Consider the following 115653-nt stretch of genomic DNA (forward strand, 5'->3'; position numbering starts at 1 on the left):
ATAAAGGGAATGGCTTGAAAAGAATGGAGCAAGTTTCAGAGTGGAGTCTGCAAAGAGCAAGGGCCTGGTTGCAAAATTTTCCCAGAGCCCTAAGAATTTACAATTCAGCTAAGGGTTTATAGTTGGGGCACTGAAGCTTTATTGCGGGACCCTGACAGTCTGAAATAGCTGTAAAGTTACTTCCTAAGTGCAGGGTGTAATCATTCCCTCCACTGGCAGGGATAGGGAGATAGAAGGCAGCTAGCTACTGCAGGAGGCGCTGAGCATTCATAGCTACTTTTATCTTCAGCTGGAACTGGGGACATTCATTATCTCCTAAGCTAACGTTCTAGAGATCTTTGGAGGAGATATTTTAAAGTGGATCTGCGAGCCGTCTTCAAAAATCAGGATCCTTCCCACTCAGGGACACTAAACCATATTTTATTCAAGAAAAGCAAGACAGAACCACGTGAAGTTTTCCAAGGGAGAGTTTTACTTTCCAAATCAATCAGTTACTGGTACCACTGTTATTTAAAGATGACAGGTCTTTTATAGAGACCGTATGCTCCCAGTATAGCTGGGCTGCAGGACAGAGACAATCAGCAAGACAGCTCCACAGCAGGCATCATTGGATGAACTTTTACAGAAGTTTCATTCTCACAACATGTGCACAAAGGGAGATGCATGGTAAGCGCTGCTGTTTGAGGGACTCCTACCAGATGATCAAGGTCTGGTTTCCACTTTGCCAGAGTGGTGGGGAGGTGGTGTATACTTTCCTTCCTTGATCAGTTTATCTCTTTGTTTAATAATGGCCGCCAGACGTTGTGCCTGCCAAAGACAGATGAATGACTGAATATAGACTACAGTAGGAAAAGCCATTAGGTTCCTTTAAGGCCTTTCTCAAGCCAGTCGAGGCCCAAATGCCGACTTAGAAATAGCGACACCTCCCCAAAATCCAGTTGCGATGAGAATTTACTCAACAAATGTGAACCACTGCATTGGACAAAATGGCAGACTGGAGCACACTGGTGTCCAACCAGAAGAGGCTGTAAAACCCAGTAATTACTGCCACACATACACCGTTACATAGTAAAACAATCTCTAAGACACTTAGTTGTCTTTAATAGATAGGCTCAGAATTGTAAAAATATTTTTCACTGTCATTTGTCATCACTGCTGGAAAACCTGAAACAAGAACTCGTTTCCCTTCAGTATTCTTTTTTCCCTTCCCTCAGCTGAGCACACGCAGAGAGGCATGTCGTTATAGATCAAGGGCTGGAGGATACGGTGTTTTATGTGCATGGCTGACTCGTTTTATGGAAAAGCAATAAATAGGATTACATTGGCTTTGGAAACAAAGAGAAACCAAAGCAAGCCATAGTAAAAGCAACACAGATTTCAGAGATGCAGTTTATTTCATGCTACAACAAAAGATACTCTATAACAGACTTCCCCATCAGGGGATTCTTTCACGCACCTAACTACAAGAGGTAACCATGCACAAGCTTGTATTAACAAAGGTAATAACCTTGCCTTTATACCATGAAGCCTCAGACAGACACAGTCCCTTTCCCTAATTTAAAGCACTGCACAGCTGGACTGCAATCCTAACTTGATTCCTTCAGCTATCATAAGATAATAGGCACTACAAGTAATAATCATATGTCCTCACTAAGGACACAATTTTAATACAGGCAGTCCTTGACTTACAATGTTTCAAGTTACAATATTTTGCACTTACAACATTTCCAAATTGACATTGTTTCAACTTTCTGACCTCAGTTTCAACTTTCTAATGCTTGATCTGATGCTATGCCCCGCCAGCGAACAAGTTTGTTGCATTGCTCGTCTCCCTGGAGAACATCTGTCCAGACTTTCTTGGACACATTATTTAAGAAAGCCAACGAGACTCCAGAAAAACCTGCAGTCAAGACTCCCGAGAAGACTCCAGCCAAAAACCCTTCAAAAAGTCCAATCCAGAGCCCTTCAAACAGTCCAAAGTTACCTCAAAGAAATCCTTCCAAATCAACATGATTGGTATTTACAATAGTAATATATTAATGTAGCTATATTACTCATATATAATTGATAGAGTTCAAAATTCTGGGGTATTTTTGGTGAAAATAGGGTATCAGGCCTTGGTTCAGGAACCAATCCATCATTTATAATATTGTTGCTTATGAGAAAATTGGTTTTGAGTAACAACGTTTTGGCTTAAGATCTGGTTTTCAGGAACCAATTGTGTTGTAAGTCCAAGGACTGCCTGTACAGGGAAAATTCAGAGCTGCTAGCTCACTTTATGATCTTTAACTTGTTTTACCATTGGTTTATAAAGCTTTGTAGACAATGACACCTAAGCCCATTATTATCATTAACATGATAATCAACATTTCTTCTCCTGAAGTCCCATCAACGTGTCTTCTCCTAAAGTCACTTTCTGCCCCTCTCCCCCAGTGCCATGACACTCAGTCCTGCTATGCACATGCTGCCTTTGTCTACTTTTTCTCTGTTCATGCAGGTTTAGGGAACAAGAGTCATATCTCTAGGCAACTTTACAGTGTTGGAAGAACATTTTTACAGAGCACTTGAGGAAACAGGAGGATACAGCTGCTTGATTTTTGGTTAGCCTGTGCTGTTACACTCCTTGGAACTCCCTTAGGAAGAAGGGATCTTTGATATATAAATTAAAATATGGATTTTCCCCTACTGAATAATGATGATGTCAGGGGCAGGAAGCAGGATGTGCAACAGCAAAAGAGGAGTTTGGAAAGCTGGCAGTGCACTACAGCATCCCACAATCTCAACAGCCCATGGCTCACAACTGCCATACAGTATCCATCTGCTTAGCAACCAACCTGTTCCTTCAGTAAGAGGTCTGAAGACAGCCTTTCTGAAGCCTGGTTTGTTTAAAAGTGATTTCAAATAGCAGTGGGAGTCAAGAGAGTCAGACACAGTGATCTTTCAGTGATTTCCTGGCGACACGCACACAAAATTGAACTTCTCATGCCTAATATGGCATGAATATCTAAAATGTATTTGCCATTGGATCCAACTGAAATCACCAAGAACTGCAAAACATACCTAGGGGTAAAATGTGGTTCCTAGGGATTAGTGACAGGTGTGCAGCTGTCACTCCTTGTACAAGATTGATTCATTCTCTCTGTACTGGGTTGATTTATTCCAGTATTGACACTACAGGTGAGGAGTTCACCCTTCCCCATATCCAGCTTCTTTTCTCTTACCGTTTTTGCCTTATGCAAACACTCACAGAAGTCTTCGTATTCAATCCTGCATTCGACATTGGCACGGGTCTGCCCAATGCCATGGGAGCACTCAATCCAGTCCTTCTCAAAAGAATAGCACCGACTTGCCCTTTTTAAAGGCTGCTCTGAGCTCAGATTAATCAACCATTTGTCCAGATTGATATTCAGCGCACCCTGAAGATCCCAATACGCCATGGCTGAGAGACAAATAGAAAGAGAGATAAAGACGGGCTGATGCAAGACTAGACTAGAGAACAGCCTTAGTGAGACAGGAGCCTATGTTGTTGAAGCAGATTGACCAAACAAGGGTCTGCAGCAATACACATACAATTTTCCCTGGGTGATTTATGCAAGAGTTAAAGGCTCGCCTGATACATGCACGCACACACTAGAAGTGCAGTGATACCAATATAAAGATATCGATTGTTGGATCAATACCGATATAAAGAAAATTGGCTGTATCAGTATACAGTAGTAATAAAAGACACAGCTAAACAGCACAGACTTAATGTTTGAATTGCTTGGGTTCCTGCAATCAGTGCGAGAAGCTAGACTGAGACAATAATCCTAAACACCACATGCTGAATTTTTACCAGCAAAAAGAACATATACTTTTTTTTTTAAAAACAAAAAAAGCTGTCCTATGAATGGAGGTCTCACCTAATTTATCTTCCAAATATAGCTTCTGGAAAAAAAAAGAAAAGAGGCAGGTGTTATATAATACTTTATCAATTTTGATTAAAATAAAGAGTTAATTCAATTAAAGTAAGTGACCTGATGAAGAATATCTTGCATTTGAAAGCTTGTCTAACTCTATGCCTACTGTGCAGTTGGTCCAATAAAAGACATCATACTAAGAAGTCCTTACCTCTCAATTAAAATAACTGACAAGAGCTTTTAATACCAGACAATGCGCTTAGTGTGGTTGGCTGAGCAAAAATAAAAAGTCTGTGCCCCGAAACACTTGCAGTTTAAGACATGGACTACATCAAAGTCTCACTGGTATAGTACTATATTTACCTGAACCCAAGATGACTTTGAATTTAAGACCACTCCCCCATAATTAGATTCTAGATGTGGAAAATTAAAACTTTGATATAATAGTTCATATTTAGAATCTAGTTACTGGGGGGTTGTCTTAAAATTCGTCTCACCCACTGCTGATGCAGGAAAAGAGCAGTAGGGGGCCAGGTAATGGGGACAGCAGAGGCAAGAGCGCAGGTAGGGGGAATGCAGTGCGGAAAACAAGGGCAAGAAGCAGGGGTGAAGAAAAGCATGCATCTTCCCCTTGCTCCCCTGGTGACAACCCCCCTCCACCCCAACCACCTACCTCCCCCTTCTGCTGCTTTTATCCTTGATCCAAGCACAGGTGGAGCCCACAGCTGCTCCTGCCTCATGCTATGGGGAGATGCTACTCTGCCCTGCTCCTCTCCCCCACCCCTGCTGGCTGGGAGCAGGCAGCCTGCCACAGCTGAGAGTCTACGGCTGCAGCTGGGGACTGTGGGGAGCCACTGTGCAGGGACACCAGGCTGGCTGGAGGCCTCAGCAGCAGTGGGCAGATTCCTCCTTCCCTGCCTGGCTCCTGGCCAGCAATTGGAGCAGGGCTGGACACAAGAATCTGCAGGCTGCCAATGCTGTCCCTGCCCCAACTGCGCTTCCTGCACAGCCAATTCTCCCAGCTCCTAGCTGTGATACTCAGTTTTAAGATGAGGCTTCGTTTGATGAATTGCAGGGGGAACCTCATTTCAGACTCCAGTAACTATGGTAATCTCACCTAAGGAGGGACTGCTTTAATGACAGTTTTATACTGCCAAAAGCCTTAGCCTAAGCGTTATAATGCCTCAGGAGTGCTCTGCTGGTCTGTGTTGCAGCCATTCCAGCGTAGTCAGGCTTCGCCAATACGTAGCACTATGCTGCAGCCATGCCCTGGGGCTGATATAGCCATACCAACAAGTGTTTTCTGAATTAGAGACATCCCAAGACCCTTCTCCTGCAGGTGCTTCCACTTTCATTCACTTGCACAGGGTGACTCGCATAAGCCGTGTCCCAAACACGCTGACACATTGGCTGGGCACCCCAAATCATGCTGGGTCAAGGCTGATGGGACAGGCACCAAGGCCCCTGCTACACATGACATGTATTATGCAAAAGGAATCAGGACTCGTGGTGGAGGTGACAGCTTTTATTAGACCAACTAGATCTAGTAAAAGATCTGTTGGCCTAATAAAAGATATCACCTCCACCACGAGTCCTGATTCCTTTTGCCACTAGACCAATACAGCTGCAACCTGGATACCTGATATATTATGCAATTCACTGTCAAATAGTGCAGCAGTGAGATGGGGCCCACATGCCAACTCACTGTCACATGATAAAAATGACCGTCCAGTTATGAAAAGAGCCAACTACCTAGACAGTTAGTGCTTGAAAAGGCATAACAACTCCACAGTTGCTTTCTTATAGCCTGCATCCGTAAAACACACCAGATACACACCCATGTCGACGGCTCTGCTGCGTGCAGGAGCCGCTCACTGAGGTCCCCGGTGACTGGCAGGATCAGTGTCCCCTTGCTGTGAAGGAGGCTACAGGCATCCTAGGCTGCATTACCAGGAGATCCCCTGTCTGTTGGCTACAGCTACATTCATTCCCCTTCCTCCGCCCGGCCTGTCTCTCACCCACTGACTACCTCAATTTACATTTTCATCAACGGGCTCTCCCACATGTACTGGCCTCTGGCTGCTTTACTACTCCATCTAGGTAGAGCACAGACCATCTGCAGATGCTTCCTCAGCCTGGTGAAGGGTATCTGTACCCAAAAGCTTACAAAGAAGAATATGTCCAACTATCTGAGTCAGTCTAATAAAAGATATTGGACTTACCCAAAGAACCTGGCTCCCCTCTATTCGACGCTGGGCATAGGCAACTGGTGCCTCCCGAGTCTGGGGGGGGACGCCAGATCGCCAACGGGAGGGAATGGTCCCCAGTAACTGACTGCTGAGTGGGGGGAGGTGGGGGGGTGTCCCCCAGCACTCCCAGATTCGCAGCTGGCGCTTCCAGGGGGTGTGCAGCCAATCTCAAGGGATGCACATGCACCCGCATGCACCCCCTACACGTCGCCAATGGCACTGGGGAGGCCACACCTGGAGTCCTGTGTCCAGTTTTGGGCCCCCCACTACAGAAAGGATGTGGACACATTGGAGAGAGCCAAGTGGAGGGCAATAAAAATGGTTCAGGGCCTGGGGGACATGACTGATGAGGGAAGGCTGAGGAAACTGGGCTTGTTTAGCCTGGAGAAGAGGAGACCAAGAGGGAATTTAACAGCAGCCTTCAACTCCCTGCCGGGGGGTTGCAAAGAGGCTGGAGCTGAACTGTTCTCTGTGGGGGCAGACAACAGGACAGGGAGCAATGGGTTCAACCTGCAGCAACGGAAGTTGAGGCTGGATATTAGGAAAAACTCTCTAGCTAGGAGGGTGGTGAAGCACTGGAGCAGGCTCTCCAGAGCAGTGCTGGACTCTACCCCCTGGAGGTGTTTAAGCCCCAGTTACAAAGCCCTGGCTGGGGCTGAACCTGCTCGGAGCAGGAGCTAAACCAGACATGACCCCTGAGCCCCACTGTCTGCGACTATGCGCACAGGCTGGCCGCGCAGGTGCCGGGTGATGCCGAGCCCGGGCTCGAACCTGCAGCCCACGGAGGTCGCACAGCCCAGGGTACAGTGCGCATGCGCCTACCAACACTTCCCCCCCCCCCCGTGCCCCGCGCATGCGCGGGCCAGCAAGAGCGCGCTCCCACGCCAGCCCCATGGGTCCTGCAGGAACCGGCGACCGAATCCAAAGGCCCCTTCCCTTTCTGCACCCGCACGGCCCGGCCCTTCCCTTCTCTTCCGTCCGCAGCTGCCCCGCCCGCGACCCACCGCCTCCTGCGTCCGTCCACTCGCTTGCGACAGTTCCCTGCCGTCAAGCACTTCCTGCCGCGCGACACCAACGCTGTCTTTACTGGGTGACGTCACTGAAAGGGCAGGGCGAGGTGAAAACCATAGAGGAAGGAGACTAGAGCGCCCCCTTGCAGCCTCTTCCGCTTTGGGTTGGTCTGCGCCCCCTGTAGGCCGGAGGGGGAATCGTTTCCCTGCGCGCCCCGCAAGGGAGGGGAGGCCAGCTCAGAGCTGCTCACTGGCTTTCTGACTTGGCCATGCCAAATGGAAGTCTGTTTCCCATTATTAAAGTGGAGATAATTTTCTTTATTTCGGGTGTCAAGAGAGTTAATTAGGGACCACATAGATCTGTGGCTCCCAACGCCGGGGCACAACCCAAATCAGGGTCACGGGGAATCCACCCCTTGCTCCGTCTGTCCTGTCCGTGTGGCTCTTGCCGCCACTGCCCCCCACAATCCCAGCCCAGGTTCTGCTGGCACTGCCGGGCATGAGTCCATGGTGAGGGCCAGGAGTGGGGGTTGCAACCCAGATTTAGGGTACCTGCAATAAAATGTTGGGAGCCACTGGCATAGACCAACAGAGACACGAGAATAGATATCACAGTGTGAATGTTTCCTGATCTCCTTAGCTGGTCAGTCAGGCTCACTGATGCGTGCAGTCACAGATGGGCACTGCTTTTCAAGGTCGTGTGCTGTTGAGGCACCTCATGGGCTGCTCCATAGAAACCGCAGGTTCCTACATGCCTCAGCATAAGCGAGGAGATGGTGAACAACATTGAACAAGATTCCCCTGGAGCCTCAACACCAGTTCCCCGGTTGACTTTGAGACTGCTATTTCTGCTGCACTTTCACGGACACCTGCAGCTCCTGCTTCTCTTCCGGTGAGCTGAACTAGGAGCGTGCACTTGGTCAGACCTCCTCAGAGTCTACAGGCATCATGTATTTTCTTTCACATGCATATAATTTGTTTGTTTAAGGGGGCAATGTGTAGTAGTCAGCTAAGTTTATCTGTGCTCTAGCCAGGAGTCCCTAGAGTACAATCATCCCGATAGAGGGAACTGTTTCCTTACGGCTGGGAAAACCTAGGCTGGCCTGTGCATATGTGCTAAATGGTGTTGGGATAAAGTGTTACCCTTTCTCTCACTTTCCTGGGAGCTGCTGATGTGCTGTTTGGCCTGGAACAAAGCTGTTGCTTTGAAGGGCACACATTCCAGTAAACACCTTGGCTGCAGCTAAAGAAACAGCATCCATCGCTACACTTGACTGTCTGCCTGGGGCTGGGAGGGTGGAGCAATTCCTTAGACTCAGGACCTGAAATAACATCAGTGTATCAGACACTGTCTAGCTGCTAACTTCACTGTCTCTCTTCCCACCCTCTGTATCCCAAGTGGTTCATGCAACTCCTCTGGACATACAGGACTCTATTATCAACCTGTGTCAGTTCGTACCAACTTTTAACGATGTTCAGAGGCCAGTTAATACTCAGTTTAATGCCTAACTCAGTCTGTTTGATGCTCTTGGCTCTGCCCAAGAGCCATGATTAATCCTGAAGAAAGATTCTGCCCCTCAGTCAATCATTATTGCCTAGATGTAAAGTCAGTTGGGAGAACATGGCAAGTTAGTGGTCAGCTGGGTTTAATCATTAGTCTCTGGATTAGGCAAGAGTTACTGCCTGGTTATATGCTTGGGTGACAGCCCCCTGCTAGGCTGTATGAAAGTGGGGAAGAACAATCCTGGGCATCAGGCAGTTCTAGAGACCTGAGAAACTCCTCAGCTGGCCAATGGAGATGAGAAAGGAGCCTCGGCAGTGCTGCAGGCTGGCAACAGGGCCCAGCCATGGCTACCCCTTCCCAATAGCATCCAGCCTAGAATGATGTAGGGCTTGTACTCATCTTTCAAGGCTATTTGAATCCATGAAGTGCCTCACCCTCCTGAGTCACACAGGGGCTTAGAAGAGAAAAATCTCACAAGCCCTGCACCCCCCTCCCACCTGAAAAGCTCTCCAGCAGCTAAAGTGGATGCAGAAGCTGGTTCTGCATCAGGGATCCTTGGATACTGGTAATGTGTCAGGCTACTGCTTTTGGCAGTTTTGACTCAGTTTTCTCCACTGTGCTGCTTGGCTGTGTCTTCCAGCCCCTTCCACCTACCCTGCATGGTCCCTCTCTCTTGTGCTATTACCCAACTGTCCACTCTATACACCCCACTTTGCTGTCATTTATTGCCACACTACTCGTTACAGCCACTTCCCCTCCAGCCCTTGTCTGTCTTGTCACCGTTTCAAAGCAGCAGCTATTACTGTAGTTGTACTCGCCTCCATCAGCCCTTACATTAACACTAAACCTTGTTTGGATGGGGAAGTGAATTCCCCTGTACATCTGGATTCCAGCTGGTGTACAGTTGGGTTCTGCATGCTAACAGCACCCTTAACAACTGACTGAGATTAAGGAGACCTAGTGGAGTAAATCTGGGGCCACTGGCAGGAGCCAGTCTCAGTTTGATACAGCTGGACACCCAGAACATACAGCTGAGACGCTTACCCCATTTCTTTTAATGAATACTCTCCATTCAGTGCCATCTGCCTCTAGCTCTGAAGGCCCTGATAACCAGTGTTGCACTGTTGTAACAAAGGGATTAATATACATGTCCCACCACTACTCTCTGCTGGAGAGATTTTGAACTGCTCAACTCCATCTTTATCCAACACTGCTAGGGACAAATGGAGAGTTTTCCTTAGACCACATGGTAAAGACTTGCATCTTAAAATAGGAGGGCACGATTTCTTCGGTGAGTGCCGCAATGAAGCTTCCAAGGGCCACATATTTGTCAGTAACAAGAATGTGTTGTACACTGTGCTGGGATAGTCCTACATGTCTATGAAACAGCCAGAAGGCTTCACAGGTTGGGGTTAGGGGCATTACCACAAAGCTTAAACATGCTACCCACCAGATTTTCAGAATGGCAAGTACCCAATGGGAAACCATCAGACACCTAAATGGGGGCAGGGTCTTGCAAAAAGCTGTCTCTAAGTGGATCACACACATTGTTTGCAGGCCAGGATGGATTCACTTTTAATCTTCAATTTTAGGTACTACCTAAAAAAGAGCTCATTCTCCCTGCTGTGTCTGAGAGCACACTCTGCAGCTCACATGCTGCTGGCTCTCTCCATGATGTTCTTAAAACATTTCCTTGTGAAGGGTTTACAAGCACAGATATGTGACAAGCAAATATAGTAGAACTGCAGACCTGTAACCCAGCAGTCCTGTGATTTGCCAGCAGATGGTGACTGAGCAGTGTGCAAACGTCTGACCTCTTGCCTCAGGTTCTGGAAAGGAGGAACAGCACTGCAATTTGCTTGGGATGTAATTTACACTTGCTTGTTTTCTCTGTGGTCCTGTTGATCTTCAGCTGTGTTCTGCCAAATGCCCCTTTCCAGGAAGAGGAGGGAAAATCCATGCATTTCTTTATAAGAAACATTTAGCTTAACTTATTTTCACATGATCCTAGCAGTCACCCCCCCAATGCCCGCACAGCAAACAGGAGACCCTCCGTCATAGCACACAGCACACAACGCCAGGCAGGCAGGAGGAACAGGATTTATGTTGCATACTTAAAAAACCACACTGAATTGAAAATGGGTCCTACTGAAGAGCAGAAGTGGGAGAGGCAAGTTGGCTGCAGGTGTGAGCAGGGTATGGAAGGAGTCCTGCTGGTTAAAGATCTGCCCCTGGTATTACTGGTGCTGCTCAGATGATGCTGGCTGGAGTGAAGAAAGGGTTTGCGCACAGCGGGCCTGGCAACTCCCAGCCGCAGGACAGAGGAGCGCACCTGCTCTCCCTAGTGTCTTCTGGTTGCAGCAGCTTCCTCTGAAGCAGCTGGATGGCTTCCCTGGGAGCAAGAGAAAGAGAGGTGCATTCTTCCTTTAGCCCCTATTTTAAATACCCACACCCCCTGCCACAAAACAGGGAACCCTTCTCTCACACACATCTCCCCACTTGTACCACACTGTGCGAGACTCCTGTGTATAGCCTACTGACAGGCAGCCTCATCAGGCTGTGAATGTCACAGAAAAGCTGGCTTAAGTCTGAGATACTCAGTGTAAATAAGCAGAAGCATGTGGGCATCGCTCACTGAGGAGTGTTGCTCTGGGACGTACCCTAACTTTTTAGGTGATGATGATTCAAGGTTATCCTCATGCTTCAGTATCTAAACCGACCTCAACCTCATGCCACACTCTGGCTTTCCCAAGAGGAATCTGTCCTCAGCTCTGGCCCTCTCCTCTCCCTGTTATTACAAGATTATCCCTTACCAGGCCAAGCGGGACATGGCATAGTTGATTTGCGGTGGCTGGAACCCATTGAAGGAGGACGAGGCAGCTATGGTGTAGGCGCCCATGTTCTCAAAGATCAGCCAGTCGTGGACCTGTAGCTCTGGAAGCTCCAAGCCCTCTGCAATGCAGTCCTGCCCATCACAGCTGGAACCCCAGAGGCTGCTGTTGTAGGAGGGCTGGTCTAGGCAGGGTTTCTGCATTGAGAAGAGAACAGAGATGGACATCACCCAACAGATATTAAAGAGATAGGCTCACAGCTGATCCATTGATAGCAGTGGAGTTGTGCTGATTTATATATATAGTTGGGGGCCTGCCCCAGCATCTTTACTGACACCAAACTCTGGCTAATTCATACCAGTTCCCCACCAGTGCCCCCACCCAGTGATCAACCCCTGATAATTGGTTACTAGAGAGAGAATTTGCTGTCATTGGGGTTCCCCTCAGAGTGATGAAGAAACTGGAGTTTATCACACCAGCATCCAGTCGTGGTACAGTGCAGGCCCAAAACAGAGCCTGGAAAAAATGAGTAGAAACAGCCTCGTATTTTAGTGAAGAAAACAGGTCTGTTTGGCTCTGACTATACCCAAACATTGCCCTGTGCACCCATTGCCAGTCCGGATTATCTAAGCAAGATAAAGGCAAGAGGAAAATGTTATTCCCATTTAATCTTCTTGGTTGTTAGCACCTCAGGGGTGAGCATCTTTTCAACACGTCCTTCTGGCTAAAGTGCCTGTCCCTCTTACCCTTTCCTCAACGCTCCTTGCTGTATGAGTAGATAGACACCAGAGGGCAGATTCTTGCCAGCTGAGACAGAGACATTTTGCAATCCATTTAGCCTGTCTTGAAGCTTTACAACCTTGTCTATTACAAGACTTGCCTGCCTACGGGAAGCACTCTCAAGCAGCTTGAAAATGAAAAGGAAACTTCTTAATGCTTCAGAACCAGTGTCAAGTGCAGAGCAGGGACTAATGACCCCAGTGCCACTGCTGGGGCTGGAGGTCACAGGAGGTGACTCCCCCAAAGTCTCTAGCACTGCTGCAGCCAGTGCCCAGAATCAATACTGTGAACTCTGGCACCTGCTGGCTCCAAAGAGAGTATCTGAGTAAAGGCTCCTAAGACTAGACTTGTGTCCTTCCCAGTCAGCAGCCATCCATTTCAGTGGAGTTACCCCAGGGATGAATGGAAAACATTTCACTTTGCCTGCACCATCAACAGGCAAATCCAAGTGATGACTGGTATAGGTGCAGCAATGAGAGGCTAGAACCAGACAGACAAGGAGTGTTTCCCTCAGTGTGTTACATTCTCCAGTGAGGAAAGACTTCAGGGAGTTTCAGCCAATGCTCAGACAATTAAAGTGCAGGAAAGAAATGCCCTGAAATCTTCCTCCAAGTAATGGAAGGGTACAGAGGAGCTTTATGCTACAGCCCATGAGCAAACATGGGGACAGAGCATGTTGGGTTAAAAGGCATGGGATGCAGCTGGCAAAAATCCTCCAAGTGCAGTGGACCCACCCTGGAGTATTAAGTTATTCCTAGTCTGGCGTGTGCCCTTCCTCCAAAATAAAACGGAGTGGCAGGGGTATCCCTTGGCTCCCTCCCAGATGGCAAGCAAGAGCTACAAAGCCCTCCTTACCTTATGCAGGATGGGAGTGGGGCAGGCGTTGTCAAAAAGGATGCAGCCAAAGGATCGGTAGACACTGTCATTGATGTGGTACCTGATGCTCTTCTTGCTACTGGGCTCTTCTTCTAGGAGAAAGCAGGGAAGCTGGGTTCAGGGAGGGGCTGATTCACAAGGCAAGCTCAATACTTTGGGCTGCCTCCTCTGAGGAAACTTTCTCAGGCTGTCCTTGTGAGTGGGAGGATGGGTGGCCTGCATGTGGGTTAAAGGGGCACCAGGAGGATAACACTGGGAGGCTGAATCAACGAGACCAACAACCCATAGACTACCAGGATCTGAACTCTCTAGTAGTTGTATATGCTCAGCCTTAACCAGCCTGCTTGCAAGGGGCTTCCTCTGACCTGAAGTTTCAATAACATCTCCCTCTGGTTTGCTGAGCCCTGAGAGACCTCAATCCCCAACCCAGCTCAACGTACCATCTGAGCCAGGCTGATCCAAAGGAACCTCCCGCTTGGCAGTGACACTGACAACCAAGGTGAAAGCCGAAGCCACATAGTATCGTCCAGGTTCTGCGATGATCTCCACCCCACAGCCTTCCGGGAAATACAAATCCAAGGCTGAGTTTATCATGGCTGCAGTCTGATTGGATGAAGTGGGAGGAAAAAATAAAACCATACTTGTTCCAACCCTTGTTAACTAGTTCCCCCTTCAAAACAGGGGCTAGGAACACAAGTCCAGCTGAGATACCAGCTAGGTATCTCCCTTCCACCTGCTACCTCTGTCCAAACAGTTCAGACCCCAAAATCTTTTTACCTCTTTAGTATCTTCAGTGCCCAGGAATCCACCTCCAATGTCCAATAGGTGCATCTTGTAGCCCAGCTCCATGCCCATTTCAAACACCAGCCGAGCATTTGCTATGGACTGAGCGAAGATCTGTGGGTCAACAAAGCCACTGCCGACGTGAAAACTGAAGAGGAAGATTCCCTAAGTTAGCTGAGGCTGAGCCCCCTCTCCCAGCCTCCCCTCAGCCTGGAGCAGTGGCATCAGACTAGGAAAGATTGTGTAAAAGTTCATCACAACTGGTCCTTCCAATAGGCTTTATGCTCTTTCCATTTGCCATCAGCTGTAAGACTCTCAGTCCATGGTGTGTCTGCAGCTCAAACAGACCAACCTGAGCGAGCTTCAAAGCAGCTAGCATGGGTGCCTATCACAGTGCAGTGGTGGTAGCATGGAGCTGAGTGTACCTAGAAAACTCACCCAAGGGGCTGATGGCAGACCACTACTGAACTCCTGAGACTGGCACACAAGCTGAGCAACTAATGCAGATGTATCTGCATGAGCCACAGTCACAACTATCCTCTCTAGTAAACCCCCAGTAGAAAGGGCTGTTGGCAGAGCCTTAGATATGCAGACTGAGAATTTCAGGAGGGGTCAGGCATTCTGTCTGCAACAACTTTTGGTCACAGACATCTAACTTCCCTAAACTCCTCTGAAAATCAGTTTTGAAGGAGCAGTGCATAGAAAAGTAAAGGCATAGGTTAGTTAAATCCATCACAAGATGAAAATACATACATGACCCTCTTGTTTTATTAATAGTGAGCTTGAGCCTGCTCTATTTTAATTGTTAAATCAACTCCCCTTGGTTTAATGCCCAAATATATAATGTGACAGCTGCATGGGTGTTGGTTAGTTCTTTATGTCATCTGATCAAGGAATGGGAAAAAAAGCATGTGCCTTAAGGAACTGAACAAGAGCATGGACTTCTGGTGCATGCAATTTGCAAACAATTTGTAAAGAGGAGATCTTGGCTGAAAAAATCTGGGAGCGTAATGTCATAATTAGTAGATGTGCAGGTTTTGCTGCCTAATCATGGGCAACTGATGAGCAAAAACGGGTGCAGTCTTTGCAGGGTCCAATTTCATATGAATGAACTGCCCTGCGTTGGGGATCAGACAGGCCCTCCCAGCTCTATGACAATCAGTACAAACAGTTAGTGCCTGGGCTGAATTCCAGACCTCTGCTTCTCCATTTAGACAGAATGAGGGACCATGACAAGAGGACACCATTACCTGATGCCAACAATCTCCACATTCATCTCTTTTGCTGTCTCTAGCAGATGTCTGCAGGAGTTAAGGGTGGCACCAAATTTCACACTCAGGCGAGCTGAGGACCGGGAGTCATCAGTGGCAATGCGCAAAACCATCCTGTGGAAGAAAGAAACGCTAGGCTGGAGCTCCAGGTACTCAATTTGCTGTCCCTGTGCATATAAGCATATGCAATCTCTCTGGCTTTCTACTGCAGCAAACTCAAACGCATGTAATACGAACACACTATGTCTCTGTCCATAAGAGTCATGTTCACCCACTAGATAAGAATTAGTGACAGACCCATAGTCTATCACTGCTCTTAGCCTCCACTTCTGACCTCAACACCTTCTTCCTTCCATCGTTAGCATTTATATATGTACCTGGCATGTGGGTGGTTTTTTGCCACCTTCCCAAGCTCCACTTCATTGTCAAAGGTCATCAACTGCACCCCATGGCTGGCAGCATATTTGATCTGTGAGATCTGTTTGCAGGGACTGGTGTAGATAATCTTGTCTGGTGGAACCCCGATGCTTTGAATCAGCGCAATCTCTGCCTGCAGAGAGGCAGAGAGAGTATTAGCATGATGAGCAGAGCAGACCCTGGAAAACTTAGTGCTGTGGATACAGGTCATTATAGAAAACAGAGCTCCATGCCTGGGCCAGACGTTCTAGAGCATTTTATGAAGTCATCAAGGGCAACCCGCTGTAATACAGGCCTGCTGGGAACAAGACAAAGAATGGAGGGGAAGTGTGTTTGCCATGAGATAGACAAGTTATGATGGACTTCAAAACAGGACCAAGAGAGGAGGAGGCAAGCTGGGTGAACTGGATTCCCATAGGCTTTACACGTTGTAAGTGGGGGGGAATGTGCATCCATCCCTTGCTGCTTATAAGGAGAGTTAAGGCAGACTTGACTCCTTTAGCAGTCACGCTCTGTCTGCCTCTGTAGTTTTCCTTTGGGCTTTGTCCTTTAGATATATAACAACTTGTCACCTTAGCAACCCGTTCCGTTTACTTATAAAAGGAAAAAATCATGAAACTTTGATCCACCCTAGCAATCAGCCTATGACCAAGTGACAAGCCAGAGGGGGCTGAGAGCTTTTAAGTCAGCCCTGTAACAGCTTAAGAGTAGATTGAGGAAGTCTGTACCACAGAAACAACATATTCCAAGGCATGCCTCATTACTGGTGAATTCTGTTATCCAGGAGAAGAATTCAATACAAGGAAATTTAGATGAAAGGGAACAGTCACCTGAGCTTGCATCTAGCTTGCAAGATGGCTACAGGAAGATTTTCCATGCTGTGCTCTTAGTATTTTGCCAGAAGGGGGAGACTGTCTTCACCATAAATGCAGTTTAAGTGGTGCCAAAGGAAACATAGAAGACTGCAGTTTGCAATATACCTGTGAATCACTCCAGCACAAATGATAAACATGTGCAGTAGTTAACGTCCTCACCCTCCTCACAGAATGCAGGTAGAAATACAAAACCCTCAGGATGTTTGCCCCCCACCACCTGCCCTGGCCCCTACCTTGCTAGCACAGTCAAATCCTGCCCCTAATTCAGCCAGCAGCTGCACAACTCCCTTGCTGCTGTTGCACTTGACGGTGTAAAATGGTTTGACATGAGGCAAGGCCTCCAAGAAGTGCAGGTGTTTCTTCACTACGTCCCCCAGGTCCGCCACAAAGAAGGCCTCTCTGTCACTCTAGAAGGAAGACAATGGAGTCAGCAGCTGGGCTCCCATCATGATTCCTTCCCTCCCAAGCTTCCCACATTGCACCCCCAAGAAAGAGCTATTGCAAAGAGACCAAACACTCAATCACCCCATGGGATGTTAGGGTCGCCAGATGCTGGCAGAGTTACTTCTAGTTTGCACCAGTCTAATAGAGGTGTGGACCTGGCCCTATATACCCCATTACCAAGGTGCATCAGATCTGGGGGCTTTCTCAGAATCCTGTTTGCTGCAGATTTCAGTAAAGAAAGCAAAGGGGGCTCCTTTTAACCAAATGGGCAATTCCTGGCTGGCTGGGCATGCCCCACCAAACACTGTAGGGTGAACAGCCTCAGGGCTGTGGATGCAGCAGTGTGAGCAGGTGACATAATATGAAAAGAGGTAGGCTGAGTGCTTCTGACTTTAGATTGATTGATGAGAGCACAAAGCCAGTCCTCGCTTTCTTGGGAATTCAAGCTTGTCTATGCAGAGCCACTGATCAGCTCTGAGGCTACAAACAGTGGGAAGAAAATGGGTGAGACTGGAGCCCACCCTGGGCAATAAGCAAATCTATTTTTAGACAGAAAAAACAGAAAGCATTTATCAAGGGGAACAACAGAGCGTGATCTAGGATTGGAGTAAGGCTGTGGCCCTACCAAATGGATGGGAACAGGAACCCGTAATGGAAGAGAATTTAGACGGCTGGTCTTATCTTTTGTTATCTCAGCCTGTCAGCAAAAGTCTGCCCTTCACCCAGAACACTGGAGCCAAGCCTCAGAGGCTGCAGCCTCAGTTAGGGGGCAGGGTTCTCAGGCTTCCCAGCCCTAAGGCCAGCTTTTCTGTTACACTCAGGCCTTTGACATCCCTCTCTCAGGGTGAAGGATTATATCTACCTCCCAGAGCAGTGTCAGGAGGCTTCAGGGCACCTGAGTGGTTTTATAAAGAGACTTTCCTCTCCTCAAGATAGAGAAGGCTCCACCAACCACCTCCTTCCTTATTGTTCAGATTTCCATAGACAGCCCAGCCCTGTGCTGCACATGCCTGCACACACCTAACTGCTGTGCAGAAAGGCAGGATGTGCATACACAAGTTAGGACTTGGTACATAGAATCATAGAAAATGAGGGTCAGAAGGGACCTCAGGAGTCCAACCCCCTGCTCAAAGCAGGACCATCCTCAACTAGGTCATTCCAGCCAGGGCTTTGTCAAGCCAGGCCTTAAAAACTGGCTCCCTTTGGCTGAGACGTGACCCTCTCAGCAGCACAGAAGCAGAAAGGGATCTCAGAGTCATAGTGGACTCCAAGATGAACATGAGTCGTCAGCGTGACGAAATCATCAGCAAACCTAACTGCACTTTAGCATGCATCAGCAGATACATGACAAATAGATCCAAGGAGGTGATACTTTCCCTCTACGAGGCATTGGTCAGACCACAGTTGGAGTACTGCATCCAGTTTTGGGTGCTGTACTTCAAGAAGGATGTTGATAGACTTGAGAAGGCCAAAGGAGGCCACTTGTATAGTTAGGGGCTTACAGGACAAGCCGTATGAGGAGAGACTGAGGGACCTGGACCTCTTCAGGCTCTGCAAGAGAAGGCTGAGAGGTGATCTTGTGGCTTTTTTTTTTTCCCCGTTTTTTTTGCACCGGTCCTGGAAGCAGTAATACCAGGTCAATGCATGGAGTGGATGGAGCAAGCTCCGGTTCCACCACCCAACACCAAAAAGAATCTACTCAATATAGACCTCCGATGGAGGATATATCAGAGACAATCACCTGCCCTGGGGAACCCACCTACGTGGTCACACTGCTTCCCCTGCCAGGTGACTGCCTACAAATTCATTAGGGGGATGCAGCAAGGGATCAGAGAGGCTCTGTTCACCAGGGTGCCTCTTGGCATAACAAGGAACAATGGTCACAAACTGACAGAGAGCAGATTTAAGCTAGATATCAGAAAAAACTTCTTCACGGTAAGGGTGGCCAAAATTTGCAATGGGCTTCCAAGTGAGGTGGTGCTCGCTTCTACCTTGGGGGACTTTAGGAGAAGGCATCTGGCTGGGGTCATCTGACCCCAGTGCTCTTTCCTGCCCAGGGCAGGAGGTCAGACTCAATGATCTGTTTAGGTCCCTTCCAACTCTAGCATCTATGAATCTATAAACCTCCAAGGATAGAGATTCCACCACCTCTCTAGGTGACTTGTTCCAGTGTTTCACTACCCCCGCATGTGAAAGTTTTTCCTAATATCTAACCTAAACCGCCGTTGCTACAACTCCAGCCCATTGCTCCTTGTTCCGTCATCTGTCACCACTAAGAACAGTCCAGCTCCATCCTCTTTGGAACCACCCATCGAGTTAAAGGGTGCTATCATATCCCCTCTCAGTCTTCTTTTCTCCAAATTAAATAAACCCAGTTCCCTCAACATCGACTCAGAAGTCATATGCCCAAACAATTTTCATTGCTCTCCATTGCGCTCTCTCCAACTTGTCCACATCCTTTCTACAGTGGAGGGCCCAAAACTGGACACAGTACTCCAGATGTAGTCTCACCAGTGCAGAATAGAGTGGAACTTCTGCTGGCAACACTCCTACCAATGCAGCCCAGTACACTTTTAGCCTTCTTGGCAATAAGGGCACACTGCTGGCTAAAAGTACACTTTTAGCCTTCTTGGCAATAAGGGCACACACTGTCACCCCCAGGCCCTTTTCTGTACAGCTGCTGCTTAGCCAGTCAGCCCCCAGCCTGTATGGGTGTATGGGATTCTTCCGTCCTAAGTGCAGGACTTTGCACACGTCCTTGTTGAACCTCATAAGATGTCTTGTGGTCCAATCCTCCAGTTTGTCCAGGTCACTCTGAATCCTAGCTCTACCCTCCACTGCATCTACTACACCCCCCAGCTTGGTGTCATCTGTGAATCTGCTGAGTCCATACATGCATGTGATCGGTCAGACATCAAGCCTGGGTATGCCCAATTGATCGTACCTCCACATGCAGTTCTGTGTACCAACTTAGTCCAGAAGGTGTAGGGGTTGGGAAGAGCTAAGAAATGGCACCAGAGCATCTGAAATGCTAATGGTTCAGAAGAGGGCAACAGACAAACATTTCCCTTGCTGGTAGCTTCTATGATATTGTCCTTCCTCTCCACTAGCCTTGGTGTCTCAGGGCACTTACTGCCTGGGAGTGATCCAGCAGCAGGTTCTCAAGGAGGTCTCTGGTGGTGAAACCCTCCTCCACCATCAAAAAGTGTGATTCATCCAAGTACCCATTCATGGTCAAGATTTGATAGTGCTGGTCCTAATGCCTTGTTCAGCAGGAAGCAGTTTCTAGGTATGCAACACACTGCAAAGGAAGGAGGAAGAGCATCAGTGATGAGATCTTTTTGGGTCCATCTACTGAAACTATCCTCATCCCACATTCCTAAGCAATCCCCATCTCTTAAGACCTGATCTCTACCCAAAGTTGGACTGCTGTGACTTAGAGCCCTGCTTTTATTGTGATTCAATTACACCATTGTAATGGTATGTCTTGACAGCTCTCTCTTTTTTTAAAGCCTTGTTTATACCGGTTTAGCTTGCAGCTATTAAGTAGGATCTGTTTAAAAGTAGCAAAACAACCTATGCATGTGAGCTGCTCTAGTTTAACAGAATGGAATTAATTTGGTGATAGTGCTGTGTTACAGCAAGACCTGGATCTTGTCTCAGAGGACAGGCTCTCAGATGCACCAGAGCTGTGATCACTATAGTTAATGTTGCCCGAGTGTTTTCAGATGCCTACTAATGGTTTGGGCTGAAATTTGTGCAGATTGGTTGCTACCAGAATATGTTTCTTTGGGGAGTAGCATGTTGTTGTATAAGTAGTTCAGCTACTTGGAGTATGAAGCGAATATTAAAAAAAAGAAAAAGAAACCAAGTTGGCCATTTTCACCACTAAATGAGAAAAACAAAGTTATGATGACACAATCATGTGGTGTTGCCTTTTTCTGCCCATGGCATTTTAAGTCTTTACCAGCATGGTTACATGCTTACTGCAACTTTTAGGTACAAAATAATACATTTTCTGTCAGAAACTGGGTGCATCCATGAAGCATCAGCCTCATTTTCACTCCTGCACAGCCACCCTGACTGTATGGTTCCTTCTGTTTTGCTTGCAATAAATCAGTATTGTAGCTAACAAACCTTTTATCAGCTAAGTTCTCATCCCTAAGAGGCATATGGGAACAGTTTCATCAGCTCCCAGGACCACGCTTTTACTACCAGCAGCCCAGCCTTCCTTTGGCTCTGGCAGGCACTGACACAGTTAATGACACAACTAACTTAGCTGTACACTTAAATGGCCTATATATGCCAGAACGTATTTCTTCATAGTCTATTATACATGACTCAGTCTGCAAGAGGTTATGAAAGGAGGAGTTACTGTGGTTTCCTTATCAGGGAGTTTCATGGACCCATTTCTCCAGAACACATAGAAAAGCACACTCCCCAAAGAAAAAACAAGTGCATGAAACTATTTGATAGCTTGGTTATGGAATTAAAGAGGATGGGGTCAATCCTCAGCTGCTATACAAAAGTATTGTTCCCTTCGTGTAGCTCCATCCATGTCAGTGCACGCACAGTGCATCACACTGGAGATCTCTCCATGTCACAGTGCACACAGTAAGGTAGAGTTAAGGTTGCACAGAGGTTTGACTGTGATATTGGCACTCTCTTAACTCAGGCCTGTCACATAACCTATGGATTTGAAGACACCATAACAGAAACTGCTCCCAGTTTGAACTCAAAGACTGTCACTTTCAGCCCTCAGAATTAACAGGGACCCCCTTGCATGAGGGGATAAAATGCCCCAACTCTGCTCCTGGGAACTGTACAGCTTCTCACTGTCTGCAGAGAGTGGTTTGTGGAAGTCCTAGTGGGGAAGGGGGGGGCAGGGACAAGCCATTTGCTGATCTCAGAGCTGCAGACTACAGAGCCAGCATGTTGCACTGTATGGTGGAAACAATCGTGCAATCCAAAAAACTACGCAGGGAAAAAGAGGGGGACTGCATCTGGTTGGGAAGTGACTGACCCTCTGAAGCATGGAAGTTTAGAGGGGACAAGAATTTGTCTGGCATCACCACCTCCCTCAATAAGTGTTTAGCCAACCTCCCACCCAGACTCTTGGCCTGCATTGCGCAGCCAAGATGAGTGCTAAGACAGGGCTATCCCTTGAGATGCCCAGCACTGGTGCCAGGTCCAGAAATGCATGCCTCCCAGCCCTTCCCCACTGCACTTCCTTACCAAAGCTTCAAAGCCTCCGTCCTGGGGGGCTAGGTGTAATGCCAGGGGGGCTCTCCGGTGAACTCCGAGCTTCCGCAACACCCCGAGGCGTAGTTGCTGCTGGGGATCCAAGATCTCTGCGTGGATGAGAACAAGTTCCAGCTCGTTACCAAGAGGGTACAGAGCCACCCCCAACTCTCCTTCCTCGTGCCACCCCATGTGCTGTCAGCAACTTAATTCAGCCCCTGCAGAAAGGTTCCTCCACCCATCACCCATTCCCTTTGCTGCCTATGCTCCTTCTCCCACCACCCCTGCATCCTCCTTCCCAGCCGGGGACCCATCCCTCCCTGTCTCACCTTAAAAAGCATTTAAACAGATTCTGCCCATGAGTCTCCTAAGAGAGTGAATTGCCTTCAGCGGTGGTGGCTCCTCCTCCCCCCACTCCAAAGCCTGCACCATGCAAGCAGCACCAGCTAATCCTGCCCCCAGGAGGCTCTGCCAGCCCCTTATATACCCAGCTCCCCCCTCCCACCTCTGACTCACAAGAGTGGCCTTGGCAACCAAACACAGCCCTCCTATTGGTTGAGCCAGGCACAAAGCATTCTCCATCCGGTCCCCAAGGCAAGCAGGTGCCGCTCCAGGCCCCCGGGCTAGGGCAAGGGGGCTGGATGCCCTGCAAGGTGTGAGGGCAGCAGCTGCACTTCCAACAGCTGCTCTGCTGCATGCAGCCCCTCCTTCCTGACGTGCTGGCAAGTCATCTCCCCGGCTTGCCGGAGCAGAGCCTTACGAGCATGCACGCCGCACATTCGGACACGCGCTGTAGTATAGAAAGCAGGCATGCTGCAGCACTGGAGAGTCACACCACAGAGTGGGAGAGGGCCAAATAGCTCTCTGAAATTGTGCTTTGGGGGAGAGGAGAGAGGATAAAGGCTCCCTGCCACCATAAATACGAGATGGGGCCTATGTGGTCCCCTGCTTGGACAACGTTAAACACCAGGGAGGTGGATAGCATCAGATCAGGCAGCCTGGGCTGATTTTACCCCTGCTGTACCTCCCTTAACCTTGATGGCTTTGTCCCAGGGAAGAATCTGGCCCCACATGCTTCCCTCATCAAAAGCTTCTCCTCATTGTTATACTTTCTCAAAACCAGTGGCTGCAGCTCAAAGATCTCGCCTTCTCCCCAGGATTTCAGCAGGTGGCACGACACTCCCCTTTTGGGCTGCATTTGGGATACGGGATGCTGGAGACAGAGTCCCCTATGGAGATGCGTGCAAGTGCCAGCTGATCAGCAAGAGGGACTAGGCATTTGCACACAGAAGCAGGGTCTCCTCCCTACCTGTTCTCCAAGCCCTGCTTCCTCTGCTTCAGCTGCTTCTGAGTGCTTGTCTATCCCATCCAGGCTCCCCTACACTCCTTCAACACCTTCCTATTCCTTGGTGCCTGTTTGTACCGGCATTTTCATAATCTGCTTGCAATGCATTGGGTGCTACATTATACAAAGGCAAGAGGAGCACACAGACGCAGACAGCCAAAGATTTAACTCCTTGACTATTCTAATAGTTAAAACAGTGATTCTCAACTAGGGTGCTGCACACTCTGGGGTGGCTTGAGATCCTCACAAGGGTGCTGCAGGGTGCTATGCAATGTCAGTGCTGTTAGGTGTGCAAACATGGTTCCCAGGATAAACCCAGAAGTTTCACAAAGGAATCCAGCGTTAAACCCATTCTGACCTGTGTGGTTGTTCTGAGTTCTTTGCAACCAAAGAATTGCTCTAAATTTTTTTTTTGTAGTCAAAAAAGGAGTGAAAACAAAGCTGGCATTTTATAAGGAGTGCTTTCAATCTAACAAGAGAGCCTTGAGTCTAAAAGGTTGAGAACCACTGAGGTAGAGTTTGCTCTATTGGACCCAAATCTCCCTTGCTGCAATACAAGCCCGTGACTTCTTGCCCTGTCCCAGTGGACGCAGAGAACAGTATCCCACTCCCCTCTGCAGCAATCTTTTCTGTATCCAAAGATTATCTGTTATCATGTCTCTCCGCAGTCTTCTTTTCCAGAGTCTAAACAAATCCAATCTTTTCATGTTGCCTCCATGCTTCCTAGACCTCTGATCATTTCTGTGGCTCTCCTTTGGCCTCAACCCAGTGGGTCTGCACCTTTAAGTATAACATCCAAAGCCAAATGCGGTCCTTTGGCTGAGATCCCTGCTCCATTAGACTGGGAAGACTAATTCACATGCCTTCCCTGTAAGACTCCTGTTTATCTAGTCCAGACTCTCATTTGCTTGTCCTACAACAGCATAGCATTGCCGACTTGTGTTCAGTATGTAATCCGCTGAAACCCCCACACCCTTCTTCTGCTGAACTGCTGCCTCGCCTGTCATTTCCCAGTTTACCTGTGTGCAGCTGATTGTTCTTACCCACATGATGTTCTCTGCCCTTGTCCTTACTGAATTGCATCTATTTATTTCAGAACTCTTCTCCAAGTTGTTGAAATCATTTTGAGTTTTAATCCCATCCCCCAAAGTGCATGCCACCCCCCACAACTCATTATCACTGTGAAAATAACAAGTGCACTCTCTAGTCCATCTTCCAAGTCATTAATGGAGGTAAATGAACAGTCCAAGACCCATGACAGACCCCTGCTGACCTCCACTGGATACATCCTTCCAGCTTGAAAGTCACAGCTTTTAACTACCTTTCAAGTAGTCTCCCAAGCCCTCATTCACCTCCCTCACACTTGTTTCACTTAAAGCAGGGGTCTCAAACTCAAATGAGTTGGCAGGCTTCATCTGGACCACAGGGTTTCTTGCAGGCCAGATGACCCACTTCCAGTCCTGGCCTCTGAGGCTTCTGACTGCCCTGCTGACAACTTTATGCCAAACAGCGATCAGAAAATGGAAATTTTGTGGCTGATAAGGGGGCAGGGTGACATTAACCCCCCTGGGCACTGGCCATGCTCTGGGAGCCACAGTATGAAGCTCCAGGAGCTGAATCCAAAAATGAGCTGTCCAGCCAGAGGCCTTATGTTTGACACCCCTGAACATTTTCCCTGGCTTGTCACATGAAACTGTCAAAAGCCTTACTAAAATTAACACGCACCACCTCTACTGCTTCTCCCCTAGCCTCAAGCCCTGTCATGGAAGGAAATGAGGTTGGTTCGACATGATTTGTTCTTGACAAATCCATGCTGGCTGCTACTTATCACCTTGTTATCTTCTGGGTGCTTAACCTACAATCTGTTGGCTATTTATTCCAGTATGCTCCAGGAACTGAACTTGGGACAGCTGATCAGTAATTTCCTGGCCAATTCCCCATGTAAAGGGCACTACTGTCTGCCTCTTCCATTCTTCTGAAATCTGACCCATCCATGAATTCTTAAAGATGACTGCCATCAGCCCTGGGATTATTTCTGCCAGTTCCCAGCGCACTCTGGGGTGAAAACCGATCAGGGCAATTTGAAAACATTGTAGATGTTAACTACAATGCCTCTAACCATTTTTTTCTTCCTTCCACTCAGAGTTCAAGTCCCTTTGTTGCTGACGCTAACTGCAGCTGTGATCAGACTTACTTTTTTAGCATTAAAAAAATCCATGCTTCAGCTTTGCTGGCATAATCTGTTATTAGTTTTCCCTCCCCCTAGAGCAGTGGGCCAACTCCTTCCCTATACTTTCTCTTATAACTAATGTACCTACAGAATGTTTTCTTGTTCCCCTGTATGCCGCTTGCTAGTTGTAATTGTACCTCATTTTGTGCCCTGACCTTTCAAGTGTTGTCCCTACATACTCATGCCAGTCCTCCTCACTCATCTTTTGTAATTACACCTGGCTTCTACTTTTTCTATCATTCCTTTGTAAGTTCAAGTCACTGAGAAGCTCACGACTAAGCCAAGCTAGCTCCTATATTTCCTCTGGCATCGAGATAAATTTGGGCTTTATACCATCACTGGTGTTTGTCTATGAAACCACCCACGCTCCTAAATGACTTTTACCCTTAGTTTTGTTTCTCCTGGGGTCTTGCTATGCAATTATCTGAGTTTACTGAAGTCTGATTTCTTGAAGTCCAGTATCTTTATTTAGCTGTTCAACCTCCTCCCTTCCTAAGAATCATGAGCTGTATTATTTCATGTGGCTTTGTTTCCCAAATTGCCTAGCAATTTTACCAGTCTGAGTACTTCAGTTCAAAAAAAAATCACCTCCCCCCCTCCTCCAGTGGGCATAGTTATACCAGTATAAACCTCTGTGTCAAGCAGAACTAACTGGAAGTACTACTGAAAAAGTGTGGTAACTATAAGAGTGGCATGGAAAACCCAAACTATACTTTACCAAAATAAAGACGCAGATCCTGCCCAGGAGACCCTGCAACTTCAAATAACCGACACAGAAAAGGACCATGATGTCAGGAAAGAAAGGAGATGGTTCCTGAGCCAACACAACTTCTAAATGCAGGCAAGGCCATGATAAAAAATCAATGTGGTGCAAGATACACATTATGGATGAAACTGGAAAACAGAGATTCTTATGTTTGAAAGGCGAGACAGCGGCCGAGGATCAGGCTGCACTCAGATTGGTCAGCAGCAGAAAACTATTGATACACAGAGGGTACAGAGAAGGGACCTGAAAATGGAGAGAGAGGACACTCTGCAAATAGATGGAGAGACAAATCCTTGATTATCTACATGCGTGCTCCTCCAACTAATAATCATTGTATTAACTTAACGCTCCGTGACAGCAGAATACTAAAATGATATAACTTTTGTGTTTGAACAAGGCTAAGTCAGGAGACAGGCAACCAATAATAATGCAGCATGTATAATACTAATGCATCCATTGGAACATATGAAGAAAACAGCTTTGTTTGAGGTTGCTGGTGGGGAGGCACGTCATTTGGGAGCAACTGGATCACATCCAGACTTCAGTCTTCTGGCTGCTCAGAGACCCCTTCACAAAGCTCAGTACCACGGCAGTAGCCATCCTCTGCTGAAGTTTTACAGTTTAAAAAACAAACCACCCCTATCTCCATCTCCCCTATGCATTGCCTGCTGCAAACCAGAGCTCACCTGCTTCAGCCCCCTGCTGTGCTAGCACATGCCAGAAGCTGGCTCCTGCTCCTGGAGATGCAGAGAACCTTCAGCTCCCTCCGAGGCTGAGACGGTGTTCAGGGGTAGGATGATACGATGTTTGTGTTTTTAACAGCACAACCTTAAAGCTGCATCCTAAGCAATCATAGCATGTACCTCTCCTGCTAAGAAACTTTCCAATGGCAAATTTAACAGCAAATTCGTCCTTTCTCCTGGCTGCCAATCTACTGGCAAACATTTTAGGACTCTCTGCTCTGTCTGCCCCGTACATTAGGCAGGCCAGTGGAAGAATTCTAGCCCAGAATGACTCAATCCTACCAGGTACGATTAGCATGTTCAGCTTTTTAAACCTCATTTTGTGAAGAGGAACAGATTGCTATTTTGCAGCTCCTTGTTCCTTCCAACCCCTCTGGGCTGCTTGTGCTTGTGCTTTCCTTGTGCTTTGTCATCTCTTCTCTGTTTCTAGTAGCTTTCCTTTATCACCTGCAGCTTCCAGAAGAGTCAGCAGTGGACAATGAGATGTGTCCTCAGGCAGTAGCTCAAGGACTTCATCCAGAGCTCCTGGATGGCAAAGCAGGCAAGACCCTTGCGGATCACAGGGAAATGGCAACAACTCCTTCATCAGGGAGTGGGGACTGTTCTTCCCAGCTATGTATCTTGTGTCACCGTGCAGACAAGGGCCAGACCCTCAGCTAAAGGAAAATGATGTAGTGCCACTGACTTCCAAAGAGCTCTGTTGCACTACACCAGCTGAAGGGGTAGTTTTGGCAGCTTTAACAGGCTAGTGCCCATTTTCTCTGCTTTAGAACATTTGGATGCCCTAATGTCCTGCAGCCATCTTCTATTCTGTACATACCTACAGACCTATTCATTTATCTCCATGATGAGACTGTCCCATGCAATAGACATACATCCCCACGCATGGGAGAAGTCTGTACTAGGTACAGACACCGCACTGCACAGGGCAGAGCTATCCCCAGACTAGACGCTACTACTGTACTATCATCCCTGTGCCCAAAGCAGCTAAGCTGCAGAGGACCATAATGGGTCACACAGGATAACTGGACCTAGGACAGAAGCAGCCCAGAACTTTTAGATGCAGCTACGGCAATTCATAGCACACCCTCTAATGCAGCGATTCTCAGCTCAGGTGCCTTGACACTGTTTTAAGGGCACCACAGGGTACCACATAATAATGTTAGCACTGTTAGATGTGTAAACATGATTCATGTGACGAAACCAGAGATTTCAAATAGGAATCTGTAATGCTAAAAACACCGTGACCTGTCACAGTCTTTATTAGAAGCCTATGCCAACAGAATTCCTGTTGTCCGTGCAACAAAATAATTGCTCTATTATTTTTCTGTAGCCAAAAATAAGTGAAAACTAAGAGCTGGCATTTTCCAAGGGGGGCATTGAGTCTGTTCAGGGGCATCTCAAGTCTAAAAAGGTTGAGAGCCACTGCTTTAACCAAAGTATGTAGTGGAAGCATGGGTACAAGGAAAGGGGAATGAAGGCTATTTCCCCCTGCACGCAATACAGAACAAAGCATGCCCTAACCACAGGACAGGGAGACTGGGACATCTCAAATCCCTGATTTGGTTCTGACCCTGACTTTGTACCAAGTTTCCCCATCTGGTGTTAGCAATTCTTCCCTAGCTCACAGGAGTGGCAGACAAACTGGCTAGTTAAAGTTTATGAAGTGCTGAGGACTACACCGGATCTCATTTCATATCCCATATGAAGTTATTTCTCTCTCTCCTGGTTCTAAAATGGGCCCTGTGCTCTCACTGGAGGAGGCATTTGTTACGATGATGACCGAGGAACCCAAACCCCAATATCCCCCCAAACTCAAACTGTTTCTGATGCAGGGAGATTCTGTGCCTGGGAGAGGTGGGAAGAACACAAGCAGGTCTGAGTAGCCCTTTATCTCCCGGCACGTCTGCACCCCCTCCTGCCCAGTGACCTTGAAATGCAGCTAGAGGGAAAGAAACACAAGGGCTTGACCATTGTTCCTTCCAGTTCTGGAAAAGCCCTGGTTAGTTTGTTTGTTTCAGATGAAAGCTAATTGAATTAGCTCTGTTTATGCAGGGAATTAATCAGTAGCCGCCTGCTTCATCACATGCTGGTTTGCTCTGGATACGAGCTTGCCATAACAGCAGTGATATCTGACCACGGCTCCTTCAAGCACAGGCTGGACCTCCTGAGAGCCAGAGTGGCCTCCCTGGGCTGTAGAAAGTACCTGGGCTCCAGGTAGAGGAAGAACGGTTACAGAGAGACTCTGCTTTCCTTCCCCCATTGCCTAAGTTCACTCATTGTTGGTACAGGAGACAGAGGGCAATGTCCAGGGTGGGGCTGTTCTGTTTTGTGATGTGACAGGCTGTAGTAGGAGAGTCCGTCTTCCAGGACACCTTCTGATCTGGTTTTTGCTAAGCTACCTGATCCACATTCAATTCCATGGCTACTTTCTTACTACAGCTTAGAGGATCACAAGAAGCCACCATCCCATGAACTAGACTATGATTGATTTCAGTGCAGCTGTATATTTGTTCCTACACCAGAAAGCTCCCCTGGACAACTATAGGGTGTGCATTGGTGTCTGGAAAGATGTATGCCACCTCTGTGGAGCCCAGACACCCACCCCACAGTCTGCTGTGACCTGTGTGATGTCTCATGGGTGATAATACCCAGAGAGAAAGGCTGATCTTGTGTTCCAGGCACAGACCTGGGAGTCAACCCATCTGCCCCTGACTTTGCACAGGACAGTGGACAAGAAAGCGAGTTACACGCTCTGCGTCTCAGAATCCTTGTTTGTGTGACTGATACAGTGGTGGCAGGTAGGAGTCACAGCCAAGGACCCCAATATGCTAGGCACTGTACAGATCGCAAGCAGACAGCCCCCTCCCCAAACATCTGACCATCTAAGCAAAAGACAAAAGATAACAGCTGGATGGGTATGCACATGGAAACGGAGGCTAGTTATGGCTACCAGTTTCATGCACACAGGGAAAGCCCTAGGATTGGTAAAGTATTTTTTGTTCAAATGCAAGAAGCCAGAGGGGAGCAGAGAGCTGCTACTCCAATCTCTGCATGCCACTGTCAGCAATGAACCAACAGAAATCGTGGCCTTTCAGAGAGGCTCCGGGTCTCATGTATCAGGGCTTCCTATTTCCTCGTCATTCTGTTTCTTTTCCTGCAATCACAGCTGCCCCGGCTGCACCCTGTTCTTTATAAGGCCAGCTAAAAGCTTGAGCCAAAGCTTAGTCTCATCCAGATTTGGCCAGAGGCAGGTCCCTCCTCCATGATCTGCAGGCCCACTGTCTAGAGGCGCCCTCCCCTTGCTTGGTTCTCATGGCTGAAGGGCAAACTCCACAATGACAAGGCAGAGAGAGCACAAACAGGGATGGGGCTAATCCTTCAGCAACTTAAAACCTGTACCCAAGCCATCTGGAGCCTAGTGAAGAGGAATCAGCAAACCAGAAGCTCCCACAAGCAGGGCACCTGTCCACAGCTTCCAGTGACACTTTTAGCCAGCTTGTTAAAAAGTAATTGTGGATTGAGGCAAGTGGGCACAGACAAACTCTAAACCCACCACTGGACTTAAAAGCATTTACCTCTTGATCTAGACCAGTGATTCTCAACTGGGTGTCACAGCAAAAGCAGGGAAAAGGGCAGGGAAAAAAGAAATGCAATTCCATCTCCTTGAAAAGATAAGGGTTCTTCTCAACATTAAAAGAGAAAGGCAAAACTGTCCAGTAAAACACGCCTACGACTGAGTATCAGGACTCCTGGGTTCTATTCTCAGATCAGCAACTGATGTAGGGAAGTTACCGTGCCTCAGTTTCCCTGCATTGGAAATCTATGGACAAAACATGCTATGCAAATGCTAAACAGTATTTCTTATCATCATGCCACAAACAAGGATGTCACTTGACAGACAGTGCACGCAGCTTCTGCTCTGAACACCTTGCTCTCTAGGGCTTTTGAGCCTGCAAGCTCAGTACATGCATGCTGACAGACTCCCATGGCTGCTCTGAGCCTATCCCCGCAGGGCTGTGTCGGCACAGCAGTCTCCCAGACACATTAACCAGCAGGGCTGGAAGAGATCAGGATCCCTCACTGCTCCGAGGGGTCCAAAGTATGCAAGGAATCAACATCTGTATTTCTTTTGCTAACACTTTGCCACAGGATTATGGGGAAGTAAGTGGAGGGTACCAGACCTGGTTAATACAAGTGCGGTGGTATCTCAGGAGCTGGGGGGAGATTCCAAGACGGGTTTGGGACAAACCTGACTCAGTCAGTGCTGGAGATGCTGTTGTGGAAGGAGACTCCACACTGGCACCCAGCGGCTGCATGTTTTTCTCCACGTAGCCGGCTGTAAGGATAAATTCCTGCGCTCTGCTGTCTTCTGAAAGAGAGCGCGTCCTGGGGGGGTGTATCCCAGGGGTGTCCCTTGGGCAGGAGCCCTGCCTTTGCAAAGAGCACAGCAGGAAACGCAGGCACGGCTTGTGCAGCTGGCACAGGTAGGCCCAGTAAGAAGGGGCCACCCAAAAGTCACCCAGAGCACTTCTCGTGCCCCTCCACGTAGCAAGCACCCCATGCCGTAAAGCAGTGACTCTCAGCCAGACGATGACACAGCACCTGAGGGGGCGGCAGATCCTTTCAAGGGTGATGCACAGCATCAGCACAGTCGGGGGGCAGATGCCAACACACACCACAACAGAAATCCAGCTGGGATTTCCAGCAGGAATCCAGGGTGGGCACCTGTGGAGTCGCTGCAACAGAGGAACCGCTCCGGTATTTTGTCCAGTCGAGAGCTGAGGAGAAGCAAAACACGCTGGTGTTTTCCAAGGGGGGTCCCAAGTCTGAGGGGGACTGAGAACTGCCGCGGCAGCCAAAGACCAGGACCGTGGTGGTCGGTATCTTCTACTGGACGAGCCGCACCACGCACCCCTGCTGCATCTTGGTCAGTCGAGATACATCGCCTCGAGCAAGAAGTGAGCTGACCAGGGTCACCCGGCTGGGCAGTGGCAGAGCTGAGAAGAGACCCCAGGCGGCCTGGGCCCTAGGAGGTGGCAGAGATGGAGGCCCCTCCCCACCAGGTGTGTGCGCGTGGGAAGGAGTGTCTGTGTGTGGGAAGGGAAGGAGTGTGTATGGGGGGAGGGAGGAATACATGCGTATGTGTGAAGAAGTGTGTGTGTGTGTGTGTGTGTGTGTGAGGGGAAGGAGTGTGTATGGGGGAGGGAGAAGTGCGTGCGTATGTGTGAAGAAGTGTGTGTGTGTGTGTGTGTGTGTGTGTGAGGGGAAGGAGTGTGTATGGGGGAGGGAGAAGTGCGTGCGTATGTGTGAAGAAGTGTGTGTGTTGTGTGTGTGTAGATGTGAGGAAGTGTGTATGGGGGGAAGGGAAATGTGTGTGTGTGTGTGAGAGGAAGTGTGAGGAGGAGGAGTGTGTGTGTAAAAAGGAAGGCATAAAGGCGTGTGTGTGTGTACGCGCGCGAAGCAGTGCGTGAGGGGGGCGGAACTTGGCTCCTACCCACCGCCAATTGGCTCTGACTGGCGTCTGTCAGGCCCTGCGGGCGCTGCCGCCGCCCAATGGCGCGGGGGGTGGGCGGGCACAGGGGCCCTTACCTGGCAGCCGCAAGCACTGGCGACACCCCGGTGCATTCCTGTGCGCGGTTCGTCCCCGGGCCAATCCCTGTCCCGTTCGGCGGCCGCCCGCCGGCTATTGGTTGTGGTGCACGCCCATCCAGCCCCGGTAGGGGTGGGGGGCGGGGCGCGGGGTGCAGCCCAATGGAGAGGCGCGGTGGGCGGGCGCCAGGGCCCTTGCTGGAAGTGGAGGCCGGGCGGCGGCGGCGGCACCATGGCTCCAAACGCGCACACGGAGGACGTCCGTCGTGGCCTCCGCGCCGTGCTGCTGGGGCCGCCCGGGGCGGGCAAGGGCACGCAGGTGAGGGGCGCGGGGGGGCCTGCCCCAGGGAGCGCTCGCGGCCAGGGGCCCGGCCCCGGCGCTGGAGAACCGCCGTCCTACGGGTGCCGCCCGCTGCTGGGCGCAGGGACACGTGGCGCTGCCTTGGGCCCCCCGAAGCCGCCCAGCCCTGCCCACAGGCCTCGAGCCGGCTCCGCGCTGCGGGATCTCTTCCTGCCACTGCCTTCGGCGTCAGAGATGCCTAAACGGTCGTGCTCGAGAGCTGCGGGATGCTGGGCTCCTCGCCCCGCTGGGGAGGAGCCGAGCGCGGTGGTTGGAGGCACACGTCCCAGGCCGATGCAGCGAGCGCGGCACGGGCATCCCCCCGCGCACCGCGCATCGAGGAGCTGCCCGTGGCCCCCGCGCGTGTCTCAGCGCACCGCGTGTAGCAGGTGCTGGGTCCCAACTACCACCTTCTTGCTTTTAAGGCTCTTTGGAGCTTCCCCACATTGCTTTTTTTCACAGGGGAGGCTTAATCCCCCGTGTGAATCAAGGGAATTTCTCCATCTCTTTGATTTCTAGTTGGGGGTTGGAGTTGATCTGTTTGGGTCCCTTCCGACCCTAGAAACTCGTTCCTCCGCTCCTTTAGCTTTTGCGAGCTCTTCCGCAGCATAGGGCGTGGCCCCGGAGGTTTTCGTTCTTGCAAAACTGGCTCCTTGCTGCCACTTGTGTAACTTGTCTGAGAAATCCTGTTTGGTGCTTAACCCTTAGTTAGGCTAAAATTGGTTCCACCTCTATGGGGCAAAAGTTGTGCCCGTCGATACAAACGTGGCCTGTGGAAAAATCGAACTGTTGACAGGTGACAGACGTTTCCTTGTGTCTTGTCTCATCGCAGGCTCCCAAGCTGGCTGAAAGGTACTGCGTTTGCCACCTGGCAACAGGTGACATGCTGAGGGCCATGGTGGCATCTGGATCCGAACTGGGCAAACGGCTGAAGGAGACCATGGATGCCGGGAAGCTGGTAGGTAGGGCGCAGTGCACGCTGGGCCCGTGGGTGCGTCGCTACCGGATGCTAAGAGAACTAAAAGCCTCAATGAATACCTACAGGCCGAAAACGATCAAAATGCCATCCTTTGCTTGGACATGCCAGAGCCGGGGTTAGAGAGCTGCCTGCGGAAGTGCTAGAAAGCTAAGAGCAAACGGTAATAAGAGGAATTCATGCGTCCTCTTATTTTCCCCTCTGACAACCTTGTACAGGAAAAATGGTGTGTGCAAGAAGCTTCTCGCTCTTGAACTTTACCAATTCTTGTGGTCTTGTCCTGGTTTGCTTTTTTTCCACCCCCCTCCCTAAATTAATCTAGCATCACATAACACACAGTGAACTCTGCCCAGTCAGCTTCTAATTTATGAGACTTCTTGATTAAAACCCGGTGTCTTTGATGATGTGGCAGAAATAGGTTTCCGCACTTTGGAGCTCATAATCCTCGTGCCCATACGGTGTCTCCAACCCTCACAGAGTGAAAATTCCAGTTATTCATAGGTGTCCATCTGCCCCCACTCCCTCCCCCCTCCCAAAAAAGAAATCTCTTGGATGATCTCAGGTCGCTTGCAGGTACAACTTCGTGCAACAGCAGCCTAACTTTTGGGCTCCAGTGGTGGATGGTACTTGTCAGTGGCATGCTTATCTGTAGGCTTGCCCAGCCTGAGAAAAAAACTGAGACTTCTTGTGGAAAACTGAGGCAGAGCGAGATGAAGCGACTTCCCCAAGAATGCGCTGAGTTGGAGCAGGTTCTGGTATAGACTCCAGGTCTCGTGTCTCCCAGGCTGGCGCTCCCGTAACTGCACTGTGTAGATGGGTTCAGTCCTTTTCCTTTCTCATGGTGTGCTGCACTGACTAGAACCACTGGCAATAACAGGCTCTTGAACTTCAAGGAAACTCCTTGAGGAGAGTTTCCAGGATTCAGAGTAAAAGGACACGGACGCTTATCTCCAGTCTTTACTTTGAGCTAGTGCTGCATCCCCAACTCTGCAATATTACAGCTGGTTGGGACAGATAGGGGTGTTATTGAGACATACTGGCCATATCTCTCCTCTGCATGCTAAGAGGACAGTGGACTGCATTGGCCAGCTATTGTTGGGTATATTCTGGCTTTGAGAGAGCTTATTTTGATAGAATTAACAGAGCCTGTAACTAGAGTTGGTGCTTATTTTTAAAAATAAATAGCTTCTCATTGAGTGAAGGACTACAGAATCACAAAAATAACCTCTGGGTTCAGGAGCACTGCTTGACCTTCACATATGTCAGCTGTAGAAGGCTTCTTCCCTCTAAACTACCCCAAAACTTAGCACCCAGTTCAGCTATGTTAGTCATGGAAATTGGGCATGCTGGTTCAAAGGTCAGTGAAGCTGCTGTAGATTAACTAAAAAGGTATTGGTAGCTAGGTGGTCACTGGGATCTCTTAAATCTCTGTAGTGAATGGAAGAAATTCATCCAATTGTATATTCCAGTTGTAGTGCTGGAAAGCCTGTAGATCGTGCAAGTATTTTTTGCATGTGCCTAACTTCCTTATTAGTCTAACGTGGGAATATTTGCAGGTTTAAATTCAGCTGGTTTGTAGCTGTTTGCAGAAAAGAGGCCTGTCTGCCCCGAACAGAGAAGGGATAACATGCTCACTATCGTGCAGATTATTTTGTTTCTATTAATCATGGATGTTAGTTGTAGCAAGCATGCTTACACTAAGGCCTGCCCCCTGATTTAGCAGGCCTTAGGCCAGTGGTTCTCAACCTTGGGCACCCCTCCATCACTTTTTTTTTTGGATGTGGTGGCACCCCAGTTCAGAAACACTGCTGTACGCTCTCAGAGATCTCCCCCCACTTGGCTTCTGCCCATGTGGGAACTGTAGAGTCAGTCCCAAAGCCAAGGAATACAGTTAATATTCCCAGGGGTTGTTTATTTTCACGTACTGCAGCATGTAACACTTGCACTTACTTGGCAAAAGTTATTTTTAACATTCACGTACCTTGTAAAGTGGCTTCCTGGCTTGGGTGTATGTTGAATTTGCAGGCTTTGGATGTGTTAACACAATGATTTAATTATTACCTGCACCCAACATTCAAATTTCTGCTTCTGGCTGTTTTTGCTGTACCCAGGATTCAATATGTTACAAGCCTCCACAATGCCTGGGTTCTTCCTGACTCTGATCTCAGTGATTGAGAGGTGTGATATCAAATACTCACTGGAGCTGTCTTGGTTTCAGGAGTGCAGTTGGCAGCCTTTTGATATGAAGCTAGTCTTGCCTCCTTGTTTGTAATGAGCTGTCTATGTCTTGTCTTCCAAGGTGAGTGACGACATGGTGGTAGAGCTGATAGAGAATAACTTAGACACCCCTCCCTGCAAAAATGGCTTCTTGCTGGATGGCTTCCCTCGCACTGTGCGGCAGGCAGAGATGGTACGTGACCTTGAATCCTCCAGCTCCTCGTAGCTCTCTTCCCACCCTTAGCTGTGTCTCCAGAGGAGACTGGACGCTGTCTGAAGTCCCTGTATGCTGTAGTGGTACGTTTTGTGTTACAGTTGGATGATCTCATGGAGAAAAGGAGAGAAAAGCTGGACTCTGTGATTGAATTCAGCATTGCTGACTCCTTGCTTATCCGGAGAATCACTGGCCGGTAAGAATTCCCTTTCCTCTGCAGACTGCCCCAGTGCGGTTCTTTTTTGCCCTTTTGTATTTACCTGTACTTAGAGAAAATGTGTTGCATCATCACTCCTGTGGTGTTTCTAGCACTGGTCAGAACCAACCATGACACAGCCTGCATCCAGTTTTGGGCTCCACAATTCAAAAAGGATGTGGAGAAGCTTGAGAGAGTTCAGAGAAGAGCCATGATCAGAGGTCAGGAAAACAGACCTTAGGAGGACAGGCTGAGAGCCATGGGGCTCTTTAGCCTGGAAAAGCGCAGGCTCAGGGGTGATCTGATGGCCACCTACAAATTTATCACGGGTGACCACCAGGATCTGGGGGAATGTTTGTTCACCAGAGCGCCCCAAGGGATGATGAGATCGAATCGTCATAAACTACTGCAAGACTGTTTCAGGGTGGACATAAGGAAGAATTTCTTTCCTGTCCGAGCCCCCAAGGTCTGGAACAGTCTGCCAGCAGAGGTGGTTCAAGCACCTACATTGAACACCTTCAAGAGTAAATTGGATGCTTATCTTGCTGGGATCCTATGACCCCAGCTGACTTCCTGCCCTTTGGGCAGGGGGCTGGACTCGATGATCTCCCGAGGTCCCTTCCAGCCCTAATGTCTATGAAGTCTATGAAATTTCAAGCCAGTCTCAGCATCTGCTGTACGCTGATGTGCTGTGATACGGTGCTGCTACCCCATCTCAGTGCTTTATTGGAGGACTCCATGCTATCTGTTCTTGTCCTCGGCCTTCCCTGAGCAGAGGATGGCTGTCCCACAGCCTGCGGTGGCTGAGGTGAATAAGCCTCTTCCGACTAAGCCAAAACTTTAAACCTAGGCTCTGACAGGTGATGCCTTCCCTTGCTATGCTGTCTCTGGTTTTGCTGCTTGGTTTTGTAACGTAGAAGCTGAAATACCATTGAGTATCCTTACTCTGGGTGAGACTTGATCATGCAGATCTGGCAGGAATGTATGCCCATGCACACGTAGTCTGTCAGAAAGGCGGCAGTGTAGCCTCAGAGCAGCCCTAAGCACATAACCTGCACTCAGGCATCTTGAGCCTGCTTCTTTGCACACAATTTGTCTCATTTCCAAGACTGACACATAGACACAGTGAAAGTGGGGTGTGTGATGCAGAGTGGGTCTTCTGAGCACAGCACAGAGATGGTTTAGACAAGTCTGTATGCAGTCCATAAACCTGCCTTTCCAGACCATTTTCTTATGCATGAGAAACTCATTCTCCATCTCCCAGCACAGCTTTCCTTGGGGGGGAATGACATGATGCTTGGTGGAGATCAGTGAATGTCTTTTCTCAGTAGGAACGTAGCCTTGCTGCCACAGATATCGTCTGTGCTGATCTGAGTTTGGGTGTCCTTGTCATGAACACAGAGGTGCTTTGCTGACCCTTGCTTTCTGTTTCTAGACTGATTCATTCAGCAAGCGGCCGCTCTTACCATGAGGAGTTCAACCCCCCGAAAGAGCACATGAAGGACGATGTACGTGAGCCGCTGAGACATGTTTCCTCTGAAATCTCCTTTGCAATCACCTTGGGTTTGGCTAATGCTCTGCAGCATGTCTGCAAAGCTTGCTTTCTCTCTCTCACACAAGCACTCCCCTCCTATTGGGGGTCAACCTTCCCAGTTCTGCCCTTTGCCCGCAGGCAAGCTACAGCATGGGCTGTAGATGGTTAGGCAGGTTCTGATGCCTCTTCTGGTTAGGCTCAACCTCGTTCCCTTAGTAAACAGCTTTGTGCCCCTGTTCAGACTCCTTACTTGTCCCTTTCTCCAAAGCCAAGCCTCACCCCTCCACCTCCTGTGACCACCCAGGAGAAGTTGGATGCAGCTGTATGGGTGGAGGAAGGGATGTCCTGCTCTGACAAAAGGTCACTGCTGGGCTGTGGTTTGTCTCTGATATTTTTTTGGCTGCCTTGGTGTTGCCTTCTCCCAGGTCACTGGGGAGCCCTTGATCCGCCGTTCCGACGATAACGAAGCAGCTCTGAAGACTCGGCTGAAGGCCTACCACACACAGACCACCCCACTGATCAACTACTACACCCGGCGTGGGATCCACACGACCATCGACGCCTCCCAGTCTCCTGACGTGGTGTTTGCCAGTATCCTGGCAGCCTTCTCAAGAGCAACATGTAAAGACCTGGTTATGTTTATGTAAAGCTCTTGGTTTGTGCAGAGCTCTCTCTTCTCTCTCTGTCTCTGTCTCTGTCTCTCTCTGCTGGGGCCAGGGGTGTAGTCACTAGAGAGAGAAAGAAGGGGGTGATCCTGCAGCCTGAGAGTGGACTGTGCCCATTAAACAAGCACTTGACAGTCTGTGTGAGCACAGTGGTGTCTGTAAGCGTGCATTGCCTCTAGAGGGCACAATGAGCTAACACACCCGCCTGCCGCTGCTGTAATGGCCTCTGTTGGGGCTGAAAGTGAAAGAATTCTAGTTTCGTTCACGAGACAAAGTTAATTGGAAAACAGCTGCACTTCTCACTGCTAAGCAGGGGACTCGGCATGAGCCTCACAGGAGGACTGGCAGTCGGGGCTGAGGCATGTGGAGGAAGCTTACAAAATGTCAGGCTGGTGTCGCTGTTTGTCCACTACTGCAGATAAAATGTTTTGTCTGCTCGGGGGGGTGAGCCCACGTGGGGTGGAGGGGTGTAGATAATGGGTCAATCTAGTGGGAGTGGAGTGTCTGACTACACGTGTGTGTGAGCCCACGTGGGTTATCTGTTTAGGGGGGATCAGGTGAATCCAGCGGGAATGTAGTGACTGACTGTGCGTGGGCACACATGCGTGTGTACAACTTACTATTTTTCCATTCCAGGTAAGCAGATGCTTGTGCCTCCTTATCTTTGTCCTCTTTTGTCTTGTGTGAGCAGAGCTCTCACCTTTACATCTACTTGTGACTGACTCAGTAGAGAAATCTCATGGGGAAGGAAGGGGCATGTAGGCAATAAGAGGGGTTGAGCCGGGATGTCAGTTCTTTTTCCTTGTTCCCAACGTCTGAACCTCTAGAGCTTGGTGTACACACAAGTGATTCCTCAAGGACTCTGAGATAAAGCTATAACTGACACTTTAAGTGCCCTTGAACTCCTCTCCAGCCTGACCTGCTGTGTGATAGCATGGAAATCTACTTGAGTTTCTCAACCCAGGCTAAAAACGTGACTGAATCCTGCGCTGCTGTGTGTTTGTTTAATCCCAGAGGTTACTTCACCACATTTCAGTGCTGCAGTAAAAAATGAGGCTGGTAGGAAAGTAATGAACCTTGTCCTGTGCGGAAGTCCAGCTGCATCGTCAATGCTAGTTGGCGGGCCGTGATAAAACTCGGCCTTTGACCTTCAGTTGGTTTTGCTCACTCGGTGTTTGAGGGGATATGGACTCTCTCCTTCTGCACAGGGCAGGGGTGGGCAAAATGCGGTCCGTGGGCCAGATGCAGCCCGCCGGGCCATTCTGTCCAGCCCACGGGACCTCCCCAAAATTTAGAAAATTAATATTTATCTGCCCCCGGCTGCCTGTCATGCGACTCTTGATGGCTTGCCAAAACTCAGTAAGCGGCCGTCCACCCAAAATAATTGCCTGCCCCTGGCACTGGGGATATGGACTCTCTCCTTTTGGTGGCTGCTGTAGGGTATGCCCTGTTCAGCCAGAGGGCGTCCTGTCCTTCTTGTTCATGATGTCATTTCATCTGAAAACCACTTCATTCCTGAACATCCCTTCTCGAGAAGTGCAGCCCTCCCCTCCCTATCGAGACTGCTCTAAATAGCCCCAGAAATTGAAAGCAGTCTCGTCACTGCTGGTTTGTGAAAGCATGTGACTGTGCGGAAAGGGGCTCAGAAGGAAACACAGCAGTTTCAGGATTCACTGGCAGTTGTCCCCTGATTTAGCTTCTTGGACTTCTGTTGTTGTATAGATTGTTTCCTCGTGTTGTTGCCACAGGGGTGACCTTGAGGGAGTGGTACGGCTGGCTGGTTTCCGGGCACAAGTGTTTTGAGGGGGCGGTGGTGGGAGACAGGTCACCAGTTAGTCTAGGACAACAAACGTTCAGGGAGTAGGCAGTAATAGATGGGTGTGTCTGAAGCCACTCTCATGCATTTTGCTTGCCGAGAGAAAAGTCTCTCCTATCAGAGCAGCTTTTTATCCCAGCTCCTGCTTTTGAATCTCTGGAGAGAAAGGGGGCACTGGAAGCAATAAAGTAATGGAAAAAAAACAACCCTCTTTTCCTAAGAAGTCATCCTGGATGCGGGAGAGGCTTGGTTTCCCCATGAGAACAGCATGTTCCCCTGCATTCAGTCTGAGTGGCGGCCATATCGGCCCGATTCCACCATACATCATGATTCATTTGGTGGGGTTTTTTCTCCTTAAATCTATGTTTCTTTTTTTTTCTTTGTTTCCATTTTATTCCAGCCGAGTGACTGCGTGAGCCAGATGAGACGCCACCAAAGGCTGCATGCTGTTCCACATCATTCCATCCCTTCCCTTTGGGAGAGAGGGAGGGCTGTGGCGGGGCATGGGGTCGTGGCTGATCAGAGGAAGGGTGGGGAAGATGCCAGAGGCAGACTGTTTTTTCTCATCAGAATCATGCTTAAGATGAGATTTTTATCTCAAATCAGCATATGGGGAGGAAGAATGACTGCAGAGTGAAAATGGATTTCTGTGCCAAAGACCAGACCCGAGATCCTTTGCTGTGTTAAGAGGGCTGGACTACCACGCTTCCACTTGGGACTGCAGTGCTTGCTCCATGGTTTCTTATGACTCCAGGGAGGTTGCAGAATGGGTTGTTCTGCTACTTACCCTCAGCTCCCTACGGTTGACCGAAATGAATGACTGCCTCCTTAGCTCTCAAAGGGAAAGAGGCAAATTTAGTCAGCTTTTTTTCTCCCAATTCATGGAAGTTCTGGCCTTTCTCAGGGCAATCTTAAAATGAAGCCGTGGTGCTCATCAGTCGTCTGAGAAGCCATTCACTCCCATATAATGTGTCTAGGGTCCTGAGCTGTAGTCCAAACCTGTCTTTAAGAGACAATAGCTCCTTTCTGATCTTGGCAAAACTAATGTCAAAGAAATGCAAAAGGATATTTCTCCTCTCCCATTTGACTGAAAGTGGCACTTGGATTATTTTTGCCTGTCTTTAGAGGCCAAATGCTGCCTTGTCTAGTCTCTGAATCAATAAAATGTCCTTTAAATTTTGTATCTGTAGTTGCGTCCTTGTCTTTGACCTATGCGCGATACAGAATGGGAGATTGTAATCAGGTGTGTTATATCCTAGTACACCAACACTTGAGAGGGGGACTTTCTGGTTAGCTGCTTTGTGCAGCACAGATATTGCCCTGCAAACTCTTGACAAACGTTTCCAGCTTCTTGCTACCCTGGTAGTGACTTCTCTTGCTGCCTGAGTTCTGCTTTTCTGCGTGCAGAGAGTAGAAATGCACCTAACCACCTTTTTGTGCTTTGCCCCCTTCTTGGCTGGACCTCATCTTGTGGACATTTTCCACAGCTGATCCATTTCTAGCCGTGCTGGTGGTCCTCCCTAATTCCATTGGTGTTTTATGGCTTGAAACAGGCCTGCATTCCTTCCCTTCCCCCACACGCTGCAAGTCAAGCGTTCCTGCTTCTGTGTGCAGCTGTTTCTTCCCATCTCTTCTGCACCCTGTGAACATGTCCTTCATACTGGCCATCTTGCACCTTCCTCTCCTAACACTGTGCATCTTAGCAAAATAAGAGAGAACAAAATCTGCCCTAACACCATTTTTAGAGTACTGCATTCGTCATCTTCCTTTATCCCAGCCTCCTCGGGAGTCTGACCTTGTGGGTTCTCCTCTCAGGTGATTTTTTTTTTTTTTGGGAGGGATGGTTGTCTTGATATGGCTGTTCACAATATAGCAGCACCCCAATCCAGCGTTGGGACCCCCAGGAGTTTGCCTAGTGCTTACCAAGTTGATAAAAATGTGGCCTCCCTGTCATCTATGATCTCCTTCCATGATTATTCTGTGTCCTTGTGCTGGGTTTCTTGACAGCTTTGATTAGCGTATTCTCTTGCAGGCAAGCTTTGGTTTTGTGATGTTCCTGCATTACCTCTCGATAGTAGGCATTAAGCTGGCCCCTTTCTAGCCATTTGAGTGTCCTTTCTTACTCTGGCCTTGCTGACTGCGTCAGGCTTCCTAGAACTGATAAGGGAAGTCATTGGGCAACTCAGAGCTGGGATCCTGTTTTGAAACCCCCAAACAGACTGCATGCAGAGCTTGCAATGATCTGTTCAAGTCTGCTTTTGAGACTGGCCATAGTGGCAGTAGATGGGGCTTGCTTCATAGATTTCATAGACATCAGGGCTGGAAGGAACCTCGGGAGATCACTGAGTCCAGCCCCCCGCCCAAAGGGCAGGAAGTCAGCTGGGGTCATAGGATCCCAGCAAGATAAGCATCCAATTTACTCTTGAAGGTGTTCAATGTAGGTGCTTGAACCACCTCCGCTGGCAGGCTGTTCCAGACCTTGGGGGCTCGGACAGGAAAGAAATTCTTCCTTATGTCCAGCCTGAAACGGTCTTGCAGGAGTTTGTGACCGTTCGACCTCGTCATCCCTTGGGGCGCTCTGGTGAACAAATGTTCCCCCAGATCCTGGTGGTCACCCCTGATAAACTTATAGGTGGCCATCAGATCACCCCTGAGCCTGTGCTTTTCCAGGCTAAAGAGTCCCGTGTCTCTCAGCCTGTCATCGTAAGATCTGTTTTCCTGACCTCTGGTCATGCGCGTGGCTCTCCTCTGGACTCTCTCAAGCTTCTCCACATCCTTTTTGAATTGTGGAGCCCAAAACTGGACGCAGTACTCCAGCTGCGGCCTCACCAAGGCCGAGTACAAGGGGAGAATGACGTCCCGGGATTTGCTCGAGAAGCATCTATGGATGCACGCCAGCGTTTTGGTCGCTTTACTAGCCGCAGCATTGCACTGGAGGCTCATGTTCGTCTTGTGGTCAATGATGACCCCCAAGTCTTTTTCTTCTGTAGTGCTATCCAACGTAGCACGGCCGAGCCTATGAGGGTGCTGCAGGTTTTTCCTCCCAAGGTGGAGAACCTTGCATTTTTCGGTGTTAAACACCATGCGGTTCTCGTCTGCCCATTTGCTGAGCTTGTCCAGGTCAGCCTGGATCACCCGCCTGTCTTCTGGTGTGGATGCTTTGCCCCAAAGTTTGGTGTCATCGGCGAACTTGGCCAGTCCGCTCCTGACTCCAGTGTCCACATCATTGGTGAAGACGTTGAACAATATGGGTCCAAGGACAGAGCCTTGGGGGACCGCACTGGTCACAGGGCACCACGATGAGTGACTGCCATCAATCACAACCCTCTGGGTTGAGATGAGCCTGCAGCCTGTATAAAGGGGATCTATTCTGAGCCCCTTTCTCCCCATTGACCTGGAGTGTTGCTTCAGCAGGCGATGCTCTGCAGGTGTTGTAAATGTTGTTTGATGACTTCAGCCCTGCAAGCTGCTTAGCATGTGCTCTCTTCCAAGTTGTGTTCATATTTCATACAGCTAAATTATTCAGCTGGTATAAAAGGGAATATGCCCTATTTATAGCACTGAGGGCAGCTTGGTTTAGGACTGCGTATGCATTTTCTTGTTAAATGTGGTGTGGCTTCTTCGATGCAACACTTTCTTCTAGGGAGGCATCATGCTCTTGCAGGGGGAAACAGCAGATTGTTGTTTCTACTGAATTCATCAGAGCTGCTCACCTGCCTGAGCCAGCTGCAAAATGCACTGCAGCAAACCTCTTGCTCTACCCGGTGTGTGTGAGCTGTAGGCTGCAGGGTATGTTATGGGGTGAGTGACTAGAGCCAACTCCCTGACCTGTCAAGGGTATTTAGAGCAGGGAACCGTGGCTTCAGCTGCAGGGACCGTTCGGCAGCAAACAGTCCTGTGAATCTGCCCCGCGTGGAGCAAGGGAGATGGGAGTGACACGGCACGTCCTGCATGCTCTGTGCAGGGGGAGGGATATTGCGCTCCCTTCTCACCCTGCCAGGAGCATGTGAGGACGGGGCACAAAGCGCCCACCTAGCACTAGGCAGGTTGGGGATGCAGGGCACGCAGCAAACTGCCTGATGAGAGTGTCCTTGCTTCTGTTGTGTCCGCCACTGGTCCTGGTACCCCATCCCCTCACCTGTCCTATACCACGCCCTTGACTTTTTTTTTTTTTTCCTCCTTACCAGCCCCCAGCCCCAATTGCCCTGCTTTTCTGCTCAATCCCAGCCCTGCCTGTCCTGCCTACTATAGCACCGCTGTCCAAAGGGTGGGGGGTCCCACCCCACGCACATGGGGCAGAGCAAGAGGTTTGCTGCAATGTCTCTTGCAGCTGGCTCGGGCAGGAGAGCAGCTCTGATGTCACATTTCAGGCCCGCTGCACACTGCCAAGAGAGTGGGTAGGAGGGGAGAGGCCCTGGGGATGGAATTCCCCCCTCTTCAGTTGCTAAGGCAACTATTTCCACGGGTAACGGGCAAACACAGCACAAAACCGGAACAGCGGGGTGACGGGGAGGCTGGCCATTGGCTGGGAGAGCAGGGCTGCTGGGTGACATCACGGGAAAGGTGCGGGGAGGGAAGAGAACAAGGGAGGCTGCTCTGCTGCTGCGGCTGCGGAGGGGAGTGGAGCAGAGAGCACCAAGGGGATCCAGGGCAGGTAAGAAAGGATCCCCCCGCTTTGAAGAGGCCGGGGGACGGTCCCCTCCGCCTCCCCAGCTCTTTAGACGGGCGCCCATCACCGTGGCATCCAAGCCCTCCATCCCTTTTCCCCACGCGCCCAACCTTTCTGACCAAGCATGTGGATCAGAGTTGCCTCCGAGGCTGCCTGGCACAGCTGATAGCATGTGGTCTAATCCGGGTCAGGGCATCTGAGCTGCGCTTGGCCCTTGCCACGGCCGCCCGCCCCGAGCGAGGGGCGCGGGAGGGACCCTGAGCACCGATGGCGAGCCCCTGGCTGTCGCTAAACGGGAAGCGGGAAACGTGGGGCAGCAAGGGCTTGGAGGAGAACGGGCGCCAGCGATGGGCAGCGTGCGGTGTCCCTGCTGCATCTGGGAGTGGGCAGCTGAGCTGTTTTTAAGTTAAAGTCAGGGTCAGGCACAAGCATGGGCAAACCAGGCAGCTACCCGGGGCCGAAAGGGGGCCCAAAAACAGTCTGTTGTCCGATGTTACTACTATCATAACCTCTGACGAAGGGGATGCTAAAAATTCGCCCAGGGCTGCCAGGAGCCTAGGTATGATGTTGGTTAAAGTGTGCCGATGACCAAAAAGTCCCAAATCTGGAAAGGGCAAGTCTCCCCAGCGTGTCGCTGGTGAAACAGGAGATCGTAAGCAGCGCTGGGGCACTGGGACGCAGTCCAAGAGTTCGTGTCTAAGGGAAGAAGCAGAGATTTTTGCACTTGCCAAAGGCCTCGCATGCTAGTAGAGACCAGGGACAGCACACAGTCACCCTGCTGTTCCCAGGAGCTTTCTAGCTGGGGCAGAGTGTCGATCCCTTGTCCTTGGGGCTGGGAGGCAGGGCAGTGACAAGCCTGGATGTCAGGTTGCTTTGCAGCAGAGCAGTTGCATAACCAGACCTGGGCATCTAGGAGGAAAGACTCTTGTGCTGGCTCAGCGTGGGATGAATTGCATCTCTGGCTATAACCTAGAGGCTAGGATTCTTCTTTTTCATTAACCCCTGAAAAAGCAGCTGGACGGCATGATGGTAGCACTGCTTCTCTCCCTTTGGGCAGGCAAAAAGCCAACGGGCAGCAGCACGTTAAGTGTGAAACAATGCAGCAGCCCTGGCTGCTGTTGCAGATCTTTCCCGGATCAGCACATACAACGCGAGCCTGGCTGGGGTGGGGGAAAGCACCTGGGAATGCTCTGGCTGAGGCATGCTGTCAGGCAAGCGTGGGTGGTGATTAAAATCCCCTTGTAACTCAGCAAACAAATAACAGGGATTGCAAACGCAGGAGAGTCTAGATCCCAGTGGGGAAGTAGATGCACTGCTTCAATCACAGTCAGGGAAGGATGCCAATGCAGTTGAGGGCATTGGCTCATAATTGTCTCATTAAAACTGCTTACAATTCTCCCCCACGTAGATGGGAGCACAATAATCCCTTGAAAGGCTGCGGGCCTGAAAATAGCCAAGGTGCCAGCAACCGTTGTGCAGTAGGTACCGTGGCGAAGGCAATCCTTAGAAACCCCCAAGAAAGAGATTGGATGGCGTCTTAATGAGGAGTGCAACTAAACTTGCAATTAAACTGCAAGGTTATCCCAAGGTGCATGAATCGTCTCCTCAAGGGAGCTGGCTATATGCAGAGCTACCAGGGGACGGCTCAAGGCGGGTTACTCTGCTGCGTATTTTGTAGTCACCAGGTAAACAGCTAATGTTGCTAGCTGGTGATTTCAGCCGGTAGTCCTGGGGCCGGGGCCTTGCCTGGGCGGCAGGCGGGCTGGCCGAGGGCGGGCTGCGGTGTGATTGCCCAGGTGTCTGGGGTCCACGTGGGTTTTATGACGTCGGTAGACAGGGCAGGAAGGAGCCCTGCAGAGAGAGCTCTGCCTGCATCGCCTTTTTGCAGTTGTGCTCAAGCTCAAATGAGACGTGGTGGGAGGTAGCCAAATGGGTCCATGCAACTGCTGGGCTGTCGGCGCAGACAGCACCGGTGGCAGGAACGCCACGCACCGGTCTGGGCAGGCACCTCGCCTCTCACGTGGCTTTTTTTAATCCCTTTCTCCTGCGGTTTGAGCCTCCAACGTGCTGGTGGGCCAAACAGGATGATAAATGCACTTTAGCTAGGACTGCACCTAACCCGTGCTTCAACTTGACATTCGAGTGCTGTCAGGAAGCCAGCGCATAGGAGGCCTGAAAAAAGCAGGGACCCTCGTGCCGCTTTCTCTCTCCCCCTCTGCCTTGTTCAGCAGCTGATCCTCCTCAACTTTTCCTCACGTGATTCGGTTGCGCAAGAAAATCGACGGGAACGGGAATGTAATGCAGTCGGGTCTCCCCGCGCAGACGAGCTCAGGTTACGGTCTGACGCGATGGGGCGCTATCGCGGCGTAACGTTCCCCAGTCGCGTTACGTTTCTGGACGCACGGGCCCCAAGATGAGCGACCGCTGACCGTGCGCTATGTGCCAGGGGTAGTTAACACCAGGTTTTCTGAGCTTTTTGTTGACCCGGCTGGGCCGGAGAGACCGGACACCTGGGGAGGCTCACAGTCTCTCTAAGGGCATGCCGGTGCCCAGCGGCACCCCTCTGCAGCCTGCTCCACAGCCCTGCCCAGAGGACTGCGGACCCGATGCCTACAGGGCACAGCAAGGGCGAGGGCACCTGTGAGGAGGTTGCCTGCTGGGCCTCGGTCATCTGTTTGCCCAGAGAGATCCTGCCAGGCCCTCTCAACCCCTCGTGCAGCAGGGTCTGAAGTGTCAGCTCAGTCCTCAGCCGTTACTGCTCGCTTCTCCCTGTTCCTTCGGGTCAGTCGGTTTATTAGAGACGCACCCAGGTGCTTCCTCAGCCCGGGGTGACGTTCATTTGTTTTCGCTCTTTATCTAATAACTAATGTCAGGTGAGCGCCAAGCCCAGAGCAAAGTGTACCCAGGGAGAGCCCGCAGAAGGGGAGGCAGGGCTGGCTCCCCGTGCTGCCAGAAGCCGACGTGGACCCCTCACTGGAGTCCGCTGTGAGCAGTCAGCTGTACTGCCACAGAACAGAAATGCTGATTATTTCCTATGCTTATCATAAATTTTGCCCTAACCCAGGGGTGGGCAATTATTTTGGGTGGCGGGCCGCTTACTGAGTTTTGGCAAGCCGTCAAGGGCCACATGACAGGGAGCCGGGGGCACCTAAATATTAATTTTCTACATTTTTAGGGGCCCCACGGGCTGGATGGAATGGCTTGGCAGGCCGCATTTGCCTGCCCCTGCCCTAACCTCTCATGGCTTTATGGAGAGCCCAGGGCAGTCTTGGTCTCCCCCCTTTCTTCACTTTTCTAACTTATTTCCTTGAAGGCTAGGCAGGTCTGAAGAGACAGCGAGCTCCCTGTCTCCTGCCTTTACCCCGCAAGCCTGTAGACGTCTTTTCAACGGGACTTGCTGACTCCCCCATCATTAGCACTGTGCCTTTCCTTTGCAGCTCATTGCATTTGTCCCTGCTCTAAAACATACCATGGCTGGACAAAAAAGGGTGGGGTGCGTGGGGTTTGCCATGATCCGCGGCGCCTGATGCAGTGCCAAAGTAGGTGCGGCTCCACTGATTGCACTGGGGTGCGGGACCGCTCTCCCCAGCACCAAAAAGCTCTTTGTTCAAGGTGTGGCTCCCTCTGATCTGGGCTGCACGCTGAGAGATCCAGGCTGGAGACAGGATGGCAGAAGTGTTTGCAGGTGAACGTCCAGTTTGAACAGGAAATGACAGCCGCTCCCTGGGCACAGACCTTCCCCTGGCTCCAAGAGGCCTTGTTCGCACCATCGGGGAGGTAGGGGGCTGGAGGGGCTGCTCTTTGCGACCACCCGGCTGGGACCTACGAGTCTTCTCCCCGCAGCGTTACTGTCCATAAGCACCTGGGCGTATTGCTTGTTTCCCAAACCGAAAGGGTTACGGCAGGCTGTGGTAAAACCTCTTCCCGTCCCCGCCCCCGGAGCGCCTCACATGCTTTCCCTCCAGGCCCTGCCTGCCAGATGTAGGAACAAACATTGGGGTTTGGCAGGGCTGGACAATCTTGTCCTGTTAGATGTTAAGGAAGTGCTCTTTGTTCTTGGCCGGGCAACAGGACTCTGCTCTGTGTCCGGTGCCAGGTTCCCCAGCTGCCACCGTGCCCAGTTTCTGCTCATAGTCACGTGCGCGGAGTGAGTCCTCTTCTGACTCGGGGCTAGAGACCCCCCCACACCCTTAGGAGGGCGAGCTGGGTCAATCCCAGCAGGGCTGTGGAGCTGATCCAGAGGAACAGAGGCCACTGCAAGGGCCACATAAACTCCAGCCCGACTGTGAAGTCATCTTGCACGAATGGCAGGAAATGCAGCATTCGCGAGGGCTGTTCATGGGGGCGGGGGGGGGGGGCTCCCCTAATGCGTGTGCCTAGAGCATAGCAAGCGGGGAAGCTCTGTCTGAGAGAGGGGGCGGTGGAAGTCAAGTGCTCCGGTTGCCCCGCAGAGATGCCACCGTGCTTGCAACAGGGCAGAGGGACCACATCTCCAGGGGCCTGCCTGGTCCCTAGCAGCTGTTGCTGTTTCAGCGGTAACCGCTGCGCCGCTCGGTCACACGCTCCGCGTCTAGCGTGCAGCCCAGCGCAGAGGGAGATGGCACCTTGATAACGGGCGGGACCACGCCTCACTGCCCCACTCAGCTCAGGCACCTGCAAGCCACAAGCTGCGAAGAAACAGCTGTGAACCTGCATTCAGGCAAGGGTAACCCGTGTGGAAAGTGGTAACGGATGCTGCCCACTGAATGCATGGCAAATCTCCCATGGGCTTCAGTGGGAGCATGCCACCCAACCCCGGGGGAATTAGATGTGGCCAGCTTGGGTAAGCAATGGTGGGAGGAACTGCAAGGAAGGGGGGTATAACCAGATTTCCTGGGAGGAGAAAGCATAGGGGCCGTCAGCAGATCTCTCGGGCTCTCAAAGAAAGCTGGATAGCATGGGCTGGTGGTCAAGGGGCCAGACAGGGATGTGGAAGGTCTGGATACAGCCACCAGCTCTGCCACTGACTTTGTTTGACCTTGGGCAGATCACTGGATCTCTTGGTGCCTCATTTCTCCATCCGTCGCTTGGAGTTGGAGTGGCTGATGGTGGAAATGGCTGTCCCTTTTTTGGCTTCCTTAGCAGTCTTCCTAGAGCCACTTGATTGAAGTGCCACCCAAAGAGCCCCCCCCAACCCTGACATCATCTGTACCTGCCCAGCAAGCATCCCGTTTTCCCCCATTAAAGACTTCCTCCCCCAGGAGGTGCTCTCACCCATCGGGGCACTTAGCTCTGCCACCGCTGCCCACATCCAGCTGGGCATGCAGACCAGTTTCATTCGCCAAGGCAAACGAGCTGGGGCTGCTTGTGCAGGAGGACAAGCCCTCTCTGCTCCCCACGGCAGCCCAGGAGCTCAGGGTGATGCAAGCCCCCCACCCCCATCTCTCCACCCCGTCCAGCAGTGGGTCAACAGGCTGGCCCACCGAAGGGATTGCCAATGAGGGGTCCTCATGAACTCACTTTTGCGGGGGTAGGATCAAATGGAAGGACCCCGAGCAAAATGAAATCTTGGAGCTAAAAAGCTCATTGGTTTCCCACCTGGTTCACAGTGGCTCAAACCTCTGGAAAATTAAACTTATTTTCCTTGTTGCGGGGCCAAAAAAACATGGCTTGGAAACCCTGTCCCACCCTCCTAATCCCTCTGCCTGTCAAGCACGCGGTGGTGCTCTGGGTTCCAGGAACGCTGTTCTTTCCCCCTCCCACAGCTGTGACCGGTTATGAAAACAGGAACGCTCCCCACCAGTTCTCAGCAAGAGCTGCCCTTCATTTGCAGAACGGGCCGCGCAGGCATCCCTTCCTCTTTCCTCCCCTTCTCGCGCTGCCATCACTGCTTGGAGCTTGTGCTCTTCTTCTGGGAATCTCCTGTCCTCTGTTCTCCCCTTTTCTTTTCTGTTTCATTAGTCAGCATAGCCAGCGAAAGCAGCCTGGGGAGCTGATCTGCAAGAAGAGGTTCCTCTTTGGCTCTGGTTCAGTACCGTTCTTGAGCCAACCCTGAAAGAAAGGAGAAACCCTGGCCTCGAGTCTGCTGGCCAGCCCCCCAAGAGGGCTTTATGCCCCAAGCCAGGTATGTGCAATCGGTCCTTGCTTCGAACGATATCGAGACCAGGTTCAGCCTTCCTGTCCCATACCAAGTGTGGAGACCTATGGATACCACCTCTGTATCCACTGCAGCATCCACTGATTAGTAGGACACCCCCCATTTGCTATTGATTGCACCAGTTCGCTCCATCCCACAGACACCAGAAATGTCTTGTGGGAGCTGATGCCAACCGACCAGGGCAGGGGTGAGCACACGCAGGGGGAGTTTGAAGAAAAACGGCAAGAGGAGGAAAAGTAACGAGGCGGTGGAAAATCTTGTCATTGGAACTTACTGGAGCCACCGACTCGGGGAGGTTCAGAAAGGGCCTGGATGTGGATAACGAGACCGTCTCAAGCTGCCCTGCTTTAGTTATGAAAACAGTTTCAGATATTTAATCTCATGCTTCAGCTGTTATTCTTAGAGAGTGGGTTTCGATCAAATCTGACGGACCAGCAATTGCACAGCAGCCTGCTGCCAATACATTGAACATCTTCACCACAGCGGGTGCCTGCCACTGGCAGAGACAAACCAGGAGTGGAGATTCCTCTGTTCCTCCACAACTGGTGGAGGATTCTCTTTTTGAGGGTTTGCTTGGTGGAGAAACCCGAATTATTCCAGGTGAACCAATGTAAACCACCCCCTCACTCCAGACAGCTGGAAAAATGAGTATTGGTGGAGATGGGGCTCTGGCATTTAGGGGGTAATGAAATCAAGTGGACTCCTGTGCCATGGCGGCAGAGAGAAAGGCTGGAGCTAGGACAGTGCTGATTAAGAGAGTCGGCTAACGAGTCAAAAAGTGCCACCCTCCATTACAGCCGCACCTCTCGCCATGACTCTTCTGCTTTTGGTATGAGATTAGGTATGTTGTTAGTAATGCAGGAAGCTGCAAAATCCCAGCTTGATTTTTCTGACTCTGGGCTGCTCTTGCCATCTAAGCAAAATACTCTTGTTCTGAGTCGTAGATGGAGCAGATGAGTTACCAACACCCTTGACAGGAGATTGCAGTGTCAGGGCATCACTGTGCAGTTCCTTTCCTGCCTGTGACTGTGCTTTGGAAAAAAAATCTTCCTTCAGCGTTCACGCAAGGCACGGGGCAATTCAGGCTCTGGGGTTTGGTGGCACAACAGAGCGGGTAAATCCCAAAGGAAATGCTATTTTGCAGAGGGATGGACCTTTGGCATCCGCTTCAGGAACTTGCTGAGTCAAATCTTGTGGATAGATTTGAAAAGGTCCTAATGGTTTTATGACCTTTAATCATGTTGTGAGCTATGTGCTAAGATAAGGGCAATCCCCTTTCAAGCTTCAAGACATGATCCGATTCCTGAGAGATCAGGAAGGAATTCCTCCGTGCCTCTCTATCGTCGCTCTATCCCGTGCGGTGCGGCAGAACGGACTAGGCTTTATTCTGAAGGCCTGGCAGGTTGGTTTTCCTTTGAAAGTGCAGATCTAGGCTACTGGTCCAAAGCAGGAGTGGACAAGAGTGATTAGTATGACGCGCACCCCCTTTGCTATTGATTGTACCAGTTCACCCCATCCCACGGACACCAGAAAACACTTGTTATCCATCTCCCAGAGATGCTGATTCTCTTCGGGAGGCTGAGTGTTGAAAACCATGCGTCTCCGAGACAGAGCGGTGCAGGTGCGTTGGGGGGGAGAGGCTCGATTGGCATTCTCCCCGAAGAACGCAGGACCCTCCGCGGAGCTATTTCTGGGGAGGCAGCTGCAGGCTTAGTGATGTGGCGTTAGCGCTGCTCCTCACCTTAGATGGCTCTGAAGAGGCGCCGTGGGGTGCAGATACCCTGCCTGTGTAAAAATAACACCTGGCTGCACGTGACGGAGAAAAATTAACTCCCACCCACCGAGCCCACCTCAGAGCAACCCCTGCCGCATCTTGCTCGGTTTGGAGTGGGGGTGGAAGCCAGCTGGGCCGTTTCGCTTTTGTTTCTAGCCCACTTCACTCTCCTTCTCCTGCGGTGTTTGCACACACCAGGCGGGCTGATCTGAGTTTTCCCGGGACAGCATCACCTCCTGGCAAGTCCCTGGCTGTTTGCTGGGGGGAAGAGGGCACTGTGGGGGAGGGTGCCTTGTTCTTTCCTCTACTTTCCTTTCCCTTTCCTTGCAAGCTTCCCTTTGTTCATGGATAACGCCCTTCTCGTTGCCTTTCTACGGGGATGAGGCTGCTCTGCAGGAGGACCCAAACCCTCTCTGCAACCAGGTGGCTCTGGAGAAGGGCCTGCACTGGAGACTCTGCTGTGAAGGGGTCCTGCCTCCTCTCTCAGCCCGCTATGCTCTGCTGGGTGTTTGCAGGTCATTGCGTGGATCCCACTATCGTGCTGCAACAAAGAGGTCCGGAGCTGCAGCGCCTGCTCCGCTAAACAGCAAAATAGGTCGTGCATCAGCAAATGGAAAAGGACAGATGGTGCCCGCTAAATACATCTGAGCGTAGAAGCCTGCAGGATTAACCTTTTGGTGGCCACAGCTGCAAAAGAGAGCAAATGGAAAGGAAGGGGTCAGCTTGAGGGCAGAGGTACATGGCTTGGCCCGGCTGGACCAGTGGTCGCAGCGTTCATTCGTCTGAAGGAAGTCGGAGGTGCCCTGAGCTCTCCAGAGGATGCTGATGTGCGGAGGGGTGATGGGGGCATCCTGTCTCAGCGTACTTGGAGCTAGCTAGGCATGGCCCATCGGTGCCAGTGCCGAGGGTGCTGCTGTTACTGGAGAGCGGGTGAATTGTGTCTGTGTTCCCAGAAGAGGCAGGGCGCGTTCTGCGTGAGACACTGATCATCTCCGTGCCAAAGCCACAGCTTCCTGTTCTGGACGGGGTGCACTGACAGTCTCAGGTTTCTCCTTTTGAACTTGCAAGCACCCACGTGTCTGTGTGAGTGAGACAGAGTTGAGGAGGAAGCCTGGGGGTCTCGATAACCTCTTCTCTCTGACACACTCTTTTCCTTTTCTGGAAAGCAGGCCGCTGCTTCAAATCTGCCATTCGTCTCAAAGGCAGTCCTTGTATTAGTGCTGAAACCTGTTCCTCCTTGCAGTTTGGGAACCCAGCAAGCCCTCACCCCACCCCATCTCGCCCTCTTCTTTGTTGCCTTTGGGGGCATCTCATTTGATTCCCATAGCCGTGTCTGACCTGCCCTGGCGTGCCCTTGACTCCTCTCCTAGCCCTACATGCAGCTGCCACCCTATCTCGTCTTGAGGCCTCTTTCCCAGATTGCTGGTGCCATGTGGCTCTTGGCTTATCTGTTTGTCCTGCCGTTGCTTTGGAGCTCACTGTGAAACGCGGCCTTACCCCAGCCGGGAGCCCACTTTGCTCTCAGGAGCTGGCCCCAAACATTCGCCCTCCAGCATTTCTTTTAACGTCGCGCTTGGTTGGGACACTTGCTTTGTAACCTGAATGACATCCAGCCACCTCCCTCCCTCCTCTGAGCTCAGTTATAATTATCGACTGCTTCGCCACCCCACCTCTTGCCGTGCTGCTGAAAAGGTGCTTCTCACCACCTCCATCCTCCTGCCAAAGCTAGCTCTAGCAAGCACAAGAGGGGTTTCTCTAGTGGGTCATTTGCCAGCACCAAACCTATAATTCTGTCTGCTTAATAACTTAGGCCACAGGTTTCCCTTGCTTATCCCTTTGCATTAGAGGTATTTAGCGTGTCTCCAAGGGCAGCTCTTCCTTGGGCTAAACCAAAGTACATATAATCCCTTTTACCGAGGCATCGCCAGGCCCAAGGGAATGGAGGACCAGGAGAAAGGAGCGCTGTCATTTCTAGCCATCCAAGCTGCGGGCTAAGGACGCATGATAGCAGGTATATAAACAGGAATCGGAACAGCCTGCACTGTTATCACAGAAGGAAATGCTTCTTTTATATAGGCAGGAAAAACATGTGTTATAAATAGCCTCTCAGGCTGCCTTTTCTTTCCTGAGAAGCAAGGCTAGACTGTCTGCCTCTGAAGCCTGGCGCAGCTTCCCCTAGGTGCCTGCCTGCCGCGGAGGAAGCGGTCCCACAAGTGATTGCCACCCAGGCAAGCTCACCTGGGCTGCGGCCTGGGGGAAGGGGCACCCTCCGGCCTCCCAGCCACGTTCTTCCCACGCAGAATCACTCCACCTCCCCCTTCTTTTCTCAGCCGCTGACGGGACTCGCAACCGGCCTCCTGCTGAGTAGGTGGCTGCAAAATGCTTTTTCCCTTCACGCTTCAGGGGAGCGCAGCGCTCTGTCTGCGGGCCAGATTTAGAAGTGATGCCCACGGCTCTCCAAAGTGCGCCGTGTCTCTGCTCTGGAAGGCATGGCAGCATCCTCCGGAGAAAGTCCTGGCAAGGAGGGCCGAGATGACCATGCCGCGTGTGCGGGCGTTACATGGGAGAGAGGGCGCAACTGCAAGGTCAGGCAACGTAATCCTATTTGGAGGAGACTTGCGTTCCTGATCCCTGGGCTCACATCTCCTGCCTTTTGTTCCTTGTTTTTAAAGAATGCAAATCCCAGCTAAACCCACTGATAGGAAAGGGATAAAGCAGAATCATCTCTCCACTTGGAAACACCTCCAGGGACCATGAGCATGAAGTGGGCTGTGAGCTAACTAGATCAGACTGGTGTGTTAGCATGCAATAGTGTAGAGAGCTTGTCCTTGCCCACACTCACCTCCATGGGGAAGAACAGCCTTGCAAAGACATCAGGGTATTTTTCCCAGGGCCCTGAAGGAGGATGATCCCATCAGACTACACCACTTATCAATGCCTATCGCTACTCTGTACTTACAGAGTAAGTGCTATCCAAAACTCTCCAAGCCCATCACAGACACGTGTTATGCGTGCACATGCACACACCTGATGAAGAACGCCCAACATTCGAAAGCTTGTCTCACTTTATCCCAGCCATGCAGCTGGCCCAATAAAAGGGATCACCCACAAACATCCATGCCCCGCACATCATTCCTGGACCGTGACAGCTTAAACATCGCTCCGGCCTTATACCGCACACGCACTCCCACCTCTAACTTGGGTGATTCAGGTACCATAGTATCATCTCCATTTTACAGAGAGGGATTTTACTACAGGCTACTAACCAGTCTGTAAAGTGGTTGGGACGCAGTTGGGACTGGACAAACAGTAAGAAGCCTCCCAGCCCCCTGTGACCCCCCCATTAGATTTTGTCTCCCCTTGTTCCCTGACCTCCTGTTTTAGCTTTGTCTGTGATCACTTCAAGAAGACGCTGGATTTTCTTTACTATTCTTCGGCTCTGAAATGCACCCGGTGACCTTTCAGCCTATTTCTGTGTACAGGGCAGGGGGAAGCCCCTAGGGAGGCTGCGCGCGGGTCTGAAAAAGGAGGGATGATGCGATGGGAGGAAGGTGTCAGCTCCGGCGCTGAGCGGGACCGGCGAGTCGCAGTCAGAATGAATCTTTGTCCGTCATGACACCGCTCTTTAAAGAGCCCTCTGCCTCATACGGGACAGGCAGCGAGCAGTTATTTACTGCTCTGATATCTGGTAAGCAGGAAGGAGGAGGCAGCGGAGGGTACGTGGCAGGAGCTGGAGTTTCTATTTTAAACAATGCAAACCCAAGCTGCCTGTGCTGTTTGTCTAGTCCTCACCGCAGGAATATTCCAGGCGGGTTCGACTGCATGAGCGGCACTCCCCGTTCCCTCTGCACAAAGGCCCCCGCCGCGAGGGGGAAGTTTTGCAACACCAGAGCAGACTCATCAAGCCAGGGGTGCATTTCCCAGCAGGCTGGCTCTGCTTTCGCTCTCCATATGACAAAGGGGAGTTTTTAGCTCCCTCAGACAGATCAATCATGTTGCTTCTGCAGGAGTCCTCATTCTCTGTGTGCGTGTGCATGCGTGTGAACCCGCACACCTATTCATCCTAATCTGGAAAGTGACATGATGTAGAAGGGAAACGTCAAATGTGCCATGTCGCACTCATTTTCCCCAGCGCAGGAGGACAGATCAGATGCAAAGGAAGCATCGGCAAAGGGTTCAAACAACAGCAGAGCCGGGCGGGCTGCATCAGCTCGGCACCGAAACCCTTTGTGGAAGACGTGTCATGTTGAGGCAGTTTGAAAAGTCTCCGTGACAAATCCTGTTTGAACAAGCGAGAGCTGAAGCTAGCAGTCACTTCAGTATGCCAGTACATGTAAGATCACACCTGGACCGTCTGAGGCAGGCTTTGCTCTATGTTTCAGCTTTAAAATTTCCCCCTTTTTTTTTCTTCCAAGTCTCCCTCCGTCAAATAGGTTGGGACTAGTTGTGACTGTTGACGGTTCCTGTCTAGTTCCAAGGAACAGGGAAAAGGGAACTTGCTTCAGATCCAGGAGATTTTCCCATTGACTCCCCTCCTCCTCTCCCTGGCAAGCTAGCAAGTTTGCTGACTCTCCTTCCAACCAGGGCGTTCTTCAGTGAGAAGCAAAACCAAGCCATTTGGGTTTGAATTGCTCCTCTGTTAGGAACGTGCTGAGTGGGAGCCTCTGAACCCCTGGCAAAGGCTGTGGAAACTCTCCCCCGAGAAACACCTCTGCTGCTCAGACTTTGTTTTCAGATAGATGGTATGTCTGGACCATGGCGGGTTCAGAAACATGGGAAGAAGCCAGTAATATTGGTCAGAATTGGGAAAGAGCTAAATTCCCTCAAGTGTGCAAAGGCTGGCAAAGGTTCTGAGGAACCGTCTATCGGGGTGGGGAGGGGAAGGGAGAGGACCTCCTAAATGCACATGAAAGGATGCCCGCAAGTCCATGCTGGCTGCTTCCCCGCCCGGTTTGTCATGATTCTTGGTGCAAGGGGAGTGGAGTCATTTCTGCCAAGTCAGCAGGTTATAAGCTGATGCATTTCACAGCGAGCCCAGATGGTTTTACTTTCTGCGTGTTGCAATGGATCATTCAAGCTGGTCTCAAACTAGTTTTGGAGACCAGGAATAAAAACTTGCCTACTGTCAAATGACAGCATATGCCCTGAACCAATGGAGATAGCATGGATGAGGCCTTGTCTACACTGGGGGCTTCTGCCAGCAGACAGATGGTGTGAGCTACCAGAGCACATGACCATGAACCCACCCAGCTCCACTTGATCCACCTAGGAAGATGCTGGCAGAAGATGCAGGGATGTGTGCACGTGACTTCTGCCAGCTGCCGGGGACAGCCTGCCTTGGTGGGAGCGGTGGTGCTGCTTTGACAGCAGACAGAAGGGGATCTGCCACCTTGGCAGACCTGCGTGTGGAGGCGTTGGCAGTATGGCCAACAGCACTTGAATTCTGCCGGCGACATTATGTTGTGCAGAATAGGCCCGAACTGTCAGGATACGGCGGGCAGGGGTGGGAGGCCTGCTTTCCATTAGAAACACAGGCTTGTACAAGTTTCACTGCTTTTTCTTCTGAGCAGTGAGAAAGGGTTTTTTTCTTCTGAAATTAAATCAGTGCAACTTCCAGTATGGATACAGTTTCAAGACACTTTACATCAAGCCCTTCCCAAGTAGTAAGAGTTTAAGGTGCTGTATATCAGTGTATTGCATCAAATGTAGGAAGGTTTTGCTACTTTGACTCTATCGGTTACAAGGATTTTTGTGTGTGGACAGGATTGTAGTTGTGACCGCATCTCATTAAACCAAGGATCCCTAATTCCCAGTATCTTGCTTCGTGTAACTGTCTATCCCATATGTTTCTGAGGACAATATTCGAAAAGCCTGAAAGCACCAATGATTTATGCTCAGTGGAAGCTTTATCCCATCTTCTTTTGGCCGCATGCTGCCCTAATGCTGGGAGACCTGCATCCCTCCTATTGATGGGGTTGTTTTCCTGTTCTTCCTTGCTCCTTGTGTGACTTGCCTCTGCATTTGCAAAAGTGGGATAATAGTCTTTGGCGCATAAAGCCAGAGAAGATGGCATCATAAAGGTGCGGAGATGTCAAGTACTTTGAAATCCTCAGCTTAAAGGTGCTATGAAAACACTAAGCATTACCCAGTGCTTAGTACTGTTATTACCCAGAAGCTGGTAATAGGCAGGTTGCATGACTTCCACCTTTTCTTACGCAGAAAGAGCTATTTCACTGTACACCCACCACCCCCACCAAACTTCTCTTTGTCTTTTCTTCTAGATTACCAACTCAGTAAATGGCTTTTTGTTCCCTGACAAGACATTAATACTCTGAAGTTAGTACTAAGCTTGGTACAAATCGTATGGACTGGTCAAGGTCAGGTGTAGAGGCAGATGGGCAGCATGACAGTGAAGCAGGCACTAGGAGGTGCAGGCTATATTGCCAGGAAATACTGTGCAATGCCCATGTACAGCTCTGCAGGAGGCAGAAGGGGATAATGGCTGGATAAAGTCCTCAAGGCAAACTACCAAGCTGCTAAAGAGAGGAATATTGGAAACAAAAAAGTAGACATTAGAGCATCTGGATTTGATCTCCAATTCTGCCACCAACTTGCTGTATCTCCTTATGCAAGTCACTTGATTATCCTTTTCCTCCATTTACTCATCTATAAAGTGAGTCTTATTAACCCTGTTTTACAGATGGGAAGGTGAGGCATGGGGAGAGAGAGGTAACGTGGTCACAGTGAGTCAGAGACACTGGAATGAAGATGCTCTTGCCTTCTTGCCCCAGGGCTGGTTGATTAAATCTTGCTGCTTTTCCACAGGGGAATAAATGAGACCAGCACAATGAGGCAGAAACACATGCATAACTACTCCAATGCACTTTGCTATTAGAAATGATTTCAATGTGTGCTTATGTCTGGAAGAAACCAGTGAGGCCGTACTCTTATTGAATAAATAATTGCAGTCCATCCAGTTAGAATTTGACAGTCTCCTGGGAGCACAAACCTTTCTGCGCTGCTTTAACATGCACTTTGCAGACATGTCAGATTTTTCTGCTTCAGTTCCTTAGCATAATAAGAGGCAATGTCCTTCCCACTACTTCATCTGTCTTTTACCAGGAGATGAGGTTGGCAGGGCCCTGGGGGCAAAAGGGAATCCATCTCCGTCCTCGAAAGTAAAATGGAGACTCTGCAATTTGTACATGATTGCAGTAAAGAATATGTGCTATAACCCTAAGTCCTCTATATGCTGGACTCCCTTCGGTCTATTGGTAGGTCTTTATTTTTTCCCAGAGTAAAAGTGACTGCAGGCTAAATGTTATTCTCTGAAAAGAGTTACAGGACACATAAATCCCTTTATGGCTCTTTCTAAGACTTGTATAGAAACGGGCCAAATTTGGGCCAAGGAATTTTCCAGGAAATCTCATGGACACCTTTATTTTTAATACTGAAAATCATCCCGTGGAACTGCTGGTCCCAATATACAATAAATCTCCTTGCCTCTAGCAGAGATTAACAAGGTTGACTTTGTTATACTTCATGTGATGCTGCTCTTAAGGTCCTTGCGTGGGAGGATGTCTCCTTTGGTTTCAGGGCTGATTCTGCTAGTGAAGTGCATTGTTTGATGGGATGCTGGGGTGGCCCTGTGATGGCTTGCAGGAACTCCCTTGATTTTGTCATGTTTTGCTGGCATAGTCCGTCCTGTTGTGACTAGAAGGATGCCAAGACCTTCGGGTTGCAAGGGCTTGTTGATATGTGGTGAACCCAAGTATCACAGGGTTGTAATGAAGTAGGTCTGGGAGGGACTCCCAAGGTCATCTAGTCCGTCGTGCTCAGGGCCGGATCACGCCTGCCTAAACCATCCCAGATAAGCGTCCATCTAACCTCTTCCTGAACACTTCCATGGGGGGAGATTCCACAGCGTCTCCCCCACACTTCCCCACCCTCACAGAAAGGTCCTCATCTCCAACTCAAATTTCCCCTCCTGAAGCTTGAGGCTGTTTGCTCCCCGTCCCGTCCCCTATGGCCACAGAGAAAAACCCTTCTCCGTTCTCCCTGGAACCGCCTTGCAGGAATTTGAAGTCCTGACAATCAAATCCCTCCTTGGCCTTCAAGGACAGATGACACCAGCATGTCAAGCCAGGCGGTGAGGCAGGACGTGCCGGGACCGTGAAATGATGAGGAGAGATGCTAGACGAGCTTTGGGGCACCACGCTCCTTCTCGAGGTGTGGGAAAGGAGCGGAGGGCTGGAGACGGTGGTTCTTGTGGGGGAAAGGGGTCACCACGAAGAGAAGCAGGCAGGAAACTGGTGCAGCAAAGAGGTGCAGTTACAGCCCACGTGAAGGACGAGTGAGGTGGATAAACGTAGTAGCAGCGGTGGCCACAGGGCTGTTGGGGCCCTGGGCAAGAGTCATCTGGGGCCCATTAGAGGCTTAATTTTGATGACCTATAAGCAAGTCGGACATCAAGTAGGATGCGCGCCCAAGGTTTTGGAAACATCTGATGCCCCAGGTCGGGGGGAGGAGGTCTGCCGGCAGCGGGGCCACTTACAGTCCTGGCCTGACTCACCGACCTGGAATTTGTTTTGGCTGATTTGGCTTGAAACACGGAACATTGAAATTTTAAAAAAAGCAAGTCAGACATTTGTTGCAAAATTTGGGGGCCCGTTAAAGCGTGAGTCTGGCCTCCCCAAGGGCCGCGGCTCGGTGGGAAGCAGGGGAGGGCCGAGGCGCCAAGGCTGGCAGCAGCCTCCAGTACTGAAAATCGAACCCAGTCTCAATAAAAAACTGATTGTCCCGGAACCCCCCAAATGCCCCTATCGGCTGAAAACCCACAGCGGGCAGAGACGTCGTCTTGTTGACGTCCTATGGCGCCCTGCGAAGTGCCCGGGGTGTCCCAGGGGAGCACTGTGCACGGTGCTGCCGGAAAACTCAAAAAAAGGGACTTAAAAGTTTTAACTTTCACATTAAATGTAACCCCCCCGGAGCGACTCCGGTTTCGCCTGCGACCCCAGCGCGAGGGGCGTGGAGCACGTGTCCTGGAATGCCGGCATGACGTCACGGCCGCGCCCAGCGGGAAGGGGGCGGTGCTGACCGCCCCCAAAATGGCCGCCGCGGCGTCAGCCACGGGACGGGATGGGGCGGGGCCTCGCCTGGCACTCACTTCCGGCTTCTTGTCTCCGCAGGCGGCGGCGCAGCCATGGGCTCCGAGAAGGACTCGGAGTCTCCGCGCTCCTCGTCCATCCACGCGGCCGCGCCCAAGTGCCCCAAGCCGGGCCGCCGCCGCCGCCTCTCCTTCCAGAGCGTCTTCGCCGCCGCCGCCGCCTCCGCCTCGGGTGGGGTCCGGGGCCGCCGCAAGGCCAAGGCCGAGCCCGCCCCGCCCGCCCTGGCCCCGGCCCCGGCCCCGCCGCCGCCGCCCCCCGCGCCCCCGGCCCCGGCTCCGGCCCCGGCCCCGGCCCCGCTGGAGGACGACGAGGAGGCGGCCCCGGGCCCGGCGGCGGAGGAGGAGGAGGAGGCGGAGGAGCTGGAGTGCCCGCTGTGCCTGGTGCGGCAGCCCGCGGCCAACGCGCCGCGCCTGCTGTCCTGCCCGCACCGCTCGTGCGGGGCCTGCCTGCGCCAGTACCTGCGCATCGAGATCACCGAGTCCCGCGTCAACATCTGCTGCCCCGAGTGCAGCGAGCGCCTCAACCCGGCCGACATCCGGCGCCTGCTGCGCGACGCGCCCCACCTGGTCGCCAAGTACGAGGAGTTCATGCTGCGCCGCTGCCTGGCCGCCGACCCCGACTGCCGCTGGTGCCCCGCGCCCGACTGCGGGTGAGTGCGCGCCGCCCCTCTGCCCGGGTCCCCGGCCTGGCTGGGGCCCCTGCCCCTGCGGCCTGTTCCCCCCCGCCGTCCCCGGGAACAGCCCTCTACCCAGGATGGGGACCAGGACCGTCCCCTGCTAACACCTCCTCCCTACCCAGCAGCGCGGCTGTCCTCCTGCGCCCCCTGCCAGCGTCCCCCACCCCGGCCGGGATCGGGGCCGAGCCCTGCTGACGTCCCCCTGGGTTGGGACCATCCCCCTGCCAAAGTTTCCTCCCCAGCCAGGACCCCCGTCCCAGCATTGGGACTGTCCCTATGTGCCCCATTTCTGCTCCCCTACCCAGGATCGGGGCCATCCCCTGGGAACACCCCCGCTACCCAGGATTGGGCTGTTGGCCTGTCCCCCCTGGATAGGGGCCAGTTCCCCTGCTCGCAAGCCCCTGGATTGGGACCATCCCCCTGCCAGTGTTCCCTTCCCCCACAAGATCAGGACCTCCTACCCAGGATTAGGGCCATCCCCTGGGAACACCCCCCCGCCCAGGTTGGGAACTAGCCTCTTGACAGGGCCCCTCCCAGCCAGGATCAGGGCCGTCGGGTGCTAACACCTCTTCCCCCGCCCCCCCAGGATTGGAGCCACTCCCCTGCCATTGATCCCCCTACCCAAGATTGCGCTGTTACCCTGTTCCCCCCAGATAGGGGCCAACCCTCTTTCCCACAACCCCTTGGATTGGGACCATTCCCTGCATCCCCTCTCCCTGCAAGATCCAACCCCCCACCAAGACCCAGGGTCAGGCCCATTCCCCCACCCCTGGGTTTGGGACCCCCTTCCAGAGGAGCAGCGGGGGTGAGGGCTGGAGCAGGTCCTGACCAACGTGTCTGGGGGACAGGGGGTCTGCGTGAGGGAGGCTTGGCCCCAGAATGGGAGGGAGGAGCAGGGGATCCCTTTCCTGAGCTTTCATAGAGAAGGGCAGAGCTCCCTTCCTACTCCCCAGGACTGAAGGGCAAGGCACTTCCCTGGCTGCAGGCAGTAGGGTTAAACTGGCCTTTCAAGGGGGGAGAAGGGGGTGGCTGGCAGAGCTGTTGCCGGTCTGGACAGGTCTGGGGGGTGTGTCAGATCTGTTTGAAGTTTGCAGTGGCTGCTGATTCAGATATAATTGCAACTCATACAGAGGGAACAGAAACAGAACTGGAAAAACAACTCTACCCCCCTTTCCTTTCCCCCCAGGAATAGCTTTTCTAATAATCCTGCCAGTAAAGGCCTTTGGCCAGGTGAGGTTTTACATCCTCTTCTTCCCCACACGTTTTCCTGGGAGGGAAGGGACGTGTGGTGCATAAGCTTCTTTCTCAAACTGAAAGGGCACCTTGAAGACCAACCAAGTGGAAAGACCACAGCGTCGATGGGTGCCATTCACTGCAGCGTGAGCCAGCCTCACTGAGTCACACTTTGTAAATATTTGGGTACGGTCAGGATGCGAGATTTGCCGTCATAACATGATCTGGGGCAGGTCATTCTCCTTTCTCTGCCTTGGTTTCTGCCTGCCAAACGGAGAGGACTGCTTCCTCACCTGTGACAAGCTCTATACGGCCAAGGACCATTTCTGTTTTTACCAGCCCGCTCAGTTGTTAACATCTCTACTGAAGGAGATGTGACCTTGGCACTTCATATGTTTCTGGCTTTGCCAGCGACTGCCTTGAAGTCGTTCAGTTTTCATTTCTGTGTCTGTAAATGGGGTCTGATACGTGCCTGACCAAAGTGATGGAGATGGATTGAGTCTCAACAAATCTTCAAAAGATACTGTAAGATCTGGGAGCAAGTGGATTTGGTGTCTTCAAAGCAGCGTCCTTTCCCTACATCAGTCTGCTTGACCATGTCTTGCTGATATCCAAATGCTTCCTACTTGCATAAAGCCAGCTTAAAAGATCTTAGCTTGTGTACAGGGCTCTGTCACAGCTAGGCAGGCCTGCTGGGAAAAGCAGTGAATCCTATTAAATAGCTCAGTCTAAGAATTGAGAGCGGCCAGCAATCTGAGTGCTCCCTCCCTAAAGCGAACGGCACAACTAGGGGAAAGAAGCTCTTGGAGCGTAGGAACAGAGTTAGATGTGGAGTGCCAGTGTTTGGGAGACTCCTTAATGTTGGGACTTGTCTGAATTTGTAAAGGCTTCAGTATAAGAGAAATGAGTCAAAGCTTTCTGACATAGCAGAAAGCCTGGGGTTCCCCTAGTTTTGTGTGGGGCCACAGTTCCTGGTAGGATATGGAAGTTGTGCTATTTTGATACTTCCAAAGATGCCCTGTAAATCTCCACTTCCTTGGTGCGGAAAATCTTTGCTCAACTGAGACAGTGAGTCAACGTTATTCCCCACCATCATCTTGTTACTTCATTATCTTGAGCTGCCTAACATCTCACTTCTCCCGACTCCTAGATTAGCTTGTTGCTTTCGTTTTCTGTTCTCTTTCACTCAGGTTGACACCACCAAACTGCTTGTGTTTCTACCAAGGGAGCCATTCAGGGCCACTAAGTGAGCATGCTGCAGGGGTGTTAGGGCAGGGGGACAGGCAGCATAGTGGCAGGTGGAACAGGGAGCAGACAGCAGAACAGAAGATCAGGCTGGGAGCAGAGGGCAGGAGGCAGAAAGCAGAGCAGAAGATTGGGGAAGGGGATTGCGGTGGCACTTGGGGAGGATGTGGGGCTAGTTTCGTACCTTCTAGGGTCGGAAGGGACCTGAGCAGATCATCTAGTCCGGCCCCCTGCCATGGCAGGAAAGAGTACAGGGGTCAAATGACCTCAGCAAGATGTGCATCTAACCTCCTCTTAAAGACCCCCAGGGCAGGAGCCTGCGCCACTTCTCTTGGAAGTTGGTTCCAGACCCTAGCCGCCCTGACCGTGAAGTCGCTTTCTGATATCTAGCCTAAATCTCCCCTCTGCCAGCTTGTGCCCGTTATTCCTGGTCACTCCGGGCGGTGCTCGGGGGAGCAGTGACTCCCCCAATGCCTGCTGGTCCCCTCTGACTAGTTTGTAACAGGCCATAAGATCCCTCTCAGCCTTCTCTTGTGGAGGCTGAACAGGTTTGTGACATGCCTGCCAAAAAAGGGGGGCCACCACTATATTAGGGGAAGGTGGCTGTTCTGTTCTTCGGGGAGAAGGATTTCTAGTCAGGAGTTTCAGGGTCTGATCACAACTCCGTGACAGACTGACTGGGCTGAAACTCAATTGTTACCTGTCACTAGGGCATTTGAAGCACTTCAAGGCTCTCGTTTGAAAGCGGCTCATTTCTTATGAAAGCCTGCTCCCTAGGGTCCAAGGCTGAGTTAGCCACGATGCAATCAGGATCCTGGATTTTACTGCTTTCCCCGGGCACTGGTACATAGATCAGGGGGATAGATTAGGTCATAGGAATTCAGCAAGGAAACCTCTTGCTCACTGCCTTTATAATCAGCTAAAGAAAATCTGGTTACCACTTACTGGGTTTCCTTTTATTTTACTGATACAGTGTCTACCGGCACTTGGGTTCACATGTAAATATGGAGCCAGCTGAGACTGCCCAACCTTGGGGAAGGTCTCCCAAGGACACCAGCAGCCACCCTGCAGCTTGGCCCATACCTGGTAACGCTTGTGGATGGCTGGTGTACTGAGGATCATCCATCTGGCTGTGCCCCTAGCCGGGTGAGCCAGCAGCATGTAGACAAGCAGCTTGCTGAGAGTCTGTCTTCTTACAAACCCACAAGCTGCGGGGGTTAGCGTGTGAACCTGCTGGTAGGCAGAGCACCCCTGCTGCCTGGAGGGTCAGTGGCACTCATTCGGGGACTGTCGGCACCAGCCCTGAGGCAGGAAAGGGAGTTGTTTGCCCTGGATTTGGTTTTCCCAGCAGGCCTGCCTAGCTGTCCTGGTCCAGGGCACCAGTTATACCCAATGCTTGGATATACCCTGCTGGAGTGGTGGCCGAGATGAATGCCAGGGACTGATGTGCATGCTTGCACATTGCCCTTCTCCTTATCACCTCCCAGCCCCGCAACTTCTGAATCTTGGCGTGGCCCCAGAGTCGTGTTGCAAGATGCTCCCGGAGATGTATCTTCCAAAACACAAGCCACGTGGTATGCCGTGTCCTGGCTGCTTCCAGCACCTTCACAAAGGAGGGGGCCTGGCTATGCTGCCTGGGAAGGTGAAGGAGAGCTGTAATGTCGGAGTGTTTCCATGGCAATTCCTGGCTGTTGGTGCAGCAGCGGAGCTTCATACAAATACTGCCTTTTTTTTTCCCATTGCAATCAGCTGGTGCTGCTGTCTGGTGTTTGTCACATTACCCTTCTCCTGCAGGCTTGGGGGGGGTAATAGAGCATTAAACTGAGTTGTGTAGGCTGAGCTGAACAAGCCAGACTGAAGGCGACTGTGGCGAGGCAGTGCACAGCTCTGACTGCCTCGGAGCCGATGGAGGAGGAGGTGTAGTGGTGGCAGCAGTAGGCAGACGATGCTTGGTGGCTGTGGGCGTGTAGGTTAGGAGCAGCACCAAGTCCACAGCCCTCTGCGGGACCAGGGAAGAGACTGGCAGCCACCGCTCGGTTGTAGAGACATTCAAATTCTCTTGCATATTAACAGCTGGGCTTGTAGCGGGAAGTGACTAATTGCTAAGCTATCGGGATGTGGGAAGGGCCAAGCAAAGAAGGATGCAGATGCTATTAACGGTCTAGACCCTCCAATCCTGGGTATAGCCAGAGGCAGCTTTTGTTCTAGGCAGAATGCTTGAGCAGCCTGTCCTGAGCTGGATTAAGTTTGGAGCCAGAGGCTTTGCAGACGGCCAAAAAGCACATTGTTCACTCCACGCCAGCAAGCTCTTAGCTGTGATAATTTATCCCCACCAATAAAATGGCAATAAGTTCTTGAGATCTGCCTTTCTTTTTGAGAGCAACTGAAATAGCCAGAAAAGCCTGCAAACTCCAAGGGATAGGGTCGGCTCGGGACGGCGGAAGGCATCTTAGCAGACTGCGCTGAGCTCTCTGTGCCCACCTGTTAGTGCAATTGTCTGGGTCCAAAATGGCAACGCGTCTTCTAACAGCTGGTCAGACGTGGTGTGGGAGAGGGCACTGCCCTCAGGTCCCCATCCTGGGTAGGGGGTGTTCCCAGGGGATGGCCCCAGTCCCGAGTAGGAGGTCAGAAGTGGGGCACATGGGGACAGTCTCAATCCTGGCTCCTGACTGGGGAGGAACTTTGGCAGGGGGATGTCAGCAGGGGTTGGTCCTGATCCTGGCTGGGGTGGGGGATACTGCAGGGGGCTAGCCCTAATCCTGGGTAGGGGGAATGCGGCACAGAGGGACAGTCCTGATCCTAGGTCAGGGGTCCTGACAGGTGTCCTAGCTCCTGTGGTTCTCCCCGTGAAGGAGTTGGTCAGCAGGTCTGATAGACTGGCAGGGGGTGGGAGTGTCTGTGAAGGTCCCTCTGACCGACATCCAGCTCTCGGATGGGGCTGGAGTTGACTGCTTTTCCCGGAGTGGCTCTGTCTTGTGGCACCGACCGTGAGTTCTAGGCACGCGGAGCCATTGATGCGCAGGCAGACCTTGCTGCCGTGCGTCTCGGCCCTGCCCCTCAGCAGGGGAGCTTTGTTTCTCTTTGGCAATTAGGTTGCACCCAGGCAGAACGAAGTTACTCGGACTCCCACGGGATATGAATCATTGTGGTATGACACATTCAGCGGTTCTCACGCTGCTGCTGCCTCTGAGAAGTTGCGATGCAATTTGAATTACCCAAGGCTCTAAAAATAAACCCTCAGTGGGGGTACTCTTCCTCCGGCCCATAACAAAAACTGCAGCAAATCATCACGGGATCTCACCCTGACATAGTGTTATATCAGGCTGGACAGAGCCCCCCTGTGTTGCAGACAGTTCCTTATCTCAGGCAGCCAAGTCATAACTACCACTTCACTTCCTTGCAGCAGCCTCTGGACTCCCTCCAGTCAGTCCTTCTGGTGGCAGTGATAATCCATCTCCATGTTGCCAGCTCAAATGCCAGTGACTGCCCTCTCTGCTCTTTCTTCCTTTCCCGGTTCTTTCTGTAACTGGTCCACCTAAAGCTGACCTAGGGAAAGAGACGCTGGAAGCCAGACCCTTTCACTGTACTTCCTCCTAAACGAGGAGACGTGAAGCAGAGAGCTCTTCTTCATAAAAAAAACATCAAAGACCCCAAACCCTTTCTCTGGAGCCCAATTGCTGGGCTTGTTTCTTGAAGGGATTGCAGATCTGAGCTGCTCTTGTACTTCCTTACAAATGCCACTTGGCCTGCCAGGCAGCAAAACTGACCGAAACAATTTAGTGTATCTAGTCCTTCTGGATCGGATCACGGTCCCCTCTGGGCTCGACTGTCCTAAGTAACTGGTCAACACCAATAACAGGTGAACAGCTTCAATCTAGATGCAGGGAAGGTAACATTCATTGGGAGCAAGCTGAGCTTGTCATGTCCAAGGGTTGGAATTGGCTGTACGTGCTGCGGCAATAGATTCTGGCACAGCGGACGCATGGGGGGAAATCCGTTCCATATGCTGCATCGGGTGAGAGAACACGAGCAGTATTGAGAGGACAAGCAAATGCACTCATATATAAATACCAGAGAAGATCTGCAGAAGTGGAGAAGCAAATTTTTGTGGAGAGCAAAGGCTTCAGTCTGGAGAGCAATTAGAAACATTAAAACTCAGTTTGGAAGAGGCGCGTGATGAGGGGAGGCCAGCTGAGTATCCTGATCTCCCAGAGCACAATCAGTCTCAAGCTGATGAAACAAACCCTTCTTCCAGCGTAACCCATGGAGCTCGCTGCTGCGGGCCCCGAAGTGAGCTTTATAAGTATGGCCGTGAAGAAACTGCTCTGAAAGCTGAGCCTTTCAGCTTGCATGTGGCTGGATGAAGTTCATAGGAAGAGCTGACCTAGAGCCTTGGGGCATAAAACTCGGCAGCGGAGCTCAAGGAGGAGATTTTACCCTTCCTTTGCATGGAGGGAAGCTATAGGCAAACCTCTGGTGAGATGGCTCGGGAAGATCATGGTGGGGCTTTGGTGTCAGTCAGCGTTGGAGGCAAGATATCTAGCTAATCAGATAATGATGGGTGCTGTGTTGACACACTATGACTAAGTGTGTCACAAATCTGCATCCTCCTTGGCTTGGTGGATGTTTTGCGTCTGAGCCAAGTGTGCTTCAGCTCCGCATGGTGTGGTGTGTCGAGCAAACAACAGGGTTGCCTGCACAGCTTGGATTCTGAGTGCGTGGGCTGGAAATAGCCGGGGGTCACCGCTCACTGCTGAGATGCAGTTTCTGAAGTGGGGCCCCTGTGTGCTGTCCGGTGGAGAGATCATTGATACATTCTGGTATTTCAAGTCCTGTATTCCCAAGACCACTTCCTGCCTTAGCTCACCTGGTGTGTGTCTGTCTGTCTGTCTCAGTTACGCAGTTATTGCCTACGGCTGTGCCAGCTGCCCCAAACTGACCTGCGAGAGGGAAGGCTGCCGGACAGAGTTCTGCTATCACTGCAAGCAGATATGGCACCCCAACCAAACCTGCGATATGGCCCGTCAGCAGAGGGCCCAGACGCTGCGGGTACGGACAAAGCACACCTCAGGCCTCAGTTACGGACAGGAGTCCGGACCAGGTATGGATTAGCTAAGCTTCTCACTCCCCATTAGGACCGTTATACTTTTGACACCGGGAAGGACCCAACCTTTGAGCAGCACTTTCTGAGATCAGAGCAGGGTATTAGCACCTCGCAGGCTGTTGGGCATAGCTGAGGCTTTCCAGCCATGATGGATGGGGTCAGCTGCAATGCTGAGTGCAGCTTCCTTTCCTCTCTCATAATGTGATAAACTTCTGGCCAGACGGGCTCGTCGAAAGCTGTTGGAATTCCCCCTCCGGCCCCCGCTCGGGTGACAGCACGCAGTTGGGTTCTCTTTGCACGACTGTTCCCTTGATCCTGCAGACGCAGTAAGCTGCAGTGTTAGTGGGTGCTTTGATCTTACAGATGTTCTCGTTTCTTACTGATCTAAATCTTAAACAGCCACCTAAGGGAAATTTGGCAGCCTCAACTTGAGCACTAGCTGGTCTCTGCTGTAGACGGGAGTAGCACCATCGTTTCATTCAACATAGCAAGCTTAGCTCTCTTCTCTGCTCCGTGTTTGCAGTACCAGCCTCTGTTAGGGAGAGATGCCAAACCACAACCTCTGTGTTGCCTGGTGAAGAGCAGCTGTCTTCAGTCCAAAATATCTACAGAGGTTAAAAGTGTATTCATGATTCTGAGAGCGAGCAAGAAAGACCAATAAATAGATTCTTCCCACACCCTAGCACAACCGAAATGTGTTACTTCTCTTAGCACGATACTAATAATAATCCCTGTTCTGCTTTCATGGTAGCTCGCTAAATTAGGCTGTCGGTGATGTTAAAGGCAGCTGAGCTGCTACTCCAGGCTAACACTCCCCATAACTCCCCAGAGTCTTGTCAATGGGCGCCGTAAACGGTACCCCTGGCCCGTGACGAGATACAACGTGAAACCAGCAAGTAAATCGAGTTGACTCAAAGCTACCAGGGGGAGCTTTGAGAGAGTTTCACTATCGAGAGAAACAAAGGATTCCTTTAAGAAATGCTTGGATGCCTATCCTGCTGGGATCATTTGACCCTTGCTGACTGCCTGCTCTTGGGCAGGGGGCTGGACCCGATGATCTTGCAAGGTCCCTTCCAGCCCTAATGTCTATGAAATCTATGAAAGGAAAGGTGCCCCGTTTCCCCCTTGCTGAGCTAAACGACAGAGACTAGTATAAGGCACGAGTTGGTCTCTAAGCTGTAGATCGGGACTGCAAAGTCTTTAAAGAAAGGCAGCAAAACTCTGACTACATGATCAGGTACACTTACTGTACTGTAGGTGGGGGGTGGACTTCATCTCACCTCCTTGCTGTGCAGTAAAGTGGAGCTCTGAGACCCACACAGATTAGATACAGAGCTTCCTAGACACTGAAATCTTTATCTGCAGTTGTAAGCACAGCTGATGCCCTCGAAGAGGGGGCTGCCCTTCAGAAATCTGGGTCAGAATTTCTCTGGTGGTCTCCCCTCCGGGGAGAGCAATCTCTGCCTTCTTGGCCCTTGGATCATGTTAATGGAGTGGTTTAAAAATGGCAGTTGCCAACGTTGTTGGCTCAGCTTGCCTGGGGCAGGCATTAACTCTCTTACCTGACTAAATAAATGTGTTCTGGACTCGATCTCCTGCCTGACCTAGAATAAGCTTTAACGTGGTCCCTAGTTGCCAGGAAAACAGCATCAAACTGTACTTCTGAGTGTCAGCATGGAGAGGGCTGGCTCCCCACCTCTGTCCTGCTGCTCGGGCATAACCAGCCTGCTGTGCCCACTTCTGTTCCACCTTCGTTTGGAGGGATGCTCTGTGTCAAGTCCTCCTAGTCTGACCCAGCCTCAAGCTCCCCCTAAAACAAAATCCCTTTTTAATTCCTGGAGGTGACTATAATGCATTGGATTTGACTTGTTCCCTTCCTTCCTGCCTTCTTCCCTTCAGCTGATGACATCAAGCCATGCCCACGGTGCAGTGCTTACATCATCAAGATGAATGATGGGAGCTGTAATCACATGACCTGTGCCGTGTGTGGTTGCGAGTTCTGCTGGCTGTGCATGAAGGAGATCTCCGATTTGCATTACCTCAGGTGAGGTGGGGCATGTGACCGTCTGGGCACTACAGTGTGTCTCACATATTGATTATGTTTTCATGTTCAAATAGCAATTTCTGCCCTTCCCTCCCAAATACTCATTATCAGGAGCCCATTCCTACTTATTTCAGGGGAAGATCTCGGTGCCCTCCCAGCATTAGCACCAGGTTGTCTCACTATGCCTCAGTTTTGGAAAAGCATGAGGAAAGCTCTTCATTGGATGACTGTTGCCTTGGGCATGAAGGGAGATCGGCCAGTTTGAAGGGCCAATAGATCTGGGGAGAGAAGGAAGCTTGTCATGCTGTATCTGCTCATTCCCACGGGGATCTTCTGGTTTTGGATGCTGTATGATCTTAAAAGTTGTCTTCTCTCCAGCTGAGGGCTTAACAGTAATGCTTGTTTCCATTACAGCCCTTCTGGCTGCACCTTCTGGGGCAAGAAGCCATGGAGCCGTAAGAAGAAGATTCTCTGGCAGTTGGGCACGTTGATTGGTGCCCCAGTAGGCATTTCCCTCATTGCTGGCATTGCCATTCCTGCCATGGTCATTGGGATCCCAGTCTATGTTGGAAGGAAGGTAAGTGTGAAGAGCTGGAGGCATTGTCTATGGGAGCCTAGCTGTCTGCCAAGGAGTTCAGGCTTGCTAAGAGGAGGACTTGTCTGTACAGCTGGGCTAGTGATCTACAGTGGGCTTATGCAGATGGTGGCGGCTTGACAGCCTTGGACACTGGTTCTTGGTCCACAGAAGAGGTGCCTTGTGAGCACTGACACTGTAAGGCTTCCTACTGCAGTCCCAGCAGGGCTTCACTATGAATCTAGCACGTCCCAGGGGAGTGGCGGGACCGACATTCTTGGCCCAGTTGGCTCTTATGACATGAACTCTTGTAGTAACTGGACCCTGAAATTTGCATCCAACTTCACAGAAGCCACCGGCCTGACCTGGATTTTTACCAACAGCGTAAGGGTGGGGAGGCTCTCGATCTCTTTAGTCAGCAAGCTCTTTTGCACAAGCATTGGGAGGAAACTGCAGGTATAGCATTGCTTCCAGTACATCCTCCCCCTTGTGCACAGAGCCAGCTGGTTAGAGCTCATGATGGTAATTGGATAATGTATATCATGAGTGTAAACGACTGTAAGGTCATGTACAAATTAATTTTTCGGGCCTATGTTTGCTTGCTGCATAGAGATCTGTATCCTCACCCACTCCCTCTTCTTTCAGATCCACAGCAGGTATGAGGGCAAGAAGACCTCCAAGCACAAGAGAAACTTGGCTATCACTGGTGGCGTCACCCTGTCTGTCATTGCCTCCCCAGTCATTGCTGCTGTTAGCGTTGGTAAGTAGACCTGGCCAGTGCTCCGTTGTATTTCCTCCATCGAGCTCTCTTAGGTTGGGGTCTGACAGAGGTGGCCCAAGTGCAGCTCAGATGTCCGTCATGTGCCCAGCTAGCTTCTTCCCACTCATCTAACATGCTGCCTACAGAGGCTGCAGGACCTAGCATAGATTGGTCACGGTGAGCCTCTGTGCATTGTTTCTATTGAGGCTGCCCTTCTTTCTTCAGACTCAGTGTAGTCCTGGGATGCTAACACTATAACTTGCATTGGAGGCCTTTGTTCCTACTGTATTGCTGTGTTAGTTCACACCTGGTTTCTTAAGGGGTTATAATACAACGGGCTGGGCTGGGCTGTGCTGTGGGGTTGGCAGCCTTACTTTGTATGACAGCAGTGCTGAAAAGCTTAGGTGGGGACCCTGCTGTGCTAGGGGCTCTACCAACCCAGAGCAGAAAGGCTGCGTCTGTCCCAGCCTAGCACAACTGCATCTCGCTGCGGCCTGTTGGCCCTCTTTAACTCGGAGCCTGTTCTTTTCCAGGTATTGGTGTCCCCATCATGCTGGCCTATGTCTATGGTGTTGTGCCTATTTCTCTGTGCCGCGGCGGTGGCTGTGGGGTCAGCACAGCCAACGGGAAGGGTGTGAAGATAGAGTTCGATGAAGATGATGGGCCAATTACAGGTAAAGCAGGAATCTTTGTTCTTTGCATCCATACAGCCAGAAGAGATGGGGCCCATGTGGGATGGTGACCGCGGTGCTGGGCTGTAGGGGCTGGGGATTACAAGCCATTCTCAGTATCCTCAGACTTTTACTTGGCTTGGTTGCACAGTGGCATGCTTCCATTCTCCCAGCACTTGTAGTCAGTTAGGTGAGGCCTTTACCGGGGGAATCCCAGCCTGGTCCTTCTGGTAGTATCTGAAAGGAGAGTGGGGCTCCTGGGAGCACTTCCCTGTAAACTCTGTCCTGTCCTTGTCTCAGTGGCGGATGCTTGGCGGGCCCTGAAGAACCCCAGCATCGGTGAGAGCAGCATCGAGGGGCTGACCAGCGTACTGAGCACCAGCGGGAGCCCCACGGATGGGCTCAGCGTCATGCAGGGCAACTACAGCGAGACGGCCAGCTTCGCTGCCCTCTCAGGTGGCACCCTGAGTGGTGGAGTCCTCTCCGGAGGGAAGGGGAAGTACAGCAGGTAACCCAAGTGGCTCAGCTGAGGGGTAGAAGGGGTGGGTGACTGTGAGGCCTGTGCTGCTCCCAGCAGCTGTGTGGACTGCCTGGCTTGCTTTGTTCGTTCCCATATGCAGCAGCCCCAGCACAGCTGGGCCTTCCATTCCCCACATCTGTTGATGGGCAGGAGGATGAGGTTTGGGGTTGGTGGACAAGAGTGGAGGTGGGAGTCCATGGGAGATGCGTTAGTCATTATGTAAAGCTCTTGCAGCTGTCTCAGTGACCCAGCCCTATACTTCAGCCTCCTCTGGTTCCCCAGTGGCACCGAGAGAATGCGGAGCTGCTGCCTCCGGAGTCACAAGGTTACATCGCAGTCGTCCTCCGAACTTGTCTCTGAGTCAGCTGGTTGTGTAATTGGAGGCAGGCGTTGAAATTAGAGCCAGAAGGTGATTTGTGACTCTGCTGAACCTGGAAATCTGCTCTTCCCAGGAACTGCAGGCGTCACAGACATAAACACAACCTGACCTCTGTCACAGGAAACAGACTTGGGAAGGGATTTGGGTCAACAGAGCCAGGAAGGCGGTTGACCTCCAAGCTTCATCTGGTTTAAACTCGCTGTAGAGTTGCATTAGCGTGGGGGGCTGCCTGCTCCTGCTCACTGGTCCTTGTCTTGAAACTGTAGGGACAAGGCTGGCTCTTCAGGGGTTCACAGAGGCTTTGCTGACTGGGTGTTTCCCTGTCTCTTCCCCAGGCTGGAGGTGCAGGCGGATGTCCAGAAGGAGATTTTCCCAAAGGACTCAGTCAGCCTTGGGGCAATCAGTGACAACGCCAGCACTCGGGCGATGGCAGGCTCCATCATCAGCTCGTACAACCCCCAGGACAGGTACGTCAGCCACGACGGGGCAGGGGAGTGGGGTGACAGTGTCCCTGCAGGCTGGTGCTGGAGGGTGGGTGAAAACTCTTACTAGCTAGTCCTACCTCAGTGCGAGGAGAAGGATCCCTCTACTTTCCTTTCCAGCTACTGCTGTAGTTTGGCACCTCTGTTTTAACACCTCCTTAGAGCAGCTCTTGCTTTTACTTGAGTCTGTGGCAAACAGCAGAGGCTCCGGTTTCTTAAACAAGCCGCTGCCAGGGCCATTGGTGCCTTTTGCTGCCGTGGGCATCATCTCTATGGTGCTTGTCACCATGCAGCCTCCCCCAGAGCCTCTGTCATTCGTTTCTGTGTCGGGGGCGATTAAAAGTCAGTGGTTGGAAACAATGGGATGCTGACGCGTGCAAACCCATTGTCTGCCTAGGAATAGATTTTGCAGACTCTCTGCTTCTAGGATTACAGACTCTGCTTCCATTAGACAGAAACCTGCCAGAACAGTCGGTCGTGGTCTGCCCTAGCTAAACACTCCTGCGTCTGGAGTATCACGTCCGTACTTAGCCTTGCTCGTGCCCTGGCCATATCTCCTCTTCTGCTTCTCTGGCTCAGTTTTGCATTGAATGAGGACACAGGACAGTTAGACACAAACTGCATGCACACCAGAGGATGAGGCCTGTTCCTAACTGGCAATGCAGTTAGCTTGCTGCCTCTGTGCTTGCTTCCCATAACAGGGGGTGGGGTGGGAGGTCATGTCATGGCTGCCATTAAAAGGGATTAAACCATTGCAGGCATTGCTGGTCTGTCACGTAGCGCAGTGCAGTGAATGCTGCCCCTGGTCTCTGCCTTCCTGCAGTTAAGCTTGCTGCATTGGCAAGTGCTAAGATCCACAGGCTCCCTGCAGTAAAACCAGTAACTGAGGGGGTGCTTGCTCCTGCAGAGAATGCAACAACATGGAGATCCAGGTGGACATTGAAGCCAAACCCAGCCACTACCAGCTTGTGAGCGGCAGCAGCACGGAGGACTCTCTCCACGTCCACACCCAGATGGCAGAGGAGGACGAGGAAGGCGAGGAGGAACAGGAGCAGACCTGCAAACACCAAAGCTGTGAGCGGAAGGACTGCGTTGCCAGCAAAACCTGGGACATCACCCTGGCACAGCCCGAGAGCATACGGAGCGACCTGGAGAGCTCCGACAGCCAGTCAGACGACGTGCCGGACATTACCTCGGACGAATGCGAGTCCCCCCACTCTCAGACTGCTGCCTGCCCCCGGACCCCGAAAGCCAGAGGTGCTGAGAGCCCAAGTGCCCACATGAGCCACTGTGCCCAAGCCGAGGGCTGCAGGCCGGATGATGTGCTCTCTCACATGGAGTGCATTGAAGCCAGAGTATGAAGCTGCCTCTTCCTGAAGAGCACACTTGCTGTCGCCGCGTTTGGGGGCGGGGGCTGGGATTGCGTCCCCCTTGGCTTCTGTTTCCGATTCTCTGTCACTTCCCCAGCCCGGCCCTGGGGAGATGCCATTTCTTATGCGACAAAGCCCCCCCTTCCCCCTCTGTTTTAATTTATTGACCCCAACGCTTGTTGGTGCTCCGTGCGAGTGTACATATGTATGTGTGTGTCCTGTGTGTCTGCAAACATACTGAAGGACTGTTTTAATAAAGACTTCCATTGTCATTGGACTCGCATCCAGCTCTTCCTTCTCCGAGATGTAAGAACCGAAGGCCTTGTGGGCCGCGGCTCCCTGCCTTGGTTCCTTCTTCCCCCTCCAGCTTCTGAGAAGGCTGCTGTGGCCAGCGGGGTCCGTCTGGAGGGGGTGGAAAAAGGCTGGGATTGGTACAGAGGGGCCTGGTTCAGATGCGGGGTGTGGCGGGCGGGCTTTGTTCTCCAGCTGTGTGTTGCTTGATCCGGTGTTGGGAGCTGGGGCGGAGGGAACTATCGGCTGCCCTCTGCAGCCTGGCGAGAGGTATTGCTGGTTTGAGGCTCCAGATGGCATGCGGTCTGCTTGATGCGTGTCAAGGGAGCTGGCTCCCACTTTGCTCCTGGAGTGGCTAGGAGGCAGCAAATGCCCTCTGTAGAGTGGGGAGACCCCGATGAGATGCAGGATGGCGATGACGCAGCAGCAATGATGATCCCATCATCCAGGCAGGCAGCAGCAGGCACAGCCCCCCGTGCTAATGCCATCTCCTGCTCCGTGGCTGCAGAGAACGGCGGCAGCATGGTGTTAGACCTAGTCCCTGCGAAAACTACTGTCGTCTTTCTCTTCTGCTCCCCACCCAGCCATGCAGCTACAGCTGATCATGCTGTAAAGTCCTGTGGCCTTAATGAGAGGAGGGATGGAGTGGGACTAACCAAGTGCTCTGAGCTTGGCTGCTGTGAGCAGAGGTGGTGAGAGGCCTGCCACTGTGTGGACTAAGCTGGGTTACTTGGAGAGATGGGTATGGACTTCCGCCTCAGTCGGGTAAGTGTTCTCCCCCGGCATGGGGCTGCAGTGTGTGGGCACTGCTGCTGCAGACTCCAGACAGAAATGCCTGTTCTCCCCGTTCCTTTGCCTCTTTTCCCCACCCCAGAAGCAGCAGCACAATCGGTGCATGTGCAGAGAGAATGGGGGAGCATGTTGGGGGAACTCCCCACAGCACAACAGCCCACCCCACAGAGCTGGAGATGGGGGGGAATAAGCCCTCCCAACTACATATAGATGCATACGATGTGCAGGTATTGTGCTGGGCTACGGCCTCTTGCTTTCCACGCCCTCAGCTGTGCCTGGTGCTGGAACGCGGACCCTCAGCATGTCGTCTTCCCCCACGGGCGCTGCAGAGAGCATCTCGAAGTCCACTCAGAGACTGTGGCTCTGCAACCACGCTCCTCGGCTGCAGCACCGGTAGGTGGCAGGAGGAACTGCAAGGGAAGCTGTGTGAGACCTGTCCTCGCAGAGCTAGGAAACGGGGGATTTGGGACGTGGTGAAGCTAAGAGAAGGGGCCATGCAGCAGCGGCCTGGAGGAGATGAGGCCTGACTTACGAGGGCCAGGGATGCTTGCCGGCATTGAAGGCATTTATGCCCTTAGGCCTTATTCTGTGGTTCCAGGTTGGGTGCTGGGCTTTGACTCGGAGGGAGCTACACCTACATGGGGCCAGGCACAGACAGTAACAGAGGGTGTCTGTGCAAAACCTGCAGATCCCACATGTCCCAAACCACATCCTTCCCTCTCCTGTCCCTTCTGGGCAAGGCAAAGCTAAGCTGGCTTCCAGCAGGGAGCTGTCCCTGATCCTAACCCCTCTCCCCGTGCTTAGCTCGCTAGCAGACACCTTTGCCAGGTGAGCCGGGCACCAGTCATAAGGGACGGAGCAAAGCGCGATGCCAGCCAAGCAGGGACAATGCCCCAGCTGGGGGGACGCGCACGCCAGGCACTGAGCATCATGTGCACGGGAGCAGGAGGCGGCTGAGCAAATCGTGTTGGGCATGGAGCTCGGCTGGAGCTGTGGGCGGCTTGCTCTTCAGCCAAACTGCCGCTTGCCTCATGCCAGCGCTCTTTGCAAAGTCCTTGCACCTCTGCTTTGGGCGGGCTTGGCTTAAGAAGCCTTTGGTTGCCTTGCAAGCTCTATGCTTTGCAGTAGGCCGTGCTGGAGGCAGGCAGGCCCCAGAGGGGAAACTGTGGTCCCCTTGGAGCCCACAGGCATTCGGTGACTGCCTGCCTCAGGCCTCGGGCTGTTCTGTCGGAGGGCTCTGGTTTGCGGCCTTTGCGCAGCTCGGGGCTGGAGCTCTTGCCCCGCACGCGGGGAGGGTGCGGAGAACTCGGGAGCGCTGGTCCGGAGATCGAGGGAGCCGGGCTGGCAGGAAGGAGAGCTCCCAAGAGACAGTGGTGGCTTGTGCTTGGCCCCAAGGGATGGGACAAGCAGGGGCTCTGAGTGCAAAGTCTCAGCTTTGCAAACCACACTTACCACTTACCCACTCGGCTGCATCTTGTGTCGCAGCCTCGAGGCCACAGGCCGCGCGCCGCTCTCCCCAGCCGCACCGCTCTTTTCCTAAGCGGTTTCTCTCGTCCGGCCCTCGGAGGTGTTCTCGCTCGTCCAGCCGCCCCGGAGCAGCTCTGCCCTCCCCCTCGTGCACCCTCTTCTGCTAGGATGAATCCTCCATTCGAACCAGCTCCTCGGGTCTCCCTTCCGCCCTGGGCTGTGCGATGCTGCAGCTGCTGGCCCGAGAGCCACCCGCCTCCTGGCTTTCCCCCCAGAGAGGCTTGCTCTGCGCTGGGTTCGAGATTAGGGGGTCGCACGCAGGGGCAGGCATCGCTGCTGCTATCTCCATGGCTGGCTGCTCTGCCAGGTCTGGCCGCTCTTCGGGTGGAGCTGCGAGCTGCGGAGAGGGATGGCTGGAGGGCGCTGCTCTGGGACCCAGGGAAGGGCTCTTTCAAAAATCAGGGAGTGAACCTGACCGGGGAAAGCAGGGCCAAAGCCGCCTCCCAGTCAGTTTTGAAGCATGTGGCTGGAGTTGGGATGCAGTTGCCTTCCAGCGCGTGCTCCAGGCGGAGAGGAGTGCGTGGGGTGGCATTTCTGGTGCCTGAGCGGTGCAGGGGGAGCTGCCGCTTTGCTCCCCCGAGCAAGGGACTGGCGCTCAGAGGCCGGGGGCCGCAGAGCCATGGGCGCAGACTCGCTGGGGCCGGCGCAGAGCGTGGAGCAGCTGGCAGGGGCAAGGGGGGAATACAAAGCTGCCCCCCAAGCTGGGCCAGGCCTGGAGACGTGCCCGCGTGAGCGCCGTCCAGGCCGGAGCCGAGCCCTGCCGCACCAGTCCCGTGCTGCTGCGGCCTGCCCCTTGGCTGCGGGCCCAGGACCGCGGCGCGGAGGCCGGGGTCCCTGCCAGGTGGTGGGGAGAGGCCCACGTACCTAGACAACTACAGGCAGGAGCTGGGAGCAGCGGTGGGTGGGGTTTGAGCTGTGAATCACCCTTCCTGGGGCAGGGAAGGTGGAGTTTAGCCCTTTGTTCCCAGCCCGGGGAGCTGGTCGGACAGGAAGAGCCAATCCTGCCGCAGGTTGGCGGGGAAGTGGGTGCAGCACCTGCATGGCGCAGCGCGCAGGTAGGGGCTGGGAGCGCGGCCTGCCTGCAAGGCTCCCCCAGGGCATGGACGCCTGAGCAGCCGTGGCCTGATCCCCACCGCGAAGATGTGTCGGCTCGGTGAGTGGGGTCCTGTCGAACCAGCGTCCGCTGGGGAAAGGTGCCTTGGCCAGAGGGGCAGGAAACGAGGGGCTGTAGCCAGGGGAGCCCCTGGCCCAGCACGAGCCTTGGGTCCCAGTCTCCCCATGGTGCTGGCCCTGCAGGCGTCGCCCACAGGCTGCGGGGAAGCAGACCCACAGGCCACAGCATTGCCCTCCTTGCTTCTCCGGCGCTGCCTGAGGACTTGGGGGCGCAGCTAGCTGAGCCCAGGTGCACGGCACCGCCTCGAAGCCGAGGCGCGGGACGCACCGCTCGCTCGAGGCAGCACGGAGCCGGGAGGGGAAACGAGGGCACCGGCCCTTGCGCGCTGCAAGCTTGTGGCCCTGGGTGGTGGGATGAGAGGTGCTGGGTGAAGGAGCCCCAGAAAGCAGGCGGCCGCCTCGCCTACGGCACAGCTGTCTGCACCGGGTCTAGGCGAGCAGGTCCCACCCCGCAGCTCCGAGGTTTCTGCAGGAGAAACCTGTCTTGAAGCCCTCGGGGGAGAGGGGTCCCCCAGCGCCCCGCGCAGCACGGGCCTGGCTTGCCAGCCACGTGGGATGGGGTGGGGAAGGATATTTTGGGACTGGATGTTTGGTGACGGGTTAATCTTTAAAGCAATCGGGTTTTATAGGGAGTGTTGGCATTTCCTCGTGGCCTACCTGCTGTGGGCTTGCCAAGCCAGCCGGGGGTCACGGGGCCAGGGGAGCGCCCAGCCTGCTCCTGCCGGCGCGGCGCGGCGCGGCAGGCTCGGGGCAGCAGGGGGGTGACCGTGAGCCCCCCTCACCCTCAGGCAGGGCTTCGGGCTCTGCTTTGTGGCAGGGAGCAGCTGAGGTGGGTCGCCAGGGGGCTGGACAGGGTCGGCCAGCGCTCATGCACCTTCCCTGCCCCCCGGATGTCGGGGCGGCTGCCCAGCCCTGGCCTTATCGCCTCTCGGGCGCTTTCCGTGAGCTGCCTCGGCCCTGGCCTCGCTGCTCTCGGTGCCCGAGGCCGGCGGGACTTGGAGGCGCCGCTCCGCGTGCGGCCGTGTCCTAGGCCCGCGCGTAGCCGCCGGGGTCACTCCCAAGGCTCGCCGCCCTCTCTCGCACAGACAACCTTGACCCTGGCGGGCACCAGAAGCTGCTGATGAAGACGGGGCTCATCCTGATCGTCATCGGCCACCTCAACTTCATCGTGAGTGCCCTGGTCCATGGGACCGTGCTGCGCTACGTGGCCAACCCCCAGGACACCATCTCCCTGCAGTATGCCATCTCCAACATCGTCGCTGTGAGCTCCACGCTCCTGGTGCGTCCTCGCGGCTGGCGGGGCGCGGGGACGGGGGACGGGGGAGGGGGCTGGGGTGTGGGGGTCAGGGGCTGGGTGGAGATGTCCTGTATGTTAAAGATGGGGGCAGGGGGGAGCTTTTTTCAGCGTGAATGAGGCTTCCAGGAACCGTGGGTCTGAGCAGTGGCTGGGTGAGGCCAGATCCCAGGGGGGGAGGGAGGGCGGTCTCCATAATGCCGGACCTCTTTATTGCACTCCCCCACTCTTGGGGCTTTTATGGGTGCTGTGCCTGGGACAGTGAGAGCTGCAGACTCAGCTCCGCAACCCCCCCCAGGCCCAGCATGGGCCCGAGCAGGAGCAGTGCGGTCCCCGGCCTCGTCTGGGGGAGGCCACTTGGGTTACAGCCACAGGGACAGGGAGGGACTCCCATGCCATGAACGTACAGGGCCGAGCGCAGCAGAGCCCGCCTGCCCAAATCCATATACAGCCTGGTGAGGACCGGTGACTGTGATGGGTCTGTCCAGCAAAGGGGAGGAAGGGACGGGGGAAGGTAGGAAGTGCCCGAGGCAGCCTGGGGGCTCCTGGTGCCCAAGCAGGGCTTTGTCCAGCCGCAGGGCAGGTCCTTGTAGGGATCCAGGTGGCCCCAGTGGGTGTCAGGTTCCCACCCATGACTGTGGGTTCAGTCTCGCACGTCCTAGCACACGGGGCACTAGCGGAGCGTGAGGTGCTCGGATATGAAAGCCATGGAGGATGTGCAAGTACATGGGGCAGCATCTGTGGAGCCAGGGCCAGCTCTGTGCAGGCTGCTGTCAGCTTGGCAGAGCTGGTGCTGCCCCTGCAAGAGCCAGGCCCGTAGGAGGGGGACGGGGCCCGTTCAGGCCGTTAGGACTTCATCCCGAGGTGCTGCCGGCATCCAATGCTCGAGGAAAAGAAATGCAGACCCACCTCCTGTCCTTAGAGAGCAGCGGTGATCCCGGCATGCTCTCGTGGGACCCACGAGCTGCCCACAGCCTTCCTAGCTCCTAAGGATTGATCGGCCCCACTCGGGGCTGGCCAGTGTGCATTAAGGGCACTGCATCAGGGCCGGAGCCAGACTCCTTGGGCGGGTGAACACCAGCACTGAGGTGACCGCCGCTGGGCCTGGCAGGCGGCTTCTTCCGGGGCTGAATGCCTACACGGCCGCTTCGCTGCAGGCAGGCTGCTCTAGAAGAGGATGCAGCCGCGGGGCAGGGGGAAGCACCGACTCCCAGACGGGGTGGCCATGATCCTGCATCTCTCTTGGGCAGAACCAGCTGTGCCCATATTAGAGGCAACCTCCCAGAAATAAAACCACGGCAAGGCCAGCGGGAGCCCCTGGCTCCAGGGCAGGGGGTATTTGTGTGTGCACCAGTGAGGGGTGTGCCAGCGTCTCCTCCCGTCTCTGTGCTCCCTTTGCAGACCATCTCCTGTGGCATCGCTGCCATCTTGCTCTCCAGGTACCTCATGCAAGCTGCCCTGGTAAGGATGAGGCTAATGGCACCCCCGGCCCAGCACGGCGTCCTGTCGTGCCCAGGGAAGGGCTCTGGTTTCTCTCCCCTCCACAGGGGATGGGCTCCCTGCTCCTGCCAGCTGGCTGCGCGTCTCCTCGCTCTGCCCTGCTGTTTGCACTTGCGCGGGGCCGAGCACGCTGGGCGCTCGCCTGGCCTGGACTTGCGCCGCCGTGCCCCATTGCCCCAGGGCAGCTTTGCCTCTTAGTCAGGGGCAAGGCACTCGCACGTCCACGGCTCCACACGGCTTCGACAACCCCTGCATCGGCGCTGGGCTCGGGCAAGCAGCACCCGGGCCTGGGGGACTGAAAGAGGGTGGCAGGTGGGTGGGTGTGCCCACGTGCGTGGGCATGTTTGTGAGTGTGAATGTGTAGACATGTGCATGTATATATGTGTGTGTGCATGTGGAGGTGCCCCTCTGTCTGTACGTGTGTGGGGTGTATATATCCTTGCGTGTGTGTGTGCACACACGCGCATGCACGGGTGGAGGCATTCTTGTGTGTACGTACATATCTGTGTGTGAGAATGTGTGTGGGGGTGTGGCCCTGTGTGTGGATGTGTGCGTGCATGTAGTCCGGTAGGTGTGCACATGCACAGATGCATTCCTCTGTGTGTGTACGTGTGTGCCCAAGCCCTGGTTTCCCGTGCGTGCGTGCGTGCGTGGGCATCCTGGCTGTGCAGTGACACCCTGCGCTCTCCCCGCAGAAGTGGGCCCTCTTCTCCCTCAGCGCGAGCAGCACCCTCCTCTCGCTCTTCTGCTCGCTGGGCCTGGCGGTCTCCATGATCCTCACCTTCGCCAACCGCGGGCGCGCGCTGCTGGCCACCTGCACCTTCGTGGACATGGACCTGATCCAGATCTCCAGCGAATGCCCCTTTGACCCCACCCGTATCTACGTAAGCACCCGGGGGCTGCGGGCCTGGGGGGTGGCTGGACCGAGAGCTCCTGTCCTCAGCTTCTGGAGTGTCCCCTTGTTGCTGGTAGCGGTGCCCCCCCGTGTCCTGCACCTCCTGCCCCGAGGCACCGCCGGGGCTATAGCTGCTGGTGTGCTCAGCTGTGCAGCAAGCTCCGGCCAGACCCCTCTGCTTTACAGGCGGAGGTGAGGGGGGCCTGGGCTAGGGGGCTGAGTGGGAGAAAGGACCTGTGCACCCAACGGTGCCAGCCTGTGCTTCCCTGCAGGCCAGATCCTGAGGCTGGGGGGCAGTGGAAGGACTCCCAGGGCCGGGCCTCAGCTTACACCCCCCCGTGTTTCCCTGCAGAGCTCCACGCTGTCCCTCTGGACCATCTCCCTGATCCTGGACTCTGTGGAGATCATCTTCAGCATCCGGTGCTTCCTGCTCACCCTCAGGCTCCTGCACCTGAGACTCTGCTGTGGGACCCGCAAGAAAAAGGTGACTCTCCCCCACCCCCCGCACCATGGAGAGGCCCCAGCACCGTGACCTGCTCAGGACCTGGTTCCACTGCCCTGGGGCTGGCCGAGAGCCCTGAGCCCCTCCAGAAAGCGACCCTGTCTCGTAGCGCTTTGAGGAGCAGAGGGGGAGCTCAGCTCGCTCCCGCTCACGAGGCCTCTTGGTGCGGCTTGAGGTTGTCACGCAGGTGCCCCCAGCCGTGTGGGCTGGCTTGGGCCCAACGCTGCTGGAAGCAGCCACGCTCCTTCCCACCTGGGAGCTGCAAGCACCACATCGCAGCCTGGCGCTGCCTTGCCCCACCCAGCCGTAGCCCTTGCACCCTGCTCCAAGGAGCTCCCTGCGCCCCTCTCTCAGGAGAGCTGCCCTTCGTTGTTCCCAGGTCTCGCTGCAGGCTGTCCCGGCGGAGCACCCGGAAGCCGGCGAGTGCTGGGACCTGCTGCGACGGGACCGAGTGGAGGCGGTGTGGCTCTGAGCGGGGCAACCAGCCCTCAGCACCTTGGCCTCCGGGCCATGCCCACCCACTCACGGCCACGCTGCCCTCAGCCCAAGGGCCGCCCAGCAGCAGGGGGCTGTGGCCTGGACCCAGAGCTGCGATGAAGGGACGGGATCCTCCTGCGTCCCATGAGCAGCATGACTGTGCTGAGCAGGCAGCGAGCTCCTTCTCTCTACCCTAGGCTGCTGCCGGGAGCCCGTTCCCCTGGCACCCAGGCTCCCTCCGCGTGGGGCTGAGAGGGTCCCCACAGACCCGAGCCTGGGCAGACGTCGGCGCCGACGGAGCCCCCTGCGCCTGGCTGCACTGAGACAAAACTTTATTCTGAAGTTATTAAAAGAACAAAAGCAGCCCAGCCCCCCCACCCGCCCCGTGCACACTCCCAGCCCTCCGGAGTGGGACCAGCGCCTGCCGCGTCTCCTGCTGGGCTGCCCCGGGCTCCCCCCGGCTGGTCCTGGAGAGACAACTGAGGGAGGGGTGGGGGCGGAGGGGCTGGCGTGTGCCTGCGCAGGGCTTGTCTTGGTGCGTGTGGTGAAGTGCATGGGGCAGGGGGGGCCGGCGGGCACCCCTGGACAGTGGGGTTGAGTGGGAGCTGGCATCTGGCCGTGCTCCAGGCTCTTGCCCAGCTGCAGGAGGTGGGAGCCAGGGACTGGAGATCACCTTGGTCCCTTCTCCCCCAGAGCTGCTCCTGCCCCGGCCCCTGTCAGGGGTAGCTCTCCCCTCTCTACCCTCAGGGGTGGTGGAGTGGCCAGAAGCTCAGGCGCCTCTGGCTGAGGCAGGGCGCTGCGTGGGTAGGGAGCTGCGAGGGACAGTCTGCTCTCCCAGATCCCACGGTCCCTGGCATCCTTTTCCTCCCCACCAGCCCTGCATAGGATGGAGCAACCTTTCCTTTATCTCAGGCCCCCTCCTCGGCCTTGCCGCAGGGGTCGGGCTCCTGTTTTCCCCGGACGCACTGAGCGAGGTCTTGTTCCCCAGCTGCGTGGTGGCGACAGAAGCCCTGGCCCTCCGGCTGGCTCAGGGCTGGACTGGGCTTGCTCTGCCCGCTGCCCCAGGGCTGCAGGGAGCCAAGGCATGGAGAAGCCTGCCCGGGCAGGCTGTCCCTGCATGCGCTTGGACCTGACCTGGCCGCATGCTGCTCCCAGCCGGGGCCCCCCTAGCTGCACCCAGGAGGCACGGGCGAGCAGCCGGGCTCTCCCTTGAGGGCAGGCACCAGCCCGATACTGCTGAAGCCCCCCGCCTAGGACTGTGGCAATGGAGGGGGTGGGAGTAGCCTGGCCTCGCTTCTGCTGGAGGACCGGGCAGAGCCTGGGGGAACGGACGGTGTCTCCTGGCTCCAGCAGGGGTTACTGCTGCGGCAGGGGCTCAGCTGACCTGGCCCCCACCCCCACTGGATGCAAGGCAGAGGTCTCGCATCTCTTCCCCTCCTGCCCCCCCCGCAGAGAGAGGGCTGAGCTGCCCCCCCCAGCAGAGCACCCTGCAGATGCAGCCAGGAGACCCCCCCCCAGCTCCTCAGAGCAGCCTCTGGCTTTGGCCCCAGCCCCGCCAAGCGAGCGGGTGAACGTGGCTCGTGACCCCCCCCCCCCCCCAAAAGAGCTGCACACTCACACGTACACATCTACGGACGTAGCATTGGGGAAAGGGAGCGGACGAGTCGAAGACGGTGGCAGTGCTGGCGCTTCGCGGGCGCGCGCCCCCCGGCCCCAGCCCCAGCGCCGAGGGCGGTGGGACGCAGGTCTCCCTGCCGGAGCCGGGGCTGTGAGGTCAGGTGTCGTGGCGGTTGCGGGCGGCAGGGGACACGGCCCATCCCTGCCAGGCGGCGCCGGGGCGGGCTCAAAACTGCGAGGCGCTGCTGGGGTCGCACTGCAGCAGCCGCACGATGGACGGGTCGCTCTTGGCACCTTTGATGAACTCTTCCAGAGACAGCTTGCCTGGGTGGCGGGGCAAGACAGGGCCCCGGGTCACTGGTGGCTCCGCTAGGAGCTGCCTGGGCAGGGAGCTGGGGGGCCCTTGGCCCCGGGCAGTGGCTTCACTCCCCCACCACAACCCCTGCAGCCGGCGCCTGGGCACTGCAGCTCCTCTGGAGACAGCGACCCTGGGACAGCCAGCAGCCCGTGGTCCCGGGCACACGGCCAGCGTGGTGGGGGACGGGGAGCAGCATCTTGCAGCCTGCCGGGAGGGGCCCGGCCCCACGAGCCAACTTTTAATCGGTGTATGCATGCCCCCCTCCGCCGGCCCGGGGATTTAGCCACGTGCCTGCACCCTAATCCCCCGGGGCTCCGCTCGCTTACCATCGTTATTAGTATCCATCTGTCGGAAGATTTTCTCTGTTCGTTTCTCCGGGGTGGATTCATCCTCAGGCATCTTCATCACCGAGGAAACCATTTTGTAGATGGCCTTATGGGAGGGAAGCGGGCAGGCAGTGAGGGAGCAGGGAGTTGAGGGAGGGTAAAGACCTGCTGCCTCCGGGAGACCCCGGAGACGACCCAAGCACAGCTCTCAGGGGCACTCCCGGTGAATAGAGCCTGTTTAAAGTATTAATGCAGCGCAGCAAGGGAAGCAGTGGCACAGATGTGATTAAAACGAGAGGTACTGGCAGGCGGGAGCTCCCTCCGGAGGGACCCAGCTCCCAGCCACCCTCGTGGGGAGGTAGCTGTAACTAATGTGCAAGGAGAAATTCCAGTCTGAGCCAGACCTGGCACTCGGGCAGTGATGGAGACAGAGCTGGCAAGGCCACCCATGCCTAGGCTGGAGCCTGCATGACCCCCGCAGCACCCGTGTTCGTGCAGCCTGGGGTCCCTATCCAAGCCTCAGCCCTTGAAGAGTTGGGCAGCAGCCCAGGGCTTGGCTAGTTAGCAGGGCTGGGCCGCTGGGCAGGTGACAGCCCGGTTGGCTGACGGGACACACACGGCACTGCACACCCACGTGCAAGGGGTGGCTCCAGCAGGACCCCGCTGGACAGGCTCATGGCTCCTGCCTCAGCTAGAGCTGGGCTGCAGAGGGTGGCTCGGAGGCAGCGAGCTGCTGCGTACGGAAGCTCATGCAGCTCTGATTCAGTTGTCTGCAAGGTGCAAGCCTCCCCTGGGCTATGGCTCTCGCGCGCAGGGAGCCGTGGCTGCCACGAGAGGGAGTGTAGGAGCAGGCAGGCTGGGGAGAGCAGGCACCGCGAGTACACGTACACACACACTTGCGTGCGTATGCACCCCCCCCCCCCGATCTGTCTGCCACTTGGACTGGGCACGTTGTTCTTCCCTGCAGTGGCTCCAGCCCAGCCTGGGCTGGGTTGTGGGGAGCAGGAAGGGAGAGTGGGGATCAATCAAACCCCAGTCCCCACATCTATGCTCACGCTGGGGACCGGGTTGAGTTCCCTTTGGCCACCCAGGGAGCCTGGCACTGGGGCTCAAGTCCTCCCTGGCACCTGATCTCAGGGCCAAGACCCCACGTTCACCCGGCTCCTGGGCTGGATGCTTCTGGGTCCTTCCTCTGCAAATCCCGCCCTGGTCTAGCAGCCTCGGCCTTTCCCCGAGCTCCCAGCAGTGACGATACCAGGCCTGCTGGGTCACCGCAAGCCCAACTGTCTCCCCAGGGGACACGGCGTTGGCGCTTTACTTCCCAGGAGCTGGCTTCAGGATCTGCACCCATGGCTCCCCCAGGCACAGCTACATTTGCTGTAAACAGGTGTCACCCTGCCATCCTGGGACCCGGAGCCTGCCAGGCACAGCCATATGCCAATGACAGCAGGGCGGGTGTCTGCACATCTCCCCTGGCCGCGGCAGAGCCAAGCAGAAGGGGCTGGCAGGGACAATGCCCGCACTCTTGCCCTCCGGTAATCTGGTCGGCTCACCATCCAGCCTGCTAATCTCCATTAAATTCAGATCCACAATCTGCTCCCAGCGGCCCCACCATCATGCAGGGAGCAATGAGCTGTACCCAGAGGGAAGGGTGGGGGGGGAAAACAGAGAAGCCTGCAGGAAACCAGGGAGCCTCTCTATTAAGTGCCTGCCCTTATTCAAAAGCTGCCTGCAAACCTCTCCTGCCGCAGTGCTGGAGGGAGGGAATCTGCTCCTGCTACTAGCCTGCAGCCCCCTCCCTCAGCGAGGCAAGCAGCCCTTGGTCCTCTCTCAGCCCAGAGCAGCCTCTCCTGCCAAGAGGGGCCCACGCAGGCAGCCTGCCTCCACCCAGGACAAGAGAAACACAGCTCAGGCAAGAGGCCAACCCACAGACCCTCCCCAGCTGCCCTTCCCCTAGCCCCATCACCGCAGGATGGGGTCTGGGGATGGGGCTCCATCCCGGGAGGATGTTTCACATTTGCTCTGCACAGGGGCAAGGCACTGAGCAGGGGGCAAAGCAGGAGAAAAGCAGGACCCTCAATGTGGGGGGAGCAAGGTAGTGCCTCTGGGGCCTGTGCTACTGCAGGGGCTCCCAAGTCACAGGCTGTCTGTGATGCCAAGGTTGGGGGGCCACAGAGTGCACCGTCTCCCCAGCCCTTCATGACGAAAGGGTGATGGTTGGGCGCATGCTGGCTGGGGCCCAGAGAGGTGGGGAGCTGCTGGAGGACCTCTACCGACAGCCTGCAGAGCGGCATACAGCAGGGACCTGGCTGGTGGGATCCCCCAGCCCACCCCCACTGCAACCACGAAGGGGAGGCATCCTAGCATCTGGACTGGGCCCTTACAGAGGGCAATGCCGCCTCACCCAGTGCGGGCAACTCCACAGCAGGGACCTGACACTGAGGAACCCCCGTGATACCTGCACGATCTCCAGCATCTCCTCCCGGCTGATGTAGCCGTTGCCGTCCAGGTCATACATGCTGAAGGCCCACATGAGCTTCTGCTCCAGCTTGCCCCGCGAGGTGACGCTCAGGGCGATAATGAACTCTCGGAAGTCGATGGTGCCGTCCCCATTGGTGTCGAAGGTGCGGAAGACATGCTCAGCGAACTTGGAGGCGTCGCCGTAGGGGAAGAAGTTAGCGTAGATCTTCTTGAACTCCTCCACGTTGAGGATCCCGGTGGGACAGTCCTTGAGGAAGCCCTTGTACCACTCCTGCAGCTCCAGGTCCGAGAACTCCGTGTTCTCCCGCAGGTCCTGCAGCATCTCCGGGCGCAGCTTGCTGTTCTGCTTCCCCATGGTCACGCCCGAGCCTGGGTTTGGGGCCTAGGAGCGAAAGGAGGTGAGAAAGGTCACCGCTTCCGCCCACCAGGTGCAAGCATCTCTCAGGGGCTGGGTTACGCAGGTGGCCATCGGCTGGTTCAACGGTCCCTGCCTGCCACAAAGTCTATGAATTGCCCTTGTGACTCCATGGAAAGCATCACAGACTTTCCTAGGTTGGCCCCATCACCTAGGAAATGCTGCCTCCCTTAGAGCTGACTGGCATCTCTGTGGGTGGGGTGCCCCTGACACCCTGGGGTGCTAGCACACGACCAGGGCTCCCAGGTGCTCTGGTCACACACCAACAGGCAGGCCAAGCTTGCACACCCCAAGGCACCTGAGCCAGCCTGAGGCAGGGCTCTTCCCCCCCACCATCCTCCCAGCCACCTCAGGAAGAACGGAGGCCATGTCCAACCACGCCATCCCAGGCTCATTGCCTTCCCACGTGGTCAGGCTGCCAGTCCACCCGTGGCATGTTGACCCCTCACACTGCAGCCTGGAGCAGCCTGGTCCACTCAGCCAGGCACCCTGGCACAGGGACTGAGCCCAGGGAGGGCAGGGTGCGGGTATGAAACGGGTGCAGCCGGGCGGGGGATCTTTCCCCGCTTATTTGCAGCTCACCCCACTGCGGGCACTGTGCCCTCGCTAGGCCTGGTTGTGGGGCTGCAGGCAGGCTGGCATCACTGCACCCCCATCCGCCCCTCACTACCCAGTACTCGCTCTCACGGCTCCCCTGAGAGCTCCCCCAAGCCACCTCCTTTGTTGTGGGCTCACCTGGGGCCGTGCTAACAGGGCAGGGGCTGCCTTCCCTAGCGAAGGTCCTGCCAAGGCCCCAGAAGCACAGAACAGGTTGCGGGGCAGGCAGGCAGGGGCTGCCCAAGCCCTGGTTTCTCCAACCTGGCTTGGTTGCAGCCACTGGCTCCAAAGCAGTAGCTGCAAGCTCAACGCCTCCTGCTCCAGGCCAGGCCACGCGGGTGGAGTAGCAAGGCTGGCTCGGGGACCACTTGCCAGTCCTGAGCACAGCATGTGGCAGGGGGCTGCTCCAAGCTCCCCTCAAGCCAGCCAGCTGGAGGTTAGAGCCCCACTGAGCCCGCGCTGGGGACCCCTGCACACAGACCAGTCAGGGCCGTTACACCTCCCGCTGACACCGTGAAGCCAGTTCCTGAGCCGTCACCAGCACGCAGACGGGCAGCCACCCCGCGTCTCTTCTACGGCTCATCTGCCTAAGGCCTTGATGAGCCCTGCTCCGGGCACGGCTCCCGAGCAGCCTTCTCCAGCCCCGCGCGCACGCATGCACCATTCCTCGGGCAGCCAAAGGGAGGCCTGCTGCGGTGGCTGCCATTTACAGCCCACTAATGGGCCAGCAGCTGGAGAGCTTCCCTGCAGCAATCCCTGGGCAGCTCTGCTCCTCATTTGCATAAGCAATTGCCAGCTCATTAGGCACGGAGCTGCATCCATGCCTAATGAGGCAGAGGGGCATCAGGCGTGGAGAGCTGCAGCAGGTGGGGAGCAGGTAGGCAGCCTGTCTCCAGGGATTCCCAGGTCATCACTCCAGTGCACTAGGATGCCCCGGGATAGACTAGCCCTGCCCAGGGCAGAGGTGCCGTGCTAGGGGATGCCTGCCAGCTGGGCCCATGAAAGCTCTTCCCCTTGTCCACCCCAACACTGAGCCTATACATCCCCCCCATTCCCTATTACAGCCCGTGCCCAGCCCCACCTGCTCCCCCCATCGTACCCTCTGTCCTGTCACTGGCCCCCTCTGTAAGTCTCCCCCCACCCCTCTATTATTCAGCTCCTTTGTGCTCCCCAGCTCCCGCTCTCCCTGTGTCCAGCTCATCTAATAGCAGAGCCCTGCCCTGTAGAGAGCAGCTGCCAGACAGCCCAGAAGAGAGGAGCCGTGTCATTACAGCCCACCCAGGGCTGGGCTAATGGCACTGCCAGGGCTGGCCAAGGCCATGCAGGGCGCAGGTGCTGCTTGTTGTCTGGTGAATGATGCCCAGGCTGGTGAGGCTGAAATGCACCTGGGTCCACGGCATCTTGTTACCCTTGCACTCAGCTCCCTGCCTTCGGGTGCGGGGAGAAGCCATCCTGAGCTGCCCAGGCCCTGGTTGTGCTGGGACTCTGGGGGACATAGAGCAGTGTAGCCTGGCAGGATGATTGGGGGGTGGGCTTCAGGTGGCTGGGAGGAAACAGGCCACAAAACCAGGAGGGAGACCCGGGCAGGAACCACTGCAGAGCAGCACGGCTCAGCTGGGAGGGAGGTAGCTTTTAGGATCCAGCAGCAAGGCAGAGATCCTTTGCTTTCAGGGAAGCAGCAGCTTTTCCATACACATCCGCTGCCCCCAGCAGCAACGGGCACCCAGCACCCCACACGCACGGCTATGCCAGGGGCACGTCCCCTGGCTGCAGGCTTATCCCCCCACAGACAGCCAGGCTGGTCTCCCAGGGGAAGCTTTCTTCCCAGTGCCGCGCCACTACAGCTTACAGTCACTGCAGGGTCTGATGTGGCACCAGTCAGACGCTGCTCTGACTGGCAACTGTGCATGCAGGGCCCGGCTGGGCCGGGCTGCAGACAAGGTCATAAAATGCAGCAGTCCTGGCAGGGAGCGTGCTTCTCGCAGCCTTGCAAGTGTGCGGGCAGCTCTGTTCACCCGAGCGAGTGCCACAAACAGGCAGAACCTGTGAGAGGAGGTGGAGGGAGGCGGCTGGGCAAGATGCGTCCTAGAACCAGGGAGTTTCTTTCCCCTCCCCTCAGTTTTTTGCATTGCACGAGACACCCTGGGGTGCTACGTCTGGCTGCAGGAGCGAGACAGGCCCCTCCACAGGACCTGCATGCCAGCAGGGTCAGCTCTGCGCTGCCTAGCTCCCCCCAGCCCCATGGCACTACCCTGGGGGACCCATTCAAGCTCTCCAGGATGCCAGGTACCTCCAGCTGGGTTAGCTGCCTGTTCAGTTAGGATGTAATGAAAGCAGAGGCTGGAGCCATTTGCCACTTAGGCACTGCAGCAGGAGCCTTGAATCTCCATGCGTTCAGCCTACCGGAGAGCCGAGATGCACCTACAAGAGGTAGCTGATTTGCCAGGGAGCCTGAGCTGGGACACAGCAGCAGAGGAGAGGCATGTGATCCTGTCCAGGAGGGCTGTAGGAGGAAGCAGGACCAAAATCTGCAGCTCAGGCCTCAGACATGGGTCTCTCGCCACGTGCCCCTCAGGTTCAAGCCTTTGCCAAGCAAAAGAACGGCGGAACGACCCTGAAGCAAGCCTCAAGGAGAGACTGGGTCCAGCCATGGGGGCGGGGGGAGCTCACTGCAGCATGAACTTGGAGCTGGAGCATAGATGCATCTCGCTGAGAAGCTGCATCGGGACCACCTCAGAGAAACCAGCCCTGCTGCTCATCTGCACACCGCATTATCACAGCAGCCCCATGTTTCTGCCCTCTCCTGATTGCTTCCCCACCTCCTCCCTCCCATCGGCAAAGGACAATCTCACGTCACTGCACACCACCAGTAACTGCAGAGATGCATCATCCTAGAGCGTGAGGTAGACAGGACCAGTCCTCACACTCTCGGGAGCCAGCGTGGGATGCTCTTGGCTGCTTGTCTGAGAGGGAAGTGCCCCCGGGACATTCAGGAGGTGGCAGATCTGTAGCCAGGACCACGCAGGGAGAAAGGGAATTTCAAAGGCAGTTTCCAGAGGTGCCCAGTGCTGGCTTGCGGACTGGGCAGGGACTGGAGCAGTGGCTCAACAGGCCATTTCATAGCTCTCTCAGCACAGACTTTGTACCAGAAATAAAACAGAAGCCTTGGAAACACATCCTCCATTGGAACGAGCTGCGAGGAGCGGAGGCCAGGCAACGGCAAGCCCGTGGGAGAGAACACCCTACTTCTAATGCACAGCAACTTCCTTATTCATGCCCCGAGCAGGTGAGACTGTAGGCATGACCCACGCCAGCCCTCCCCAGCCACGGCTTCCCAACAGCTAAATACAACAGGTTTTAAGCAGCTGGAGGCTGCCAGTTCCTTGGAGACCAGCACTAGCCAGCGGGCATGTCAGGCTAGAAAGGGACCCTTGACCCAAGTATGCTGGGGAGGCAGGAGTGCCAGGAACAGCATCTGATGTAGGGATGCAGAAGTGGAGACCCCTGAGCCTGGTGGGCTCTGAGCGATGCATACAGATAGGCCACGATCCCTAGGGCAGCCAGGTTCAACCACATCCTTCCAGTTCATGGGGGACCAGCAAGGATGGGCTCTGGTCCTCAGTGCACCAGCTCACTATATCCCTCTGTGACCTGCCTGGTGAAAGCAGCCCGACACGCTCACACGCACAAGCCCCTGCTCCCAAGGAGCAACGTGCTAATTAGCTGTCTGCTTGGGGCTAGGATACCCTGAGAGGTTAAGTGACCTCCTCAAGGTGACAAAGCCAGTCTGGGGTAGAGGTGGGGACAGAGCCAGGCTCCCAGCCCCATGCCTGGGTGCCCTATGCTCAAGATTTCACCCTGGACTTCTTCTCAGTCCGCTTGTCACTTGCTGGAAGATCCAAACCCCAGTGCCAGGAGCTGCCGCGGAGGCCTGAGTTTTCAGCCTGGTGCCCCGATGCTGTAGTGGGCAAGCCGATCCCTGAGCTCAGCATGGGCTCCAACGGGCCCATTGCTCAGATGTCCATGCTGGAGGCATGCGGTTAGTTGATGGCCCCACTACTCCTGACCAGCTGCCAGTGAGCAGCACGCTGATGGTGCCAAGAAGCGTAAGGATTTGTTCCATCTAATTGGGAGCGATTCTTCCAGTGTCCTTTTCCAGCTGCTCTGCAACATCCTGGTGGGGTTTGTCTTTCCAGCTGGCCCCGCACGCAGCCAGAGGCTCTCACCACACCGTCCGCAGTGACACCACGCCTGCTCCCCTGCCCCATGGCCTGGGTCACCGAGATCGCAGCAAGGTGCGATGTGAGCTCCCGTTCTTCCTGAAGTGCGTTTGCCAACCATTAATCCCGTCTCCCCAACGGTGCCCGTAGAGGACACTGCCGACTTCTCTAGGTCCCATTCTCCTGCAGGATCACGGCGTGCTCACGCGTCGCAGTGTCAGCAGTGAGGTGAGCTGCCCTCCGCTCTGCCTGCTTACAGGATCAGGGGGAGGCAGTTTCTCCCTAACCTTTGCTCAGCCTTTAAGTGCTGGAGCTACTGCAAACGCCTGATATCTCAGTTCAGAACAAAACCATCCCCATCGTATCCCCACTCCCGCGTGGGTCCTGCGACACCTACAGAAGTGACATGTGCCTCGTTCACGTTGCTGCAACCCTGCCTGGCACTGCTGGAGGAAGCTCCCTGCACACAGCCCCCACCTCCTGGCCTCGGAGAACCACTGGCCGACTTCGGCCAGAGTCGGGGCGGATGGGCATTAACGGCCCATCTGTCCGCACAGGCCTGGCCCGAGCCCTGCCTGGAAAGCAAGTGCTGGCGGCAAAAGCTTCAGAACTGGGTCAGCTGCCTTTTGAGAGGTTTATTTCCAGCTCTGCGCGCCCGAGCCGCGTAGGCCGGGACGGTAGCGCCTGGCAGAGCCAGCGCCTTCGTCTTCGCCTGCCTACGCTCCATTAATGTTTAACTGGCTCTTGACAGCAATCATCCTGGTGTCCCAACAACACCCCCCAGGGCCAGGGCTGGGGTGGGGGGGTCAGGGAGGGCAGGCCACAAAACCCCACAGCTCTGCTATGGAGAGGAAGGGCAGTGGAGGCTGTGCGGAGGGCACGGTGCAGGGGTCCGGAGGGAAAACGCAGCCACAGCAAACAACCACTTCGCTGCCCACGAAGGGCAGCCAGGAGCCAGGCTCCAGGAAGGCTTGGAGCAAGCGAGCACCAGGGAAGGACAGAAGGAGACCAGATCCCTGCGACGGCAGCCTGCAAGCTTTCCTAACGTCCGTGAGCCTAGAGGCCCTCTGGATCATGCAGCTGGCGGGGCACAGGTGCCAGGACCACGTGGCCCTGAAGCTGACACGGGCCACGCAGGCGGCCTGGTCCCCACGCCAGGGCTCTGGCTGGAGGAGCCTGGCTGCAGGAAAAGCTGGCAGCTCCCTGCTCGGGGAACAATAAGGACAGACGTGCAACGTGGGTCTCGGGGCTCCGGTGGGCCCTCTCCTAGGAGGCCAGGCCCCTCACACAGCAGAGGCTGGGTGGAGCTGGGAGCAGTGCCCAGCACCCTGCACAAATTCTGACCACAAGACAAGGGGAGGCCAGGTGCCCTCAATGCTGGACCTCCCCTCGGGTCACCCCACCTTTCCCCTCTCCCCCGCCCTCTGCGGAGCGGGTTTCAGCCATGCACCAGATCCACGCGTCGGGACTTCCCAGGCCTCCCACGGGTGCAGCAGGTTAAGCAAAGAGCAGCTGCAAGAGCTAGCAGGGCTCGAAGCTCGGACCAAGCCCTGCCTCTGGCCCAGAGGCTCAGCCTCCGCTTGCAAGAGGAGAACCATGAATCTGTGAATCTACGAGCCAGCCCCTGCAAGCCAGCTTCCTGGACCCCCACCTGCTCCTGCACCTCACCCCAGTGTGGCTCAGGAGTGCCACCTCCCGGGTGCAGGGCTCTGACCGGCAGGGCTGGAAGTTTCCAAGCCAGGGAAGTCCCAGTGAAATGGAGCAGCATTTGGTGCCTCATCCCCTTCAGCTGCTTGGAACAGCCCCAGTCCGTTTGCCCCCTCACCCCCCGAACGACATCCTCCACAAGGGTCCCCTTCCAGAGAGACCCCTGCCCTCCGCCACTCCGCTCTGCAATCAGGTCCCAGGCTGCAACGAGCCCCGCGGCTGGATCTGCAGCCGCAACCCCCCCCAGGAACGCGCTCGCCGCTGAGCTGCGTCGCAGGACCAAGCTTCCAGTTCGTGCCCCAGGCAAATCCCAGCAGAGGCTCCCCTTCCCCTCTCCCCGCAAGGCCCAGCCGTAGCAAGATGCCTCTCTGTCCCTCCCGGTTCTGCGCGCAGTCAGCTTGCTTGCCGCATCCGTGGGAAGCAGCGATCCAGCATTAACACCGAAGAGACACCCGGGGGGAAGACCAGCGAGGCTCTGCTGGAAGCTGTTTTCTTCCACCCCCCCCAGACATTAATACACATGCACACAAGATACCCCCCCGCCGCGCACACAGCACAGACACGGCTCCTCAGGTTCGCATTCGGTCCATTACTCACACAGAGAAGAGCAGAGGTGGGGCCGGAGATCCAGGAGCTGGAAAGAAGTTGAGAGGCAGTCAGGCAGTGTCAGCAACCCACCCAACGCGTCCGCCGGCTCGGCCCGGAGCCGCACTGATGCCAGGCTTCGCTCCCACCCCCCTTAGGCACAACGCCCGAGCGAGCAGATGAGCCTCACGCTGCATCCCAAGCTGGGGCTGGCAGAGCCAGCCTCCCCGGGGACGCGGGGTTCTGGAGGAAGTGAAGCTCCCACCCCCGGATCCGGCGCCCGGGGAGAGGGGACTCTTCTCAGCCCAGCTGGGTGGCGGGCGAGCGGGGCGTCAGCGCGGCCTGCCACGCAGCCCCCTCGGGCGAGCCCCAGCCGGCGGCTTTCTGCGGCAGCCCCCCCGCGAGCCAGCCCAGGACGCGGGGTGCGATGCAGAGCGCCCAGTCTGGCCGCGTTCGCTCCCCGGGAAGGGGGCTCCAGGCCCGGACCCAGCGCCCCTTGCAGGGGCACGGTCCTGCCCCCTCGCCTCCCCCCAGCACCTACTGCCGGGGCGCCGAGGGGGCAGCGAGCGGCTGGAGAGCCTGGCTGCGCTTCCCGGCGTGGCGGGGGTGAGGCGCTGCGGAGGGGCCGGGCGGCAGCCCCCCGCCCCCGCACCTGCGAGAGGAGCCGCCGCTGCGCGGCCGCGGGCGAGGGACGTGCGCCCGCCGGGCGGCCCGGGGGCTGCGAGAGGCGGGGCGGCCGCGGCGCCGGCTCCCGGCCCGGGGGAGGCGCCGCCCCGCCCCCGCCCCCGCCCCGCCCCGCCGCCGCCGGCCGGGGCTGGGTCGGGGCTGCGGCGCGGGGGGCAGGAGCCGGGCGCCTCGGTGCCGGCGGGCTCAGGCGCACGTGCCGCGGGGGAAGGCCGCGGTGCAGGGGGAGGGCCCGCTCCCGGGGCGCGCGGCACGGCTGCCTCCAGAACAGGCCCCGGCGCCAGCCTCTGTCACAGCACGGATGGGGACACCTGCCCTTCTGGCCCCAGAGGCGGCCCCCCCCTCCGACGTGCAGAGACACCCCCTCAGGGATGCGCGGAAGGGTGGAGCCAGGTACCAAGCAGCCCCGGGGTGGCAACACCCTGGCACTGCTGCAGAGAAGGGCGGAACCGGGTCACAGTGGCACCGCTCCCAGCGCCGAGAGAGACAAGCGCGCGCGCGCCCAGGGGCCGAGAGCTTCCCCCAGGACCCAGCCCGGTGGGGCGCCGGACCCGGCTGTGAAAGGGAAGGAACTCAACTGCAATGACACTGGAGCTGATTGAATTCGCCTCTCTGGCGGCCGGCAGATCACTGCGCTCCGGCCCCAGCACAGGCCAGGCTGGCCTGGGATCCGACCCCTGAAAGCCTCCACTTGAGGCTTCTCAGTTTTGCAGCTAATTCCAGATTATCCCTTGGGGGATTTGGCTTCCAGCTCGCAATCAGGTGTGTTCCGGTTGATATTAAATCTCTGCGGCCACACGGGCTCCTATTCCTAGTGCCCAAGCAGGAAGCTGCTTCTTTCTTTCTCAGTCACATCTGCAGTGCTTCCCGCTACTGAAATGGCTCCCAGCTCCGAGAAATGCAGAGCTAGGTTTGTAACATCAAAGCACCAGCCGCGCTCAGACACGGGGCTCTACCTGCCTATCTCCAAGCAGGCTCAGCTCCCTCCCTTCCGGGCAGAACTTGCCCCTTCCCCCTGCGTCCTCCTCAAAGGGCTCCTTGAGACAAGTGGCACCTTGGTATAGGCAGCACAGAAGGTCAACAGCCCCCTTAAAGACGGCAAGAGGCTGAGCATCATGAGGACAGCATGGATCCATGCCACAGGGAGGGGTTGTGTTTGCGTGGCCGAGCGCACGCTTCTTGCTCCACAGGTGTGCCCCTGCCTGGGCACGGGCATCTACGCACTCAGGTCTGGCTGGCTGTGGTACGCCCCTGCACCCAGTCACGTGTGTGCATGCACGTGGGCACACAGCCACACCAAGATCATTGGCTAAGCAATGCCCCGCAACAGGTCTCCCAGCCTCCCTCAACGTTGCAAACCCGGCGGTTGACATCTCCAAGCGCCTCGCAGCGGGGCGCGCTCCACTGCTGCCAGCCGCTGGGACTGCAGCGGTGTTGGGGCAGGGATGGCTCCAGCTAGGCCAGCCAGCAGCTTTCTCGGCCCTGGTCCCCTGGCTCCACTCTGCAGTCCATAGTTTCATAGTTTCATAGTAGCTAGAGTCGGAAGGGACCTAGGTAGATCATCTAGTCCGACCCCCTGCCTTAGCAGGAAAGAGCACCGGGGTCAGATGACCCCGGCAAGGTGCTCATCTAACTTCCTTTTAAAAATCCCCAGGCTAGGAGCCTGCACCACTTCCCCTGGAAGTCCAGGCCCAGCCAGCACTGGGTTTGCAGCTGCGGGGAGCTGAGGCTGTGATTCTCCTTCTCACATCAGCCCCAGGCAGCAGGAACTGGGGCAAACGGTTCTGGGAGGCATCCAAGAACTGCAGAAAGGGGCTTTTCAGGCACGGAGAAGGAGGGGAAACCCACCCTTGCTCTTTCCTTTCATGTCGCCACCTGCCAGTTCTCTCCTCCTCTCTCCTCCCCTCTCCTCCCTTTCTGAGGACGAGTGATGAATGCTCTGCTCACAAGCGCACCCACGCTGCCATCTGTGATTCTGGGGCCCTGAACCAACCCGACCACAACGCAGCCAAGTGCCAGCGCACAATGGCAATGGGCTGCAACAAACAAAACACCAACTTGCTGCTCCCCGGGCAGGCGAGAAGGCCCCAGCCAGCAGCCCCAATATGGTCCGTGTCCTGCAGCTGGGACCCCATCCCACCTCAATCCTGCCTTCGCTCACCCCCTGCCCTGGCCTCGGGCTTGCTTGCACAGGCATGGAGTTGGCGGCACGTTGGTTGGGGGCTGAGCAGAGATGGGCGTAGGGGATCGGGGCCGTCCCTGTGTTGTCCCAGATCTGCTGTCTCAAAGGATGTCAATCCGGCATCACTTTCCCTGTTCCAGCCAACGTGGGGTGCACACCTGGGCATGGAGACCACATGCTGCCCATGCCGGGTATGAGCCACTGAAGGCAAGAGCAGCACTGGAGGCAGGCACGGTCCAGGGCTTCATCTGGCCAAGCAGCATGTGCTTGCCTGCTTCAGCTTAACACAAACCCAGGCTTTCCTAGGGCGCACTACTAGGCCGCTACTGGGGCCACTGGCCAAGAGAAACTACCGCCCATTGGTAACCAGTGGGTGACTCCTGGGCGGACGTACCAGTCACAGCCTGGAGGAGTCAGGAGGATAAAGCGAGTCCCTCTTCCAGTGGGCTGCAATACTGAGCCTCAGCACTTCAGCAGGACATGAAGTCCCTGCTCTGTGCTTCAAGGCTTCTCCTCCCTCAGCCCTCTTCCCACCCCTGCTTCTTGCTCTGCAAACACCTCTGCCCCTCCGCCTGCTCCCTTCCGCTTGCATCCGTGTCATGCCTTCTTCCCGGTCCCACCCCGGCACTGTACAAGTTGCTCTGCCTCTCGGGAGCGCTGAGCCCCCGAGGTCCCATAGGATCCAAAGGGAGCTGTGGGAGCTCAGCACTTCTGCAAAGCCAGGGCAATAATCACTACCCAGCCCCCTTGTATGCCATGCAGATACACCCCACCCATGCCCTTCCACCCCCCCCGATCTGTAAGGCCATCCTGGAAGCCCGAGCGAGACTGGAACTCTTCCTGGCAGGGATTTGGTTCTGTCTGGCATTTTGAAAAGCTCTGTCTACTTGTTGATCAATAGGAACGGGCAGCGCAGAGAAAACAGGCTGTGTCTGGGTTGAAGTCACTTGGAGGGAGGGTGGCAAGAGCGGTTCTGGAGGGGAAGGGCCGGGAGTCTGTGGTGGACCCCAGGAGTCAGCTTTGGAGAGATAGAGAGATCTCAATAATGTTATCAGAGTGGTGAATATTACTGGGGATAATATGGCTGTCATCACGGAAGACTTGAACTAGACTGGCGAACAAATGCTGCTAATAATAGTAGAACCCATTTATTCCAGGATGTGAAAGCTAACGCATTTCTTTATCTGACATCCTTATCCCACCAATAAGAGGAGATGCTGTTCTGCTAAGCAGTGAGGACATTAGAGAAGAGCTGGTCATACAGTGTAACCTTGGACTGAGTGAGCACAAGGGGTTTGATTTAAATCAGATGGAAGGACAAACAAAATGTAGATCTGGCACTAAAGTTTGTTGGTTTTTGGTTTTGTTTTTTTAACTTCAAAAGGGCAAATTTTGAGAAACAAAGAGAACTAACTCCTGGAGACCTTTGGACTGAAGAGCTCAGGGACCTGAATATGGAGAAAGCCAGTGATTTCTTTACGTCAAAGGCTCAACGTCTACCTGGAATTGTATCCCAAGCAATGGAGAAAATGTCTAAGGAAGGGCTCCAGGCCTGGCCGGTGGAATAGCCACCTCACAAAGGGTATTAGGAGCAAACTGAGAAACTGCAAGGAAAGAGAGGGGGCAGGACTGACTGGCAAAGAAAGCTACACCAGAAAGGGCAGAAATGAAGTGAGAAGTGCCAAAAGTCAAGCTGAGCTAGGCTTTGCAAAGGAAATTAAAACCAATGCAGCAAAAGACTCTTCAGCCGTATAAATAAAAGAAGGAGAACAAGGAAAGAAGTGGGGTTGCTATGCAGTGAAGATCAGTTAGAGATTAAAGATAATCTAGCTATGAAATGAGTGTTCTGCCTCAGTTTTCAACAAGGATGACAATATTGGACAGGATGTCAATATGGGAAAAGATAGGCAATGAAGAAGAGGGTCTGGAAATGGAAATTAGCATAAAAGCGGTGAAGGCAAAACTTAAAAGGGGGTGAAGTCCAGGAGAAACTCATCCCAGTCCCAGGAGTCTGAAAGATATGGGTTGCACGTTTGGTAGCAAGGATTTTTAATAAATATAATTGAGTTGGGTGGAGAACAGCAGAGGTAGCACCAACATTTAAGAAGGGGGAAACAGTGGCCCGAGTAATTGTGGGTCCGGTAAGGGAGCGTGATGTCAACAGTTGGAAAGACTTCAGAACAAAAAGTGAAGGGAAGAATAGTAAAAGACCTGGACCAGGTCGATGGAAAATAGGCTAAAATGCAGCACGAGTTGGCCAGAGGTAGATCGTGTTTGACTAACCTGATGTCACTCTGGTGGTAAGATAGCTGATGTTGTGGCGAAGGAAAATGCAGCAGACCTAATCAATCTGGACTTCAGTAAAGGAATGTCCTTCACATAGGAAATTATCAGTTAAACCAGAAAAGACAGGGATTAGTACAAGAACTAAAGACCCAGGGAGGCACTGGCTAAAGGAGAGATGGCAGCACGCTGGGTTGAAAGAGGAAATGTCAGGCTGCATGGGGGATATTGCTGGAGTTGCTCACGGATTGATCTTAGAATAGTTTTATCTATTATTTTCAGTAATGACCTTGGCACAAAAAGGGAACATGTGACAAAACAGGTGACCTTATCAGCACAGGAGAGAATAAGGATATTGTGTGGGGCAAGCTGGGCCATTTTGAGAGGAGAAATCACAGAAATGGAATGAAATGTGACCAGAGGGTAAAGTCACGCATGGAAGGACCAACAACAAGAATCCCTGCTAGAAGCTGCTCTGTTGGCAATGGCTAAGAGAAGACAGACCCAGTGTACTTGCTGATCACAAGGTGACTGAGCCACCAGTATGCTGTGGTTGTGACAAACACAAATGCCACCCTCAGCTATATCAGGTGGGCCATTTCCAGTGGGGATAAGGAACTATCACTGCCCTGATACATGGCACAAGGGAGGCCTTGCCTGGGATACTGTATACAATCCTGGTCACCCCCATTCAAGAACAAGGAATTCAAAGAGGAACGGTGCAGAAAAGGGCTGCTGAGAGGCTCAGGGGAATGGCGACCTCGGCTTATAAGTGAATCGACTAACAGAGAGGATGTGTTTACCCTGGGAAAGCAGAGGCTGAGCAGAGATATGACAGCTGGCTATAAATATGCTTGGAGAAAGGGGCTACAAGCCTGATGAGCAATACTGGCACAAGAACAGAGGGGTGTAAACAGGCCAAGGACAAAAATCAGAAGCAGGTTTTGGGCTGTCAGAGCAGGGAGGGCCTGGATCAGTCCCAGTGGGGGGCAAAGAACCACGCTTTGAGATGGAGCCAGATCCTTTACATCCATGGCCTGGTGCCTGCAATGACCCACAGCACTCGCCAGTCCCATGGTCCCAAACATGCTCATTTGCATTATAAACACATGGTGCATAAAATGCCCAGCAGACCTGATAAAGCAACAAGCAACAGCGTAAGTCATGATAATAAGGAACCAAACGGACAGAGACCACGGTCTGAAGGGGACCGGAAACCTGCCCAACCAGCACTTAGGTCCAGGCAAGCAGATGCACCAACCTGGGCAGAACCTCAAGGCAGGAAGTGGGTGACTCTGCCCTCACTGACCTGCTTACAGGATTGCAGCTAAAGCAAGGTTTGTTCAGAGAAGCCTTTAGGAAACCTGAGACCGGCAGAATCATTTGCTTCCAATGGACACCGTCTCACAAGACCAGCTCTAGTGAAGGTGTGGGTCTAACTGGAGGCAGCATGGGCTGATAGGGTGGGGAGAAAGGGGTGACAGATGGACTAAACCTGTTTAAATGAGTTGGGCTTGGATCTTCCTGATTATGCGGGTGGCCAGGCATTGGAATAGGCTCCTCAGAGAAACTGCAGGATCTCCATGCTTGAAAGCTTTCAAGAGCAGGTTGGACAGACACTTGGCTGGGATGATCCTGCCCTGAGCGGGGAGCTAGACTAGGTGCGGCCTCATGAAGTCCCTCCCAGGCCTACTTTCTTATGACCCTGTGCTGCAGTTTCCCCACAGCCTGGGGCTCAGACATTGCAGCTTTGCCCTGGCCTGGCTCTACTGGCATGTTTTGTGGGCAGATGTCCCACATTTCTGGCAACACGTCACGGAGAGGGGCGAGTTCAAAGCTCCTCTGCAGTGGCAGAACCCTCCTCTCTGCTGGCAAAGCTTCTCCACTGCTTTGAGGGGCAAAAATGGCAAAGACACTCCTGTGCTTTCAGTCACAGTCTATTCAGCAGCTGGTCCCTTCCCTGAATTTCAGCTGAAGGAGGCAGCCCGCTGTAGATATAACCCAGGCCTTGGAAACCCTGGCACTGAGCAGCAGGAAGAAAGAAATGTGGTGCTAATTAACCTATGTCCACTGGCCAAGCTGAGAGAAATGCAAAACAGAAACAGCAGCAAGAGGGAAGGAGCTGGTTGCAATGCTTTCTATTGTGACAGTCTACAGGCAAGAGCTATTTTTTGTCTCGAGAGGGACATGCTCAAACACAGTGTCCTCTCATCTCTGCACATGGTGAATGGTCAAGCTCTCCAGATGGCCAGTGCTCTGGACAGCCCGAAGGGTGGAGATTGGCGCGCCACATAATCGCTGATCATTATATGTTTTGGAGGGAAGCAGCTCTTGCCATCCACCGTGCATCGGAGCCCAGGAAAGGCGCCTGGATAGGCACCTGCTTCTTATAACGAGGTGATATCCACAGCAGGTTTCCTGACATTTCTTCACCAAACTCAATCAAATTTACCAAGCCCAGGATTGTTTAGAAATAATGAAGGCAGCAGATGGTGCAGGCAGATGGGAGGAAGAGGCTTTCTCGCTCGAAATTACACAAACAAACATTTATCAAGTGATTAAAACCACAGCCCCATTTTCAGTTCTTGGGGGGACCACGGAGAGGCAGGGGGCAGGTGTCCGTAGCCTGCAGCACTCCACAGGCTCTCTGGGAGCCGAGGAAAGCACCAGACTGGGCTTGTTTGACACCGGGAGCTCCCAGGGGCTCGGTGCCCACCAGTCGGATGTCGAGGGGAGCCTCAGGTACCCAGTGCAGGTCCTCAGAGGTAACTAGGTGATGGGCATCTAGATAAGGGCCTACCTCCAGCTGGTCTCAGTGGCAGTCAGGTCCCTAAATACCTAGGAGGATCTGGCCTGTTGTGTTGCAGGTTTGCTACCCAAAAGCTGACACAGCTGAAATCACTGGACCCATCAAAATACTGACCATAGCAACTTGCCCGAGCTACAAACCACATTAGTGCCGGGGCTTGAACACAGAACCCAGGAGACCTGATTTTTAGGACCCTGCATTGAGTAGCATATGCTCAGTAGCAAAAACCCAGCCAGCCACAAGCTGCCATCACCTCTGAAAATGTTGCCAACAAGCCACAGGTGTACAGGCCTCAGGGGAGCAGGTGGAAATAAACCTTTCATAGTTTCACAGTTTCTAGGGTCAGAAGGGACCTGAGCAAATCAGCAAGTCCGACCCCCTGCCATGGCAGGAAAGAGTACTGGGGTCAAACGACCCCAGCAAGGTGACTGTCCAGCCTTGTCTTAAACACCCCCAGGGTAGGAGCCAGCTCCACTTCTCTTGGAAGCTGGGTCCAGCTCCTAGCCGCCCTGACCGTGAAGTCGCACCTCCTGATATCTAGCTTAAACCTGCCCTCTGCCAGCTTGTGCCCGTTATTCCTGGTCACTCCTGGCGGTGCTCGGGGGAACAGGGACTCCCCCAGTGCCTGCTGGTCCCCTCTGACTAGTCTGTAACAGGCCGCTAGATCCCCCCTCGGCCTTCTCTTGTGGAGGCTGAACAGGTTCAGGTCCCATCGCCTCTCCTCGTAGGGCCTGCCCTGCTGCCCCCTGACCACGCGAGTGGCCCCCTCTGGACCCTCTCCATGTTGTCCACGTCCCCCCTGAAGTGCGGTGCCCAGAACTGGACGCAGTGCTCCAGCTGCGGCCTGACCAGTGCCGCACAGAGGGGGAGGATCACCCCCCTGGACCTGCTCGAGATGCATCTGTGGATGCATGACAAGGTGCAGTTGGCCTTCCTGACTGCCTCCCCACACTGCCGGCCCATATCATCATTGATGCCAAGATGAACTCCAAGATCCTTTTCTGCCTCTGCCCTGCCGAGAAGGGAGTTCCCATACTGTAGGTCTGGTGCCGGTTCTTCCTCCCCAGGTGCAGCACCTTGCACTTGTCAGTGTTGAATCCCATCCTGTTCTCATCCGCCCACCCCTGTAACCTGTCTAGGTCTGATTGTAGCCTATTCCTCCCTTCCAGTGTGCCCGCGTCCCCCCCACATCTTAGTGTCATCAGCAAATTTGAATGGTGCTTTTTACCCGCTCGTCCAAGTCACTGATGAAGATGTTGAACAGCACGGGCCCGAGGCCCGAGCCCTGGGGGACTCCATTGCCCACATCCCTCCAGGTCGGACATGACCCGTCTGCCACCGCTCTCTGGGCGCGGCCCTCCCGCCAGTTGGCGACACGTCTGACTGTGCGGGTGTCGACACCACAGCCCCCAGTTTCTTAATGAGAACGGGGTGAGAGACAGCGTCGAAAGCCTGCCGACAGTCCAGGAAGACTGTGTCCACTGCTCCCCCTGCGTCTAAGGATTTGGTGACCTGGTCGTAGAAGGCCACCGGGTTGGTCTGACAGGACCTGCCACTAATGAACCCGTGCTGGTTGCCCCCGAGCATGATCTCCCCCACTCGCGGACAAGCGCCAGGATAATTCTCTCAAAGAGCTTGCCCAGGATCAAGGTAAGACTAACTGGCCTATAGTTCCCCGGGTCCTCCCTCCTCCCCTTTCTGAAGATGGGAACCACACTGGCCTCTTCCAGTCCTCTGGCCCCACACCAAAGCACCACGAGTGCTCGTACAGCCGTGCCAGGGGTCCCGCAATGACCGCAGCCAATTCCCTCAGCACTTGGGGGTGGAGATCGTCCGGACCAGCTGATTTGAATACGTCCAGCCCCTCCAGACGTTCCCTGACTAGATCCTCCCTGACCCTTGGCCTGGGTGCGCCTCCCCTGGGGCCTGAGGGGGGCTGGTGGGGGGCTGATCTGGTCCCTGCTCAGGAAAATGGAGGCAAAGGAATCGTTAAATATATTGGCTTTGTCGCCTGGTATGATGACCAAATTTCCTAGCGTGTCTTGCAGGGTCCCCACGTTACCCAGTACCTTCTTTTTGCCCCCTATGTATTTAAAAAAGGACTTCTTGTCCTTGGTCCGGGAAGCTAGTCCCAGTCCCATCTCCGCCTTGGCCTCCCTGACCCCCCCCCGCATCCCTGAGCAACTGCAGTGTAGTCCTCCCTGGGGGTGGCCCCTCCCTTCCTCCATAAGGGACTGGTCCCAAAATGCCATGGGGTACCCATCTCAGATTGGGGCGTGCTTTTCTGGTAGAGGTATGAGCACAACTCCATCAACAGCCTTCCCAGTGTCCAAGCACAAGAACAAAAGGCCATGCCTCTTTTTGGGTACCAGCTGTAGGGGATCCCTCCGAGGCCCCGACCCCATAGGGGTAACGACTGGCACTGCCCAAGCACAGTTATAAGGCAGTTTTTTATTATGTTCCCCCCAGACATAGGGCTATCAAGTCCTGCATCCCAGGCTCTTCGAGTGACCCCAGAACAGAGGGAGCGTTTTTAGCCCTTGCTTCAACGTTTTGAATCTTTCCCGCTGCACACTCTTTTTTCCAAGTGTTTGAGTGAAATCATTGCCGTTTATATTGCCGCCGTGCTTAGCAGTCCCAGACGTGGACAAAGGACGCATTGTACTAGGCACAGCACACAGCTGTATCAAAGAGCTGGGGTGTCAGCTCTGCAAGGCTGGGACCAAGTACAAAGCCAAATGCACCCAAAGGGATTTAGACGCCTGGCTCTCAGGCGCCCGACTCCAATGGAAAGGTTTCAGCCTGAAATATTTAAACTGTCTGCTTCGGGCTCCAGTCTCTCCCGTTTGCACTGACTTGGAGAAGGAAGCTGGGAAAAATATGAGGTCTGGACCTGAAACAGCAAGGAAGGAAGAGAAACAAACTGCCAGGTCTTCCCTGGAGACCATCAAGGAGCACGGACAACGACACCGAGCCCTGGGTTTCCTGTTCTCTGCGTCGCGCCAGGGAGGCTTTCCAAAAAGAAACGGGTTTCTAAGGGGTTAAAGATCAACTGAGATTGAAAGTGGGGAGTCACTCGATGTGGGTGAACAGGGCAAGGACAGCAGGGGATTTAAAAATAGATTGGTAGAGATTAATAGTCTCTTCCATGACTAGAAGCAGCCCAAAAAGCCGGGGCTGGAGACGACAGGGCTGGGCAGCCCCTTGCCAGGCGCTTGAGAACAGCTCTAGGGATCTGGCAGCCGTGGGCAGGCAGCAGCGGGAGGAGGGCTGAGTGGGTAGGAGTGCAGCTCTCCGAGAAGGTGATTTTTTTTTCCCTCTCTCGGTAATAATCTTCATATCTATTTTAATCCACGGCTGCCTGAGTGACAGCGGCGCGATTGACGCAGAACGATTTGAAAGCAACCCATTTCCGATTCAAAACCCTTCCCTAAAACCACTCTAATCCCCCGCGCTGGAATGGATTTCAGGAGGGAGATGGAGATTTCTGCCAGGAGGATAATATGGGAGGCAGGACGCGGAGACCCAGAGAGACAAGACTGTATTGTTCCAGAAAACCGCTAAGTGATTTCGGCGGCACCCTGGGCGCTGAGAGCGTGTGGCGCTCGTGGGCAACCCCTGCCCCCCACCCCACCATCCTTCACAGCACAGCGATCGGGCCCCCACCCTGCCCTGTGGCCCGAGAGCCATCCGTGTGAGCTTCCCCCATGTGCTTGGCACCTTCCTAGCATGGCTTAGGGTCCCTACGGTTAAAGGGTTCGAGCTTTCCGCCGAGGCGGCTCTGACGGGGGGCGTCTCTCAGGGGACACTTGCATGGCACACGACAGAACTGCATGCAGGTCTGACCCGGCAGGCCAGCTGCAGTCTTGCCATGCGGCACCCAGGCTACTCGGCTCTGCTGAGAAGCAGGGTTTTAACCTGGACACACGCCTGCACCAACATGGCCATCCCGCCTCGGGTTCAGGAGTGCCTGGCACTGCCACACACCCTCCAGCCGGACAGCCAGCCTGCTCGTGGCAAGGCTGGGGGGTGGGGGATGTGTGCCTGGCACCGCTCTTTGCTACATGGATGAGAGCTGGTCTGTTCCCAGCAGACTCGGGGTAGGGAGGTGATCTGTGTGGCATCGTATGCTGCAGGCATGCCCTCAGGCTCCTTCCTTTTCCATCAGGTTCTGCTCAAGGCAGCCCACTGCAATGCCGAGCAAGGCAGCACGGCTTCCAGCAGTTCTCTGGGCTGGAGGGAAACGCGGGGAGGACACAGACATCTGCAGTGCCTGCCCTCTGCTCAGCCCAGCCTTGCCACCACATCCCTTCCACTCTGCAGGTTTCCACCGGTCTCTCTCTCCTGGGGGATCTTTCTGATTGCTTAGTCCTGGTGACAGCAGGAGGGAGATGAGGCGCCTGGCAGGGCCGCAGGGGATGCTGAGGCTTCTCTCTCTCTCTCCTTCATCAGGGAAATCTGCAGGTATTTCCTCAGTTGCCATGGCAGCCGCGAAGCCTTTGAGACGCAGAGCAGCCTTGCTCTCGCTTCTCGCTGGCAGCGAGCATTTCTGACCGAGCCAGTCGTTTGTCAATGAAAAGGCATCTCGCACAGGCTGCTCAGCCGCGAGTGTCTGGGGAGCTGGGAGGCTGCAGGACAGATGCATGCCCTGTAGCCGAGTCGTGCGCTTGTACACACATACATGGATGCACGTGCTGCCCTCGGAAATCACCGCATTGTCCAGACCTGTCCTACCGTTCCCCGCATAGGGGTGTGCAGGTGGGTGGGTCTGTGCACATGCCTGTATGCCAATCCATGCACATATGCATGCCAGCAAGGCACGAAGCAGGGAGCCAGGAATTTCTGTCCAGAAGCCGAAACCCAGGGCCACCAGCTACAAAACAGTGACTCCCCATGTTGCCTTGGTCTGCTTGGTCTTTTACATTTACCTTGTTTGCCCCCCTCATTAGAAGGGGGCAGCAGGGACTGGTTGGGACCGTACAGATTCAGAAGCCCCAGGGCTCAAGGGGGCTCTTAAACACATGGTCAGGTCCTGACTACAGCACAAGACTGAACTACGCTGCACCACACTGGGAAACAGCCATGCTGTTTGCTGGCCTTGCACTTAAAAATGCACCCCCCCACACACACATAAAGGAGTTGGTTTTCAGAGGTGGTGTCCACCAGCACATGTGTGTGTTTTATAGGAGGGATGTGTGCAAATGCAACATGCACTGGCAAACCGCACGTGAGGAGTGGGCTTTAGCAAATAGGAGCATGTCTGTGCGCATCTGTGTGTGGTGGTGGAGGATATTATTACTAGAGAGTGGACGAGCATGTAGCAGGCACCAGTGAAGAGATGCGCAAGTAGGCAATAGTCACACAAAGTACACACGTGTCCACTAATCTCCCTGCACACCTAGAAACAGGGGTGTAGGAGTGTGGGTGGCAGGGACAGTGAATACCTCTGTGAAAAACCCGGAAGAGAGAATCCTTACCCTGGCTCAGTAAGAAATTCATGAACCCCCCCATGCCAGCTTCCTGGAGGAGACTTCAGTCTTCCCCTGGTCTTTGAGCCAGAGGACAGGAAAACTGCACAGAATCCCTGCTATGCTGCACCCGACCGATGGAAACCCTCCCGCCCCCAGAGCCCAGCCAACCCCCGGGCCTTGCTCCTAGATCCCCTGCCCTTCCTTTGTGCTTCACTGCACATGGCTCTGCTAAGCCCAGAGACTTAAAGCAAGGTAAACTGGGACTGTATGGAGCAGGGGAGCACTGGGGATGGGGAAGGGGGGTGGAGAATAGGAAGGGGAAGGGGCTAGTAGAAAAGCCAGGGATTAAATGCAAATGCCTAGATAATGAGGATCTCTGGTAAAAAGCCCATTTGTATAATTTAAATCTGTAATGAGGCTTCCTGGAATACAAAGCCTTTTGTGATGTCCCTGTTCTCATCTGTAATGGAAGTCGTGCACTCGCTAAATCTAGACTTAGCATCGGAGGGACTGGAGGCCATTTCCTAAATGGACATTTCTGCTCTCTCTCCCTCCCCCACAATCATACACTTTGGAGCATTAACAGTGCTTAAGGCTCACCTTGCTGGGAAGGTAGAGGTCAGATGGAGAAGAGCTGCTAGGCCAGGAGCAGGGGCACCATGCTCTGGGGAAATCCACCTAGCGCTACCCCTCAGCCCCAGCCTGGAGAGACAACAGCAAACTGGGCTGGGGCAGTTAACGCATCTAGCAAGGAAAAGCAGAGGAGCCATTTTCTGAAAGGAAGAGAGCTGCGTGTGCCTGGCGTGCATCTGTGTACATGCACATGTGGTATCTATGGGTGTGTACTTACACTCAGCATGGGCATGCAGCAGCGCCTACCATATACCTGCACAGCCACACCTCGCTTCCAGCACTCAAAGGGACCTTGCAATGACTTTGAGTCCGTCTCAGTTTCCTGTCTTATGCGTGAAAGCTGCAGACACAAGGGGTGAAACCCTGAACCCAGGGAATCAATGGAGCTTTTGCCAGTGGGGCCAGGACTGTACCCATGACGTGGGACAGAAACTTCCATGGACAGACATCTCTGCAAAGCCCTCAGGGGCAGGTGTGCGTGCGAGTGCGTGGCAAACGTGCCCATGTGGGAACACGTATCCTGCATGTCAAGGGTGACCTCACAGCAAAGGGTTTATACAGCAAAGGATTTGAAACAATTAACCTCCACCGCCCCCAGATGCAACCGCCCAGAGTCCGACTGGAGCCTGCTGATACACTGACCTAAACACAGTCTTCCCAGAGTCTCCAGTACAGCTGGGCCCTGGGTGCCAACTGGGTTATTTGCTCTCCACCCAGAGCCTGTGCTGACCACGCATCTGCAGCACCTGCACGTGTCCTAGCCTTCCCTGTGCCCCAAACCAAGCATTAAACAGAGTCCCAAGAAGGGCTCTGGAAGCAGGTCTCCGCAGATGGAATACATTTGCCTAGAGGATTTGGGCACCAGAGGAGAGGCAAACATGGTTGGAGGAGGGGATAAAGCCATTTTGTGCCTGGCAGCCCAGGCTGGGCTCCCTGACATGATGCAGTCTCTGCTCCCGTCACAGCTCTTCTCAGATCTGCCTTTTGTTGGGCAGACATGGCTGCTCCATTTGGCGTGGTTGGGGGCTGCGCCAGCCCACGCCGGAGGAGAATCCTCCCAAGCCCCTCCGCCAGGTTGCTAGGACGTCTCCTCCCGCCCACAAAATGAGGGCTGAGCCCCTGAATAAGGATTCCAGCATCAGAAAAACATCGTGAGATCATCACATGAGGCAAAGGCGCTCGGGAAGGAAGGCGTGGGATGCCAGCTTGGAATTGCGCTCGCTGCCTACATCTGTTCTGAAACGCTGAAGTTTGCCCAGCTCTCACGGGTGCTGAGAGGCCGCGTTCACATGCAGCTAAGCGGGGGGAGGGATTTCAGCCTCACGACCTCTGAAATCTCGTTCCAGGAAGAGTGATGCTGGATCTGATGCTGCAGCAGCCCCGCATTGGCAGACGAGATGGAGGGCCAGGGTGGAGGGCCCAAATAGGTGTGAGCAGCGAAGCCCAGTCATGGAGCTTTCTGCCTAGACTCAGCGCTACGCTGAGACCCACTGGGACCCCCTTGGTGCTTTTGGCTCTGTTTTAAGGGGCCAAAACAGATCCTTGGGGAACGTGCCCAAAGCAGAAGTAATGCAGAGCCAACAGACACAGCCCTATATGCAAGTATCCTGGCCAGCCCTCGGGCTTGGAAGTGATCCTGAGTACAGCACAGAAACTGGCCCTTCGCGGCTGGATGTGCAGAGCTCCTTAGGGCTGCCATCTCTTTTCCTCTGCAAAGCCAACCAAAATGCTGTAAATAGGGGCACTGGGGAAAGAAGAGGGGACAAGCCCTCTGGGTCTTGGCTTGGGACAGAGGAGAAAAGCTCAGAAGCTGCTGTTGGGAAAAAGGAGCAGCAGCAGCTGGGTACCACTGCCTGATCCTGCTTGTATTTGTCACACAGAGCTCAGCCGAGTCCAGATGCTGAGAAACCCGCCCTGGCTGCTGCCCAGCTGCTCCTAGGGCTGCAGCCCCAGACAGCAGGCGGCCCCCCGATTTTGCAGGCTGGGTTCTCGGCCCAGATGAGTTAGCCTGGGATGCAGGGCAGCTCCCAGTCCCAGCGCGAACCCCTGCCACCAGCTCCAATGCCAGCCCAGAGGGGCTGGATGGAGCATTACAGCTGCAGGAGAGATGCAGGTTCTGCCTGATAAGGCTCTGCAGAGACACGAGCCCAGACAGCCCCAGCTCGGGGAGGAAGTGGCACCTGAGTCACTCCACTCAGCTGCTTTTGCAGGGTTGAAGGGGTCAGACCTGCAGGAGCAATAGCAGCTGCTGCCTGGGGCGCTTCATCCCAGGCACAGCGATCAGGCCAAGGTGCGACAGCCTCCCAGGAGAGGCAAGTGTCCCAGGAGGCCAGAGGTACGCGAGGGGAGCCCCTGGGGGGTAGCAGGCTGAAGCCAGCCCATAGCCCCGACGGGGCCATGCAGGCTCTCCTGTTCCTAACACCCGAGGGGAAGGGATCCTGTGGATGCCCCATGGGCTGTGCCTCCCGCACCTGCCACCAGCTCCCAGAAGCTGGCTCTCAGCTCTCTTCTGCTCCCCCCAGCCACGGGCTGCAGTGATGTAAAGACAATCTCAAGTCTTTCTCCCAGCCCCACAGCTGAGCACAAAGGCTTTCTGCAGTCACTCCCTCCACTGCCACGAGCTCGGGGCTCCTCCTCGTGGCAGCTCAGGGACACTTCTGAGGTTTGGTCCTTGCCTTTCCAGGTCTGCTTTTCCTCCTCCTTGTGCCCATCAATCCCCCACACCCGTGATGGGCTATGAGGGTGACCCCCTGCCCAGGCAGGCAAGAGCAAACATTTTGGAAGTAGCTGGGCCACAGGATAAGTGATCTTGGACCCTGAGTGTCTGAGTTTCCAAAGAGGCTGAGTTTTGTCCTCAGGGGATTTGCTTTTATCCCCTCCGCCACTGCAGCTCCAGCTCTTGACTAGCTGTGCATCTGCCTCTGCTGCAGGGCAGGCCGTGGGGCGGGGGGCTGCTCAGCCACACTCTTCCTTGGAAGCCCCTTCCCCCTCACTCTCCCCTTGGCTTCAAGGCCGGAAACAGTGCCATGTGCACTCAGGGCTAGCATGCGCCCTATCCTGCCCTTCAAAGACAAGCTGTGGGGCTGGATCTAGCTCAGCTCAGGGTCACTTAAGAGCCTCTTGCTACAGAGAACCAAGTGACACTGGTTTGGGGGATGTCAGACCCTGGCAGGGGGCTGTAGAGGGCCCAGAGGCCAAATTCATCTCCCCAGACCC

General features: G+C 54.2%; 6 protein-coding genes across 18 annotated transcripts; 3 read left to right on the forward strand and 3 right to left on the reverse strand.

The window, feature by feature from the left end:
* Positions 1–449: 449 nt before the first annotated feature.
* On the reverse strand, positions 450–7242 carry NDUFS5 (NADH:ubiquinone oxidoreductase subunit S5). 4 transcript variants are annotated; one of them, XM_090058177.1, is made up of 4 exons: positions 7153–7242; positions 3903–3927; positions 3222–3439; positions 450–807 (listed from the first exon to the last, which is right to left on the reverse strand). In XM_090058177.1, the coding sequence occupies exons 3-4, from the start codon at positions 3435–3437 to the stop codon at positions 703–705; spliced, it is 321 nt and encodes a 106-aa protein (XP_089914303.1). In that variant the 5' UTR covers positions 3438–3439; positions 3903–3927; positions 7153–7242; the 3' UTR covers positions 450–702. The 4 variants fall into 4 exon arrangements, with proteins under 4 accessions (XP_089914303.1, XP_089914306.1, XP_089914305.1 ...); XM_090058180.1 differs by lacking the exon at positions 7153–7242 and adding an exon at positions 6122–6957; XM_090058179.1 differs by lacking the exon at positions 7153–7242 and adding an exon at positions 5737–6065.
* A 2983-nt stretch (positions 7243–10225) lies between these two features.
* On the reverse strand, positions 10226–32990 carry AZIN2 (antizyme inhibitor 2). Of its 8 annotated transcripts, none has more exons than XM_090056786.1 (11): positions 32857–32990; positions 22175–22290; positions 20073–20240; positions 16729–16902; positions 15581–15753; positions 15183–15317; positions 13927–14080; positions 13590–13752; positions 13129–13241; positions 11476–11690; positions 10226–11054 (listed from the first exon to the last, which is right to left on the reverse strand). In XM_090056786.1, exons 3-11 carry the CDS (start codon positions 20169–20171, stop codon positions 10913–10915), a joined length of 1368 nt encoding a protein of 455 aa, XP_089912912.1. In that variant the 5' UTR covers positions 20172–20240; positions 22175–22290; positions 32857–32990; the 3' UTR covers positions 10226–10912. The 8 variants fall into 8 exon arrangements, with proteins under 8 accessions (XP_089912912.1, XP_089912914.1, XP_089912911.1 ...); XM_090056788.1 differs by lacking the exon at positions 32857–32990 and adding an exon at positions 31449–32710 and having other exon boundaries at positions 13129–13238; XM_090056785.1 differs by lacking the exon at positions 32857–32990 and adding an exon at positions 31993–32709.
* Positions 32991–33015: 25 nt separating this feature from the next.
* Positions 33016–41995, forward strand: AK2 (adenylate kinase 2). 2 transcript variants are annotated; one of them, XM_090056792.1, is made up of 7 exons: positions 33016–33175; positions 34029–34154; positions 36472–36582; positions 36705–36799; positions 38235–38307; positions 38759–38954; positions 41215–41995. In XM_090056792.1, the coding sequence occupies exons 1-7, from the start codon at positions 33089–33091 to the stop codon at positions 41220–41222; spliced, it is 696 nt and encodes a 231-aa protein (XP_089912918.1). In that variant the 5' UTR covers positions 33016–33088; the 3' UTR covers positions 41223–41995. The 2 variants fall into 2 exon arrangements, with proteins under 2 accessions (XP_089912918.1, XP_089912917.1); XM_090056791.1 differs by having other exon boundaries at positions 38759–41995.
* Positions 41996–45358: 3363 nt separating this feature from the next.
* RNF19B (ring finger protein 19B) lies at positions 45359–77895 on the forward strand. Its single transcript, XM_090057819.1, has 10 exons — positions 45359–45468; positions 62582–63209; positions 70610–70815; positions 72718–72862; positions 73277–73439; positions 74082–74196; positions 74730–74870; positions 75168–75375; positions 76102–76233; positions 77156–77895. The coding sequence occupies exons 2-10, from the start codon at positions 62596–62598 to the stop codon at positions 77607–77609; spliced, it is 2178 nt and encodes a 725-aa protein (XP_089913945.1). The 5' UTR covers positions 45359–45468; positions 62582–62595; the 3' UTR covers positions 77610–77895.
* Positions 77896–81171: 3276 nt separating this feature from the next.
* On the forward strand, positions 81172–86432 carry TMEM54 (transmembrane protein 54). Its single transcript, XM_090057782.1, has 6 exons — positions 81172–81381; positions 82487–82680; positions 84097–84156; positions 84891–85079; positions 85443–85574; positions 85972–86432. The coding sequence occupies exons 1-6, from the start codon at positions 81369–81371 to the stop codon at positions 86062–86064; spliced, it is 681 nt and encodes a 226-aa protein (XP_089913908.1). The 5' UTR covers positions 81172–81368; the 3' UTR covers positions 86065–86432.
* A 1235-nt stretch (positions 86433–87667) lies between these two features.
* Positions 87668–99235, reverse strand: HPCA (hippocalcin). 2 transcript variants are annotated; one of them, XM_090057783.1, is made up of 5 exons: positions 99028–99235; positions 98388–98424; positions 90829–91233; positions 88371–88476; positions 87668–88010 (listed from the first exon to the last, which is right to left on the reverse strand). In XM_090057783.1, exons 3-5 carry the CDS (start codon positions 91204–91206, stop codon positions 87913–87915), a joined length of 582 nt encoding a protein of 193 aa, XP_089913909.1. In that variant the 5' UTR covers positions 91207–91233; positions 98388–98424; positions 99028–99235; the 3' UTR covers positions 87668–87912. The 2 variants fall into 2 exon arrangements, with proteins under 2 accessions (XP_089913909.1, XP_089913911.1); XM_090057785.1 differs by lacking the exon at positions 99028–99235 and adding an exon at positions 98917–99008.
* Positions 99236–115653: the final 16418 nt, after the last annotated feature.

Source organism: Crocodylus siamensis, chromosome 7 (assembly GCF_052110815.1).
Source record: "Crocodylus siamensis isolate JL-2025a chromosome 7, ASM5211081v1, whole genome shotgun sequence".
NCBI lineage: Eukaryota > Metazoa > Chordata > Crocodylia > Crocodylidae > Crocodylus > Crocodylus siamensis.

Excerpts from the sequence above, each read along its gene's own strand:
- RNF19B (XM_090057819.1), top strand. The coding sequence starts at position 62,596 with ATGGGCTCCGAGAAGGACTCGGAGTCTCCGCGCTCCTCGTCCATCCAC. Across the intron at positions 72,863-73,276 it reads TCCGATTTGCATTACCTCAG|CCCTTCTGGCTGCACCTTCT; the intron begins GTGAGGTGGGGC and ends TTTCCATTACAG. Across the intron at positions 76,234-77,155 it reads TCGTACAACCCCCAGGACAG|AGAATGCAACAACATGGAGA; the intron begins GTACGTCAGCCA and ends TTGCTCCTGCAG.
- TMEM54 (XM_090057782.1), top strand. Across the intron at positions 84,157-84,890 it reads ACCTCATGCAAGCTGCCCTG|AAGTGGGCCCTCTTCTCCCT; the intron begins GTAAGGATGAGG and ends CTCTCCCCGCAG. Across the intron at positions 85,575-85,971 it reads GTGGGACCCGCAAGAAAAAG|GTCTCGCTGCAGGCTGTCCC; the intron begins GTGACTCTCCCC and ends CGTTGTTCCCAG.
- AZIN2 (XM_090056786.1), bottom strand. The coding sequence starts at position 20,171 with ATGAATGGGTACTTGGATGAATCACACTTTTTGATGGTGGAGGAGGGT. Across the intron at positions 15,318-15,580 it reads AAAAACCACCCACATGCCAG|GATGGTTTTGCGCATTGCCA; the intron begins GTACATATATAA and ends TTTCTTCCACAG. Across the intron at positions 13,753-13,926 it reads GCACTGAAGATACTAAAGAG|ACTGCAGCCATGATAAACTC; the intron begins GTAAAAAGATTT and ends TCATCCAATCAG.
- NDUFS5 (XM_090058177.1), bottom strand. The coding sequence starts at position 3,437 with ATGGCGTATTGGGATCTTCAGGGTGCGCTGAATATCAATCTGGACAAA. Across the intron at positions 808-3,221 it reads GTTTGCATAAGGCAAAAACG|GCACAACGTCTGGCGGCCAT; the intron begins GTAAGAGAAAAG and ends TGTCTTTGGCAG.
- AK2 (XM_090056791.1), top strand. The coding sequence starts at position 33,089 with ATGGCTCCAAACGCGCACACGGAGGACGTCCGTCGTGGCCTCCGCGCC. Across the intron at positions 34,155-36,471 it reads CCATGGATGCCGGGAAGCTG|GTGAGTGACGACATGGTGGT; the intron begins GTAGGTAGGGCG and ends TTGTCTTCCAAG. Across the intron at positions 38,308-38,758 it reads AAGAGCACATGAAGGACGAT|GTCACTGGGGAGCCCTTGAT; the intron begins GTACGTGAGCCG and ends GCCTTCTCCCAG.
- HPCA (XM_090057783.1), bottom strand. The coding sequence starts at position 91,206 with ATGGGGAAGCAGAACAGCAAGCTGCGCCCGGAGATGCTGCAGGACCTG. Across the intron at positions 88,477-90,828 it reads AGATGCTGGAGATCGTGCAG|GCCATCTACAAAATGGTTTC; the intron begins GTATCACGGGGG and ends CCCTCCCATAAG. Across the intron at positions 88,011-88,370 it reads GATGGATACTAATAACGATG|GCAAGCTGTCTCTGGAAGAG; the intron begins GTAAGCGAGCGG and ends CCCGCCACCCAG.